This window comes from Magnolia sinica, chromosome 16, assembly GCF_029962835.1.
Source record: "Magnolia sinica isolate HGM2019 chromosome 16, MsV1, whole genome shotgun sequence".
NCBI classification, from domain to species: domain Eukaryota; kingdom Viridiplantae; phylum Streptophyta; class Magnoliopsida; order Magnoliales; family Magnoliaceae; genus Magnolia; species Magnolia sinica.
This window is the reverse complement of record NC_080588.1, coordinates 15,878,702-16,022,880: the sequence shown is the minus strand read 5'-3', so window position 1 is coordinate 16,022,880 and position 144,179 is coordinate 15,878,702.

The window sequence follows — 144,179 nt, the reverse complement described above, 5'->3', positions numbered from 1 at the left end:
GTTGCATCCAAGCTATCCAACCACTTTAAAAGCTCATTTTAAGGCTTGAGATAAAAAAAATGAGACAGATCCAGTTGTCAGGTGGACCACACTATAGAAAACAGTGGTGTGAATGCCTACCATTGAAATCCCCTTTGGGTTACAGAAGCTTTGGATCAATATGATATTTGTTTCTCCCTAGTTCCTTGTGACCATGGAAATAGTCTGGATGGAAATTAAATGTTGTGGTGGGCCCACTGGAATTTAAAAGTGGGAAATTAATATCACCACTGTTAGTTGTAGCATGGTTCAGATGATCTTTAGATATGATTCATTTTATTTATTTATTTATTTATTTATTTAATGCTCTATAATGATTTTTATTGATGGATGATTGGCACGGCCCATTCGATCGGCCAATTGATTCAGCCCATTCGACTAGGCCCATTCAACTTGGCCCATTCGACTTGGCCCAGTTGATTTAACCCATTGTCTCGGCCCATTTGATTAGGCCCGATGTGATATATGAGACCCGATGTTGAGGCCCACCTGGATATAAATGAGGCCCATGTGATTAGGCCCATCTCGATGTATATGTGGCCCGTTGTTGAGGCCCACCTTGACATATATAAGGCCCATTTGAGGAGGCTCATCTTGATGTAGTTATGGCCCATCCATTGAGGCCTACTTGATACGGCCCATTAGGTATATTTGATGTCATGGGTTGAGGCCCAATGGGATATACATGAGGTCCATTGTAATGTGTGATTCTACCATGGTAGATGTAATGATATTTATGGTGGGCTATGCATTGGGAGCAATGATGATTTGACGTCCACATTGTAGGATGATGTTGGTTAAGTGTCTACATTGTCACTCTCCCTAGGGCCCATTGTTAGGCCCATACTTGTAGTGTGTAAGCCGTCTAGGCCCATCTTTGTTGTGAACAAAGCCTATTACCACATAATATGTTTAGTATAGATCCATGATTCATGATCATACACATCACATGTATGCCTGATATGAGGAGTGACTGATCATAACATATGCCTTCGGGCAGATTGTTTATGGGCTCCCTGATAAGCGGAGTTGTCCTACATGAGCGCGCGATACGCACAGGATTGTTGCATGTCTAGTAGAGTGATTCATGCACTTGTATGTGTATGATTATGATTATTGCATGCCCTAATGACATCAGGGCCATAGCCTCTACAGACACATCATGGATGGCTGAATTGGATACCAGAAATACTGTTTTTAGCATCGGGACGCCATAGATGTCCCTGGGTGAAAATCCTTAAACCCGATGGTACTAGAGGATGACTCCAACGTCGACACTGAGTGGATATATGAGCGCACGAGGGCCGAATACCAGGAGGCCGTGTCTCCCACTGTGTCATGATCGGTTGGAAAGGGGTGTGGCCTTACTCGAGGGTAGGGGCATTAGTAGGCTGAGTTTAACCAGCTCGTGAATGGGTCCGCTATCGACGTATCAGATATGTATTGGCAGACTAATGGACAGGTGGATAGTGAGGTTTCTTACACTCACTTGGACTGTGCAGCTAGGAGAGAGGCAATGCCATTTGGAGTATACTAAACCCCAGTGATTATCCAGAATGAGAACTGTACTAATATTTGATGAGTTGTATGGATTTGGATGAGAATTGGTATGCTTGAGTTGCATCTCGCTTCGCATGACCATGTTATGGCCGATAGCATTCATATCTTGCACCGCATAGCCTTGGTACGGCTGCTTGCATTTATGTACTCATCAGCATGATTCCGCATTACTCTGACCTTGCATTCTGAGCACTCTCATATTACGTACACACTTCACCACCTTCTAAGCTTTCTATAAGCTTATGCACGATTGATGCGTGCAGGTGACACTAGGATGCAGCCATAGCCTTGTCGCAGTTAGAGTGTGCAGCTGAGCTTTTGGAGTTTCTGTTACTTTCATTATATTGTATTTTTCTTTCATACGCATTGTACTCTAAGTTTTTTGTCATAGTGGATTTTGTGATAGTGTTCTTGTGGTTATTGTTCATGGGTTATGCTTATGGTTATGCTTATATAGAATCAAAATCATATTTGAAACCCTCCTTGTAGAATCCCAGGATCGGAACTTGGTATATGGATGTCGAGAGCCGAGAATGGGGTATTATGGAGAATTTTGTAAGCCCAGTCTCCGAGTTTGGGGCATGACAAAACAAATTTCATAATGATCTAAAAATTCTATGACAACAAAAGGTTTTTAATGGCAGTCGCTCAATCCTCACTGTTCCCTTCCGTGTGGACCAACTGAGCTCATGTACGGCTGATTTTTAAGGAGGGCCATGTTAAAAAGGGCCCCATCAGATGCACGATGTTGATGTTCTCACACATCATGGTGGGGCCGATGGTTGGGACCCACGTCCCTGCCCTTTCACGTCATAGCGCAGCAGGACATATATATGTATATATATTGTTTCATCTATATATATATATATATATATATATATATATATATATATATATATATATATATATATATATATATGAAAATGATACTTAGGGCTTTTTTATTTTTATTTTTATCTTTGTTAGCTTGCTCGTACACCCATTGTCAGCTCACACTTCACTATTAGGCACCCCCACTAAGGATCGATAGGAACATCAGAGTGGGCCCTAATGGATTTTAACGGTAAAAATCACTGTTTCTATGCTATGGCCTGCCAGAAAATCGGATTAACTTTATTTTTTGGCTCAATGCCTAAAATAGCTGGGGAATGGGATGAACGACGTGGATTAGTTCCATGTATCAAGGTGGGGCTTGCATGAGCGGTCCACCCAATTTTTTTTTAAAAAAATCAAACTAATATTTTTGTTTCTGTTTTGACCGTTAGAACACCCCACTCTCCATGCACACTTCACTATGAAGCCATGTCCAGCGTCCCTAGACACTGGACGGTTTGCATATAACATATATCTGAGGTGGGCCCCACCTACATGCATGCTGTCTAGGTGGGCCACCAAATGGTTGGATGGTGTGGATAAGACATACATCAAGGTGAGGTCCATCCGGGTAGGCCACACAACCACATCATCACACAAAGAGAGAGAGAGAGAGAGAGAGAGAGAGAGAGAGTAAGATCGAGTGATGGAGGGACCCCGGCATTATGGGCCCTGCCTTCCATACATCACAACATACATCAGTGGGTCCCAATACATGTGGGCCCACCAAATCAAAAATCAATGGTGAAGATTCCTTCTCCATGAAAATGGAAGGTCTAGATGACCTCTTTCAAACTTAGAAAAGTAAACATCATGATGGGGTCCATGGAGAATGGCCCCATCATGGAATGATCATGTGAATCATGATGGGCCATCGACCACATCTAGGGTCCAAAGTGAGATCCATACCATCAATCGGTAGGCCCCACTTGGCCCATCATTAAAGCATGAAATCTAGACCTATAATACACTCACCGTTCGATCTTCTTGGTCCAATGGAACGCCGATCTCCTTGTGTCCCTCTTTGATGGAAGATGATAAGAAATGAAGGGCTAGGATGATGGATCTTGGGAGAGAAAGTGAGCCACACAACAACTCTCTTTTCTCTCTTTTAAAAGTGCTTGGACGTGCACTATTTTTATCTCCTTTGTTGCTTGGAAAATGTAAAGAGAAAGAGAGAGAGAGAGAGAGAGAGAGAGAGAGAGAGAGAGAGGGTGGTTGTAAGAGAGGTGATGGATGTGAGGTGATAGTTGTACTTGACATGTATGGGTGTGTAAGAGAGAGAGGGAGAGAGTTAACTTCAGGGTTGCTCTTTTACTTCACATGAGGTGATTGATTGATTAATTGATTGATTGGACATGTTGTAGAGATTCTCTTGGGATTGCAAACGTGCAGTGTTTCCCTCAAACTGAACACGGGCCCATGTCTCCTGGCCAGGGTATCAGATCGGTATGCAAGACGCGGCGTTGGAACCGCGATAACAGTGCAGTTGCGCAATGGTACAAGTCTCGGATTGAGCCGACTCAGATCTATGGGATATGACTTAGGGTCATGCGTAAATGTTGATTATAGGTCGCGGATTGTCGAAATTCGACGGGAAGGATAGCAGGAGTTGACAGAATAGTACGAACTAGGATACAGGCCTTACACCGGGGGTAATGTTACCGAGGTCTCACTGAAATTTGAAGGGTAGTTTACTCTTGTTTTGGGTGGGGGTCTACACGAACCAAGCTTTGGGTTCGTATTTTGGACCATTGAAGAACTTGCACGTATGCCTCGGCTTTTTAGGATCTTTAAACCCCTCAGATTGTTGCATATAAACTTCTTTATCACTATAGTCATTTAAGAATGAGTTCTTCATGCCCATCTATTATAGTATCCACTCCTAAGGTTTGGATTTTAGCTATAGAACTATAGTTTTATCTTAGTTTTTCATGGTTATAAGAAAAAAAATTAATCGCCAAATGCGCCTAATAATCATCGATTTTGCATGTTGCCTTTTGTGTTATTTTGCATATCATTTTCAACTAATAGCTTTCTTCATATATATATAAGCTTAATTAGGTCCTGCGTGTAATTCTTTTTCTATCACCCATCTCTGCCTTTATGCCCTGCTGCCATTGAGGATCAATCATTAACTGTTTCATTGAAGGTATTCAAGTTGTAGGAATCCATGACCTCCATCACTATGAATTACTAAAGTAAAACTGGTTTTCCATGTCTCACATTTGATGCACATTGTATTTTATAGTTGGTATTTGAGTGACAAGACTCTTTTCTAACATATTCTGTGTAAACACCCCACCCAAGTTAGAAACTTGATTATGTATAGATGATCATTAGGAACTAAACTAAACCCCACACCCTACTGAAAACCATAGCCATTTCCCAAACCTGATCCAAACTCTAGCCGAACTTGAGCCCTTCCATTATCCTAAACCCTAACTTAACTCAAGCCATCACCCAAGCCAAAGCATGCCCAAACCTTCACCCATAATCAATACATTTTTTGAGCCATTTTCAAGTCATAATCGAGCCAGTTTCAAGCCATTTTTTCACCAAATATCCAAAACAGGCTTTGGACCACTCTCAGGGCCCGAAAGAAGCCCACTAGCAGAACTTCGGAAGCAACCGTGCAAGGGCGGTAATCGGATTACCGCCGACGGTAATTTGATTACCACTCCACCTCGACCATTGTGCCCCGAAGACATAGTTGTTACTCCCTTAAAAGTCAACTCTGTTAGGACTTACTGGACCCCATAATTTCTGCTATTTACCAAATTATCAAGACCTTTAGCCTATAAAGAAGTGCCATGTGACATCTCTCTTCTCTTTACCAATTCAAAATTGCCACATCATCATTTACCCTTGATAAACTCTCAAATTACATAAAAGCCATCCTAATGGGCTATAAATAACCCTCTCCTCGCTTCATTTCAAAAAAAAAAAAAAAAACCAAGAGTGTGAGAGAGAAAGTGAGTGAGAGTGAGTGTGTGCTTGAGTTCTCAAGTTCTTATCTTTTTAGCCCCCCTCTATCCCCCTTCATCCATCTCTTAGTCTCCTAGACCTACTTAGGCTAATCATTCCTAACCATGATGTACTCAAACATCCAAGCCATTTCAAGTGCAAGCCAAAGATCATGCAATCATCATTGGCATTTATATTTTATCAATCACATCATTACTTCCCTTCTCAACCCCCCATGCTTCTCTAGGTTTCCATAAAATGTATTCTCTGTGACTTGCTAAAACTCTGGATCTTGTCACATTAGAAACTCATGGTAGTCTGGTCCTCTTACATGTCATTCTAGCATCATCATATCTCTTCTTAAATTTCATTTTTAGACATTCTTTGCAAGTATGCTCCGTGGCTTGCCAAAATTTTGGACTCTGGCACATCAGAAATCTAAGTTTGCCCAGTCTCATTTTAATGCTTTACATCCTATCATCTTATCCCCTAAGATCATCTTTCCACATGAAGTAGAGACTATACACTCGTACGGGTAGAGAGGGTGCCTAACATCTTTCCTCTATATAACTGAGGTCCCTTACTTAGAATCTTAGGTCACAGATCAGGAGTCAATTTAAAGCAAGAGAGTCTTTAGATTCTCTGGCTTTTACATATTCAGCAGGTTTTAACCGACTGCAGGATTTTGGGTTAATTGGCTAGTGGCGACTCCAAGTCTACTACATCATCAATCCAAATCAGTTCACACAGCCCCAAAATAAACATAAATTAACGTGGGTGCGATTTCCAGCATTCACAGAATGGTGACTCCACTGGGGATTTGCTAGTCGACATTAGCTGAGACCCAGCTCGAAAAAGTGTGGTAATCCAATCGTAGGAGATATTCTTTATACAAACATTTGCATTCATACTTTGCTTTTAAAAAAAGAAGAAGAAGATGAGGATAGATCTTTAGCTTACACCCATTTAAGGCTTCTGTTCACCCCATGCTTACCCGATCTAAAGTTGTCTTGGCAAACTAAAAAGAGAAAAAGAAACCATTACTCCTAAAAGGCACCCATCAGATCACCTGAGTTCATTGGCTAGTAATACAAAAACCACCGCATCCATGGCCGATGTGGCCCAAAATCTTAAGGCTTTCCAGGACCTTCTTGCCCAATGTATTCAAAGAGAGGTTGTTTAAACTATACAAGTGTCATCGCATAGTGCCCTAGTCATCTTAACTTTCCAACATCTTCCTAAAAATGGGAGTCATCTTTAAGGCCGGTTTTTCATAGCCAAGAATTCTTTCCATCAATCTCTCACTAATCAGAACTGCCACCAAAATCCACTGCCCACAACTAGCAATCTCAGCCAATTCCAATATCCTCTTCATAGTAGGAGATCTGGTCAATTCCAAGCGATAAAATCCCTCTCATCTGTTCCCTCCGAAATCAAAGAGCTCTAAGAGCAATTGCAAGAGATGCAGAGGAAGCTACAGAAAAAACAAGAGGTAAAACTCCCATCCACCAAATTCAGGGATTTTTGTCCCTTCCCTGATGCAAATGTACCTTAAGACTTTGAGGTACTAAAATTCAAAAGATATGATAGTACAGGGAGTCCTAAGGACCACTTAAAAGCATTCTATGGCGATCTTAATACTGTAGCAGGTAATGACGGAGCATTGATCCATTTGTTTCATAAATCCTTGAAAGGCGATGCATTAGATTGGTACACGTCATTAAAGTACCATCAAATTAAAACGTGGCAAAAACTTTCTCAAGCATTCATTGATCGTTTTTTGTACAATCTTAATGTAGCGCCTACAAGGGTGGATGTTGCTGCCTTGAGGCAGAGGAATGATGAGTCATTATCAACTTACGACGGACGGTAGCGGCCTATGGTCGCCAGAATGAAAACATCCATTGATGACGAGGAGCAAATCTCCATGATCGTCCACTCAGTAAACCCGAGTATCTCTGGATACCTTATCTCGTATCCATAAGCTAACTTTACCCAACTTATCCGCGTCGAGAAACAAGTCGAAGCCGGAATAAGGGCCGCAATGATCTCCCTTTGGTAGCCTTATCAGGCCTCCTTGATGTTGATGGTCAAATATTGCATATTAGATCCCAATTATTACCTGCTTTTACGAACATGATACTGTTTAATGCCATATTTTCATCATGTTGGAGCTGCAAGGTGAATTTAGGAGCCTGGATTGCAAAAGGGTACTAAAAGCATGGAATTAATGCTCCAAAGTCACCAAGGTAAGGGACAAACTCTAGGAGATTGAGATCGAGGAATTTACATGCCAGAGATTCGAGAAAATCAGGTCACTCAGTTAAACGGGCCTGAAAATCATCCAGAATGCAAGATCACAGGGTTCCCACTATCCGTTCGGTTCAAAACTTCATATATGGCCTGAGGACCATAAATTAACCGTACATGTAAATTTTAGCCATTGGATCCTTGTGAAAGTAGCTCAACGGATAGATCAGCCCCTAAAATCCTGATTTTAGGACCGCCTGGTATTTAGAAATGCTTCAATTTCGATCTCAACACCTTAAATTATGCAGAGAAACAAATGGATGGAGCGAATTTTGGATACACATCACAGTGGACCCCACATGTGCATCGTGCGTACACAGTGTGCACGTGCACCGGTCGTGCACCAAATCTCACAAAGTCGGTCAGCGCACGCTGACCAACTAAAAACCAACAAATTAAAAAAATGGAAAGCATCTTTACGCAGTCCGTCCCTTTTTCAATTGTGGGCCCCACCCATCTCACATATCTAAGATCTGGACCGTCCATTCACTCCCGGGGGGAAAGACCCTAGCCTATCTTTCCTTTTTAGCCCATATACGTGTATGCACATGGATCATCAAAAAATGTAGGATGAACGGTGACTTGAGTTAGTACAGTGGGTCATGCCATAACCTACTAAAACAACCTCTTCTAGACTGCTTTTTTGCTAGGAATCCAATAGATGGGGTGGATTCTTCCAAAAACTCCACTGCGGGGCCCATCAAGCATCTCAGCAAGAAAGTTTCTAAATCTGGCATCCGGACGCTTTCCATTCTTCACGGTCCTTGTGTGATCGTGGACATGGTCGGATTTGTGATCTGAACCATCCAAACTAACTCCAGGGGATGGTCGTCTGTCACCTAGGAGTTTGAATGGTTCAGATCTCCATTATAGTTAGGCAATCCACATCAAAGGTGGGTCAAACTCAAGTTCCTCTTACGTAAAAATTGAGCCGGCGTCCAGTTTTTGCTGCAGAACTGGAGTCGGTTCTCCACCGACTCTCTACGCACACCACTGACCTTGCTGCATATTTCTATAAGAAGAGAGAGACGTGGAAGGAGGCATGAAATTGAGGGACGTGAAGCATATGAGAGAGAAGAAAGATTAGAGTTTTCTTCTAGTTTTTTTTTTCTGTTTTAGTTTTTTTTTTTTTTCTTTTATGAATTGATTAATCATGCATGTGGTTAGCTAAGCCTCTTAGCTAGGGCTAAGAGGTGAAGCTTGTAGTGTGATGGGTTTGGTTTTATGTCTTTTATTCATGTTATGAACTAATTTTTTTGCTAGTTTGATTATGAGGAATGCTTTCAGTTTTTAATGGTTTGTTGTGATTGAAATTACAATGGTTCTGCAATAGCTTTGAGCATGTTCTTAACATTATAGGTTTTGTGAATCTGTGAACCCTGTTGTTCACCTCTCCTGGGCATGGTTGGATGACGAAACCCTTCCTAATGTTTATAAATTCCTTAGACTGGATGTGGATTGGTTAAAATTTTGTTGTTTTCTTTGTCTCATGGGCATGGTTTTGTGATGGAATTCATTCTAATTCTCATACCTCTCATCTCTTTGAAAACTAGATCAAAGGAAGTTCAGATTGTGCTTTAGTGATATATCTTCCAACTGGATCAAGATGGGACTCAAAGTCCAGTTGAGTTCATGAATCAAGCGTAGATCTCCCTGATCTTTACAAGTGGATCCTCAGCCCCCTAGTTTCCCACCTTTAATTGCATTAGTTTTACTCACTTTAATCACAATTATTTCCTCAATTATTCCAGATTTAGATTTCATCTTATCTTAGTTCGAGTTCGAGTTATTTTCAGAATATGTATAAGGTTCAGTCCCTATGGATTCAACCTCGGTCTTACCGAGTTTATTACTACATCACACCCTATACTCGGGGTGTGAACAAGTTTTTGGCGCTGTTGTCGGGGACTGACGGTTACGTTTTTCTAAAATTAACTAGTTTTAGAATTAGGTTAAGATTAAGATTCTCTAACTTTAGGATTAGGTTCTTATTTTTCTCATTTTTAGAAACTAACCTAACTTTCTTTTTTTGTAGGCTTCTGAGTTAGACTCTCTAAAGTGGTAACCTTTGTCTAAATTTTTTTACTTTTTCTATTTTTTAGTTTAAGGTTTTATTTGATTTTTAGAAACTTTCTAATTTAATGTTTTCTTTTGTTTTTAGAACTAATTTGCTTCCTATTTTTAGGTTTGTAGGAACTTTATAACTTTAGAAACTAATTTCTTTTGTTTCCTCTTACAGGATCCTAACATATGCACTTCAATTTGGTAACTTCTTTCTAACTTCTCCTCCTTTTACTTTCTATACTGCTGTAAGATTTTTTTCTTTTAGGAGTAGACTCAAAGTTAGGGTTTCACCATGGAAGAGTGGGTACGTCATTATGCTGAGATGGATAAGAGATATTGGGGAGGAACGTTTAATGATTCTTATGGAATTCGACCTATATCTCAAGATTTTTCTCAAACCATCATCGAGAACAAATTAGAATATTATACTCCACCGGTTAATAAGTCCTTATGTGACCATAATTATAGGAGTGAGGACTATTATCAACCATCATATGCTCCCACTTATGATCCGTATGACTATAACCAATGAAAACATCAAATTTGGGAAAATAAACCAACAACATGTCATAATGATTATTCTCTTGGATCCTCTACCTTTGAGATCTAACCAGAAATGATCCAAGAGGATTCATTTTTGTGTAACATGGTCTATCTTACGGAAATTAATAAATCGTTGGAAGCACTTAATTCGCGCCTTGATAAGGTAGAGGAGGCTCGTTCATCCCAGCCACAATTCATTCCAAAAATACAATGCAAAGAAAGTGATCCTAACTCGCTTTTGAAGAACTCTTGAATTACGAATGAGGAGTTGGAGTCCATTAATGAGCATATGATTCAATTTTCCAATAAGTCGATCTCGATGATGGTCCAAAGGAATGGTCAAGAGACGTGGGTATCTTTCAAATACAGTGATGATGACACACCTCCCTCACATGACACACAGGATTTCAATGATGAGGTAAAGGTTAGTTTATTTGAACCTCAACCCAATTCAGGAATGAAATGTGAGGAAAGCGATCCCATCCTAAGTATGCACTATTGCACGGAATTAGATGATGATACGTATTAGGATGACTATTATGAATGTGTAGCCCAAATTTTCCTAGAATTAATCTTAAGTTTGGTCTAAGTCAATGATCAAGACGTACACGAAGTGGTCGATCATAATGAGCCACTCCTCTAACCTGACATGTCTGATTTAAAAGTGGAGGATGAGCCCCTTGCAACTGACCCTTTTAACTCTTGTGAAACATGTTTAAACCACTCCTCTGAATTGAATGATGATGTGATTCGAGAGAAGGATTAGTTGCTCACTACACCTTTGAAATTTGAAACCACTCAGTTGAGGCCACCATCTGAACTGTACATGTTTGACAATTCAACATCTCGATTGAGTAGTTTCAATGAACAGAGTGTCGATGCTTCCCCTATTGATCTTTAATCTGTTTGTGCAAGATTGGAGCAAGAGAGCGTACCTCCATCCACTTTCAAGGACTGTGGATTCCTTGTGCAGATCATCACGAACTCCAATGTGGAAAATAAGTCATACTCAACTGAATTTCTCAACTCTTTGGATGATTGCTTGGCACACTTTACAGATTCAAACGATCCCATGTCAAAAGACAAAGTGGATGCCTCGCAAGACAATACCTCGAAGATGTCATGGACTGAGAGAACCCTCATTTTGAATCCCCTCCTTCCCCAGATCCCGACTGTTTACCATTAAGGAAGGAGGAGTTGAAAATTGAACTGAAGTCTGTAACTTCGGAATGTGTTGAGACTACATCACTTCTTGAAAAATTTTCTGCATTTTATCTACCTGTAGTCTCCGATTCACCATAGGGTACTAACTCTAAAACTTTTTCTGTCACGAGTGAATCATATATACTTTGGATACCTTAGGAAATTAAAAGCAAACCTTATGCTGAGGTCCATAAATTTCTTTGGAAATTCATGCTCCAGGGCATCCAAGCCTATTGCAAAAAGGACTTTTGGATGATCTTGTTGAGAAACTTACTGAGAAATTTATCAAGATACAGGCCGAAAGAGGAACCTTCCGGCATGACTGAGTATTTTTCCCCTGTTTTCATAGGACTAGGGTAGTCTGCTTATGTCGTTCTAGGTTAGATGGCTTTATGCCATTAGGTGAGTTTGCTTTCTACATTATTTTAGGATAGTTTGTCTTCTACATTATTTTAGGATAGTTTGTTTTCACTCTTATGCTGACTCACTTTCATGATGAGATCTTTGTGGAATGGACTCTTGAATCTATCGTCCAGGTACTATCTTTCCATCACTTCTCCTTTGCTTCGTTGTCCCATGTGTATTGCATACTCATATATTTTACATTGAGGACAATGTAGATTTTAGGTTAGGGGTGAGAGATTAGGTTACTTAATCAGTGTTGTTGTTGGTCTTGAGCAAAAATTGTTAAAAATTTTAATATTTTTTTTTTGGACTTTCTGGTGCATTCGAAGTGATTTTAAAGAATAGTTGTGATTTGAGAAGTAGGAGATACATAATGTTGGATTTATGACTCTTGGATTCAGTTATCTATTAGATTTCACATTTCAATTTGAATTGTTAATCCAGGATTCGAAGTTGTAAACATTGATTGAGTTATGATTTCACATGTCATATCCAGCTTACACATTAAGGTTTCAGTTCGATATTGAAGGGTTAACTTGGTAATCACTAAGCATGAAAGGAACCAGACCGAGAAATTTGTCTATCATACTTATAAAGAAGATATGAAAGGGTTGGGGGCATGGTCTTCACCATAGGTTTGCTCCCTATAGGTGAAGATTTGATTACCCAAGGTTGACATTCAGAAAGGGGTGGGTGATGGTCTTCACTATAAGCTTGCTCCTTATAGGTGAAGATTTGATTCCCCTCCTTAGCGTTACTTTTAATGAAAAAAAATTAAAAGCTGGAAGAATGAAAAGATGATTTGTGAGGCAAGTTTTGGTTTAGGTTTTGGTTATTATGAATTCTCTTGTTAGTTACCAATGATATCATGAAATTGACGATTGGATCTCTTGATGATGATAAGCCGAGATTACACCATACACCCATGGAACGTAATGTTTAGAATTTTTTCTAATTGATGGACTAATACTTTGAATTTGATTATGAAGTTTACCATTCGCTTAAGTCTAGGAGAAAGTAATGCCCAACATTCATGAATCTTAGAATTCTCGGATCTGGATTATTTTGCAAAATTCACTTGAGTTCATAGAAATTGTCTTGCAATTCTTAACTTATTTTTTGCATACTTTGCTAGGGACTAGCAAAATGTTAGTTGGGGCTTGTCTTGAGGCTCGAATATTGCATATTAGACCCTAATTATTACTTGCTTTTACGAACATGATATTGTTTAATGCCATATTTTAATCGTGTTTGTGCTGCAAGGTGAAATTAGGAGCTTGGATTGCAAAAGGGTACTAAAAGCATGGAATTAATGCTCTGAAGTCACCAAGGTAAGGGCCGGACTCCAGGATACCGAGATCGAGAAATTTATACACCAGATATTCGAGAAAATTTAGCCACTCACGTTAAACGGGCCCGAAAATCATCTAGAATGCAAGATCACAAGGTTCCCACCATTCGTTCGGTTCGAAACTTCATATATGGCCTGAGGACCATAAATTAACTGTACGCGTCAAATTTCAGCCATTGGATCCTTGTGAAAGTGGCCCAACGGATAGATCAGCCCCTAAAATCTTGATTTTGGGCCCTCCTGGTATTTAGAAATGCTTCAATTTCGGTCTCAACACCTTAAATTATACAGAGAAATGAATGGACGTAGCGAATTTTGGATACACATCACAGTGGACCCCACATGTGCATCATGCGTAACAGTGCGCAAGTACATTGGCAGTGCACCAAATCTCACAAAGTCAGTTAGCACACGCTGACTGACTAAAAACCAACAAATTTCAAAAAAAGACACTGTCCATCCCTTTTTCAACTGTGGGCCCCACCCATCTCACATATCTAAGATCTGGACTGTCCATTCACTCCATAGGGGGCAAGACACTCGCCTAGCTTTCCTTTCTAGCCCATACATGTGTACGCACGTGGATCATCAGAAAACGCAAGATGAACGATGACTTGAGTTGGTATAGTGGGCCACGCCATAACCTACCAAAACCACCTCTTCCCAACTTATTTTTCGCCAGGAATCCAATGGACGGGGTGGATTCTTCCAAAAACTCCACTGCAGGGCCCACCGAGCATCTCAGCATGAAAGTTTCTAAATCTGGCATCTGGACGTTGTCCGTTCTTCATGGTCCTTGTGTGATCGTGGACAAGGCCGAATTTGTGATCTGGACCATCCAAACTAACTCCAAGGGATGGCCATCTGTCACCTAGGAGTCTGAATGGTTTAGATCTCCAATATAGCTAGCCTATCCACACCAAACGCAGGTCAAACTCAAGTTCCTCTTGTGTAAAAATAGAGCCGGCGTCCGGTTTCTACTGCGGAACTAGAGTCGATTCTCCAACGACTCTCTACGCACACCGCTGACCTTGCTGCGTATTTCTATAATAAGTGAGAGATGTGGAGGGAGGCATGAAAATGGGGGATGTGAAGCACAGGAGAGAGAAGGGAGATTAGAGTTTTCTTCTAGTTTTTTTTTTGTTGTTGTAGTTTTTCTTTTCTTTTTTTTTTTTAAGAATTAATTAATCATGCATGTGGTTAGCTAAGCCTCTTAGCTAGGGCTAAGAGGTGAAGCTTGTAGTGTGATGGGTTTCGTTCTATGTCTTTGATTCGTGTTATGAACTGATTTTTTATTCTAGTTTGATTATGAGGAATGCTTTCAGTTTTTAATGGTTTGTTGTGATTGAAATTACAATGGATTTGTGATAGGTTTGAGCATGTTCTTAGCATTATAGGGTTTGTGAATCTGTGAACCCTATTGTTCACCATCGTCTCCTGGGCATGGTTGGATGACGAAACCCTTCCTAATGTTCATAAATTCCTTAGATTGGATGTGGATTGGTTAAAATTTTGTTGTTTGCTTTGTCTCATGGGCATGGTTTTGTGATGGAATCCATTCTAATTATCATACCTCTCATCTCTTTGAAAACTAGATCAAAGGAAGTTCAGATTGTGTTTTATTGATATATCTTCCAATTGGATCAAGATGGGACTCGAAGTCCAGTTGAGTTCATGAATCAAGCGTAGATCTCCCTGATCTTTACAAGTGGATCTTCAGCACCCTAGTTTCCCACCTTTAATTGCATTAGTTTTACTTACTTTAATTGCAATTATTTCCTCAATTATTCCAGATTTAGATTTCATCTTATCCTAGTTCTAGTTCGAGTTATTTTCAGAATATGTACAAGGTTCAGTCCCTGTTGATTCGACCTCAGTCTTACCAAGTTTATTACTACATCACACCCTATACTTGGGGTGTGAACACTTGATACAATGGATAATGGAAGGAAGACATGTAGACTATGAGAATGGTAACGGAAGTGTTCCTATCCTCCATCCAATGGAAGAAGATAATCTTGTCGCAACTACCCAAGGCGCACCATTCACCCCTCAACAGGGACAACAACAACAATTAAGATGTAATGCACAATACCCCAATCATAAATGGCAGATGTGGATGTCTTAGGAACCTAAACAATTTACACCGATAGTCCAAACTTATAGTGAGATACTAGCCACACTAGTCCAAAGGCAAATCCTTACCCCGCTACTGCCAAGGCCCCCACCAAACCCTTTGCTACCAAACTATAAGGGCCTGTTTGAACGGGCACTCTAGATGGGATTGGGTTGTATTAGGGTGGATTGCACGCCTTTCAATAAGGTGTCAGTGGATTACATGCAATCCCACTGGATTATTGTATCCAGCGTCCCAGCTATGGCCAGTTTGGATGGGCGGCCTGGATGGGATTGGGTTGAGTGAGGGCGTGTTTTGACAGGCGTGGGATTGGTTGCCGTCTAGGTGCTTCAACTACAGCAGTACGATGTCAGGTGCAAAGGACGGTTATAACTGTCTCCCGCCAATGGATCTGCTTGCACCAGGGAAACGGATTGGGTACTCCCCTTAATAGCAACCTTTGGTTGGTGGTCGCTGCTCCGTCGGACCCACTATGATGTACATGTCTCATCCATGTCATCCATCTAATTTAACATATCATTTTAAGATTGGAGAAAAAAAATATTCCTATATCCCAATGTTAAATGGACCATATTACAGGAAACAGTTTTGAATGAGCGTCGACTGTTAAAATACAATTTCAGGCCATAATAGTTTTGGGTCAAGCTCATTTTTATTTTTTCCATTCATCTGGGGTTGTATGCCCTAATCAACATATTGGACGTCAAATAAATAGTATAGTGGGCCTTACAAGGACTTTAATGATGCATGTCCAATCATTATTGTTTTCAGGTGTTATGGTCCACCTGAAATGTATATACCTCTAATTTTTGGGATCAAGCCATAAAATGATCGGTAAAAATGTACAAACGGAAAGGATGGAACACATACATCATGGTTTCCAAAGAGCACCGACCACCAGTATTGAAACTAGTGTTAAGGGGAGTAGCCAATCCATTCCCTAGTAGTGGAGTCCTGCCATCAACTCCATGGCGGGGGAGGCAGTGCTCTCTGCGTATTTACATGATGAAGATGTTTCATCTATGCCCTTCATCCCCTTTGACATGACATCTTACACCGTTGTCCCAAAAATGAGAGGGCTATATATCTCAGGTGAACCACAACACCTCAACATATAGCCACCTAGACTTTTATTTTACTAGTTACTAGAACATCAAATCCGTTCATACCTGCCATACAGGCCCAGATGGAGATATAAAACAGATATCAATATATATCAAACTGTAGAAGGACCACACTGGTGTTGTCGAAGGTCATAAAATTGTGTGGGGCCCACCAATGTATGTCTGATGAAATTGATAATATCTAGTGAATTCAATCAACATTACTATCAGCAGGGGACATGTCCACGTATCTGTATGGACCACATCATGTGGCGGTGGTGTGATAGAGATCCCAAAAAATATATGGCAGGCTAGAATAACGATGTATGAAAACATGAGAACCAACATTGTGTGGGAAAAAGAGAGAAAAAGTAACAAGTGACATAATTATAGTGACAGTCATCTGGATAGGGCTAGAATTTAAAAATCACAAGGAAGGCAAGAAAAAGAACTACGACGCCAACTAGAAGAGCACAAAATATCTCTCCATCTAATCGGGTTGATGGGGGAAGATCATTAGTCGACACAGCCTTAGAAACCATGGCCGTCGACGCCTGTGTAGTCGGCATCGTCTGTCGAATGGAGGAAGACAAAAAATGGCAGATGTCTAGCTCATCTAAAAATGCGGCAACTTGAACCGCCTGAGATGCCATGCAAGGTCTCGACGGTGCACATGCCTTGCTGAAGTGCTCGTCCCAGCATGCCATTGCCTCTTTCCAGTTCCTGAATGCACGGTGTCTCGCTCCACTAAACCCCTCCACCTCCACCCGAGCGTCATCCCAACATATGTATATGCCAGGTCTATGCCCCACCAAAATGACGTAATACTTATCCTTTCCCATCTGCAACGACATGGACGTAATTGGCACGAGATTCATGTGTTGGAATAGAAATTTCCAAACTAAGTGTACATGCAGTATTCTCCTATCGAATAGCATCGGAAAGTACAAAAGTAACTTACTAAGTGAAAACAAAAACCAGTCATATATACGTACCCTTCCAAGCAAGCGGTTGTATGGTCTTTGAGTGTCTTAAGAAAATAAACTAACCAATGGATGCATGTGAAACCATAAAAAACATGTTAATTACATAAAAGTTATGGCCATAACATATTTGTCATATTCGTATATACCACCATGTATCAGTCCTAAAAATTAAAGCAAGTTATGAAATCATCCAAGAAAATCCTGTAATTCAAAGTTATTATAGACTAACAACTAACAGCCAAAACAACAAACCCAGAAATTCAAATCCTCAGATGGATCTGACACCTCGATCACCAAAGTGGTCATGGAGTGTTTTTTTCAACCAGTCAATGCGACGCTCAAGTCGCAGACTCACAAAAAATGATGCCAGATCCTTGTCCTTACTCAAGAGCTGACCAACCTCAAAAAACTCTGAGTTGGTCAGGCCCTGGACCTCTTCTAGTACATCAAGTACTTTAGAAGTGCAATTCACTGACTTGCCGAGGCCAAATTTAAGCATTGAGTCGGCAACGGTCTGTAGAGAGGCCCCGAGTACTTCACAAGGACAAGGAGGGCGCGATCGTTTCCTCCTTGCACTCCCACTTTGAGTGGCATTGGAATTAGTTGTCTGAGTGGGAGTGTTAGGTGAGCCGTGTTGTCCAATCGAAGGACTATCTGGCGAAAATGGGATGGTCCCTGTGGAGTCTGTGATAAAATCATCTAACAGGTCAATTATATCGTCAAGGTCATCATCCAGCTCTCTCCATGCATCATTAAGTTCTTGTTAAAGATGAGATGATGATGCTGATGCAGTTATACTCCTACTGCCTTGGACAAAACGTCCTGATGCCTGGTCCAAACTGACAATAGTTGTAAGATCATCCATTCTCTCAATCCGTTTACCGCGGAGTTTCTCCACACGTGAGTGAGACTGCAACTGTACATTAATGAGTAGTAAGTCCAGTAAGAAGTATATACTGATGTGAATATTTCCACTTTATATTAAAAAAATTATACCTCAAGATATTCCTCCCATACTTCATCGGGAGCCGTCACCACCATCCGCTCATTGTCCCATCCGAACCTGCTCGCCACCAGCATATCCTTCACTGCAGTGTACTCCCTCTTGTAATACATTAGTCGGTTATTTGAGGACTACATTGGTATGCTTTGTAACGGTGTCGGCGACAATTTGGTATGCCTCACATTTGAAACCATTATCGCCCTTGCATCCCAATGCCACTTGTTCTAAAAATATGTCGATCATAACCTGATCCATATCGGGAGTCCATTTTATTTTCGAGGCTTGGGACGCAGGCTCGGCCAGGGATTTCACCGTCTTTGTGCATGGGGAAGATCGTGTGGGCACCACTGGTGTCTTGGCCGGTGAATGTGTTGGTGTCGATAGATCATTAGACATCCTGTCTGTCATACCACCTGAATATCAAGTACATATGATGATTTGCATAAAGTCAACCATAATCATAAGAATGTGATCCCTATTTTAAAAGATCGATTTTCAAAATCATCATCTGGTATCTCCATATGATGACTCTACCATCTCAGAGATTGGAAGATTGCAATTCTATTGATAGGTATGTAACATGATTTAGAAAGTAAATAACAGCAAGTCATGGAATTTGTAACAAATAACAATCAATTATCTAGTCCTACTATTTTGTTGCACATCTGCCCACAATCTAGTTGCTATAGCATCACACATGTGATTCCAATCATCCTTTTCACGCTGAGATACTCGCAGTAATCATTGTCGCTTGTTAAAACCTCGTGAGGCGTTGGATTACTCTCCCCATCAGCAACAGATACTCTAGCGTAGTCCATCTCTTCTTGAGATTCTGGTCTAGCATGTATGAAATTGTGTAAGACATAGCAGGCTAGCACAATTTAGATCTGTGTGTGGAATTCATACTGCATGGCGGTCTTCAGGATGGGGAATCTGCCTTTCATAACACCAAAACAACGCTCAATTGCATTGCTCAACTATGCGTGTTGATAGTTAAACAGCTCCTTCATGCTAGCAGGTGCTCTCTCGGTTAGATACTCCTGTAAGTGGTATTGAACACCCCGGTATGGAGCCATAAAATTGGGTGAATGTGTATATCCCGCATTGATAACGTAATATTTGCCTACACATTTGAATCAAAGTCCCATTGAGTGAACAATTACATAAGTCAATGTGATGAAATAGACTGGCAATCTCATAAAACATAACCAATACCATGTGGGACAAGCAAGGGATCATTTGATCGACTCAATGCGTTGTGTAAGACCCTCTCATCCGAACCCTCCTAACCGGCCAAAATGTATATGAAGTTCATATCAAATGAACACGCCGCCAGTACGTTTTAGGATAGGACCCCCTTCCGATTGCGGAAGCTCACGTGGTCACTGGTAGGCACATGACCAGGAATGTGTGTACCATCAATTGCCCCGATGCAATCTTATATACATTGGATAAAGTTGTGAATGAAGGGTAGTATAAAATATGTATATGAAAATGGTATGCCTCCATAATTAATACCTGAAAGTAAGCAGCCTAATTTGTGTTTGTCTGAATCTTATAGGGGGTCGCTGGTCCTACCTGTTTAACAAAAATTGGGTACAGAGATACAATTGCATCTAATACACTGTGAAAGTAGCGACTCACTGTTTCACCCGATCGAATGAATTTATTACCAATGACGTGATTCCAAACATTGTGCCCCAATGTGTGTAGGAACATAACTAACTGTTCTTTAAGACACACGCTGAGTATCATGCAGCATTGTCTTCTCACGTAGCTAGGTACATAGATCGAAGAACGTTTCTCTATTCATCGTAAGTTACGTGACACAATCCCGGTCACTAGCCATAATGATAGAGTTGATGAACCTGGCGCGCTCATCTTCTCCATGATGAGCCGGTTGTTTGAACATGTATTCATGAAAATATTCTCTGACAGCCGCCACATAAGCCATCATCGCCCAAGCAACTATGACACTATCTGTATCTTTTCCTGAATCTTCACTCTCCATCGCCAACTGTTAACTAACACTATCAGGTTCGTATTCTCAGATTGACAATAATGAACAGAATTTCTCCCATGAAATGGGGAATAATCCAACTCTACAAGCTTAGTAAAATATTGATAAAATTAATCTCTCAATCGATCCTTCATATTGACTCTGGTTATAAGTCAAGCAATCTTACATGGGAAGGAGTTAATGAACATCTGAAGTCCTTTCAGCTCCTCTTTGACAAGAGGTTGAATAATTTATATGGTGGGATAAGTTCACCTATGATTACATGTTAAGAAGTTCACAACCCAAGAAATTCTGAAGAGATTGATTCCAACTAAAAATCTAGACCAAACGCCTAGAATCTGGTTTGAGGGTTAAAATAAATAAGATTAAACGGCAGAATTTTGAAAATCAGCTTCACAAGAGGCAGAGAGTTAAATTAAAATGATATATGGGCTACTCAAAGTTATCTGAATATGTTGGTTATATGGGATGAAAATGAATTCAAGTGCAAGAATGTAACCTATCACAAGCTCGTCTCTTGATGGAATGAGATCAACTAGTTGTCCTGATAACTGAAAGCATATTTTTCCTGTAACTTATGAATCGAAAACATACAAATGCTGACATGCATATTCTACAATGATATGCACCATTAGACCAGGCATCACATATGTAAATGGAAGTATTCATCGCTAATCCTACATATGGAATCAAGTACATTTCACAGCCATCAAGGCGCCATTATGCAGAGAGTAAGGCAAATTTCAGTTTCCCTGTATGAACAGATGGGTAGAAACTTACCTCTTTAACGTCTCTATAATGAACAAGAACGGTGTGCTCAACACTGTTTCCTAAAAAATGGAACAACATGTAATGGCAATATTTCTTCAGTTAAAACAACACATGACCATAATAAGCAAATCCCATCATACACCATTGCATGTACAACAAAACAGTTGTTCGCATATAGGTGATTGGCTTTTCCCATATTAACGGAGTGTGTAATATTAACTAGCAGATAATTACGAATAAAGTAACAGATTTGTAAAACAGATAACAGTGAGATTAGAGAAACCATACCAGATAGACTTCATGTATCACAAAGTAGCCTACACTGTGAATAGATTTAGACAATGGAGCATGTTGCTTCATTCAGAGAATACAGATCCAAATGACTTAAAAACATGAAGGAGATCACAGAATAGCCGAATCAAACAGTCTTTAATGACATAGGATTATATGCAATGGATCCATATTCACAGTAGATGGGCACCCTGTCATGCCCCGAACTCGGAAACCGTGCTCACAAAATTTTCGATCACCGAATCCGACGCCGACAGCCTCCGTAGAACCCCATTCTCAGCTCCCGGCACCCATTTACCAGGTTCCGATCGTGGGATCCTACAAGAAGGATTTCTAATATCAATTTAATTCATAATGAGCATAACCATAAGCATAACCTACAAACAATAACCACAAGAACACCATTACAAAATCCACTATGATAAAAAACTTTTAAGTACAATGCGTCTGAAAGAAAATACAAGATGATGATGATAACAGAAACTCAAAAGCTCGACTGCACGCTCCAACTCTGATGAGGCTACGGCTGCGTCCTGCGTCACTTGTACGCATCAATCGTGCATAAGCTTATAGAAAGCTTAGAGGGTGGTGTAAGTGTGTGCGTAATATAAGTGTGCTCAGAATGCAAGGTCAAAGTAATGCGCAATCATGCTGATAAGTACATGAATGCAATCAACCGTACCAAGGCTATGTGATGCAAGATATGAATGCTATCGGCCATAACACGGCCATGCGAAGCGAGATGCAACTCAAGCATGCCAATCCTCATCATATATTGGTACAGTTCTCATCCTGGATAATCACCGAGGTTTAATACACTCCAAGTAGCACTGCTGCTCTCCTAACCACACAGTCCAAGTGAGCGTAAGAAACCTCACTATCCGCCTGACCAATAGTCTGCCAATACCTATCCGGCATGTCGATAGCGGACCCATTCACGAGATGGTCAAACTCAGCCTAGTATTGCCCCCTACCCTCGGGCGAGTAAGGCCACACCCCTTTCCAACCGACCACGACACAGTGGGAGACGCGGCCTCCTGGTATTCAACCCTCGTGCGCTTATATATCCACTCGGTCTCGACGTTGGAGTCATCCTCTTGTACCATTGGGTTTAGGGATTTTCACCCAGGGACATCTATGGTGCCCCGATGCTTAATAATAATATTTTAGGTATCCAATCCAGCCACCTACGATGTGTCTGTGGAGGCTATGACCCTGATGTCACTAGGGCATACAATAATTACAATCACACAAATGCAAGTGCATGAATCATACTATTAGATAAGCAACAATCCTGCGCGTACCGTGCGCTCATGTAGGGCAACTCCGCCTATTAGGGAGTCCATAAACAATCTACCCGAAGGCATGTGCAATGATCAGTCAATCCTCACATCAGGCATACATATGATGCGTATGATCATGAATCATGGATCTATACTAAGCATGTTATGTGGTGATGGGCTCTGTTCAAAACGAAGATGGGCCTAGACGGCCTACACACTGTAAGTATGGGCCTATTAATGGGCCCTAGGGAGAGTGACAATGCGGACATTTAACCAACATCATCCTTACAATGTGGGCCTCTAACCATCATTGTTCCCAAGGCACTACCTGTTATAAACATCATTATATACACCACAGAGGAATCACGCATTGCAATGGACCTAATTACACCCCATTGGGCCTTAAATACATCAATTGGGCCGTATCATATGGGCCTTATATTCATCAAGTGGGCCGTATCAATGGGCCGCACAATGGGCCTTATGTACATTGCAATGGGCCATAACCCGTGGGCCTTACATACATCATAATGGCCTCACCACATGGGTCTTATATATATATATATATATATATATATATTAAGGTGGGCCTCAACAAGGGCCACCAATACATCAAGATGGGCCTCAACAATGGGCCTTAAATTATCTCCAAAATGGTTGGACGGTTTGGATGAAACACACGCATCATGATGGATCCCATAGGAATGGAAAGGATGGTCGGCATAGATGAAGTACATACCTTATGGTGAGGCCCACACTAATGGAAAGTGTGGATTACAATACATGCCTTAGTGGGTCCCATGTGGGGCCCACCATAATGTTTATTTTCCATCCAGCCCATTGATAAGATCACTCAGACCTGGGGGCCCACGGTAATGTTTATATGACATCCAAACTGTTCATAAGGTCACTCAGACCTAGGGCCCACTGTACTGTTTATATGACATCGAAACTGTTCATAAGGTCACTCAGACCTAGGGCCCACTGTACTGTTTATATGACATCCAAACTGTTCATTAGGTCACGTGGACCAGGGGGCCCACAGTGATGTTTATTTTCCAGCCAACTTGTTGATAGGGTCACGTGGACCTGGGGTGGAACTGGGGCCCACCGTAATGTTCGTTTTCCATGGGGCTCACGGTGATGTTTACCTAACATCCAGTCCGTTGATGAGGTCACACGGACATGGATGAAGAGTAAAAACAAATATCACATCTGATCCAAAACTTTTGCAACCCAAAAGGGTTTCCAACAGCAGACATTCAATCCAACTTTGCCTGCGACGTGGGCCACCTGAGATCTAAATACGGCTGATTTTAGGGGTGGCCCATAGCTAGGAGGAGGCCCACCAAATGCAAGGTATTGATGGTCGACACACATCATGGTGGGGCCCACGGCTGGGACCATGGGTCCCTACCAGGTCATCCATCCTCCAGGCGCAGGCAGCGCCTGCTTGTGACGCTACTGTTGCATGTTTTTTTTAATTTTTTTTAAATTTTTCTACGGTTTTTAGTAGGTGGGGCTCGCGTCAGCAAGATCCACTCTAGCCATTGGTCCCTGTGGCTCGATACAAACCCATCGAGTCTAATATTGGATGGCTTTTGATGTACAGGAGCATTAGGGAGTGTATCAATGGTAGGAACACTGTTTCCTATACCATGGCCCGCCAGGAAACCAGATTAAGTTCATTTTTCGGCTTAACGCCTAAAATGATCTGAGGAAGAGGATGGACGGCTTGGATTAAGTACCTGCATCAAGGTGGGGCCTACATGTGCGGCCCACCTCAAAAGCAAATATTTTTTTTGTTAGTACACACCCACGTCAGTATACACATTCCATGTTAGCCACGCCCGTCCAGCGTCCTTGGACACTGGACAACATGGATAAACACATGCATTGTGGTGGGTCCCACATGGACGTGGCCCACCAACTATATATATGTATATTTATATATTAACATAATATAAATATAATATATTGTATATATATATATATATATATATATATATATATTGCAGGGACTTCCCACCGGATGGTGGATTTTGCCTAAAATGTGGTGGGCCGCACCATTGATGAATGGAGTGGATTTAACATGATTTGGTGGGGCCCACTTCATTCTAGGGAAAGGAAAGAGAGAGAGAGAGAGAGAGAGAGAGAGAGAGAGAGAGAGAGAGATACGGTGATAGAGAGGAGGACCCCGCCACTATGGGCCCTCCATTGATACATCACATACATCGAAATGGGTCTCACCAACAAGTAGAAACTCCAAGATCACCCACCTCTAGGCCTCCTCCTTACTCCCTTAGCCTTTTATGCTCATTGCCTTCACTTTTGATGGTGGTTGATAGGATTTTGATGGTGTGGATGAGAGATGAGAGGGTGGGCCACACTTGTGATTTGGGAGAGAGACGTGGGATGGTGCTTGGGAGAGATTTTTGAGAAATGAGAGAGAGAGAGAAGTGATGGGATGATAAGGATGGGTGATGTGGCGGTTGTAAGAAAAAGGTGATGGGAGGTATGGTTATGGTTGAAAATGGGGTAAAAGAGGGATGGTGAGGGGAAAGAGAGAGTTGATTTTGAAAAGGGAGGGATGGGGCTTGTACTTGAGATATGGTTGTACTTGACATTGATTGATTGATTGATTGATGGGACATGACGTAGAGATTCTCTTGAAATTCACAATGCGCGACGTTTCTTCGAAACAAACACTGGCCTACATCTCCTGGCCTAGGTATCGATTCGGTGCTCAAATCGCGGCGTTGGAACCGTGGCGACGGCACGGTCGCTAAGATATAGGTCTCGGGTTGAGGCGACTTCGGTATGCAGGTCTCGGCTTAGGATCGCGGGCAAATGTCGGATACGGGTCGAGGATTGTCGGAATTCGACTGTAAGGACCGCGGAAGCTAACAGAACGATACGGACTAGGACAGGAGCCTTATACACCCAATGTACACGTTGCTTACACCCACATTCTGTATGCAGAATTGAAGCAGTAAGAGAGTGTACTACATCAATTCCAGAAACAGGAAGTGGGACTTGGTCTATGTTGAGGAAATGACATGTGGCTATATCAAAATCAATCAAGGTAGGTGTGGATACAAGAAATCTCATTCTTTCATTCATTGGCAATGAAAGAAAACTAAACACATATCTGGCAATTTCAAATGTACAAGATTCATCCCATAGAATAATCACCTCAAATAAGTAAATCATACCACAAAATCCCATATTATTGGGTGCAAAATGTTCTGTTACAAAAGCGGAAACAGAAATGACGTATATTCTTGCAATTTTCAATAACGAGCAGAAGCAACCAAAATCTTGCCTGTGACTAACTACAAGTTATCTGTTCAATAAACATACATACCAACACCCAGAATTTTTCTGTAGTAGGTATTCTTGTTTGAGTTCCTTGCAATACAGAAAAAGTAAAAGATCTGCAATTTCCTGAAGGAATGTTTCCAATCAAAAGGTATATGTTCATCACTCACATAAATATTTACATACATATGGTAGTTGTAAATTTGTGGATCTTCTTGTTTGAGTTCCTGGCAATACAAAAACATTCTGAAAAAAACTACAATTCTCTTCACACATTCATACACACATACATATAAGAGTTATTCGTATGGGTGTTCTTCCTATATGGGTTCCTTGAAATACCCAAATAAATTAAAATTGAAACAATGCATATATACAGCAAATTCATCAGAGTATTAAAGCCAACCTATGTAAACACACATTAAAGAGAACACAAAGATACAAGAAATATCACAAAGAATTCATTGTGAGAAACAAAAGATTATAGAAACATCGTAGTAAAGAGGATTTGTAAGTCATATACATGGCTACTTATCTAGAGATGAACATTGCAAATAATTCATGTTGACAGTGAATGAAGAGTTGTCAAACCTAATGGCTATAAATTCAATAGTAGGGAGAGAAAGTTAGAAACCATAAGAGAAAATAAAATGGGAAACAAATCAGCCATCAAAATAGGACCCATGATTTTCGAAAATAGGAGTTGACATAACATGATTCTGATGCTAATTATATAGTGTACAATGAATGTGAGCCGGTAGTTAGTACCATTCATGAAAAACATGTTTAGGAAACCTTTCAACAGGACCACATCATCTGAGATATGCCATAATTGACCCTCCAAATTGAAAACAAGTGAACCACTCATATTTCTTCTATCTATTGCAAATAGTCCATATGTATCCACTTGATCAAACAATCGAAAGGACATTTCACCAAATATACAATTACTGCAACCCAACGAAACCCCAAATGTTACAGTTTGTTAGATCCAAGAACATTATCAAACCCAATATGTCTTTAATTTCCATAGTGTAGCATTTTGGTTTAGTCCATATTGAAAAACATTCACGAGAAACAATATAGCGGTCAAGAGTGGATACAGATTTGGCAAACACATCCATAAGATAACAGGATTCGGATGCAAATGGAAGACAAGGTGAACAGCCTATAGTCAAAAGAACACAACTAGATTAGCAATTCCATGGTAGCCATCCCCACTAGGGATCGATTCTATAGGCTAAGGTGTTGAAATGAGTAATCTCCACACAGCCTGCCGGTTGAGATATGGATCTGATTGTTCATGGCTACCTTCTTCGTATATACTATAATGTACACATCTCTACATTATGTGTCAATCTAAAAAAAAAAATGGAGTAATCAGCAGAATAGAGACTAAATGTTCATTTAAAGTTCCAAATAAATCATTATCACAAGAACAGTCAACCAATATCCACTTAAAGCAATCCAACAGTCCCAAAGAATGAGGACAATTCGAAGACGGTGCATAATTACGTGGACAAATATATAAAAAGATAAAAAATAAACACAAAACAAAAAACAAGAAGATAAAATTGTCAAACTGTCGTGTAGACATGTACGTTAAGCATGAGCAAGACATAACTGGAAGACAAGGTGAATAGTCTATAGTCAAAAGAACACAACAAGATTAACAAAAAATCATAACTATCATCTATACATTGATCAAACTATCATGCATACATGTATTTTATATTAAAAACAATTGATAACTGGAATCCAAGGAGAACAGTTTATTATCAGATGAATAGAGTCAAATTAAACAGCTTGCATCTATACATTGATAGAACTGTCATCTAAGCATGTACTAATAAACACAAAATTTCATAACTAGATTACAAGGCTTATAGTCTATTCCCAGATCAAGCCTTCGAAATCCATATGACTCATCTATACACTGATCAAACTGTCATACATGTACAATAGGAAAAAAGAACATGATTATTCATAACAGGATTATGAAGTCCAAGTGAATAATAAGGTAACAGCAAATCCAGATGAGATATAACAATAACAGACAAATCCAGAAAATTGATATACGAACAGAACAAACCATCTGAGATAAGCCTGGGAATTCCATGTGACATGTACCAGAAAACCATCTGGTATATATCAGGAAATTCAGTATTTACAAGAAGAACATACCATAGACTCAATCATAACAAGAGAAGGAAAAGATTAAAAGGAAATGAAAAAAATACTTAAAGACAACAATCACACCAACATAAGAACATTTAAAATATATTTTTCACGGCATAGAAGAATAGATTGAAAAATGGCTAAACAGACTAAGTATCGCATTTTGGAAGGAGTTAGCTATCCAGGTGAAAAATTCATAAATTGATTCCAAGGAGAACAAACTATTCCCAGATGACGGGAAAAATCCAAATCAGGAGCCTTGGCTAGCAAGGTCATAGTATAATGTATACATCTCAATTTTCTGTGAATTTCTAAGAGAACAGTCTATTATCAGCAAAACATAAAGTAAATGTCCATTTAAATTAAAGAAAACATCATTTTCTTCTCAAACAGTCTAAAAATTTCCACAATCCAAATAGAAACCAAATGAGGAGGGTTCACAGAATGTCACAATTGTAACATTGAAGGTGATCCAAGAAATTCCATAGATACTAATTTCCAGGCATTTGTTTGATGAAAGGAACAGAAAAAACTTCATAACTATCATATATTCATTTGTCAGCAATTCATATATACATGTACCTTATACATGAAAAATTCATCAGTAGAACATGATTATTGATAACAGGTTTATGATGTGCAAGTGTAAAATCCTGCAACACAGAGTTAAATTCATATATAACAAGAACAGAGAAAATCCAGCAATTGATATACCAACACAGCAAACCATCTGAGATAATCCTGGTAAATTCATGTGACATATACCAGAAAACCATCTAAGTTATCCCAGAAAACCATCTCATTATAAAAGCAGAAGATACCACACACATAATCCAAAAATCATAACAGGAAATGAAGAACAACAAAAGACAAAAATAACACCAAGCATAAGAGCCACTAAAATATATTTTTTTGAGCAGTGTGATTTAGATCGAAAAATGGCTAAGTAGACTAAGTTCCGCAAGTTGCAATGAGTTAGCCACCCATACGCAGGAAAAGGTGAGAATATTCAAGTAGAACTATAGGCTACAAGAAACACATGCGCAGATCTATAACTATGTGATATTAGAGTACTTAAAAAAATAAAACAAGGTCATTCAAATCTGATGACATGTTGGAAATACATTTGAGATATACCAACTTGTGTAAATTCCATCTGAGATATAGCAACAATAGAGAAACCCATCAATAGATATACGAACAACAGAAAGTCATCTGAGATATACAGAAAAACACATCTGAGATATATGGACATCCTGTCTTATCCATCTGAGCAAAACCGACATTAGAAAATGCAACAATATATATACCCATATGAGAAAAATCCATCTGAGATTAATTATTAAAACTCCATGTCACATATAGCCAACATGTATACCATGCATATGAAAGATACACAATGAAAATCCAGCATTAGATATACTAACAACATGAAATCCACCTCTGGGATATCTGAGAATCCATCGCAGAGATCTAAAATCATGTATAATCCCTCTCAGATATACCCAGAACAGAGACTCAAGCAATAGATATACCAACAACAGAAAATGTATCTGAGATAGACCTATGCAAAACTATTTGAGATACACCAACAACAATTAACCCATCTGAGATATACCAACAACAGAAAATCCAAAAAGAAGACTTGCTTAATCAGATGCATATAATGAAAGGCGACAACAATAGGAAGCGAAAGATCACGGTAGATGACGTATTCTCTGAAAATCTACCCCCGCATATTCCTTAATGCCTTTCAATACTGTCGTAAGACTCCATATCAGAGGGCCTGTCTCGCCTGTGATAAAGATTTATACATCACATGCATGCAAAACCACCTCATCCCTCTCAGTCGCAATACAAATCAGGGTAAGATCGAACATGCAATGAAAATCGGGGTATACTTATAGCATTTCGGCGAGGAAAAGGACCTACCTTCGCCCACGAAGACCATCAGTTCGTGATGGCAGCACCGACTCGACTGGTGACAGCCATCGTGACCTGAATCGGCTTCTTATACCCCATTTTCATGCCATCTGTAATCATCTCCCGCCACCATATCCTCCTGACCCTCTCGCCAAATCCCAGCACCTGAAACCGATCTGGATTTCAGCCGTATAATGGACATTGGGAAGGAGAAAGGCAGAGAGAAAAACCCCTTTCTAGCATCGAATCCCGCAGGATTGCACCATACGGGCGATAACCCCCTCAATCCAATGACGAAATCCCTCGCAATCTAGGGGATTTTCTCTCCCGGTGCGAATCCACCGCCCGTCCAAACAGATGGCTGCTCTGACGTTGTGGGATTCGAGTGCCCTATCCAACCTAATATGGGCTACTCCCACGCACGCTGCCCACCCAAACACGCCCTAATGAGAATGAGTACTGTGCATACCATCGATCAAGAGGCTACATAACCGACCATTGTTTTGCCTTGATGCATGCGGTCTAAGATCTAATTGACAACCAAACGATTGTGGTTACCTCTCCTGTTGTTGCCCCCACCAACTACATCCTTCAGAATTGCTTGCCACCACATCAAGTATGCCCTAGCTCATTAAGAACCCTACCAGCAATATCATTCAGGGAGAATCGCCTTACCATCCAGTCCAATGCATCCATTCAATCATTGTTAGCCCAACACCACTACTTTCGATTCTGCATGGGGCAGCCACTCCAATCTCTCTGCCCTTAAATATGCAAGGTGTATCTCTAGACAGTCCAATCTCCATACCCCCAAGTCTATAAGAACCACCCCCAATTAGTCCATCTCATACATCCTTTGTCTTGCAAGGGGCACCATTTGCCTATCAGACCCCTACTCAAACTTTCATCCTCCAAGGAAATACCTATTCCCTGATCAACATACCGCATGCCCTGACAAAATCATGGCCCAACTTCAATCATGTGGTAACTTTTCAAGAAGGACATTCCAATATTCAAAGTGATTTGCCTAGCTCTACTCAGTCTTCAATCTTTCAAGAAGAGGGTTTAGGATGGGTGGTTCCCACCTCTAGGAGAGAGGTCGAGGGAGAGATTGAAGTCGATATTTTGATTAGTCCCAAAACATCAACCATCACTTTTCAGGTCTTCGACATCACAGCTTCATTTCATCTCCTCCTTGATCGATCTCGGATCCACAAAGTCAAGGCTATCTCTTCGACTCTTCACCAAAAGGTCAAGTACATTTTCAGAGACAAGGGACTGACCATTCTAGATGATCCCGAACAAATTTTCCTAATAGAAGAAACCAACCATCAAGAGCTACATATCCCGCTTATGGACATACAATGCTCCAGCAGGGACATCCCATACCATAGTCTCAAGATTGAGATAGCGAATTACATTCCTCTTGCATGTCTCATTAGATCAAACTATGTCTTCTCTCCAGTCGAGTGCCAACATTTTTATTATCATCTCGAATATTAAAAGAATGCAGGCATGAGATGACTGGAATATCAACCTCTTATGGGTGAGATAGTAAAGCACAGATATATCGAAGGAGGTCAAAGTCAGCAAAAGGAGGATGATCTCTGCTTCCACACATCAATCAGATCCATCAAAGAAGAGATCATTTATCTGATTAGCAGGCAGGGATCCACCATGGAGGATCAAATGAGTGGAATGAGCCTAACTGAGTTGTTTAAAAATGATTCGGGTAATGGGAAAGAATTATCCCTGATTAACAGGACCATAATTCGAGTCCCACCCGAGCTGGAAGAATCCAAAGAGTCACAATGCATCGAGGATGAGCTGAGAAAAGTGACATCCAACACCAACTCAAAGCCCAATCCTGAATTCATCATGATGTTTGGATACAACGATGAAGGCTCACCTACCGATCCCTTTGGCCCTGCCTCCTGAGGGGAGGGAGTGTAGGGCAATAGTTGGTTCACGATCCCCAAGACAGCACAATAACAGCAAAAAATGCTTGGCTCCCTGAGTTGAATCAACCAATCCATGGTTCACATCACCGTCTTACTTAGGCCCCTTTATAAAAATAAAAAAAATCTAAAATTCAGAAGATTTTAAAAAAAAAACACTAGATATTTTCAAAATACCAAAAAAAGACAGATATTTTAAAATGCTAAAAAATCTAAATATTTCTAAAATGCCAAAAAAAATTCTGATACTTGTCAAAATCCCCAAAAAAAAAAAAAGAAGAAGAAGAAATTTTTCAAAACACAAAAACAATAGAAAATCTTTCAAAAATAGAAGTAATAATGTGTCATGTGTGTTCGTCAAAACACTTGAGCTTGAAGTTGACTCATATGATTTCGATCTGGAGTTAGACTTCAAACTCATGGGTTTGGACGAAGCCCAGGATGGGGAATATGATGATCTGACTCTTAAACTAGAGGATTCTCTTAGAAAGTATGAAACTAAGGCCAATGTCGTTATGGATAATTTCAAAATTGTGAACTTGGGATCTCTTGAGCTCCCTATAATAGTACGCATCAAGAAATCATCACCTCTTGAGTACAAGCAAAGGATGATAGAATTCTTAAGGCTAGGGCTATCCAACCTTGTGTTCTCCTATGAAGCCTTATCCAAATCTAATGAAGAGCTAGTCATACACCACCTTTAATGAAGCCTAAAGTCAAGCCCATCAAGCACTAGCTATTAAGATCATGTTTGAAGTCCATTGATGGAGTGGTACATAAATGAACATATGATGTCTAAGAAGAACTTGAGACTAGGCTATCACTGATGAACGATGGAGACAGACTATTGTAGCATATCAGGAAGTGCTTTAAGTATTCGAAGCTTGCATAACGGATCCATGTGCATACTTTGAGTCTTTATAACCTGGAAACACCCTAGGCCTTTTTCATTATGGGCTATGGACATCATTGAAAGAATGAACCCAAAGGCATCCAATGGTCATGAGTGCAATCTCGTGGCAGACAAAAGTGGGTGGCAACAACATCCTACATCATTGGTACGAATGAAATGAGAAGTCAAGGAAAGTGAGCAGTGGTAAGCTCAATACAATAACTGCATCTCGCAGACATAAAACACGTACACATGCTAAGCCACTCACAACTCTATCAAAAGAGGATCATTAAGACCAACGACAGGCAGGTCCAAAGATGAAGGTCAGCAACATGGATGTGTCATTCGGCTCACTAACATGAGGGGTGAATATCTTTCAAAGCCCATCAATGCCGACAACATGAAGATCTATCACAGGTAATCCTACCTGATTATGTCAACAACCATAATCATAAAGTTAAAATCAAACAACAAGAGGTTAGCATCCTGAGGTACATTATATCATCATTCCTTCCCTCCAATAAGTGTTCCAAAAAAAAAAGGTTCAAATTAAAGAAGAGAAAAAATAAAGAAATAAAAATGGATGAATAAAGCGTGTAATCCAAAAAGAAAAAGAAAAGAAAAAAAGAGTCAAACCCAATAAGTGAAAACACAAGTCACCAGACCATTTCCCCTCGGGATAGTTTACCTCAATGTCAGCAGCTTCACGATCGTGATTGAAGACAAAGTCAGGCAGCTTACCAATCGACCGACAATGAATGGAATCTAGCTTCCCGCCTCTGTTACTTGAAAAGAAAAATCAAAAGAAAAATAGCATGCCTAAGCGAAATGGGCGAGGTGAAGACCCGAAAGGGCGCCTCGAGTAAAAACAATAAGTATGTAGCGGACTTGGTGAAAACCTGAAAGGGCACCAAGGGTAAAAAGAGCACAACTATCAAGGGGTAAGCAAGATTGATGTAGTGAAAACCTGAAAGGGCGCCACATGTAAAAATGACGGGGAAGGTAGTCATGGTGAAAACCCGAAAGGGCGACGTGGGCAATAATGGCCAAAAAAAAAAAGTGCAGGTACAGATGAAGCCAAGGCAATGAGTAAAATGAAGAAGAGCAAGGAAAAGGTAAGTTCTGGATCATAATTCCGTTAGACTCTACCCAAAACTAAGGGGCATGATCTTAATACGCACTACTCTCAGGGAACTAGGATCCCTAGTAAACAACTCAGAATACTGGATTCAACGTGTGATGAGTTCAATGTTCCAATTCGACCATCTGGGCACAAGTTCAGACACAAGCATACAAAGACATATATGGCACAAAAAAATTCATTTCATTTTCATTTTTCATATATAATCTCATCCATTCGAAAAAAGATTACAAAAAAAAAAGTTTCCCCTTTTCCACCATTCATGTATAAAAGGCAAAGGTATGCATAGCTCTCTCTAAATTTTCCAAACATCTCTGGATCACTTCCTATGGGCAACTATCTTTCGATTATAATTACTCAATAGGTAAATATCTCTCCCGATAATCTAACTACTCAATTTCTCGGATGATTCTTTCATTTTGTATCGTATGTGCCAGAGTTCTTTTAAAATCATGAACCACAAAGCGAAAAAGGTTTAACCTTTCAAATGATATGATGGATTTGATCTTCAAGAAGGACAAGTGGGGGCACCATCCATCATAACCGTCCCGCCACCATCACCCCCGCCTATCATAGCCATCCCATCACCCGAACCTGTGCCATCCATCGTGGCCATCCCCTCGCCTCCAGAGAAATCCACACAAACCATCATAATGTAACACCCTGAAAATTGAGGGTTGAGCAGAAGCTCAGCTTCCGAGTTCCAACGCATCACTTATGTAACATAGGTAATGATGATTGAATGTTGTTCATATTAGTGCATTAAACATGAGTGAGATTATACCAAAACAGCATATCATACTCCAGAGACAGTTAACTTTCGCAAGCGGAAGACTGTGATAAATATATAAAATATATAAACTGTTGTATGTCTCCAGAGTGTGAACATGATTCCAGGTTAAATATATACATGTATACTCCAAAAATGAACAAAATGAAGATACATGAGTATTCTAAAGGTGTAAAATAACAAGTGTAATGACATCTAATCAGCATCCCTATAACCTCATCGATCAGAACATGGTCTACATAGACCCGCCTGATAGCTGCATATAGGAGAAACCCTCCTCATTATTATAAAAGTCTGGCTCCACTTCGCAAACAGTGCCATCATCTGAAACTAAAACAGGGTCTGGTTGGTGTTTAAAACACTGTCCCGTAATGTGGGAGTGAGTGATTAACTCGGTGGAATAATAAAGCAAAGGTTAACATGTTATCAATTCAGTCAACCAGTAATGATAACGCAATACAACAATCAGGTCCTAAGTACTCTTATTAATGCAAGAATGATATGAAATAATGATGCATGCCCTTACCTGCGCTCCCTCAGCGACTTCATCTCACGATCATGGCATGCAACCCTTCCTCAGTACTTGACTTGCTATGCCAAAGGCACACGTAATGCAGTGCATACACGTGATTAGCCAAGTTATTTATTCATACAGCAGGATTGGGAAGCTAAGGTACCTCCCTTATATCAATTCCTAAACAATGATCCATTCTAGGGTCGTCAGTCTTAGTAAATCTCATATAATGTTGCGGTTCTAGGTCACTACAAAGGGCTCATCACCTGATCAGTGTAGGCCTAATTTATACTCTAGTTGCTACGGAAAGGCTCGTCGCCTCAACACAGTCTCAGAGTATGCTCGAGGTCACTGCACCAATGCCCTACTAACTAGCAGTCTATTTTTGAAGGCTCGTCACCAACTCGACTGGGGACCACAGCCAGGCTGCGCTAGTATAGGCCGACAGCTCAAATACAATGTCTCATACCACCGTATTCGGCTTACGAGTTTGGGTTGCTCATTGGACACTACGGGGAGGCTCGTCACCCTAGCGTAGGCCGACATCTTGACCACGGTGTCCCCTACCACCATGCTTGGCTCATGAGCCTTAGCGAATAGAGGTACTAAAGTTAAATAGGTTTTCCATTAGTGAGTTTGGTACCTTAGATTCAAGCAGTAGCGTCCATACATGGTGAACATACATTGAGTCAATCGGGTTGCTTGACAAGCGCGACTGGTACGAGCATACGTTGAGCCAATCGACATAGAGAGTGTGAGCACTCCGCGTGGCCTAACCACTATCGACTAGCAGTGTACGACTCGGATTCATCGGGTGTGTCTATCGTGGCTAAGTAGTACGGCCACCTATCGTAAACCATTATCGATTACCTGGACTACATCGTAGCCCCAATCACATTTCATACAGTAGTATTCACAATGAGCCAAACAGCATGTTCAAATACAAATCTCATATGAGCACTTCAACAAACACACAGGGTACATGTTAGCATACATAGGCATTTCAACCATAAAGCACATAGTAGCGATGTAGGTTACATAAAGGAAACTATAGCCATAGTTAAGGGAATTGAGAATCCTATCTCAATACCCTCATTACATGCATTTAAACAAACATTTTCTCATTCAGGCATTTTATCAAACACTTAGCCTACACATATTACACACATGTAATAGACTAGTTACAACATACATCCTGACAAGCCCCTTTTACAAAAGAGTTGCCACATACACAACAAGCATATATCCGTAGCTAATAATCATGGCAAGTACAAATTCAAATTCCATATTCATTCAGACATATCAACAAACACGTAGAATACACTGTATTCAACATAGTTCATATATATGTGTAAAGTGCGAGAAACATCGTAACTAAGCATGTGACAGCATTCAAGTTAATCATAAATCATTAGCTAACATTGAAAGCCTTGAAAACCATAACCTAAACATTTATAGTCTGCACCTTTCACCGGTAGACTCGTAACGAACTCAGTTTAAACACTAGGTCTTTGTCTACGGCACAACGGTTGCCTAAAACAATGAAATGGGTTAGCTATTTTACCAATACCTCTATTTAAATCCCTAAATTGAGATTAGGGTTAGGATTTCTTACCCAAATCAGAATTGAAACAAGTTGTGTAGTGTAAGAGAGAGGTGTATCGGCGTGTGGTGTGGTGGGAGGATATCCCGTCAATGATCTCCAAGAACCCTTCTTCCTTCCTTCCTCTTTTCTCTCATTTTCTCTCTTAGGGTTTTGAGAAAATTCGTATATGAGAGAGGTGGGGTGAGGTAAGGGCCTTATATAGGCCCAGAATTGATGCAAATGGCCCCAGGGCCATGGTATACTTAGGTTATAGCCGAAAGTCAGTTGTTTCGGCTCAACGGGGCACATCTAGAGGCTCCTTTTCTGCGTGCGATCAGACTTAACCTCTCTAAAATTGGATCTAGGTCGAGTTAATTTTTTGGCCCGATTGGATTTGTGGATCAACCGTGGCAGACCCATTTCAGTTCAACGGTCACCGGTATTCGATCAGGGCCATAAGTGCACTGACATGTGTTAAAAAATTTTCTTGATCTGAGGGTGTAATTGGGTCAGATTCTAATGGTCAGAATCCTTAGATTTGTCCTGCAAGTGAATGACTCAATTCACTTAAGTTTCAGTTCATTTTCTAAAGATATTCCCGTTTCTCACACACTTCGCTCTAGGCTCAAGTTGTGAATTTTTGGTTACTATTAGGACTTGATTTCTGAGATGGTAGTCAAGTTCAATGAGGTAGTCATAACCGTTTAGTTTCACTTTCATCGGACTTTCGACGCGCGGTCCAGGTCCGATACGGAGTTTCAAAGTGCTCCCGAGAGCAACTGGGTTTAGAGATTGATCCTAGGTTTCTAAGCAATGTAGCATTAGTAGTTCTACTCATTTTGGGTCTTTTAGTTCATATTTAAAGTGGTTCAAGATAATTTTACTAAGTATTCAATTTAGTATTTAACTAAATTATGCCCTGATTACGACAGAATATGGTCCTAGGGCAATTCTACGCCCCTTTCTGGCACTTTTAATTAGTATATTATTTTAATTATTTATTTAGTAGTTTATTATCAAGCTTAGTTCATCTTTACCAAATTTTCTTAGATTTTATATTGTAGAAAAATTCTAAAAATTATAGAAGCAGCATCTGTCCAAACTAATGATTTTCAGACAGTTGTCACAATAACCTATATTTAACTATATTAAAATTTTTATTATATTTTTACTTATTTTTATATCAAACTAGACTTATTAAGCTTCAATCTGACTTTTGAATCACTTAAATCGGAGTTATAACGAGGGAGATATGACTTTTCGAAGTTGGATGAAAAAACTGCAGAAAACGGCAGGAAAGTCACGGCGATGCCATCGCCCCTCGCTGTCCTATCTGGTGGTGGTTTCGCCACCCGATATTTGAAATGGGTGTATCTTTCAAATTGCAATGAGTTACATGACATGAAATATATAATTTTTGGGTAAGAGAAGCTGCTCTATCCAAATAACCTATTTATTTTGCGAGATTCCATAAGGTTAATGGTCAAAAGCCTATTTTATTTATTTATTTACTATTTATAGTAAGTTTTAGTTTAAGTATTGTTCTTCCTCACCTAAACTTTAGGATTCATTTCTAAAATGAAAGTACTAGGAAAAATTTGAAGAATAAGGTGGTGAATGGTGAGATTTTGAAGGAAATGGGTAAAAAAGGGATTTTGGACTTTGAGATTTAGTTTTGAGAAGTTAATTATGTGTTAGGATTGACCTATTACCTAAGGGCGCCTAACTCCAAGTTGGCAAAAATCTGGAGTATTACACATAGCCACCTGGCCATCCCTTCACCCAAATCCACACCACCCATCATGGCCATCCCATCACCCAAATCCACACTACCCATCATGGCCATCGCATCACCCAAATCCATGCGTAGCTGGCCCACCATACAAATTCATGCCACCTATCATAGACATCCCTCCAACACCAAAATCAAACTACCCATCATCATCATCTCCATATCTATACCGCCCGATGACAAACCCATGCCGAAGCTCCCCAAGATCGGCCCTCCAAAATCCCAAAACTCACCACCCAATGGCCCACTGGGTATGGACTCATCCAAACCATCAATCATCCATTGCTCCCCAAAAATCCAAAAACCTAACATTTAGTGCCTTACTTGAGCTTTCTCCATCTTTGGCCATGGAAGAAATGAAAAGGAAGAAGACAAGAGAGAGAAAGGCATGAGGAAAGGAGGGAATATGGGAGAAAATGGATTTATGGAGAGGTCAGCACGCATGGACGATACAGGGAAGTGATTTCTGGTTTTGGGGAAGAAAACCCCAGCCGCTGGAACGAAAGCCAACTAGAGGTGGTAATTGGATTACCGCCCCATCTCGACAAATGTACCCCCTCTCTCTTCACATGAAAACACTGCTGAAAAGTCAACAGTCAATGAGATAACGTGGCAGGTGGTAATCCAATTACTGCTCCGGCACCGATCTGAGCCAAAATTCACCACAATCCTCCCTTGACCATCCTAAGTTGAAAAGAACTATTTGTATGAGAAGAAAAGTTCTGTTGAGTGACGTAATCATCATGAGCCCACCAAAGGCCCATTAGCAAAAACAAAGTAGAAACTAAACATAAGAGAAATACAAGCAAATTTCATGAAAAAGAGTCAGTACATAACATGTCACAAAAAGAAGAGACAGCAGAGTGCAAAACTACCCATAATCTGGTATGCACTCATCTAGATCCTTCTACTACTCTTGGACGTCTACTGAAAGAGGAATGAACAATAGGTAATTGAAAGAAAAAAGGAGATGAAAGGTGATATTTTTATGAGATGGGAAAAATCTTATGAGAAATTGGGAATCAACATGAGAGGAGAAAAAGGGAAAAGGACAAAAAGAGAGAAGGAAATGAGAGGAAATTCAAGAAACAAGAGAGAAAATTGAAGAAAAAGAAAAGAGAGAAATTCAAGGAAATAGAGAAAAATGATAAAAACATACTAATAAAAATCGATCTCAATCACAATCGTTGGATCATGAAATGATGGATTAGGACATCTTGGAAAGGCCAAAAAAACATATGCATCCCTAACAGAGCCAATCCCAATCGCAACTGATAGAATGTGAAATGACAAATTACATCCTTTTCAAAAATCACCAAAATATATTTTTCAATAAAATTGAGCTTTTGTACAGTTTCAATGAAAACTTGATCATTCGGAAGTCCCATGGAACCTCCAGTGAAGATAATGAAACTATCTGGATATATTTCAAAAAATCATTCCTAATAAAAAATGGCATTGATCATCTCCATTATCCCTAGAAGATAAGGACTAGACCTATTCGAATTTCCAAAAGAAATGAAGGCCAAAATAAAAACCAAACGACGACGCCCTCCTGCGAGGTCGTACAGATCTTTTAAAAAAGCCTCAGGAAAATTTTCAAAAATTACGATAAAATCTCCCACGAAGTGTATCTCCTCATACGGGATAGTTTTCAAAAAAAAATTTTCAAAAATAGCGCTCAATATCCAAGGCACTTGGAGGTCTTCTATACCTCTCACTGGCGTCTAGCACAAACAGCAAAATAAGATTCAACCACTTTTGTTTTTCCTAGGAGTTGTCAAATCCGTGTGCGATATAAGCACAGTTGGCCTGGATTTCAATGTTAGGACGGTCATGCAACGATGAAGTTTAATGCAAGTGATGATAAGCACGATCCAACTCTGATTAGAGTAACTGTTTCAAAAGAATGGGAAAGATCAATTGTAACTGATGTATTAAAATCAGAAGACTGCATGGAAAAAAGATCACCTATACATACCTAGTCTGGGAATGCTTGGAAAGTTTAATCAAGTCCAAGTCAGCGTATTGAGTTCCCTGTAAGGCCGCAGAAAACGCAGGGTAGATAACTACTTTGATGATCAAATGAAAAAAGTACTCCTAGAGTGATCACGTAGCAAAGGAACATCACAGATCCAGATAGTAGGGGGATCCTCGTAAGGCTATGAAGCACTAGACCCCTACTTTTCAGATTTACCCTCCGATGCTATTATCGATTCGATGCGAAAGGGTTGTGATTCGTAGCTCGTAATGTCGCAGAAGGCGCTGGGACAATCACAACATTTTCCTCAAACCCTCATTATATGTGCAAGTTATCTCTTTTCTAGACAGTGAGCTGATAATGATACTATGGCAGGTAATAAGTCCAGACCATAATCTTTTCTGACTAGAGGGGTGGGTGTCCATTTGTTCTGGGATTCGGTTGCATGCAACCTTTGTTAAAGAGAGGCATCTGTAGACACCTTACCCAGGCTAGAAACTTGATTCACCATGGATGATTCTTAGGAACTAAACCTAAACCCCACACCCTACTGAAAACCATAGCCATTTCCCAAACTTAATCCAAACCCTAGCCGAACCTGAGCCCTTTTATTACCCTAAACCCTAACTTAACTCGAGCCATCACCCAAGCCAAAGCATGCCTAAACCTTCACCCATAATTAATCCATTTTTCAAGTAATTTTCGAGTCATAATCGAGCCATTTTTTAGCCAAATATCCAAAACAGGCTCTGGGCCACTCTCAGGGCCTGAAAGAAGCCCATTAGCGGAACTTCGGATGCAATCATACAAGGGCGGTAATTCGATTACCGCTCCACCTCGATAGATGTGCCTTGAATATAGTTGTTGCTCACTTAAAAGTCAACTCTGTTAGGACCTATTTGACCCTGAAATTGCTATTATTTACCATATTATTAAGCCCTTTAACCTATAAAGAAGCGCCACGTGGCATCTCTCTTCTCTCTACCAATTCAAAATTGCCACATCATCATTTACCCTTGATAAACTCTCAAATTACATAAAAGCCATCCCAATGAGCTATAAAAACCCCCCTCCTCTCTTCATTTCAAAAAAAAAAGTGTGAGAGAGAAAGTGAGTGAGAGTGAGAGGGTTTGCTTGAGTTCTTAAGCTCCCATCTTTTTAGCCCCCATCTAGCCCCCTCCAATCATCTCTTAGCCTCCTAGACCTACTTAGGCCAATCATTTTCAACCATGGTGCATTTAAACATCCAAGCCATTTTAAGTACAAGCCAAAGATCATGCAATCATCATTAGAATTTATATTTTATCAATTGCATCATTACTTCCCTTCTCAACCCCCCCTGTTTCTCTAAGTTTCCATTGAATGTATGCTCTGTGACTTGCCAGAACTCTGGATCTTGTCATCTCAAAAACTCATGGTAGTCCGGTCCTCTTGCATGTCATTTTAGCATCATCATATATCTTTTTAAATTCCATTTTTAGACATTCACTGCACGTATGCTCCGTGGCTTGCCGAAATTTCAGACCCTGCCATATCAGAAATTCGAGTCTGCCTAGTCTCATTTTAATACTTTGCATCATATCATCTTATCCTCTAAGATCTTCTTACCATATGAAGTAGAGACTGTACACCCGTACGGGCAGAAAGGCTGCTTAATATCTTCCCTCTCTGTAACTGAGGTCCCTTACTTAGAATTTCAAGTTGCAGATTAGAAATCAATTTAAGGCAAGAGTCTTCGAATTCTTTTGCTTTTACATATTCTGCAGGTTTTAGCCGACTGTCGGATTTTAGGTTAATTGGCTAATGGCGACTCTAAGACTACTGCATCATCAATCCAAATCAATCCACGCAACCCCAAAACAAACATAAATTAGCATGGGCACCGATTTCTAGTATTTATACTCTGGTTCTTCAAAAAAGTACAATCATCAATCTCAGATGCCATAAATTAACAACTCCGTACAAGGAATTTTTAGAAGACAATTCTATCATAAGTGCAAATAATTGGCCAACTTTTCTTCCTTGAGATATTATCTTATTATTATTTATCAATAGAATTGCACATCCTCCATCGCCAAATATAATCTTATAGCCTTGATCTACAAGTTATCTTATGGACATGAAATTTTTCAATGGCTTTAGCATGTGTAAAAATCTAGAAATATGCTTTATATTTCCATTAAAATTTTGTAGGGTAATTACCTTTGCCTTCAACTTTAGGAGAAATCTTTCTTAGTCTTCATTATGGAAGAAATCTTTGTTAGTATTATGTGATTTAAGCATGCTTAATTTATAGACCACTCATCAACACCTAATTTTGAAGCTTGCATTGTAAGAAAAAAGCTTTTCAGTTCTTCTTTTCCCCATCTCTTTACTTATCTTCAACAATATATTTTTCTTCATCGAATCTATGTTGCTTTGTATAATGTCAGTATTTAATACAATTATAACACTTAAACTCGATTTTGGCCCGTACCTACTTGAGAGAATGTGGTTGTTAATAGGTGGCCAAGATTGTTGACGATTTTGTAATTGTTTGTTATTTTGGTGAAAGTTTTGAGAATTTCTTCTTGAGCCAAGACCTCTTATCCTTGTGAGGAGTTGACCAGGTGTTTGTGAAAGTAAAGCATCATTTATTTTCTCCACTTTTTAGAACCACCTTGGGCTTCCAATCTTTATCTTTCTAAAAAAAAACTTTTGTAGTAATATATGCGCCACCTCCTCCATAAGAACTTTTTTGTTAAATTAACACTTTCATAAAATTAAACTCATACATAAATTTTATAAGATAATAGTTACTCAAATGTCATTTTCCATTTTGATAGTAATTTCCTCCATTTAATCATAAAGACCCTTCACTTTTCAAGAAAACTTCATGGATTCGTTGGCTTGCTTAATCACCCTCAATTCCACTTCCAAAATTTCTTCTTAACTCCTCTTGATTTCTCGTACATGGCAACTAAGAAATCCTATATGCTTCTTTTGTCAAATTCAATTCATTAATATAGGAAAGTATATATGATCCAACGGTTCGGGATTAGTACCATTGACGATATACCAAAGGCTTTATCCAATCAAATAGCTTCATAGCCACTTTCCGATTTTCATAGTTCTTCATTGAAATAACACTTAATGTCCAAATGATCAAGCAAAAAAAGGAGATAAATGCTAGGATGTCGTGAATATATTTAGTGAGCAATCTTTAACTCAAGGTGTGGGCTTTCTCCCTAACACGGAGTGTGAGTTTTTCTTCTTTTTTTTCTCCATAACTCGGGGTGTTGACATGAAAAACAAAAACAACAACAACAACAAATAATAATAATAATAATAAAATAAATAAATAAATAAACGTCATCTTCGAGTTAGGACCGACTTCAAGTCAATAGATGAGAGGTCAAATTAACAAAATTAGAATGAGCCAAGCTAGGACTTGTCAAAAACATCATCGAAAATATTTTCCCCAATATCCAGAATCAACTCCTCCCAATGCCAAATAAGCCAAACAGAAGCAAGTCTCCAAGATTACATGGTTTTAACCAGTACTATTCTAGGACCATATTCCCTACTTAGAGAGAACATACCTAATTCTCCTGATTACAAAGCAATGCTCGAAAATATTACCTAAGGGATTGAAAGGTCATTTAAATACCTTTCTAGAGAACCTAATATCAGCTCAAATAGAGCTAAGATGAAGCCATATCTTCATCCTTGCAAGCGCGCGAAGTTGATGAAAGACTCAAGAAGCTTCACAGCTTATCATCACTATATATGGCCACTTTTGGTTTCCCATCTAGGCTTCAATATCCATCATTCTAATTTAGTATAATATCCCTTTCAATTATCTTTCTAATGGTCTTGAAATTAGACAAATCTAATCTATAAAGAAGGAGATGCGATGATTTTACGAAAGTCACATATTACTGACTACAAGCTAACATGGTATTTGGCTCTCCTGATATAGTGCGTGTGGTACATTTATCACATGCAATAGCATGGACCAATTACAAGCTGACACATGTCCTCATTTCCTGCCAACAATGCCAATAAATAGACCATCAGACCTTTCATTCTGAACTTTTGCTTAGAATTTTGTCTGAAGAGGTAAATAAGGCAATTTCAGTTTTGGCCCGCACACAGCGAAATTGCTCAGCGATGGAGCACCTAGCCCGGCACCTGCAGCACCTGTTGAGGACTGTACAAATCATTTCGCCAAGGAGCCATGTTGCGAATTTTCACAAGTTGAATAATCTCAAAAAATGGCTAAATCCTGAAAGACCTGCGCACAGGCTAGGATGGTCGGCGCAGGCCGATGCTGTGCCAACAGATGCACCGTGCTCACCTCACATGAACCATGCGCCCAGCCCAGCCTACCTGTGCACACACCCCATTTGTCCAGCCTACGCCATACACCCCGAAGCCTATGAACCCCAAACCTTCCGCCTTTCTGCCAATGCTTCACAAGGCCCGTGTGGGTTGCTTCACTAAGGGGACTTGGTTGTCTAAGTTTCCATTTTAGAAAACCACAAAATTGATTAATCCTAGTTCTACTTTATAGTTTATTTTTAGTATCATAGCATGTGTGTTTATGATCACAAAATATGATTATTGATTTGATTAAATAAAAATTAACAATGCATACATACATAATATAATCAAATTAGAATAACCACAAACAAATGATAGGATTGGCTGAGCCATGTTGAACCGATGATGCACATCATACTTTTTTCCCTCTTGGCTTTAAAGATGGATGGCTCTAATCAATGCTCGACTCATCTCACGCGTGGACGCCCTTGTTTACCTTCTTCCCAATTCTCTCTATATCAATTTATTAGTTAGAGATTGGTAGCCGACACGCTCTCTGAGTAGGGATCGAGAGAGCTAAAATTCCCCCTTATAAGCTTTGGTCCCCTTCCCATTAAAAATCCAAGACTTATTAAGATTTTCTTTCCTTGCATGTATGAATCTCTTCTTTTTTTAAAGCGTGAAATTTCATATTAAAAATAGATATTAATGACTGAGAGCCCAAGTTTTCTTAAACTCCAAGACATGCCACATGTTCATGTGTGCATGTGGTCCACTAATCATTTGGGCTTATTTTAACAAACTAAAAATCTTCACCATGCAAATGAGAGATTTGATCATACTAAACTAGTTCCTTTGTGTTTTATAGCTGATGCTTAGTTTGCAAGTTCCAAACATGCATAGCTGTAGACACCTAACTCATTAACCGAAACCATAATCCAAAAAACCTAAAAGCCAATCCCAAAATCCTAAAAGACTAAACATTAGGAAGCCATAGAACCTAAATCTCTACATCGTAAGAACCCTAGAGCCCATATTCTCCACAAACCCCGGAGCATGAAAACCTAAACCTGAGAACCGTAGAACCCAATACCCTATAACTGACTAAACAAACAGTACCTTAGAAGACATTAGCCCCTAAAACCCTAAGTCCATACTAGCCCCTAAAAACCCACCAAAAACTCTCCAACCTAATCCAAAATGATAAAGGGCCTCCTTGTGACCATTTGAATACCAAAGTGTTGGATATTTGGATTTTGGAAAACTACTTAAATATATAAAATTAAAATAAGAAAGTTAAAAAACTTATCAATTTGTAGAAGTCGAGGCATGACGTGAGACACTCAACTTGAAATCGAATTTGCTCCCCTTGGACAACATACCAAGTGTAACAGGTTTCCAGAGTAATTGACATCCAAGATACAACGACTATGACCCGGTCCCAGTGGTGCACTCACTGTACATGGGCTCGAACCATTTGTAGTCTTAGCTCGAACCAGAAATACTTAAATACAATTTTTGAAACAAAACCTGACTTTGTAATCCATTACAAAACTTAAAAGCAGGAGTTTATTTATAGACTTTGTGAATACACCCTTAACGGTGTAGAGACACCCTTTCAAAAAGGGTTGTGACTATTGGGTTTAAACCCAATTGGTATGACTCTTATGCTTAAAAAAGGCACAACTTTTCAAAATAAAATATAAAAGGATGCAATCTTTCAGACTTATATGAAAAATACACATCTGTAGGGCACGTGCTCACCTATGGCCACAGCCACGGCCCGTCCCAATGAAAAATTTTGAAAAACTAAATTATTTTAAAATAATTTAAAATACAACAATCCCCCACATGTTTCAAAATTTTATGACATCTTGAGTTAATATGAAAGAGTTGTGCAATGGTACCGGTGTCACCATATACTTGAACTGACATTAGATTAAACAAGACAGGTTTAAAGGAATCAGGTGACACCATAATCTTGAACCTGATTCCTTTTTATGTAAATCGCAAGTACATACCACTCACACAACTTTTCTACTACAAGTGATTCTGCGGTTAGTAATGCACTATTAATTACCTAGATTTCATGAGTGCTCTAGAAAATTTACCTAGATTCTCATAAGAAGCGGCTTCCACCTCTACACACATATAGGTAAATTCCATCAAATGTATGCAGTAATTAGGTACACCACCTAATATATAGTTATAGATTCATTAAGAATTCAAAAACTCATCCTTCTTCATTGCTGCTCGTACCGTACACCATAGAAGGGGCTCATTTATATTAGTGCAATCGTCTTCCTTCTGTCTTATTGTTTACCAATTGAATCTATCACGTAGGATTTCTACTTGTACAGGTTAGGTTGCCAATACTGGTAGCTCATATATTAGGTTCAATCTCATTCCTTTCGATGTATCATTGACTAATATTTTAGATTGTCATTTGGTCAAGGTTTTTATGACCCATAGGCCTTTTACCTCCACCCGTCATTGATCCATCAAGCTTTCGCTTATTATAGAAAATTAACCATTGTTACCTTCCATAGGAGTTAGGCTATGTCTTACTTTCAATGTGGTTAATCATCTTTTCGGACTAGATACAGATCATCACCTTGATCAGCTATTGCTTCACCAATTAACTATACAGAAATGAGCCTTTGGTTAGGCAGATTCCTCATTTTACTCCTTAGTCAAGTCTTCGGTAGTCAGTTGCAAACTCTTTGACTATTCATATCTCAAGCCAACGCATACTAAACTCTTTTCTAATTTCATAGAGTCAATAATTTTGACTATATCATACAATAAATATTGAGCATCACTTTTACTATGATAGTTGTCGTATCACCAGATCTAAATACAATCAACTTTTTTTGCCCTGAATGTACTCTTACCATTCAACCAACTACAAACTTATTGTATCTATAGCACAAAGAGGCTAACATATGACAAGTAAAATATAGTATAATATTTATGTAATCATATTGTAACATTATCATGTTATCACATGTTTCTTGACACATGAAAGATTAACTAGTTTATTAATTAATGATTATAATTCAATACAATCAATGGAATATGAAGAAAAACGTCTAAAATTCTAAATAATGAGGACCTCTTAATCCATGATCAAACATATTGACCGATGATTTATTCATTAAACATGGCCCCCCACAAGTACGAAAGTCTACTAATTATAAAAAGTAAAATATAAATAGCCTTACATCAAACTTGGCCTCCAATAATAATAAAGTTCAGCTTGAAAATTTCATTGATCGAATAATCATTTGTTGAATTTAGACCATTGACCATTTTCTTTTTGACCATTCATTTGATAGCTACCAATTTGATCATTAAAACATTCAATTAGGTTAATTCCAAACACCTTATCTCCAAGACCTACACGTCAACATATGTGCATATTGATCCGTTTCCTTAAACTTGGATCCCATGCGTTAAGTCGTTTATGTATCTGAGTGCATCCCCATAATTTTAGATTTAGTCTTGATAGATATATCTATGGTCAACTTGATAAACCTATTGACCAAGATTTAAGAAAAATCTTTCGAAGGAACTTTCATATGAATCGACTAGATGTAACACGTGTCCTAGGTTGGCACATGATCGGATGGAAATAATATTTTATTCACCTTTCTAAGCAGGTAATATTGTCTAGAAAGTATGGTAAACGATGCCAAAAGTGAATGTAACTTGTCTTATAAATTAGGCATGTGCACTCGTCTCCCAATCCACAATTTTATGTATAAGAACAATAATATGAACCGTTTATAGAAAAGTAGTGACAAGTGTGTCAAATAGTTAAGTGATATATGCCAATGGTCTGTCTGTTATTAGACCCAACATTCTATAATATCATTTTCTACATAATAAAATGTAAATTAGACTTATCATTAAACTAAGGCACATTCATTGCTAGTCTACTTGAGAAACTCAAGCCACCATTTGCTTCATGGTAAGTGAAAATTCAAAGAGATAATTAAGGATTCATATAATTTGAGTTATCAAGTACTTAATATTAAAAAAGTAACACACATACAAGATCTAGACCTTTCATCAAAAGGTGATATTATAAAAAATACATCAGCCCAATCATCCCACATGGGCCAATATATTATCTATATAGATCTGATCTAAGTACATAACCCCCACAATTTCAAAACTTTATAAATAGGATCTTTTCCATTTATGTACAATTTTTAAGTGTTTATGTATCAAGAGTCATACATTGTCTAATGTTTCATGTTATAATGAGATGAATATATTTTGTACATGTGATATATAAATACAAAAATCAAACATATCAATTATCAACCCACATAAAATAGATCAAAAGCCACAAGATACATGCAATGAAACAAAAGGAATAACATGCATTGTCTATAGATACATAATGATAAGTGGGCCCATGGTTTGATAGACTTAGCCATTGATCTAATTAAGTTCAATATAACATACTCATATATTCCTTAGTTGCACTCATTATCATGAAGGTCAGCCACATTCATGACTGGTCTACCTTATAACTTAATTTTTAGGTTATTATGAATACAAAAGACCCACTAATGAACTACTCATGCTATAAATATGTGTGAGTGATGTCTTAATGTGTAACCGTGCATTTTACTACATTTCTAAATATCAACATCAATATATTTATTCATTCTACGAACATCAATCGCACAAAAATCAACTCAATATGCACCTGATCAAAATGATATGTTATATTTTGCTCTACCACCAACATATAGAAGGACCCATCTTTTCACGATCCAGATCACACACTCTTGTGCCACCCATCATCAGTGGTGGTCAAATATCTTCCAAACTCTCTTATTTAAATTTCTTAGACATAAAGTGGATAGTAAACCATTCACTTGTAGTCCAAAGTCGGACATGTAAGACTGTCCAATGGGGGAATATTTTGGTGATACACTTTATACATAGTCTAGTACATTAGCTGAATAGTCTTGATCACCAAAATTGGGCTCAAATTAGATTATCGAAAGACATATAGCATATAGAATTATAGAGTGTATGTGTATAAATGACGGTGCTTTGCTAAAATAGTAAAAAGTTGCCTACAAGAGCAAACTCACAAGAGAATAAAATCATGAACAATTATGATAGATGATTATAACTGACATTTAAAAATAACCCACAACTATCTCTTATCTTTTTTGTGATTTATTTTTATTTTTATTTTTTAAAACAAAAACTCCACTGTGAATATCCAAAAAGCAACACATGTCCAACCCATAGAAATCAACAAAACTCTTTTATATAAGATCTCTATTTTTAAATAAAAAATTAAAATTAAAATTAAAATTGTTATAACTACCCCCCTTCTCCACCTTCTTCTAATTGCCAGCAATTAATGGTAACCGTTGCCAACACATAAATGATTTTATTTGCACCCAACATATCCTCTTCATCTTTCCATTGTCCTCTTTGCGCCACATCCACCATTATTATCAGAGATTGAAATGAGTTCATAGTTGGAGATGTAATGTATTGCCACAACCTGACTCGAACATTGGATCACACCATATATAGAACCTTTAGAGGATTACAAGATTGGCAAAAGACATTGTGGTCAAAATAATAGATAATTGCAAATGGGGCAATGAATTAAGAAGATCTTGTAAATCATATCCAACAACTTCTACACCAAAACATGATTATCCAGACCATTCATCTAACAATTCCCTCCATAAACAGGGCATATCAATATTTATAATATCGTGGATCACACACCATGCCCAAAAAGAGTTAAAACTACAGGCCGAAAAGAACTTTCAAATGCAATTTCACATGAAAGTTGTGTGTGCTGAGGATATTTGATCAGTTAGATTTTTTCTTTGTGCGTTGCACTTGATGAATCCTTCAAGATGAACAGTTTGGATCATCATGTGTGTTTGGCATAAGGAAGCAACGACTAGAGGGAGGATGACTAGCAAGGTTTATAACGTAAATAAACATGATATTCTTTACTTCTAGTTTGCACATGTATGATAGTGTTTGTGTGTACAATGCCATCATTGGTTCACATAGGTTACCACCATTTATGTTTTAAAGGTTCTCTGTAAAAGTGGCTCTCCTTTGTTTATGTATGCATGGTTGTTGAAAAAGTTCCCGATACTTGTGTCCCACCCTGATATCATAGTTTGAAATACATCCCAGATCAATCCTCATTATACACGGATGGTGAAGATTAGTGAATACCTACTTGGTGTGGCACCACATATGACTTGATCTTGCTGTGTGTGATAAACTGGCATTGTCAATGACATAAACATAAAAACAATCAATAGGCTATAGCACCAGTGCATAACTTTAAGCCTTTTAGATGATTTGCACAGGTGGCCCAGAGAATACGTACTACAAATACGTACAAGATCTAACCATTAGATGGTATATGAGGGTTCTAAATTATATGGTTATGGCTCACAAATCGAGTTGGTGTGGTTTCCTTTTAAGCTATTTTAACAAGATAATGCAACTATAATTCTTAAATAGTTTTCCAAACTAAAATTCAATTTCAAGATTGTTGGATATTTGGATTTTGGAAAGCTAGTTAAATATATAAAATTAAAATAAGAAAAATTAGAAAAGTTATCAATTTGTAAAAGTCGAGGTGTAACATGAATCACTCGGTTTGAAATCAAATTTGCTCCCCTTAGACAATGTCCCAAGTGCAACAAGTTTCCAGAGCAATCGACCTGCAGGATTTAACGACTATAACCCGGTCCCAGTGGTGCACTCATTGTACACGAGCTCAAACCATTTGTAGTCTTAACCCGAACCAGAAATACTTAAACACAATTTTTAAAACAAAACCTGACTTCGTGATCCATTACAAAACTTAAAAGCAGAAGTCTATTTATAGACTTTATGAATACACCCTTAAAGGTGTAGAAACACCCTTTCAAAAAGGGTTGTGACTATTGGGTTTAAACCCAATTGGTGCGATCCTTAAACTTAAAAAGATAATTTTTCAATATGAAAGGATGCAACCTTTCAGACTTGTGTGAAAAGACACATCCGTAGGGCACGTGTTCACCCATGGTCACGGCCACGGCCCGTCCCAATGGAAATTTTTGAAACACTAAATTATTTTAAAATAATTTAAAATACAATACAAAATAAGGCCAAACTGATCCATTTTTATCAATGAGAATTGGATTTTCACCGGTACATTTTTCAGTCAACAGCTAACATGAGGCACAAGCTTAGCACCCAACCAGTTACACATCAAAATTCAAGTCAACTAGGATGGCGAAAATCTAATTTCCACCGCCTCAGTTGACCCCTAACTGATACATCATCAGTGGGGGGAGAGACCTATCCAACCTTCCTATCCAAACTTAGCATCCCAACAATCTAATGCATCCAATATTAGCCTCCCAGCAATTGAACCTATTCAAACCCAATGTCACATTACCCCAATCACATTCAATGGTTTAAATTTTGGAATCAACGTACAGATGAATCACAAGACTCATTTAAATTTGGGAGTCTTTGATTCTCCAATCCATTACAAGCCTATACTATCTAGCCAAAACATATTCCCAGATCATCAGCTAGCAGTAACCCTAGGGCTATATCATATCCATTCTTGAGTTAATATCACCCAGTAGAAAATACAATGGCGTAAGGGAAAGCACACCACAAGCGTCACTAATAGCATAATCACATTCACATTCACATTCACATGACTAATGGATTTTATGGCCGTGCTTAAAAATCAGCTAAATCAACTGGTGAATCATACCTGTAATTTGCTATTTATCAATTACTTATTTTTTCTATGATGTGGTCCACTTAATGAGTATATTAGCGAGTATTTTTCTATAAAGTGATGCTCATGGTAGGCCAACCAATTGGACAGGTTGGATGCCATATAAGCTTAATAAGTTGAAATTTATCCACAGGTGGACTGTAATCAGTGATCCAGCTGGTTGGACTCGAGACCTTTTTCCTAGGAATTACCAAAAAAAAAAAAAAACAAAGCCCATGGAAATGCGGGCCACACCAAAAGGGAGTAGACTTTCACATCACATGTCCGGCCAAATATGGGGTGTAGATATCATTTCCCTTTCATGAATTTAAATTAGAAAAATAAAATAAGTAATGATGATCTAGGCCACCGGCCTCTATAGGATTGGAGAACCCATCAATCTCAACCGTTTGATGATCTGGACCAACTGCCTCTATAAGATTGGAGAACCCATCATTTTCAACCGTTTGATAGAACTTAAACAATTTTAAGGTCACTTTCAATGAAAAGCAATAGCGCTAGTTCAACCAAACACTACTACAATCTCGGCCCCAACAACTGTTAAGTACGAATAAAGATTGGTGGGGCCCACATATGACAAGTGTTCAATCAAGAGAAAGTTTTTAAAAAATTCGCGTTTGCAGCGCATTCAACGTTTAAATAAGAGAAATGATCCAGTGCTCTAGGAGCACCAAAGGTTATAGTGTTCTTAGGTAAATGGGAAGATTTGGACTGTTTATTTAATCGATCTGGACCATTCATTTCCTCTATCACCCCATGTGCTGGGCTATTACAAGCAAATCACACTGGTATTACCATCTAACCATCCAATCAGTGGTATATAAAATGGGCGGTCAAGATTATTTATATAAAACAGGTTAGATTAAAATTTTCAGTCATCTATTTATCGGGGCACATCATTGATTTCTTATGCTTCAAAAGGATATATTTTATAAGGCAGTCTTAACCATCCCATCAATAGCCTGGAAAATGGATAGCTACAGAAACAGGGACAATTTTAGGATTGATCTGATCATAAAATCCGTATAATGTTTTGTATGGTTTCCAATAAAATGCATGATAACCTAATGTGTGGTCCTGATTCTTTTTTCAGACCATCCAAATGTCGTGATGCAAGAAGGAGCACTATAACTTAACAAACCTCTGAGAGCACTGTATCATTTCCATTTATACTTGACGGAAGCTTTCATACACTGCTATGGTGTATTGGGTGATACGGGCGCGGCTTCGGTGGATCCTCGCATTCAGCGAGGTAAGTGGGATCCCTTATTGTGGGGCCAATCTTGATGTATTTTCCTCGTATCCACACCGTCCATGTATTTTTAAAACTCATTTTAGGTCATGATCATAAAACCGAGGCAGATCCAAATCTCAGATTGACCATAATACAGGAAACAATGGTAATCAACCGTTAAAAACTTTCCGTGGGCCACAAAAGTTTTGGATCAAGATGATATTTGTATAGTCTATTTATAGAGGTATTTTTTAACCCTATCAACAGGGATGGAAAATAAATATTCAGGTGCCCCCTTGAAGGTTTTAACGGTGGGGATTCAATCTCGACTGTTTCCTGTGGTATGGTCTACCTAAGATTTTGATCTACTTCATTTTTGGTATCATACTCTTAAATGATCTTTCAAAATAGATGGACGGTTTGGATGTAAGTCCCATATTTCAAAGTGGGCCCCACGGTTACGGATCAGAGGATCCACCCAAACCATGCAACGATACCGGAGATCTTTCCAACCGTATGCAGCTCACTTTTAATCCGTCGTCTTTTATGTGCATCCAAAACTTTTCTTTCCCAGACTATTACCCTGCTGTACGGATGCATTTTTCCCGGACTAAAATACCCATCTCCCTGCCACAATCTAGTGGTGGTGCCGCCACCCACTGCCGTGTCCGGCGGTGGTGCCACCATTTTCATGAGGTATATGTTATATCCAAACCGTCCATTTATTTGGCAATTTTCTTGTAAGGCTTGACCCAAGAAAACAAGACAAATCTAAAATCAAGTGGACCAGCAAAAAGCACTGGGGGATTGAACATCTTACCATTGAAACTCTTTTGGGATCCCAAAAGTTTTAGAACAATATGATATTTGATTTTCCTCTTCAACCAGGTCTTTTTGACCTTATGAATAGATTTAATGGACAATAAACGTTATTATGGGACCTACAAATGTTTTAACAGTGAAAATCACTATCGCCGCTGTTATTTCTGGTGTGCTCCATTTAAGCTTTGGATATGATTCATTATTTTGCTCATGCTTGAAAATGATCTCTACAAATGGATAAACGATGTGGATATCCTTTGAACCATTCTTACGATATAATAAATAAATCATTTTGGAATACATTTAACTTTGATATCCTTTGAACCATTCTTACAACTCAGAAATTGACCGAGAACTTCAAGAAATTGACCATTTTTAAGTTACAATCTAAAATTTAGATTGATTGCACATTCCTTGCCTCTGATTTGTGGACACTTGTTATCTGAAATAAGGCCATTGGATTTTTTCATTCTTAACCATCCAATAAATGTCCATCAATCTAATGGTTACATTAATATATGAGAGTAATATTCTGTTCCTCGTTCATCTAAGATGCTAACCATAATTTGGATGGTTTAGATTGGATTACACATATGCCACGAATGCAATTTCTAAGTAGAGATTTTTCTTACTGTAAGTAACAACTTAGTGAGTGAGGCTACGTGGGGCCCAGCTTGATGTATATATTATATATCAATGCCATGAAATTAATCGATAACTGAGTGAAATTGATCAAGAAGTTAGGGAAATTGACCGATAACTGAATGAAATTGATCGATAATTGAGTGAAATTGACCACGGACTAAGTGAAATTAACCACGAATTGAGTGATATTGACCGAGATGCTAGGAAAAGTGACCGATAACTAAGTGAAATTGATCGATAACTTAGTGAAATTGACCGCAAACTGAGTGAAATTGATTTGTGAACTGAGTGAAATTGACCGAGAAGTTAAGAACATTGACCGATAACTAAGTGAAATTGACTAAGGACTGACTGAAACTGATCACGAACTAAGTGAAATTGACCGAAAAGTTAGAAAAATTAACCAATAACTAAGTGAAAATGACTGCGAACTGAGTGAAATTGACCGAGAAGTTAAGAAAATTGATCAATAACTTAGTGAAATTGACTGAGAACTGACTGAAATTGAACGCGAACTAAGTGAAATTGACTACAAACTGAGTGAAATTGATTGAGAAGTTAGGAAAATTGACCAATAAATGAGTGAAATTGACTGCAGACTGAATGAAATTGCAAGGAGTTCATGAAGTTCAATATGGCCGACTTATAGGTGCATTTTAAGATTCCACGTTTATTAATGCATCCAGTTTGAGGGAATGAACGTAACCCTAAGCAAGATAGAAGATGGTAGATGTACAGTGATAGTATATGGAGATTCAATGGAGATTTTATAAAGAAAATGGGTGAAAAGAAGGGATATTTTCATATAGATGTGTCTTACATTTTTTTGGGTATAAGTGAGTGAAAGGAATACAAATCATAAACAAGGGGTATTTTCGTCCACGAATGGTGTATCCATACACCAGAGTATTAGTTTGGGAAAGTAAAGTTTGCGGCCTGTTTCAATCAGTTCTCAGTCAGTTTCCCGAGTTATATGTTGCATATTTTCTAGAGAACATCGTGAAGTTAATCAAGAACTTTATTAAATTGACCGAAAACTTCATGAATTTGACCGAGAACTAAGTGAAACTGAATAAAATTGATTGAGAACCTCGTTAAATTGACCGAGAACTAAGTGAAATGGATTGAGAACCGGTGAAATTAAACGAGAACTTAGTGAAGTTGACTAAGAACTTCATTAAATTGACCGAGGACATCGTGAAAATGACCGAGAACCTTCATGGAATTGAATGAGAACTTTATGAAATTGACCGAGAACTCTATAGAGTTGACTGAGAAATGAGTGAAATTGACCGCTAACTGAGTTAAATTGACTGATAACTGACTGAAATTGGCCGCGAACTAAGTGAAATTGATTGAGAAGTTAGTGAAATTAACCGATAACTGAGTGAAATTGACCACGAAGGGAGTGAAATTGGTCGCGAAGTGAGTGAAATTGTAACATGCCGAATTTTCACGGCCAGAGTTTATACTAATGCCTGAGAAAACCAAGTGTTAAGAATGTAAAACTTAGATGCTTTGAACATCACACCATATTTTTTTTATTTTAAATCGCATCCGGATACATTTATGAAGGTAATCATTCACGAGAATAAAATCAATTCTATTGATTATTTCATCAGAGTAAATAAATTCAATAAATAATTAAATGTCTTCTCAATGGAAGCTTATTACATTAATCGAGTCCGCAGCGGAAATATAAAACTAAATAAAACTCTATTTATATTCTTTCAGTATAGTCTTCTATAGGGAGATGATCCTCTAAATCTTTAATCTGTACATCACCTGTATCATCTGTATGGTTGGGAGAGGGTCAATGCCCTACTCATAGTGATGATTATCCTTTAAGATTAATAGTAATTTTAGAGATTCATAAAAGCAATGTAAAGGTTTTGATACGTCCCATACTCTACAACTACAAGAGGTATCAATGTGCATAAGCAATTTACATGAGATGCATGCCTAGCAAAGTATATGCAGTTTATCATACTTAGCGATCATCAAAATGTGGAATACGATTATAGTTACACTACATGAAAAATGGAAAAAAAGGACGGATTTAGAGACAGTTCTAGACCATTTTAAAAATTGCTTGGTTAAAGACGCTTTAGAGACGGCCGTAAACTATCTTTAAAATTTTAGACGGCCCCCGACCATCCTTAATATTGTCTTAAAAATTTCAATGTCCACAAATCATTTAAGACGGTCGTTGACCGTCTTATATGGGTCATCTGAGACGGTCATTGGTCATCCGCATTAGAGACGATCCTTAACCATCTTATATGCAGTCATCTGAGACGGTCATTGGCCGTCTCTATTAGAGATAGTCATAAGCCGTCTTTTACTTGTAATCTGAGACTGTCAAAGACCATCTCTATTAGAGACGGTCCTTAGCTGTCTTATAGCCCTGTCAAAGACCGTCTCTATTAGAGACTGTCCTAAGCCGTCGTATAGCCCTGTCAAAGACCATTTCTAATGCTGAGGTAAAAAATTAAGAAGCTTAAAAAAATTATTAATTTCGAAAAAAAAAATAGTTGAGAAGCTTAGAAAAATAATTAATATTGTTTAAGAAAATTTTAAATTTTGAAAAAAAACTGTAATTTTATAAAAATCTAGATTTTGAAAAAAAAATTAAGAACTTTGAATAATGTTGATAATTTTGAAAAAAACAATTCGATAAAAAAATGATATTTTGAAAAAGAAAATTTAAAAAATTAACAAAATTGTGAAAAAATTGACAAATTGTAAAACAATATATATTTTAAAAAAGAAAACTAAATTTTGTAAAAAAAATGTTAAATTTATTTATAATAAAAATGATATTTAGTTAAAAGAGTTAAAAAAATATACATTTTGAAAAAAAAATGTTAAATTTATTTGTGAAAAATAAAATTACTAAATTATTAGGCACATCCACTAATTGAACCTTTAATCGTTTTTGGACAATCTAATCAGTTCAAATTGAAGAGTAAATAGCTTTAGATGTTTAAATCAAATTTCACTGAAATTGTTGATCAATCTTGCATGCCCAATATCTTTCTCATATGTAGCCTGATTAAGGCGAGTAACTAGTTAAATTGAGAGTATTAATAGTAAAATAGAGTGAATGGACTAGACATGTAAAATGGGCCAAATATTCTGGTTAAAATTGTGACCCAACTTACTGACCTCTTGAGAACCTAAGAATTGATGTTAGTAAGTTTTGTGGGCCCCATCATGATGTGTGTCGAACATCAACACCGTGGATTTGATGTGTCCCGTTTAGGTTATGAGATATCTCAAAAATCATCGGTAAACGAAACTTAAGTGGGCCATACCATTTAAAACTATGTGAAGACATCCTAAAAAATATAAAAGCACTTGGTAGGGCCCACATGAGTTTGGATGCGGTTGAAACTTGGTCTGACCCCTCATCCAAGTGGGACACACATAATGAGTGGGTTGGATATGTGAATCACATTTAGGCAGGCCCAGTATATGATTATAAATGTTTAAGGAAACCTTTCTCCACTACATTTAAGTGAGTTACTCGTTACCTTTACCAGAGTAAACTCTATGGGGTTCACCGTTATTTATTTATTTTATCCACTGCATTCATCCATGTTAATAGATAATTTGAGGTCTAAAGAACAAAAAGGAAGCATATCCAAAGCTCAAGTGGACCACACCACAGGAAATAGTGTGATTGAACCTCTACCATTTAAAATTTCTTGGAGGCCATAGAAGTTTTGGATCAAGCCGATGTTTGTGTTTTCTATGCATTTATATATTTTTGATATTATGAACAACCTTTAACTGTTTTTGGACAATCTGATTAGTCCGAACATGAAGAGTAAATAACTTCAGATGTTTAAATCAAAATTCACTCAAATTGTTGATCAATCTTGTTTGCCTAATATCTTTCTCATATGTAATATGATCGAGGTGAGTAACTAGTCAAATTGAGGGTAATGATGAGTAAAATAGAGTGAATGGACAGTGTTAATATACATAAAATATATCAAGGTGGGCCTTACACGGTTAGAGTAACACCCATGAAGGAGTTACCTAAATAGTGAAATGGTACTATAAGAGGTCAACTCATGAGAACTTCCCATGAGGTTAATCTGTGCACCCCACCATGATGTGTGTAGAACATCAACACCATGCATTTGATGTGTCCCCTTTAAGTCCAAAAATCAGTTGTATACGAAACTCAGGTGGGCCATAGCATCTAAAACTATGCGAAGACATCCCTAAAACATATAAAAACATTTGGTGGGGCCCACATGAGTTTTGGATGTGTATGAAACTTGGGCTGACTCCTCATCCAAGTGAGACACACATAATGAATGGGCTGGATCTATGAACCACATCTAGGTGGGCCTAATAAATGATTATGAATGTTTTAATGGGAGGGTAATCCTCTCAACTATAGTATATGGTGTGGCCCACCCAAGTCAAGGATTGACTTTATTTTTAAGCTCGTGGCCCACCATGGAATGGTGCATCTGACTGACGGGGCAGATCCAAAGTTCAAGTGGACCCACCATAGGAAAGAGTGGGATAGTGACACCCACTATTGAAACCTTCTTAGGGCCCGCCGCAATGTTTATTTGAGATCCAACCTATTTATAAGTTAATACAGACATGGATGTGGTTGAAACTTTGTCTGACCCCTCATCCAAGTGGGACAGGGGATATGTGAATCACATTTAGGTAGGCCCAATATATGATTATGAATGTTTTAAGGAAACCCTTCTCTACTACATTTAGGTGAGTTACTCGTTACTCTTACCAGAGTAATTAAACTCTGTGGGGTCCACTGTTATTTATTTATTTTATCCACTCCATTCATCCATGTTAACAGATAATTTGAATGGACCAGAAATGTAAACTGGGTCAAATATTCTAGTCAAAATTGTGACCCAACTTATTGACACCCTAAGACTCTAGGAGTAAATGTTAGTAAGTTTTGTAGGGCTCATCATGATGTGTGTCGAACATCAACACCGTGCATTTGATAGAAGTTTTAGATCAAGCTGATGTACGTTTGTGTTTACCCTTCATTCATATCTTTTTGATGTTATGAACATGTTGGATGACAAACATTACTGTGGGCCTAAGGAAGGTATCAATGGTGGAAATCATTATTCCACAATGTTTTGTGTGGCATGGTCCACTTGAGTTTTGGATTTATCGAAAATTTGGGATCAACACTCACCGTTCATCCATTTTTTGAGATCATTTTATAGAATTATCTAAAAAATGAATCATATTCAAAGATTGAATGGACCACACCACAAATAAGGGGAACAGATTGGCAACTCCCCCTACACCATCCAATGGCTGGTGGTTGGTTCTATGTGGGCCCCACCATGATTTATGGCCCCACGACCATTTTTTTTTTGACTTTTGAACCAGTTGGATTTTAAATAAACATTTCGATGGGCCTTAGGATAGTTTCAATGGTGGGAATCACCCTCCCCTTATTTTCTATGGTGGGGTCCACTACAGATTTTTATCTGTCTCATTCTTTAGCTTGTGACTTAAAATGATATCTCAAAATAGAAGGACGGTGTGGATATAACAAATACATCATAAGTTTTTATATTTTTAATATATATATATGAAAAAGGTTCTGTACGTCCAGCTCATGGGAACTCCCCATGAGGTCGAGCTGTGTGGGCCCCACCATGACGTGTGTCGTAAATCAACACCGTGCATTTGATGGGTCCCCTTTAAATTATGGAATATGCTAAAAATCAGCCATATACAGAACTCTGGTGGGCCATACCATCTAAAATCATGTGAAGACATGCCTAAAACATATAAAAGCACTTGGTGGGGCCCCACCTCAAATTTGGATGCATCTGAAACTTGGTATGACCCCTCATCCAAGTGGCACACACATAATGGATGGGTTAGATTTGTAAACCACATTATGTGGGCCCAAAAAATAATTATGAATGTTTTAACGGAGAGTAACCCCTCTCAACTTTTGTGTTTGGTGGTCTATGGGCCCCACCATGATGTATGTGTTTCATCCATGCCGTCCATCTATTTTTATAGATCATTTTATGATATTACAAAAAAATAAACAATGAATTATATCCCAATCTTGAGTGGACCACATTACAGGAAAAAGTGTTGAATGAATGTCGACCATTAAAAACATTTTAAGAGCCATAAAAGTATTGGATCAAGTTGATCTTTATTTTTTCCCTTCATTTGGGCCTTTATGACCAAACCAACAGATTGGATGTCAGATAAATAGTACAGTGGGCCTTAGGAGGATTTAAATGATGGATATCCAATCACTATTGTTTTCCTATGGTGTGGTCCACTTAAGATTTATATCCCTCTTATTTTTAGGACGAAGGCCTAAAATGATCTTTAAAAATGGATGAATGGATTGGATGAAACACAAACATCATCGTGGGGCCCATAGACACCGAACACCAGCCACGGGGCTGGTTTCAGGGGGAGTAGCCAATCCGTCCACCCCAAAAGCTATCCCGCGCGCACCCACTACCCAAAAACCCTAAATCCCTCTCCTCCTCTCTCTCTCTCTATCTAATCCGCGTCCAGAGACGCCCTAATCCGCGGGCTCTCTCGTGGCCTCCTCTCTCTCTCGCACCCTCTCCTCTCTCTCTCTCTCTATCTCTCTCTGTCGCACCCTGTCCCTCCTCCCTCTCTCTGTCTCTCTTTCTCTCTCTTTCTCTATCCACCACTAATCTACTGTTGTCGAACGCCCTACCCACGCACGCACGCCCTCTCTCTCTCTCTCTCTCTGAAGCTCGGTTGAAGGCTAGCTCATTCATCACAGCACAGTATCTCTCTCTATCTCTTTGTCTCTCTCAATCTCTGTCAATCTCAATACCGATTTAGGGATTTGGGGATTTAACAATTTGTGGATTCCTGATTCGATGTGGACCCTCATTTAGGGATTTGGGGACTTAGCAATTTGTGGATTCCTGATTTGATGTGGACCCTCGTTTAGGGATTTGGGGATTTTAGGGCTTACAGATTTCAATGTGGATCCCGAACCGAGGATTGGTGAGTTTTTTTATTTGAAAAACTTCATCGATCTGTTATGGTAAGTAGGCTACTGAGGTTGAAGATCAGGCTTGAACAAGCATTGTAATCGTCCATAAAAATCCAAACACTGTTTGCTACGTCGATTGTCTTGAGGCTAACGTTCTTTTAGGAATGAAGAAGCACTTGTTGACATCCTTTGATCTCTGGCACTGTAGATCTCGTTGTTGTCTCTAGGATTATTTATTTCTTTTGATCTGTTTAATAATTGCTTAAGCTTAGTTATGTTGGTTAGCATGAGGAGGTGATTATAAATATTAACTATTGCTTAAGTTTATAATAGCATCATCACAAAGTTCAGCTTTATCTGCAATACAGAGTTCAGATAATTTTTTATCAGAGTTTCTTAATTGAAACTGTAAAGGATGCTTAATTTGTTATATTTTGCTACATCTTGAAATGTAATTATATCTAGCCCCTGCCCTTGCTGCTGGCTCCTTCACTAGGCTGATTTTGCTTCTCTTTTCATGTTTTTCTTGGGTTCGCATGAACCAACAAGGTGCAAAACAGAGGAAGTTCCTTGTTTGTCACAGACAGGAATTTTAGCCTCAGTATAAAATTGTGGTTGGAGTTGAAAGTCAGTCAGTTGCATAGTATTAAATAGTAGCGAATAAACAATATATTATGGTTCTTTCATTTTTTGCTGATTCTGATTTTTCTATAGCTAATAAATTAACCTGGGTTGTCATCTTACTCCCATATATTTGGCTTTTGGTAGATCTTGTGTTCTTCTTTTTCTCTATTAGTTACTTAGACCATCAAATGTTGATTTTCTTTCATTGTTTAGTTTTTGGTGTATGTGATTATCTGCATTACTGTAAGTTACTGTTCATTTTACCGTTCTTGGAACCCACACAAATGATCTTGGCTTGCTTAAGTTCGTCACAGAAAATTTGCCACCAATGCTTATTACTAAAACTTAAGTTACTGATGAGTACAATCCAATGATTGAATATCTTTGGTGGTGGAAACTCTTTAAGTACTTGAGACTGTGTTCCCTACTTCTCAGCTCCCTCTTGATCTAACATATATGGAAACATGGCCACTTTGATTGCAGTAATTTCAGCCTAAGAGGAGACATGCAGTTTCAGTTTCTTTTATGTTAGATTTTTTTTTAGTTTGTTTGTTTCATTCTTTCTCTTTTTCCCTTTTTGTTTGGACAATTGGGAACTGTTAGAGAAATTGGGCTTCCTCTTATATCTTCTTTTGTTATCCAATTTCATAAACACTTACATATAACATGTATTGATACTCTATGATCTTGGTAAAAGTTTAAAGTGCAAGGCAAACTCACTTGCTCGGCAGATGTTATATATAGGCTTTCTTGGTTTATAGGCAAGAATAATGTATTGATGTAGTGCTTTGTGGACTATTATGTTTTTTTAATTCTTGGAAGATAATTTCAACATGCAATACTATGTATACCTTTGTGGTGCCACTGAGGTTCATATATTGTGCAATAGTTGATTACAATTCATTAGATTTTCCTAGATTTGGGGGGTTCCCACACAGTGGTAGTTTGGTAATTTTGGAGTCCTTGGTTAGGGTTTGGGCTGAAAGTACGAGTGCTGGCGCCGACGCTTTCGGAGTCCGAACTCATTCTTTTAAAAAATAGAAAAATGGGAATATTAGTAAATATGTTCTCAAATCCCGAAACCTATAACTACAACCTAAACCTTAACCTAAACCTATAACTTATAACCTAAACCTATAACCTAAACTCAATTCCCTAAACTTTAACCTGCAACCTAACCTAAACCGATTCTCAAATCCTAAAACCTATAACCTAAACCTTAACCTAAACCTATAACTTATAACCTATAACTTGAACCTATAACTTAAACTCAATTCCCTAAACCTTAACCTATAACCTAACTTAAACCTATACTTATAACCTAAACCTATTCTCAAATCCCAAAACCTATGACTATAACCTAAACCTTAACCAAAAACCTATAACCTAACCTAAACCTAAACTTAAACCTAAACCTATAACTTAAACCTAAACCTATAACCTAAACCTATTCTTAAATCCCTAAACCTATAACCTAAACATAAACCTAAACCTAAACCTATAACGTATAACCTATAACCTAAGCCTATTCTCAAATCCCTAAACCTATAACCTAAACTTACACCTATAACCTATAACCTACACCTAATCCTAATCTCAACTCCCTAACCTAAACCTAATCCTAAACTTGAAAACCCAAACCTAAACCCGATCCCGATCCCGAACCCAATATCGATTTCCTAAAACTAAACCTTAACCTATTCTAAATTCACTAAACCTATAGCTTATAACCTAAACATAAACCTAAACCTAAACCTATAACCTTAACCTAAACCTAAACCTATGACCTAAAACCTTAACCTATAACCCATAACCTAAACTTATAACCTATAACCTAACCTTAACCTAAACCTAAAACCTAAACCTTAACCTATAACTTAAAACCTAAACCTAAACCTAAAACCTAAATTGTATTCTCAAATCCCTAAACCTAAACCTACACCTAATACTAATCTCAACTCCCTACCCTAAACCTAAACTTAAACTTGAAAACCCAAACCTAAACCCGATCCCGAACCCGAACCTGATTTCCTAAACCTAAACCTTAACCTAATCTCAATTCCCTAAACCTCTTATAACCTAAACCTAAACCTTAACCTAAACCTAAACCTATAACCTTAAACTAAACCAAAACTTATGACCTAAAACCTTAACCTAAACCAAAACCTATGACCTAAAACCTTAACCTATAACCTATAACCTAAACTTATAACCTATAATCTAACCTTAACCTAAACTTAAAACCTAAAACCTAAACCTTAACCTGTAACCTAAAACCTAAAACTAAACCTAAAACCTAAATGTATTCTCAAATCCCTAAACCTAAACCAACACCTAATCCTAATCTCAATTCCCTAACCTAAACCTAAACCTAAACTTGAAAACCCAAACCTAAACCCGATCCTAAACCCAAACCCAATTTTCTAAACCTTAACCTATTCTCAATTCCCTAAACCTATAGCTTATAACCTAAACCTAAACTTAAACCTTAACCTAAACCTAGAACCTATAACCTAAACCTAAACCTAAAACCTAAATGTATTCTCAAAACCCTAAATCTAAACCTACACCTAATCCTAATCTCAACTCCCTAACCTAAACCTAAACCTAAACCCGATCCCGTACCCCCTTGTTACAGTACGAGATGTAACAAGAATATGCATTGATTGTGTATTTGAATTTTTTTAAATGCACCAACCAGAAACGATTTGAGACGACGTTCAATGATACTTTGTTAAATATGAAATTTATGACCTTTAGTAACTTGGTTAATTAAAAAGAACTACGTAGTGGCTTGATCCCAATCTGACTTTTTGGGTACGTATGCAGTCGTTCGTAATGTACTAGAATATTGGTGCAACCACAAATCTTTTTTCTCCTTTGAATTGTAACAAACTGTATCGGTTGCATTTTTCTCTGTCATACAGGTTGTGGCTATCAAAGATATAATATCACCTCCTTATAAGGAAACATTTAATGATGTGTACAAGTAAATTCATTTTTTCTTATTCCTTATATTGTTTCTCAGTTATATTTGTGTTGGTTTCAGTGTACAGGTAGCAATAGAAAATGTTGGTCGATTGTGGCTTATAGACAAAGGGATGAGTAACCAATAATACGAATATGGGAGGCCTTTCCCAGGTATCCAGATGCTTTTAAATATAATTATGTTATTTTTAAATGTATTAGCTCGAAATTGATGGAGCAGACCTGGATGTGCGTCGGAGCTATCCGGATGTTGAGCGGGGGTCCCTGGAAGGTGGGAACCGCTGTTATGACCATGATGAAGCTGTCCATTTCCTATGGACAACATTGGAGTGGCCTAGCCATTTAGACAGGCCATGTTTATGTATTTACTCGAAATTGATGGAGCAGACCCGGATGTGCGTCGGAGCTATCCGAATGGTGAGCGGGGGTCCCTGAAAGATGGGAACCGCTGTTATGACCATGATGAAGCTGTCCATTTCCTATAAATAGCATTTGAAGGGCCTGGCCAATTGGAGAAGGCCGTGTTTATATCTGTATTTGCAGGGACCACACCCTTAACCTATAACCTAAACCTATTCTCAAATCCCAAAACCTAGAACAAAAACCTAAACATATAAACCTATAACCTAAACTCAATTCCCTAAACTTTAACCTACAACCTAACATAAACCTATACTTATAACCTAAACCTATTCTCAAACCCCAAAACCTATAACCTAAACCTATAACCTATAACCTATAACCTGAACATATAACCTAAACTCAATTCCCTAAACCTTAACCTATAACCTAACCTAAACCTATACTTATAACCTAAGCCTATTCTCAAATCCCAAAACCAATAACTATAACCTAAACCTTAACCAAAAACCTATAACCTAACCTAAACCTAAACCTATAACCTTAACCTAAACCTAAACCTAAACCTATAACCTTAACCTAAACCTAAACCTAAACCTATAACCTTAACTTTAACATATAACCTTAACCTAAACCTAAACATAAACCTATAACCTAAACCTATTCTCAAATCCCTAAACCTTTAACCTATAACCTATAACCTAAAACTAAACCTATAACTTAAACCCAAAACCTAAACCTAAACCTACACATATAACCTATAACCTAAACCTATAAGCTAAAACCCAAACGTAAACTCGATCTCAAACTCGAACCAAATTTCCTAAACCTAAACCTCAATGTATACTCAAATCCCTAAACCTAAACCTACACCTGATCCGAATCTCAACTCCCTAACCTAAACTTAAACCTAAACTTGAAAACTGTAAGTGCTATACTTTATATCCTTGTTTGTTGTCAAATTTGTGATGCCAAAATCACTGTTATGTTATATATAACCTGGGAGATTGTAAGTGCTATACTTTATATCCTGTTTGTTGTCAAATTTGTGATGCCAAAATCACTGTTATGTTATATATAACTGCTTAAGTGAAGCTCTCTCAAGGATCAACATACATGAACAAGCTAAGCTCACATCAAGCAAAGCTCTCAAGTACCAGACTCAAGATCTTGAATGACTCAGGATCTTGAATGAAAGAACTGATCACAAGACAAGACTCTTGAATGCAAGAACGGCTCACAAGACTCAAGCTGAAAAGAAAAAGAAAGTACAAGGCAAGACTCAAGCTGAACTCAAGACTCAAGTTGAAACTCAAGCCACTTTCATGATTGAGCTACTTCAAGGTTTAGTCTACATCAAGACTTCAAGGCTCATTCTTCATGGTCTCTTGTTTCAATGTCCATACTTCATGATTGAGGTTTGTTTGACCATAGGATGACCTTAGAAAGTAGGTCATTTCGGATACATAAGTCGAATGTTATTTTACATGTGATTGGTCTGTTCTTCGACCAGTCCTAGTCCTTCTTCGACTAGTCCTAGACTTGCTTCGACCAGTCTAAGAAAATCCTCGACCGATCGTAAGTTTGTTACAAATTCGGATAAAATCTGTTAGGCTTCGCCTAGTCAGGAGTCTGCTCGACCGATCGTAGGAACAATGTCAACTTCGACCAGTCGTAAAATCTACGACTCGAAGTCCAGCGAACCTTTGCAGGTCCTACGACCAGTAAATGGTGACCTAGGTGACCTACGACCAATCGTAGGAGGGCTACGACCATCGTAGAACGGTCGCGCTTATCCCGCCTAATCTTTCAAATATCTGTTATGGCTTCGACTAGTCGAAGAGCACTCTAGACCAGTCGAAGACCCGATCTTTTCACTTATAATTAGAGCACGAATCTCAGAAGAAATCATCGATTTAATTATAGTATTCAAGCCAATCTTCGTCGAACTTCTGAGAGATAATTTTTTGCTCCATTTAAGCTAAGTGTGCTTATTTAATATCTTCTTTCCTTAGCTTTATTTTAATTGATTTTGTTTCGGTTATCCAATCCGATTTGAAAAGAGGACTTGTTATTCCCTTTCTTTGGAATCAAAATCAATTAAGGCAAGCCCTATTTGGTTTCATTTAAAATCTATTAGAACTAGAACCCCTGTAATTGAGTCCTGGACCTTGAACTTGGACATTCAATCATTTACTTTGATTTGGTTCTACCGGGCTGCTACAAAGAAGATATTCAGGTATTTTACATATTGTAAATTCCTTTCTATTATTTTGGTTTCTTTCAAGATTTGTCAGAAAAATCTTGTTATATTGGTTATCTGAGGAAAGCCAGGAAAACTCAGAAGTGGGGGTTTTTTAATTGTGTAAGCCCACATACAAAGACACAATTGTAAGGGTTTTGGGTGAACCTGGGAAAACCTATCTTTAGTGAACGCTAATATCCCCTGTGTGAGGATATTAGGAGTGGAGTAGCTTTTTGTGTGGCTGTTGGATAACAGTTGGTGAACACACAGGCGAACCACTATAAATCCTTTGAGTTGTGGTTGATTGATTTATTCTTTTAATTGTTTTTATTCTTTTTGTGGGATGTATGTATGGTGGTGAATGTTGTAATTATTTCAAGCTTTGTGAGAATGTTGTAATAGCTTAGAATTTACTTTCTGCTATTCCTTTATAAGCTTGTTTTTCAATTTCATTTGAAAGTTGTTCCAGCAAGGTTGCCCTGCCATTTTTATGGTGTATGGCTGTCCCTAGAACAATACATCTTTAATTACAAGTTATTTCAATTCTGTTCATATTTGTTTTTGTATTCCTCTTCGATTTGAGACTTGATACAAAGACCTTTCTAGAAATAAGGTTGTCCTACCATAAACTCTGTTTTGGTGTAAGGTTGTCCTTAGAATAACGTTTGTATCAACCTCTCAAGATCTGAATTTTGAGGTTGTTTTTCTTTCCTGCATTATTATTTAATTTGGCTATCATTTTCTTTATTATTCCGCTGTTATAAGTTTTTATTTGGCATTGTCCTATTCACCACCCTTCTAGGACATATAGCTTGGCCTTTTCAAGTGGTATCAAAGCCTAATAGCTCCTTTTAATTATTGGATTTAATTACTGATCTAACTATTTAAGCTATTTAAGATGTCAAATTTTGATAGCCTTTCGGTCACTAGGCCTCCACCCTTTGATGGCTCCAACTATGCTTATTGGAAAGCCAGAATGAGGATCTTCCTCAAATCAATGGATGAAAATGTGTGGCAAGCCACAGTGACTGAATGGAATCCTCCTATCATGGAAGTTATTGGGGTTGATGGTTCAAAGTCTATGAAAACCACACCATATTACCAATGGACCACCCTTGAGAAAAGTGAGAGTAGTGCAAATGCTAAAGCACTAAATGCAATTACTTGCGCACTATCACCGGATGAGTTCAAAAGAATCATTTCTTGTACCGCAAAGCAAGCTTGGGATACATTAGAAATGACACACGAGGGTACTACAATTGTCAAAAATCTAAAGTCCAACTCCTCACAACCAGATTTGAAGAAATTCATATGGAGGAAAATGAGATGTTTATGGACTTTTACACTAGATTGAATGACATTGTAAACTCAATGTGGGGTCTTGGCGATAAAATCCCGGAAAGTAAAGTATGTGCAAAAATATTACGCTCACTTCCTGAACGGTTCAATTCTAAAGTAACCGCAATCCAAGAACTTCGTGATACGGATAATATGAGGGTTGAAGAACTAGTTGGTTCTCTACAAACCTACGAGTTAAACTTTAAAGCTCCTAAAGGTAAATCTATCGCTCTAAAATCTTCTAAATGTAGTTCAAAAGAAAATCTGATTCAGAAGATGATATGGCTCTTTTAGCTAAAAATTTTACAAAATTTTCAAAAGCAAGAAAAGAGTTGATTTTCAAAAATCAAATGACAAAAAGAAGTTTAGACCCAAATCTCGAAAATCTTTGAAAGATAGTCAATGTTACAATCTAGAATATGGGCACTTAGCAAATAGATGTCCTAAAAGGGACAAACCCAAGAAGAAGGGTATGTTGGCTACATGGGATGAATCATCGGATTCTGAAGGTTCTTCTGAAGATTCTGAAACTGAGTCGGGCAATGAGGTCAAAGCTCTTATGACTCTAGCCAAATTCACATTTTCGGATAATGACTCTACAAGTGAAGAAAATCTGAATAGTGAATGTGAAAATGAAGATGATCTTCAAGATGCTTACAATGCCCTATATAAGGAAAGTTGTAAAATTGTTATCAAACTTAAACTTCCAAAAGAAAAGTTTTCTAAACTCAAAAATTGTTTTGAATCACTTGTCTTAGAAAAATCACAAATTTCAGATAATTTTGAAAAATCAAAATACGATTTGGAATTTAAAAACTCTCAAATTGTTGATTTAAAATCTGAAATTGAGAAACTTAAAATAGAAGTTTACTCTCATATGAGTTTAAAGGACACATGGAAATATGCACAATGTGATCCAAAGAAAGAAAAATAGTAATCCGGATAAAGAAAAATTGGAGATCTAACCGGGTTGGGCTATGATAAAAATCAACCTCCTAAACAAAAGTATACTCCTCCTATGTTTGTTAAAGGAGAGTCCTCAAACTCAAAAGGGAAAAGTACTTATCAAGATTTTTCTAAAAATTCAAAAACTTTTCAAAAACCTAGAAACGGCCATGTCACTTTAATCCGAATCGAAATCCACTAGCTGAAAAGATAGTTGATTTACTCAAGGAGCTATTAAAATCTAACTCTATAGGTCATTCCTACAAGTATACACAAAAGAAGACCAACTATGTTCCTAAACCCAAAACAATTATGAAATGGGTTCCTAAAGTCACACTGCTTGGTTGCTCACACCGCTTTCAAAGCAACAAGTCATTCAAAGTGGTACCTAGACGGTGGATGCTCCAGGCATATGACAGGTGACAAAGCTTTATTCACCGATCTGAAAGATATGGCTGATGGTTCAGTCACATTTGGTGATGGAAGCAACTGCAAGATTTTAGGCCAAGGTACGGTTCAACTTTTTAATCTTCCGGTGTTTAAAAATGTTTTATATGTTGAAGGCCTAAAGCACAACTTGCTTAGTATATCACAAATATGTGATAATAACCATAATGTTCGGTTTTCTAATCAAAGTTGTGAGATATTAAATAATAAGGGTTCTGTAATATTAACCGGACGTAGAACGTCTGAAAATTGCTATATTATTAGTGAATCCAGCTCATCTAATCAAACATGTTACATGGTCCATACAGACGAGGCCGATTTATGGCACAAACGTCTTGGACATGTACATTATCGAAATTTATATCGATTGAGCAAACGAGAACTTGTAAGAGGTTTACCCAAACTTGAAATTAGATAAAATATGTGGTGAGTGCCGGATAGGCAAACAAACAAAGAACTCACACAAAAGGTGAATTCAAATACCACATCAAGACCACTCGAACTTCTCCACATGGATCCGATAGGACCTACCAGAACAGAAAGTCATGGTGGGAAAAAGTATATCCTAGTAATAGTTGATGACTTTACCAGATTCACTTGGGTAGTCTTCTTAAGGGATAAATCCGAAACCCTTGAAGAAGTAAGAAAAGTTCTCAAAAGGATTCAAACTGAAAAATCCTCTCAAATCAGTAAAATTCGTAGTGATCATGGATCTGAATTTGAGAATAGCAATTTTGAGAAGTTCTGGACCGACCAAGGAATATTACATGAATTCTCTGCTCCCAAAACTCCACAACAAAATGGAATTGTAGAAAGAAAGAATAGGGTGCTTGAAGAAATGGCTAATGTCATGTTGAATAGCATGAAGCTCTCTAAAAATCTTTGGGCTGAAGCATCAACACAGCTTGCTATATTATTAACCGAGTCTACACAAAAAAGATAATAATAAAACGGCTTACGAATTGTGGTTCAATAAAAAGCCTCTTGTTAAATACTTTCGAGTTTTTGGCAAGTGCTATATTTTACGTGATCGTGAAAATTTGGGAAAGTTCGATACAAAGAGTGATGAAGGTATTTTTCTAGGATACTCTTTAAACAGTCGAGCTTATAGAGTTCTGAACAAAAGGATCGGTGTGATTCAAGAATCCATTAATGTTGTCATTGATGATCATTTAAACACACCAACTTCTAATTCAGATAATGATGAAGTACTAATCATTGATAAACCCGATACTTCATCAAATCAAACTGATTCTGAGTTGAGGACTGATAAAGATCATCCAACCACACAAATTCTTGAAACCCTCTCACCGGTGTTCGCACTCGTAGACAACTTGAGGATATATGTAATTATGTATGTTTTACATCCCAAATTGAACCATCTAACGTAAAAGAAGCGCTTACTAATGAAGAACCGGATTGTTGCGATGCAAGATGAACTCAACCAATTCATAAGAAATGATGTTTGGTATCTCGTACCAAGACCTAAAGATAAACACATCATTGGAACAAAATGGATTTTCAAAAATAAGTCGACGAATGTGGAAATATAATTAGAAACAAGGCTAGACTAGTGGTACAAGGTTATACTCAAATTGAAGGGATTGATTTCGATGAAACCTTTGCACCAATAGCACGTCTTGAATCTATCGGACTATTTATATCCATTGCATGTTTTAAAAAGATAAAGATCTATCGATGGATGTGAAAAGTGCTTTTCTAAATGGCGATTTACATGAAGAAGTCTATGTTGAACAACCAATGGGATTTGAAGATTCCAAAAATACTGATCATGTATATCGGCTTAAAAGGCACTTTATGGATTAAAACAAGCACCTAGGGCATGGTATGAGAAACTAACAAATTTTCTTTTAAGTCATAATTTTCAAATGGGATCTGTTGATAAAACTCTGTTTGTTAAAAAACATAATGATCATATCTTAATGGTACAAATTTATGTTGATGATATCATTTATGGATCAACTTGTACTGACTACTACTGAGTTTGCAGATTTGATGAAATCACGGTTTGAAATGAGCATGGTTGGGGAATTGACTTATTTCCTTGGATTGCAAGTAAAGCAACAATCAAGGAATATTCATTTCTCAATCTAAGTATGCCTTGAATCTAATCAAGAGATTTGGATTTGAGAATGGCAAGAATTTCGATACTCCTATGAGTACTACCCTGAAACTATCAAAAGACTCTAATGGTAAAAATGTTGACTCAAAACTTTATCGAGTATGATTGGTAGTTTGTTATATCTAACTGCTAGTAGACCCGATATTTCTCTAAGTGTTGGTATTTGCGCAAGATATCAATCGATCCAAAAGAATCTCACTTGATTGCTTTGTCAAGCGAATTATTAGATATGTCGCAATATTGTAAATCTAGGTCTCTGGTATCCTCATGAAACCAATGTCCAATTAGTTGGGTACTGGATTGGTAATCTAGATGATAGAAAATCAACCGGTGGTGGTTGTTTTTTTATTGGAAATTGTCTAGTTTCCTGGTTTAGTAAGAAACAAAATTCTATATCACTTTCAATAGCTGAATATCGCAGCTGGTAATGCATGTACACACTTGTTTGGATGCAACGAATGCTAAGTGATTATGGAATTAAACAGATTCTATGTTATTACATTGTGATAATTCCAGTGCGATAAATATTTCAAAAAATCCTATTCAGCATTCTCGTACTAAGCACATTGACATTAGATTTCATTATATAAGGGAATTAGTAGAAGAAAAAGTTATATCTCTAGAATATATTCCTACTGAAGATCAACGTGCTGATATTTTCACAAAACCTCTTGATAAAAGCAGGTTCAAAAAGATGAAATTTGATCTTGGCATGTGCATTTTAAATTGATAATTTATGCCTTCTTGTATATTATTGTATATATTTGCTAGATTAAATTTCAATTTTTGTGTAAATTGCAAGATATTGAATTTTTTGGGGTTTGTACGACCAGTCGTGAGTATACACGACCAGTCGTACTACGACCGGTCGTAGATACCCACGACCAGTCGTGGAGCACGGATTTCACTTCATATTGGGGATTTTTCACTTTCTTCCTCATTTCTTCTTTCTTCTCCTTGGAGCCGAACTTCGACTCGTCGAACCCATCCTTCAAGTTCTTCAAGGTTAGTGTTCCAAATCCGTTTTTCTTGCATATTTGTGTCAAGATTACTTCCTTTTCTCTCTTGAAGCTTTCTATCTTGAAAATCATTGAGATTTGGGGTTGAGATTTTGAAAAATCTGTTTTGAGCAAACCCTCTTCTCAATTCTTTGCAACTTCTTTATTCCTTTAAATCCTTGTTGCAAATGGCTTCTAGAGGTAAGAAAACTACTTCACGTGGTCCTTCTTCTTCCTCCAGATCTACCCCTTTATCTAAACGTCATCTTCTTGTTCCCAATGATGATCCATCATTTGTTAGGGACATTAGATCTCGTAAGGTTATCGTTGAACATGCTGTTGATGTCAATCACATTGCTCCATTTGACATCCTTCCTATGCTTGAAGCTGTAGGTTGGACTAACTTATTGCATTGGGGTGGGCCTGCATACCGGTCCATTGCCCAATCCATGTTTTCATGTATTAGTGCATTTTCACAGGATAATTTAACTTTTCAAATTTCTACTAGAGAAGGGCCATTTGACGTTGATCGTCATTTAATTTCAGCCCTTATGGAAATTCCTGTGAATGATGAGGGTATTCCAATTCATAATTTAACTGATAAACCCTCAATGGCTGAAAAACGCATGCTCACTAGAGACTTGTGTAATATGGATGTTCAATGGACTCAAAAAGGGAATGCGCTCCCCGCAAGGTATTTGTTACCCAAATACAGAATTCTTCACAGAATCTTTGTGTCTAATTTATATCCTCGATCGGGTAATAAATCTGATTTAACTTCATTTATGGTTCGTGTTATCCATGCTATCTCAAATGGTACTCAGATTTGTTTGCCTTCCTTAATCTGTCATTTCATTCTTCAGTTTCGCCTCCATCCTGGTCATAGTGACATTCCATTTGCATACTTTATGACTGTATTGGCTACTCATATGTTAGTCGATATGCCTGTTGATGAAGCACCAATCCATCATCTGATCTTCAACATTATGAGCATTCTTCATTTGATGCACATCCGAGTGCATTAGAAGATAAAGTTGAGAATATTAATGTTAAGTTGGAGAACATGTCTATGTTGCTCATGATTTGCAATTCAAATACATGCGCAAATATCTCTCTAAGGCGCTTGAACAAAGGCATGCACCAACTTGATCCTTCTATTCCTCGCTCCATCTTCTAGTTCTAATTCGACTAGTTTATATGAGACTTTTGGTATGTAATAACTTTATTACTTTGCTCTTGTTTGATTGAGTTTGAGTTGGATTCTATGCTGGATGTTTGTTCTTAATGTAATATTTATGCTGGATATCTGTGATGCTATCTTGAGTATCTCTATGACTCTTTTGCTATACTCTATTTCCTCCTCATGTTTACTCTCATTCCTTTATTTAGTTCTCCTTTGTCATCTTGTGACAAAAAGGGGGAGAATGGTTTGTTAATGTGATTGTGAGAGGAGTAGCATTGGTTATGTTACTCATGGGGAGTGGGGTGTCAAGAAGAATATATGTTTGATCTTGTTGAATGTTGAAACTGTGAATGTTTAATGTTGCTTATTGATTTGCATGTATTAACCAGCTTGTTTTACTTTTGTTTGGTTATGTGTTTTGTCACTAATTTGACAAAGGGGAGATTGTAAGTGCTATACTTTATATCCTTGTTTGTTGTCAAATTTGTGATGCCAAAATCATTATGTTATATATAACCTGCTTAATTGTAGCCCTGTTTGTTGTCAAATTTGTGATGCCAAAATCAATGTTATAGCTTAAGTGAAGCTCTCTCAAGGATCAACATACATGAACAAGCTAAGCTCACATCAAGCAAAGCTCTCAAGTACAAGACTCAAGATCTTGAATGACTCAGGATCTTGAATGAAAGAACTGATCACAAGACAAGACTCTTGAATGCAAGAACCGCTCACAAGACTCAAGCTGAAAAGAAAAAGAAAGTACAAGGCAAGACTCAAGCTGAACTCAAGACTCAAGTTGAAACTCAAGCCACTTTCATGATTGAGCTACTTCAAGGTTTAGTCTACATCAAGACTTCAAGGCTCATTCTTCATGGTCTCTTGTTTCAATGTCCATACTTCATGATTGAGGTTTGTTTGACCATAGGATGACCTTAGAAAGTAGGTCATTTCGGATACATAAGTCGAATGTTATTTTACATGTGATTGGTCTGTTCTTCGACTAGTCCTTGGGTCTGCTTCGACTAGTCCTAGACTTGCTTCGACCCGTCTAAGACTCGATCACTCGTAAGTTTGTTACAAATTCCTGATAAAATCTGTTAGCCTTCGACTAGTCCGAATCTGCTCGACCGATCGTAGGAACAAGAGCCGCATCTTCGACCGGTAGAATCTACGACTCAAGTCCAACTCAGACCTACGACTCCGAAGGAAACCTACGACTCGTCGTTACTACCAGTCGTAGGAGGGCTACGACTCGACCACTGCGCTTATCCCGCCTAATCTTTCAAATATTCATGGCTTCGACTAGTCGAAGAGCACTCTAGACCAGAAGACCCGATCTTTTCACTTATAAATAGAGCACGAATCTCAAGAAATCATCGATTTAATTATAGTATTCAAGCCAATCTTCGTCGAACTTCGAGAGATAATTCGTGCTCCATCTAAGCTAAGTGTGCTTATTTAATATCTTCTTTCCTTAGCTTTATTTTAATTGATTTTGTTTCTTTTATTCCAATCCGATTTGAAAAGAGGAATTGTTATTCCCTTTCTTTGGAATCAAAATCAATTAAGGCAAGCCCTATTTGGTTTAATTTAAAATCTATTAGAACTAGAACCATTGTAATCGAGTCGGACATTGAACTTCGACATTCAATCATCTACTTTGATTTGGTTCTACCGGCCGCTACAACGAAGAAGATATTCGTATTTTACATATTGTAAATTCCTTTCTATTATTTTGGTTTCTTTCAAGATTTGCTTAAAAATCTTGTTATATTGGTTATCCGAGGAAAGCCAGAAAACTCGTAAGTGGGGTTTTTAATTGTGTAAGCCCACATACAAAGACACAATTGTAAGGGTTTTGGGTGAACTGGGAAAACCTATTCGTTAGTAAACGCTAATATCCCCTGTGTGAGGATATTAGGAGTGGAGTAGCTTTTTGTGTGGTTATTGGATAACAGTTGGTGCACACAGGCTAACCACTATAAATCCTTTGAGTTGTGGTTGATTGATTTATTCTTTTAATTGTTTTTATTCTTTTGTAGGATGTATGTATGGTGGTGAATGTTGTAATTATTTCAAGCTTTGTGAGAATGTTGTAATAGCTTAGAATTTACTTTCTGCTATTCCTTTATAAGCTTGTTTTTCAATTTCATTTGAAAGTTGTTCCAACAAGGTTGCCCTGCCATTTTTATGGTGTATGGCTGTCCCTAGAACCATACATCTTTAATTACAAGTTATTTCAATTCAATTCATATGTGTTTTTGTATTCCTCTTCGATTTGAGACTTGATACAAAGACCTTTCTAGAAATAAGGTTGTCCTACCATAAACTCGTTTTGGTGTAAGGTTGTCCTTAGAATAACGCTTGTATCAACCTCTCAAGATCTGAATTTTGAGGTTGTTTTTCTTTCCCGCATTATTATTTAATTTGGCTATCATTTTCTTTATTATTCCGCTGTTATAAGTTTTTATTTGGCATTGTCCTATTCAACTCCCTAACCTAAACTTAAACCTAAACTTGAAAACCCAAACCTAAACCCAAACCTAATTTCCTAAACCTAAACCGTAACCTAAACCTAAACCTAAAACTATAACCTATAAACTAAACCTAAACCTAAAATCTAATGTATTCTCAAATCCCTAAACCTAAACCTACACCTAATCCGAATCTCAACTCCCTAACCTAAACCTAAACCTAAACTTCAAAACCCAAACCTAAACCCGATCCCGAACCCGAACCCGATTTCCTAAACATAAACCTTAACCTATTCTCAATTCCCTAAACCTATAGCTTATAACCTAAACCTATAACCTATAACCTAAACCTAAACCTAAAACCTAATGTATTCTCAAATCCCTAAACCTAAACCTACACCTAATCCTAATCTCAACTCCCAAACCTAAACCTAAACCTAAACTTGAAAACCCAAACCTAAACCCGATTCTAAACCCGAACCCGATTTCCTAAACCTAAACTCAACCTATTCTCAATTCCCTAAACCTATAGCTTATAACCTAAACCGAAACCTAAACCTAAGCCTAAACCTAAACCTATAACCTATAACCTAAACCTAAACATATAACCTATAACCTTAACCTAAACCTAGACTTGTAACCTATAACCTAAACCTAAACCTAAAACCTAAATATATTATCAAATCCTTAAACCTAAACATGCACCTAATCCTAATCTCAACTCCCTAACCTAAACCTAAACTTAAACTTGAAAACTCAAACCTAAACCCGATCCCGAACCCGAACCTGATTTCCTAAACCTAAACCTTAACCAATTCTCAATTCCCTAAACCTATATCTTATAACCTAAACTTAAGCCTAAACCTAAACCTATACCTCTAACCTATAATCTAAACCTAAACCTAAAACCTAAATGTATTCTCAAATCCCTAAACCTAAACCTACACCAAATCCTAATCTCAACTCCCTAACCTAAACCTAAACCTAAACTTGAAAACCAAAACCTAAACCCGAACCCGAACCCGAACCTGATTTCCTAAACCTAAACCTTAACCTATTCTCATTTCCCTAAACCTATAGCTTATAACCTAAACCGAAACCTAAACCTAAGCCTAAACCTAAACCTATAACCTATAACCTAAACCTAAACATATAACCTATAACCTTAACCTAAACCTAGACTTGTAACCTATAACCTAAACCTAAACCTAAAACCTAAATGTATTATCAAATCCTTAAACCTAAACCTGCACCTAATCCTAATCTCAACTCCCTAACCTAAACCTAAACTTAAACTTGAAAACCCAAACCTAAACCCGATCCCGAACCCGAACCCGATTTCCTAAACCTAAACCTTAACCAATTCTCAATTCCCTAAACCTATATCTTATAACCTAAACTTAAGCCTAAACCTAAACCTATACCTCTAACCTATAATCTAAACCTAAACCTAAAACCTAAATGTATTCTCAAATCCCTAAACCTAAACCTACACCAAATCCTAATCTCAACTCCCTAACCTAAACCTAAACCTAAACTTGAAAACCAAAACCTAAACCCGAACCCGAACCCGAACCTGATTTCCTAAACCTAAACCTTAACCTATTCTCATTTCCCTAAACCTATAGCTTATAACCTAAACCGAAACCTAAACCTATACCTTAACCTAAACCTAAACGCAAACCTATAGCCTATAACATAAATCTAAACCTAAAACCTAAATGTAATCTCGAATCCCTAAACCTAAACCTACACCTAATCCTAATCTCAACTCCCTAACCTAAACCTAAACCTAAACTTGAAAACCCAAACCTAAACCCGATCCCGAACCCGAACCCGATTTCCTAAACCTAAACCTATACCTATTCTCAATTCCCTAAACCTATATCTTATAACCTAAACCTAAACCTTAACCTAAACCAAAACCTAAACCAATAACCTATAACCTAAACCTAAACCTAAAACCTAAATGTTTTCTCAAATCCTTAAACCTAAACCTACGCCTAATCCTAATCTCAACTCCCTAACCAAAACCTAAACTTAAACTTGAAAACCCAAACCTAAACCTGATCCCGAACCCGAACCCAATTTCCAAAACCTAAACCTTAATGTATTCTCAAATCCCTAAACCTAAACCTACACCTATTCTTAATCTCAACTCCCTAACCTAAACCTAAACTTAAGTTTGAAAACCCAAACCTAAACCCATTCCCAAACCCGAACCCGATTTCCTAAACCTAAACCTAAACCTAAACTTATTCTCAATTCCCTAAACCTATATCTTATAACCTAAAACCTAAGCCTAAACCTCAACCTTAACCCAAACCTAAACCTAAACCTGTAACCTATAACCTAAACCTAAACCTAAAACCTAAATGTATTCTTAAATACCTAAACCTAAACCTTCACCTAATCCTAATCTCAACTCCCTAACCTAAACCAAAACCTAAACCCGATCCCGAACCCGAACCCGATTTCCTAAACCTAAACCTTAACCTATTCTCAATTCCCTAAACATATAGCTTATAACCTAAACCGAAACCTAAACCTAAACCTTAACCTAAACCAATAGCCTAAAACCTATACCTAAACCTAAAACCTAAATGTATTATCAAATCCCTAAACCTAAACCGACCAAATCCCAATCTCAACTCCCTAACCTAAACCAAAACCTAAAGTTGAAAACCCAAACTTAAACCCGATCCTGAACCCGAACCCGATTTCCTAAACCTAAACCTTAACTGATTCTCAATTCCCTAAACCGATATCTTAAAACCTAAACCTAAGCCTAAACCTAAACCTAAACCTAAACCTAAGCCTAAACCTAAGCCTGTAACCTATAACCTAAACCTAAACCTAAACCTAAACCTAAAACCTAAATGTATTCTCAAATCCCTAAACCTAAACCTACACCTAATCCTACTCTCAACTCCCTAACCTAAACCTAAACCTAAACTTGAAAACCAAAACCTAAACCCGATCCCGAACCCGAACCCGATTTCCTAAACCTAAACCTTAACCTATTCTCAATTCCCTAAACCTGTAGCTTATAACCTAAACCTAAATCTACACCAAAACCTAAATCTAAACCTATAACATATAACCTTAACCTAAACCTAAAACCTAATGTATTCCCAAATCCCTAAACCTAAACCGACACCTAATCCTAATCTCAACTCCCTAACCTAAACCTAATCTTAAACACGAAAACCATAACCTAAACCCGATACCGAACCCGAACCCGATTTCCTAAACCTAAACCTTAACCTATTCTCAATTCCCTAAACCTATTGCTTACAACCTAAACCTATAACATATAACCTAAACTTAAACCCAAAAACCTAATGTATTCACAAATCCCTAAACCTAAACATACACATAATCCTAATCTCAACTCCCTAATGTAAACCTAAACCTAAACTTGAAAACCAAAACCTAAACCCGATCCCGAACCCGAACCCGATTTTTTAAACCTAAACCTTAACCTATTCTCAATTCCCTAAACCTATAGCTAATAACCTAAACCTAAACCTAAGCCTAAACTTAAATGTTAACCTAAACCTAAACCTAAACCTAAACCTGTAACCTGTAACCTATAACCTAAACCTAAACCTAAAACCTAAATGTATTCTCAAATCCCTAAACCTAAACCTACATCTAATCCTAATCTCAACTCCTTAACCTAAACCTAAACTTAAACTTGAAAAGTAAAACCTAAACCCGATCCTGAACCTGAACCCGATTTCCTAAACGTAAACCCTAACCTATTCTCAATTCCCTAAACCAATTGCTTATAACCTAAACCGAAACCTAAACTTATACCTTTACTTAAACCTAAACCTAAACCTATAACCTATAACCCAAACATAAACCTATAACCTAAATGAATTCTCAAATCTCTAAACTTAAACCTACACCTAATCCTAATTTCAACTCCCTAACCTAAACCTAAACCTAAACTTGAAAACTCAAACCAAAACCCGATCCCGAACCCAAACCCGATTTCCTAAACCTAAACCTTAATGTATTCTCAACTCCTAAAACTTAAACCTACACCTAATCCTAATCATAATTTCCTAACCTAAACCTAAACCCAAACTTGAAAACCCAAACCTAAACCCGATCCCGAACCCGAACTCGATTTCCTAAACCTAAACCTTAACCTATTCTCAATTCCCTAAACCTATTGCTTATAACCTAAACCGAAACCTAAAACTATACCTTAACCTAAACCTAAACCTAAACCTATAACCTATAACCTAAACCAAATCCTAAAACCTAAATGTATTCTGAAATCCCTAAACCTAAACCTACACCTAATCCTAATCTCAACTCCTTAACCTAAACTTAAAAACCTAAACTTAAACCTAAACCTTAACCTATTCTCAATTCCCTAAATCTATAACTTATAACCTAAACCTAAACCTAAACCTAAACCTATAACATATAACCTAAACCTAAACCTAAAACCTAATGTATTCTCAAATCCCTAAACCTAAACCTACACTTAATCCTAATCTCAACTCCCTAACCTAAACCCAAACCTAAACTTGAAAACCCAAACCTAAACCCGATCATGAACCCGAACCCGATTTCCTAAACCTAAACCTTAACCTATTCTCAATTCCCTAAAACTATTGCTTATAACCTAAACCGAAACCTAAACCTATACCTTAACCTAAACCTAAAACTATAACCTATAACCTAAATGTATTCTCAAATCCCTAAACCTAAACCTACACCTAATCCGAATCTCCACTCCCCAACCTAAACCTAAACCTAAACCTAAACTTGAAAACCAAAACCTAAACCTGACCCCGAACCTGAACCCGATTTTCTAAACCTAAACCTTAACCTATTCTCAATTCCCTAAACCTATAGCTTATAACCAAAACCTAAGCCTAAACCAAAACCTAAACCTAAACTCGTAACCTATAAGCTAAACCTAAACCTAAAACCTAAATGTATTCACAAATCCTTAAGCCTAAACCTACACTTAATCCTAATCTCAACTCCCAAACCTAAACCTAAACCTAAACTTGAAAACCCAAACCTAAACCCGAACCCAAACCCGAATCCGATTTCCCAAACCTAAACCTTAACCTATACTCAATTCCTTAAACCTATTGATTATAACCTAAACCGAAACCTAAACCTATACCTTAACCTAAACCTAAACCTATAACCTATAACCTAAACATTAACCTAAAACCTACATGTATTCTCAAATCCCTAAACCTAAACCTACACCTAATCCTAATCTCAACTCCCTAACCTAAAACTAAACCTAAACTTGAAAGCCAAAACCTAAACTCGATCCCAAACCCGAACCCGATTTCCTAAACCTAAACCTTAACCTAATCTCAATTCCCTAAACCTATAGCATATAACCTAAACCTAAACCTAAACATAAACCTTAACCTGCAACCTATAACTTAAACCTAAACCTGTAACCTATAACCTAAACCTAAACTTAAAACCTTAATGTATTCTCAAATCCTTAAACCTAAACCTACACCTAATCCTAATCTCAACTCCCTAACCTAAACCTAAACCTAAACTTGAAAACCAAAACCTTAACCCGATCCCAAATCCGAACCCGATTTCCTAAACCTAAACCTTAAACTATTCTCAATTTCCTAAACCTATTACTTATAACCTAAACCGAAACCTAAACCTATACCTTAATCAAAAGCTATAACCTATAACCTAAACATAAACCTAAAACCTAAATGTATTCTCAAATCCCTAAACCTAAACCTACACTTAATCCTAATCTCAACTCCCTAACCTAAACCCAAACCTAAACTTGAAAATCCAAATCTAAACCCGATCATGAACCCGAACCCGATTTCCTAAACCTAAACCTTAACCTATTCTCAATTCCCTAAACCTATTGCTTATAACCTAAACCGAAACCTAAATTTATACCTTAACCTAAACCTAAAACTATAACCTATAACCTAAATATATTCTCAAATCCCTAAATCTAAACCTACACCTAATCCTAATCTCAACTCCCCAACATAAACCTAAACCTAAACTTGAAAACCAAAACTTAAACCTGATCCCGAACCCGAACCCGATTTTCTAAACCTAAACCTTAACCTATTCTCAATTCCCTAAACGTATAGCTTATAACCTAAACCTAAGCCTAAACCTAAACCTAAACCTAAACCTGTAACCTATAAGCTAAACCTAAACCTAAAACCTAAATGTATTCACAAATCCTTAAGCCTAAACCTACACTTAATCCTAATCTCAACTCCCTAACCTAAACCTAAACCTAAACTTGAAAACCCAAACCTAAACCCGATTCCGAACCCGAATCCGATTTCCCAAACCTAAACCTTAACCTATACTCAATTCCTTAAACCTATTGCTTATAACCTAAACCGAAACCTAAACATATACCTTAACCTAAACCTAAACCTATAACCTATAACCTAAAACCTAAATGTATTCTCAAATCCCTAAACCTAAACCTACACCTAATCCTAATCTCAACTCCCTAACCTAAACCTAAACCTAAACTTGAAAGCCAAAACCTAAACTCGATCCCAAACCCGAACCCGATTTCCTAAACCTAAACCTTAACCTAATCTCAATTCCCTAAACCTATAGCATATAACCTAAACCTAAACCTAAACATAAACCTTAACTTGCAACCTATAACTTAAACCTAAACCTGTAACCTATAACCTAAACCTAAACCTAAAACCTTAATGTAATCTCAAATCCTTAAACCTAAACCTACACCTAATCCTAATCTCAACTCCCTAACCTAAACCTAAACCTAAACTTGAAAACCAAAACCTTAACCCCATCCCAAATCCGAACCCGATTTCCTAAACCTAAACCATAAACTATTCTCAACTTCCTAAACCTATTGCTTATAACCTAAACCGAAACCTAAACCTATACCATAACCAAAAGCTATAACCTATAACCTAAACATAAACCTAAAACCTAAATGTATTCTCAAATCCCTAAACCTAAACCTACACTTAATCCTAATCTCAACTCCCTAACCTAAACCCAAACCTAAACTTGAAAACCCAAACCTAAACCCGATTATGAACCCGAACCCGATTTCCTAAACCTAAACCTTAACCTATTCTCAATTCCCTAAACCTATTGCTTATAAACCTATACCTTAACCTAAACCTAAAACTATAACCTATAACATAAATGTATTCTCAAATCCCTAAACCTAAACCTACACCTAATCCTAATCTCAACTCCCCAACCTAAACCTAAACCTAAACTTGAAAACCAAAACCTAAACCTGATCCCGAACCCGATTTTCTAAACCTAAACCTTAACCTATTCTCAATTCCCTAAACGTATAGCTTATAACCCAAACCTAAGCCTAAACCTAAACCTAAACCTAAACCTGTAACCTATAAGCTAAACCTAAACCTAAAACCTAAATGTATTCACAAATCCTTAAGCCTAAACCTACACTTAATCCTAATCTCAACTCCCAAACCTAAACCTAAACCTAAACTTGAAAACCCAAACCTAAACCCGAATCCGATTTCCCAAACCTAAACCTTAACCTATTCTCAATTCCTTAAACCTATTGCTTATAACCTAAACCGAAACCTAAACCTATACCTTAACCTAAACCTAAACCTATAACCTATAACCTAAACATAAACCTAAAACCTAAATGTATTCTCAAATCCCTAAACCTAAACCTACACCTAATCCTAATCTCAACTCCCTAACCTAAACCTAAACCTAAACTTGAAAGCCAAAACCTAAACTCGATCCCAAACCCGAACCCGATTTCCTAAACCTAAACCTTAACCTAATCTCAATTCCCTAAACCTATAGCATATAACTTAAACCTAAACCTAAACATAAACCTTAACCTGCAACCTATAACTTAAACCTAAACCTGTAACCTATAACCTAAACCTAAACCTAAAACCTTAATGTATTCTCAAATCCTTAAACCTAAACCTACACCTAATCCTAATCTCAACTCCCTAACCTAAACCTAAACCTAAACTTGAAAACCAAAACCTTAACTCGATCCCAAATCCGAACCCGATTTCCTAAACCTAAACCTTAAACTATTCTCAATTTCCTAAACCTATTGCTTATAACCTAAACCGAAACCTAAACCTATACCTTAACCAAAACCTATAACCTATAACCTAAACATAAACCTAAAACCTAAATGTATTCTCAAATCCCTAAACCTAAACCTACTCCTAATCCTAATCTCAACTCCCTAACCTAACCCTAAACCTAATCTTGAAAATTCAAACCTAAACCCGATCCCAAACCCGAACCCGATTTCCTAAACCTAAACCTTAATGTATTCTCAACTCCCTAAACCTAAACCTACACCTAATCCTAATCTCAACTCCCTAACCTAAACCTAAACCTAAACTTGAGAACCTAAACCTAGACCCGATCCTGAACCCCAACCCGATTGCCTAAACCTAAACCTTAACCTATTCTTAATCCCCTAAACCTATAGCTTATAACCTAAACCTATACCTAAACCTATACCTTAACCTAAACCTAAACCTAAACCAATAACTTATAACCTAAACCTAGACCTAAAACCTAAATGTATTCTCAAATCCCTAAACCTAAACCTACACCTAATCCTAATCTCAACTCCCTAACTTAAACCTAAACTTGAAAACTCAAACTTAAACCCGATCTCGAACCCGTATCCGATTTCCTAAACCTAAACCTTAAACTATTCTCAATTCCTTAATCCTATAGCTTATAACCTAAACCTAAACTTGAACTTATATAACATATAACCTAATCCTAAACCTAAAACCTAATGTATTCTCAAATCCCTAAACCTACACTTGCACCTAATCCTAATCTCAACTCTCTAACCTAAGCCTAAACCTAAACTTGAAAACCCAAACCTAATCCCATCCCGAACCCAAACCCGATTTCCTAAACCTAAACCTTAACCTATTCTCAATTCCTTAAACCTATAGCTTATAACCTAAACCTAAACCTTAACCTAAACCAATAACCTATAACCTAAACCTAAACCTAAAACCTAAATGTATTCTCGAATCCCTAAACCTAAACCTACACCTAATCCTAATCTCAACTCCCTAACATAAACCTATACCTAAACTTGAAAACCCAAACTTAAACCCGATCCCGAACCCGAACCCGATTTCCTAAACCTAAACATTAACCTATTCTCAATTCCCTAAACCTATAGCTTATAACCTAAACCTAAACCTTAACCTAAACCTAAACCTATAGCCTATAACCTAAACCTAAACCTAAAACCTAAATGTATTCTCAAATCCCTAAAACCATCGCCTACTTAATTGGGAATTACTGGATTAAGCATGCACTTATTGACTTAGGAGCAAGCATAAATCTGATCACATACCCGGTCTACGAACAACTAGGTCTAAGAGAATTAAAACTCACCCGGACCACATTACAACTGGCCGATCGCTCAGTTCGTATGCCAAGAGGGATAATTGAGGATGTATGTTGGTCCAGGATGACAAATTCTACTATCCAGTAGATTTTATTACCCTGGATACTAAACCCATCGTGGATATGAGCACTCAAATTCCTACCATCCTTGGTCGCCTATTCCTTGCTACATCAAATGCAAACATCAATTGTAGGAATGGAGTCATGAATTTATTTTTTAGGAATATAACATTGGAGCTCAATATCTTTTTAAATATGAGCAAACAGGCAAAGGATGATGATAATGCCCATGATGTTAATTTGATTGATTCTTTCGTGGAAGATAGAACTCCGATGACCTTATCCTCTGACCCTTTAAAGATGTGCCTGGCCTACTCCTATGATTTAGATGATGATATGATTAGGGAAATGGGTGTCATGTTTGATACTGTGTTGGTACTTGCAATTAGCAGGTGAAGGCCATAATTTGAAGAATTACCCCAAACGGATATAGTGCTTCTACCGTCTAACCTCAAGGCACCGAAGCTTAACCTAAAAATTTTATCTTATAATTTGAAATATGTCTATTTAGGTCAAGATGAGACATACCCAGGGTTGATTTCTTCCCACCTTAAGCAAGAATATGAGAGTATACTTAATTTTACTCTCATTGAGCACAAAGGAACCCTTGAATGGTCGATTGCGGACCTCAAGAGAATTGACCATTTTGATTTGTACTCACCGCATTTATCTAGAGGATAATGTGAACACCCTCTGACAACCACAACGTAAATTAAATCCAAACATGAAGGAAGTGGTTAAGGCCAAGGTCCTTAAGTGATTGGATGTAGTATCATATACCTTATATCCGATAGCTAATGGGTGAGTTCAACTTAGGTGGTGCCTAAGAAGTCCGAAATCACCATTATATCCAATGCCAACAATGAACTCGTGCCAACTAGAGTTACTACTGGTTGGAGAATGTGCATTGACTATAGGAAATTGAATACCGTCACAAGGAAGGACCACTTTCCTTTGCCCTTTAGTGATCAAATCTTGGAAAGGCTAGTTGGTCATTATTATTATTATTTCCTTAACAGATATTCGGGCTACAACTAGATAGAGATAGCCCCTGAAGATCAGGAAAAGACCATATTCACATGTCCCTTTGGCACATTTTTTTACCGAAGGATGCCATTTGGACTGTGTAATGCCCCCTCCACTTTTTAGCGATGCGTGATGAGTATTTTTTCTGATATGGTGAAGTAATATTTAAAAGTCTTCATGGATGAACTCTCTGTCTTTGGTTCGTCCTTCAGCGATTGTTTAGAGAATCTTAAATGTGTGTTGAAGCGATGTGAGGAAAAGAATTTGGTACTAAATTGGGAGAAGTGTTATTTCATGGTTCGTAAGAGGATTGTCTTTAGACATATCATCTCGTCCAAAGGAATTGAGGTACATAAGGCTAAGATTCTTCTCTCTAACTTACCTTTACCTAAAAACATACGAGACGTGCGATCCTTTTTATGACACGCTGGATTTTGCAGGAGATTCATAAAGGACTTTAATCACCTCTCTTGTCCTTTATACAATCTACTTCAAAAGGATGTACCATACGAGTGGACTGAGCAATCCTAGGAAGCTTTTTCTAAGCTCAAGGGCATGTTAACCACTGTTGTCACGCCCCAAAATTGAAAATCAGGTAAATCAAAATTTCTGATCGCCGATTCCAGTGTCGACAGCCTCCATAGTACTCCATTCTCGACTCTTAGCGTGCATACGCCAGATTCCGATCCTGGGATCCTACAAGGAGGATTTTTTAACGTACATTTATCTCGTAAGAAGCATAACCATAAGTTTACTTAATTTACAAAGGCAAAATCATCATCACATATTCACTAATATAAACATTTGAATACAGTGCTGAAAGGAAAATACATATATCGAAATCAAAGATCCAAAAGACCGCTGCACGCTCCAAGCTCAACATTGCTGCAACCTAACATCACCTGCACGCATCTATCGTGCATAAGCTTATAGAAAGCTCAGAGGGTGGTGTAAGTGTGTGCACAAGGTAAGTGCCAAGTATTCAATACAATGTTATAATCATACAATATTGAAAATACTGGCAAGATCATGAATCATACGATATAAGAGTAAGCAGAAATACTGACAAGTCCATGAGTCATACAATATCAGAGTACGCAATACAGATCAACTATGCAAATGAGGAGTCATAAAGAGCCAAATATCAGATGCCGAGGATTCAATGCAATATACAATTCCTGATGAGTTCATGAATATCGTCAGCCGCATTTATGCCATGCAGAAACATAGTAACCCAAAATGTCATACGCTGCGGATGTAATACAATATGTGGTGCGAATGGAATGACCATACTGGAGTGTGAAGTCAAGATGATAGTACGTAGTATCGCAGGCTATGAGGTCCATCACAAAGGACTTCTATCCAAACTAGTCCCATTCTTAATTTGGATAGTCAGACTCAATGTGGTAAACTCCTTATCTCAAGTTAGTCACGTGCCCCAGCTGAAATTCTAGCCATTGTAAAGGTACACGTAATAAATAGTTGCGACCACCAGCCCGAGTGGATAGTGAATGAATGAATGAATGAGTATGCAACTCCTACTCAATAAGTCCTCATATCAGTACCATATATCTCTGGGATCATCACCTGGGTCTAATACACTTTAAACTAGATTACCGCCCCATCGCACACAACTAGGTGAGTGGAAGAGACCTTACTATTCGCCTGGCCAGTAGTCAGCCAATACCTACCCGGTACGTCGATAACAGACCCATTTATGAGCTGGTCAAACTCAACCTAGTTTTACCCACTACGAATCGAGCGGATAAGGCCACACCCCCTCAACAAACCATAACACAGTGGGAGACACGGCCTACTATCTAGACATTGGGCCGTCTCCTGGCCACGGAGGTTTATGGACTTTCACCCACGGACATCCAAAGTGCCTAGATGCTCGAACCAAATATTTTCGGTATCCCATATAGCCATCCACGACATGCCAGTGGAGGCTACAACCCTGATCTCACTAGGGCGTACAGTAATTACAACACACAATGTAAGATGCATGAGTCATATAATCCAGTCATGCATCAATCCTACGCATACCGTGCGCTCATGTGAGACCATCTCCGCCTATCAGGGATTTGCATAACAACCTACCCAATGAGATATGCAATGGTCAACCTCATCTCATAATAAACATATAGATGATGCATATGGGCATTTACATGATGCTATGCTACCACATACTCATAATCGGTATCAACAATTGGCACTGATAATCAGCCTATACAATCGGCCTGATAATTTGCCTCGATAATCAGTCTTGGTAATTGGAATCGGCCTCGACAATTGGAATCAGCCTTGACAATCGGAATCGGCCTCAGCCTCGACAATCGAAATTGGCCTCGATAATCAACTTATCAAAGGGCCTAAGGGAAAGTCATAATGAAGACATTTAACCATCATCGCCCATCACTATGGACATTTAACCAACATTGCTCCTAAGGAGTGGTCCACATAAAGCCAAATATATAGTGGGCCCATGGCCTCATATAAGGGTCTAATATTCAATCATAATGGGTAACATATAATCGCAATGGGCCACATACAATCACAATGGACCACATAAAGTTTCAATGGGCCACCTACAATCACAATGGGCCACATACAATCATAATGGGCCACATATAATCTCAATGGGCAACGTACAATCATAATGGGCCACATACAATTTCTATGACCACATACAAGTCTCAATGGGCCACCTATGATCACAATGGGCCACGACATATGGGCCAGAAGTACATCTCATTGGGCCTTACCAAATGGGCTGGAAATACATCACAAAGGGCCTTATCACATTGGCCATAAATACACAACAGGTGGGCCTTGCACATGGGCTTAATACACATCACTATAGGCCGCTCACACGGCCCTAATATACATCACTATGGGCCGCATCACATGGCCTAACACACACCACTTTGGGCCGCTCACGTGGGCTTAACATACACTACTTTGGGCTGCTCACATGGGCCTAACACTCATCACTATGGGCCACATCACATGGGCCTAACACACACCAATGTGGGTTGCTCACATGGGCCTAACATACCCCACTATGGGCCACATCATGTGGGCTTAACACACATCACTGTGGGCCACATCACATGGGCCTGACACACCCCACTATGGGCCACATCACGTGAGCCTAACACACATCACTATGGGCCGCTCACATGGGCCTAACACATCACTATGGGTCACATCACATGGGCCTAGCACACACCACTATGGACCGCTCACATGGGCCTAACACACCCCACTATGGGCCACATCACGTGGGCCTTACACACACCACTATGGGCCGCTCACATGGGCCTAACACTCATCACATGGGCCTTAAATACAAGGCAGGTGGGCCCTATCACATGGGTCTCAAATACAAGGCAAGTGAGCCCTATCACATGGGCCTCAAGTGGGCTTGGACCACACATAAAAAAATCATTTCAATAGTTGTAAGTGTAACATGTGTATCACTATACACTATCATTCCATGGGGCACATGGCCCACTAATGATGATCAACACTGTCCAAACATTGTCCGAGTAAATCAGCACCATCTAAACATTGTCTATGTAAATCAGCACCATCCAACCATTGGACATCCAAACATTGTCCAGCACCGTCCAGTACAATCTGGACGGTGTGGATGAAATAAATACATCAGGGTGAGTCCTACCCACTGACAAGGAAAAACGGATGGACGTGTGCATATACAACATGTCATGAAAGTGGGCCCTGCCCGTCAAGAACATAGATGGACGGCGTGGCTAACAGATACATCATGGTGTGGCTCACATAGCACCGTCCACTAGGTCCATCACCGTCCAGATGGTTTGGACGGTGTGGATGAAACAAATACATCATGGTTTGGCCCACAAAACTTGCTAACGTTCTGCGGAGCTAAGTAACTCGGCGAGGCACCAACCAACCTACTTCCCAGGTGGGTCCACACATGTGGGACCCACTAGCTTGGATGGACGACGTTGATATAAACACATACATCATGTTAGGTAGGCCCCACCGTTTGGACGGTCTGGATGAAACACTTTCATCTAGGTGGGGTCCAACGTGGGGCCACCATAACATAATATTAAATTATTATTATATAATATTATAATATGTATTTATATATATTATTTTATTTTTAAAAAAGAGGGCTCCAGTCTAGCGTCCAGCATCTAAGCTTGTACGGACAGCCTGGATGCATGACACATGCATCATGTGTGGGTCCAACGTGGGGCCCCCTACATATAATATAATATAATATAATATATTATTACTATTATTATTTAAAAGAGGGTAGCGTCCAGGTGGGTTCCACCAATAATGGACGACCCAGATGAAACAATACATTATGGTGGTGTCCACCATCCAAATCATTAGACGGTGAGATAAGACACAAATATCACAGTGGGTCACACCGTCCCACACAGTGGATGGTGTGGATTAAACCCATACATCACATGGTAGGCCCCACACATGGTAGTCACACGTGTGGATGGATGGATACAGCACATAGCTCGTGCAAGAACCCATAGAGCTTACTGCGTCAAAGCAGCAACTGTAGCTGCTAACCGCTGGTAGCTGGCCCACCAGAAATTGGATCTGCTCATTCTTGGATGGTGTGGATCACTACACGTGCTAAACAGGTGGGTCCCTACATGATGGACGGCATAGAGAAAACACTTGCATCACGGTGTAATCCCACCGTCCAGCAATCTGGGCGGTGGATTTAAAACACATAATCATGGTGTCATAGCACCATCCAATGTCTGGACGGTGCAGACACAATACAAACAAGGTGGGGTTCGCACGTCACACCTGATGGACTGCTGGAATACAAAACTACATCAGGGATGGGGTCCACATATGTGGCCCACCAGATATTTAAATCTGCTCCATTTGTTTTGTTATATAATTTTTTATATTGAAATGGTCCACCGTCTAGACCCATGTCTGGACGGACGGTGTGGATATAAGACATGCATCATGATGGGGAGATGGATTGTGGGATATAATACATACCGCATGATGGGGCCCACCTCACTTGATGACGTCAATACAACAGCTATATAGCTATTGTAGGTACACTAGCCAATTCAATCCCACATTGAGTGCGCCTCACCGTCCAACTGGACGGTGTAATAAAACCCATAAATCATGGTGGTCCTCATGCAGGATGACATGCAAACACCATGCATTAGGGTGGGATCCATGGTAGCGTGGCCCACCAGCTTTAGATCAAACCGATATTTGTGTTTTTCCTTCATCAGATCTGTCCCAAAAATGGGCAGCAACAAGGTGGGCCTCAAGATCATGGTGAGGACAATACATCAAGGTGGACCATGCAATCAAGGAAAAAGAGAGAGAGAGAGAGAGAGAGAGAGAGAGAGAGAGAAGGGAAGGGACCTCGCCACTATGGGCCCTCCCTATACAATGCATACATCAAGATGGATCCCACTACATGTGGGCCCTCAAATCATCAAAGATCGAGATGATGAACACTCACCTTTGATCTCCTCTTCCTTCTTCCACCAATACATGCTAGAGCTCCAAAGGAACAATTTCAACAGTTGAGATGGACTTAGGATGGTGGGATTGGGTGGTAGGAAGGTGGGCCACATTAGCTCTCTCCCATAGAGCTTGGACGTGGGTTGCTTGGTAGAATGAGAGAGAGAGAGAGAGAGATGGGTGATAGGTGATGGGTGTACTTGACATGTAAGAGAGAGAGTTGACTTTGGGGGAGGGTGGTTGTACTTGGGGATGGGTGTTGTACTTTGACTAGTGATGTGATTGATTTGACATATTTCTCTTAGGTTTTGCAACGCACTGTGTTTTTCTTAAACTGCACGCGGGCCCACATCTCCTGACCTGGGTATCGCCTCGGAGCACGAGACGCGGCGTCAGAACAGCGACAACAACGTGGTCGCAAGGGTACAAGTCTCGAGTCGAGTCAACTCTAAAATATGAGATATGACTCAAGATCGCAAGCAAACGCCAGTTCTAGATCGCGGGTCACCGAAATTTGACCAGGAGGACCGTAAAAGCCTACAAAACGGTACAGGTTAGGATACGGGTCTTACAACTATACCTATCATGCAGCCACTCGACTAGAGCATTCTTTTGAAATTATATGTTATGCATTCGATTATATTCTTGGGGCAGTATTAGGCCAGAGAAAAGAGAAGATACTCTATGTTATACACTACGCAAGTAGAACTCTAAATCATGCCCAAGTGAAGTACTCAACTACAGAGAAGAAACTCTTAGTTGTAGTATTTGCTTTGGACAAATTTAGGTTTTACTTGATCGGATCCAAGATCATCTACATAGATCATGCAACGCTCAAGTATCTTCTTTCTAAGAATAATGCTAAGCCCCGCTTGATAAAATGGATCCTCCTACTCTATGAATTTGATTTGAAAATAAAAAATAAGAAAGGAGTAGAGAACAGTGGTTGGCCATCTTTCCCACCTTGAACTCTTTGATTCCCTTGAGATGACGAATATAAATGATATGTTCCCTGATAAACAACTATTTAAAGTCTCACATTCACCTTGGTTTGTGGATATTTCTAATTATCTTGCCAAAGGTTTCACGCCGACACATTGGACTGCAGAAGATAAGAAGAAATTTTTCGCCAAGGTATGCAAATTCTTATGGGATGATCCGTATTTGTTTAAAAATTACCCAAACCAAATCTTAAGGAGAAGTGTGTCAGACAATGAACACCAAAGTGTCATCAACTCCTATCATTCTCAGGCCTGTGGTGGTCACTTTTCTGTTAAAAAGACCATGGCCAAAATTCTATAGTGCAGCTTTTACTGGCCTATTATGTTCAAAGACACTCATGAGTTTTTCAAAGCTTGTGAGCATTGTCAGAAATTGGTAGCATTGTCCCATCGAAATATGATGCCTTTGAACCCCATTCTGATCATTAAAGCATTTGATTACTGAGGCATCAATTCAATGGGACCATTCCCTCAATCTTTTGAAAATTTATATATTTGGCTAACGGTAGACAATGTCACTAAATGAGTCGAAGCGATATCGTGTCAGAACAATGATCATCAAACGGTCATTAAGTTTTTAAAAGAGAGCATCCTTTCTCGTTTCAAAACGCCTCAAGCCATCATTAGTGATAGAGGTTTACATTTCTGTAATAGGCCATTTACGAACTTAATGAAGAAATATGGCATCTCCCACAAAGTGAGTACTCCATGCCACCTACAAAAAGTGGGCAAGCCAAAATTTCCAATAGGAAAATTAAACATATTTTAGAAAAAAATGGTTAACCCTGACTGTAAGGACTGGTCAATCCAATTGATCGATGTTTTATGGGCTTACCGTACTACATTTAAGACCCTTATTGGAATGTCTCCATTTAGACTTGTCATGGGAAGGGTTGTTACTTGCCTGTGGAGTTGGAACATAGGGCCTACTGGGCGATTAAAAATCTGAACTTCAATTTGGACAACTATGGCTCACTGCATAAACTTCAGTTGAATGAACTAAAAGAAATCCGGAATGATGCATATGAGAACTCGAGAATTTACAAGGACAAGATGAAGGTGTTTCATGACCAATACATTCTTGGGAAATTATTCACACCAGGTCAAAAAGTTCTTTTATATAATTCTCGATTACACCTTTTTCCAGGTAAACTCCGATATCGTTGGACGGGCCCTTTCACTATTACTAATGTTTATCCTCATAGGGTTGTCGAGATTCGGAATCCAAACAATGACAATAAATTCAAAGTAAATGGACATCATTTAACGCCATTTGTTGAAAATTTTGATTCAGAGGATATGTCAATACCCTGATTGACCCTGTTTACTAAGATTGACCTACTAGTCTGACAAAGGTATAGATAGATTTATTTGCTTTCATATGATTTAAGATTATGATAGTTTACTTTCCTTTATTTAGGATAGTTTACTTTCCACTATTTAGGATAGTTTGCTTTCTGTTGGTTTAATTCTTGTGCTAACCCATCTTCACACTGAGACTCTCGAAAAGCCTCAAAATTCCTTCTTCAGATATAACCTTTCCATCACTTCCCTTCTCTTTTCATTGCCTCTTTTGCGTTACATACTTATTTCTTTTACATTGAGGATAATGTAGATTTTTCAGTTGGGGATGGGGGATTAGGTGAACTAATATGTGTTTTCTCAATTTTGAGCAAAATTTTTGAAAATTTTCAAAGTTTCAAGTTGGAATCTGTTTGGGAAGCGATGAACTGTGTACTTAAGAATGCATTGGGTATGAAAAAAAATAGAGATTGAATTTTGGATTGTTGGAGTTTGATCAACTAAGTAATCTATCACCTAAGTTCTTACGCTCAATTAATTAAGAGATAGTTTGACTATCATGTTAATCTAACTCGCAAGATACATTCAATTTGTCTTTTGTAAGACATGCTAGAAGTTCTAATTATTAGTATGTGAATCATTGATAGATGGTGAGAATCGAGTCTGGAGAATTTTATCCACCTTTAAAGAAGAAAAGAACCAGTTTAAAAAAAAAAAAGGAGATCGACAAAGAGGTCATGAAAAAGAATAAAAAGAATGAAAAATATGGAAAAGAATGAATAAAAAATTAACCATTGATATAAAAACAAAGACTGAAAAGAGAAAGAAAAGGGGATAAGTTCAGAATCCGTATTTGAGTTTCAAACTGATCTTGAAGTGATGAGTATAACTAAGATGATGAACTCATAGTATTCATATAGGAAGTAAGTTGATTTTCACTAAGCACATTGAAAAACTTGATATCTGAATTATGCTTAATTTAATGAATAAAGAATTTACTTGATTGGTTACTTATGTGGTTCGGCTCTAAGTTTTCATAACCCTACTTTCGTATCTTAATTCTACCCATTCATACTTGAGTGTACAAAATATTATTTTCCTAGAGAGGTTTTGAACGTTAAGCATTGAGCTTTATTTCACGTATACTTTGCTCGAGACTAGCAAAATGCTGGTTGGGGATTGTGTTGAGGGTCAAATATTATAAATTATCCCCCATTTATATCTTGGTTTTATAAACATGATAATGCATAATGTTCTATTTTACTCATGTTTTTGTTATAAGGTGAATTTAAGAGCTTGGATTAAAAAGGGTGTTAAAAGTATGGATTTGATGCTCAAGAATCACCAAGGGAATGGATAGATTTTAAGAAACCAAGATTGAAAAATTCACATGCCAAAGATCTAAGAAAACCAAGTGAGGAATGAAAAGGATCAAAGATTTGAAGTGAAGAAAAAGAATCCTACAATCGTCCTGGAAAAGCATATTCTGAAACTCTGAGTCATTCTATGAAATTGCGCAGAGTAAAGTCTATTTTGGAAAAATGTATAAATTAAAGTTTATTTTAGCAAACTGTGTAAATTTGAGGCAGTTTCTAAAGTTTTCCAACTAAGTGCGAAAGTTGGAGTTTCATAACTATAAATAAGATTCCTTAGGATGCTTTTAGGCATCTTCTAGGGTTTAAGGAGTTGAGCAAAAGGGTGGAGAAGCCATCGTCAAGAGTTTTTCTTCTTCTTCCTTAGTTGTTTTCATGTTTTTTTAAGAGACTTTGGTCCAATCATATCTATGGTTGGGTAAACCTCTTAGCTAGGGCTAAAAGGTGAAGCTTGTAGTGTAATGAGATGTTTTTATTGCTTTGATTTATGTTTATGTTGAACTTACTTTGATTCTAGTTTAATATTTAAGGAATACTTGCAGTTTTTAATAATTTATTGTGACTTAAATTATGGTAGATCTGCAATAGCTTTGAGTATCTTGTTTTCTTGTTTTGAGATTATGAGATTGGTAAATCCTGTTATTTGTCATCGTCTCATGGGCATAGTTTGGTGATGGAATCCCTGCCAATTAACATAATTCTCTTCTTTTGAGAATTAGGTCAAAGGAAGTTAAGATTTGATCTTAATTGCTATATCTTTCAATTGGATAGGATAAGACTCTAATTCCAATTGTGTTACTTGAATCAAGTAAGGAATCACCCTACTTGTTACAAGTGAATCCTTAGAAACCCTAGTTCCCACCTTTGAATTCTTAAGTTTCTAATTACACACTTCACAATTACTCCCTTTAATTTCAGATTTAGATCCATATCTTTATCTAGTTCTACTTCTAGTTGCTTTTAGAATATACACGAGATTAGTTCTTGTGGATTTGACCTTGGTTTCACTGAGATTATTTCTACATCACGACCCTACACTTAGGATTATGAACAGGCGGAACTTGCAATCCTGAGTATATAACGTTGAAAGTTCATCATGCCTTCTTTCTATGAATTCAATGTATTTGTCAATAGCCTAATCAATAAAATGTAATGATTAAGCTCAAAACTAATACAAAAGCTAAATACACATAAATATATGTATGTGAATTACTTACCTCGCTATCAACCCATGCATCTATCACTCATATGGATTTGAACCAAATACATGTCATTGTCTCTTTCAGTGCGAGTTTCCTCTCTTTGATATGCTTTTCCTTCTGACTCAACTCTTCCCTATCTTTCTCCAACAATTCCCTCTCCTTCTTCAACTCTTCCCTAACCTCCCTCAACTCTTCTGCCAAATCATATCCCTCTCTCTCTCATTCTCCCTCTTCCTCTTCCTCTCCTTCACCACCCTGTTCGTCATCATTTTCTTCCATATCTTCATCCTTACCTTTAATTCCCACGTTATAGGTAAATTTCAACATATTTGCAGCCTGTTTCACTTAGTTCTCAGTCAATTTCCCGAGTTATATATTGCATATTTGCCCGAGAACGTCATGAAATTGACTGCAAACATCATGAAATTGACCAAGGAATAAGTGAAATTGACCAATAACTGCTTGAAATTAATATCTTGAACTGAGTGAAATTGAGCCCGAACTGAGTGAAATTGATCGAGAAGTTACTGAAATTGACTGATAACTGAGCGAAATTAACCACGAATTTAGTGAAATTGACCGATAACGAAGTGAATTTGATCGCGAACTGAGTGAAATTGACTACGAACTAAGTTAAATTGACCATGAACATCATGAAATTCACCAAGGAATAAGTGAAATTGACCGATAACTGCTTGAAATTGACATCTTGAACTGAGTGAAATTGACCACGAACTGAGTGAAATTGATCGAGAAATTACTGAAATTGACTGATAACTGAGCGAAATTAACCGCGAACTTAGTGAAATTGACCAATAACAGAGTGAAATGACCATGAATTGAGTGAAATTGACCAATAATTGAGTGAAATTGACCAAGAACTCGCTTAAGTTAGTGAAATTGACTGATAATTGAGTGAAATTGACCAATAACTAACTAAAATTGACCGCGAACTGAGTGAAATTGACCAATAAGTGAGTGAAATTAACTAAGAACTCGTTTAACTAGTTATTGGTCAAGTTTCGCAAGTTCTCGGTCAACACAAGTCAATTTCAAGCAGTTATCGGTCAATTTGACTCAATTCTCAATCAATTTCACACAGTTCTCTATCAAGATGTCAATTTCAAGTAGTTATCGGTCAATTTCACTTAGTCCTCAGTCAATTTCAGAATGTTCACGGTCAATTTAACTCAGTTCACAATCAATTTAACTCAGTTTGTGGTCAATTTCAGTTAGTCCTCAGCCTATTTCACTCGGTCTTCATTTAATTTCACTTCAGTCTTCGTTCCTTGATGATGATGATGATGATAATAATAATAATAATAATAATAATAATAATAATAATAATAAACCTCAATGTGGACCTAGTGAAGGAAACAACTTTCAACAATGGTAAATTTTTTGAGTTATATGTTACATATTCTTTTAGGTGGGCCATTTTAGCATTGAATTTGCCTCATTTTTCGGCTCATGCCATAAGATGTTCAAATAAAATAGCTGGACTGTGGACGGTGAGGATATATCATGTATAATACCGTGGGGTCCGTATAATGAAGTAAAAACTTTGAAATATACTTGTAATTCATAGCTTCTTTTATGCTAATCGGGAGTCTAAATATGCAATATTTACGACTCAACAGAGGCACCATTTTCGTCCTATCTTAAGTTGGGAAAACTTAAAAATGAAGTATGTGGCAAGTGTATTCTTGACCAAAAGAAGAAATAGAAAGAAATTAGAAGATTTAAAGAAATTGGCTTTTCATGGTAGAGTAGTCACGTACCAAGATGAGAAAAGAAAATAAAAATTTAGTGTTAGGGTGGCCAATCACAAAGAGAAGAGAAAAAAAAATCAGAAAATGAGGTTTTTGCTGCTAGGGATTTGTCATGTGAAGGAGACAGAAGGTTTCAGAAATTGTATTTCTGTTGCAGGGGCATTTTCATCCAGCAAAAATGCATCTGTATAGTAGGGTAATAGTTTGGGAAAGTAAAGTTTTTGTAACGCCCCGAATTTCGAGGGTCGAGCAAAGCTCTACTCTTGAGATTCAGAATATCAGTTATACAATTCAGATTTCTTCCATGTTAATGAGTTAAGCATATGTAGGATTATACTAAACAACACATCATACTCTGGATTTAATTAAGTTAAGCAAATGCTGAAGTCTAAACATGTTTGTATAAGTATACAGATGTTTCATAAGGTTTCTTCCAGAGTATGAGTACGTAACCAGGTTCAATATATACGTATATCGTTTCAAAATAAACAAAATGTAGAAATATAAATGTGTCCAACTAAGCTCAGATATCCTAGTGATCCCTGCGTAATGGTGCGTAGCCTAAATCGGTCTGCCAGAGAGTTGGAAGTAGGAGAACTCCTCCTCATCCAATAAGTCCTGCTCCAAAGCATAGATGTCATCTATAACTGCATCTACATCAGAGTCTGGTTGGTGTTTTAAAACACCGTCCTAGAGTGGGATTGAGTGATCAACTCAGTGGTTCTATAAGGAAAAAATTACATATGTTATCAAGTCAATCAAAGTAGTAATGATAAAGCAATCATAACAATCATTTCCTTTTAATGTAGGAATGGGGTGCGAGTAATGATGCATGCCCTCACGTCAAAGCTCCTTCACACATGACTTCGACAACATATTTCGCATATGACAACACTTCCTCAAAACAGTGCAACTCCAACACCTTTTTGGCATATCCTAATTAATGCAGTGCGATGTATGGTCATGTTAGCCAAGTAATTAATTAAGCTCATTCATACAGTAAGTTTGGGAAGCTAGGGTACCTCCCTTTATATCATTAACCCAAATTGAACACTCGGCATCGGACAACCATAGTGTTCCTACTCCTGTGTTCTGAATCCATCTAGGTTCGTTACTCCTAGTTAAACACATACGATAGGCAAGTTGAAAGTTCGTCACTCCTACTCAAACACATACGATAGGCAAGTTACGAGAAGTTGTACTCGCGGTCACTATGGGGAGGCTCGTCACCCCAGCGTAGATCGACAGCACGAACACGATGTCCCATACCACCATGCCCGACTCACGAGTCTTAGTTGTTCATTGGTCACTGTGGGGAGGCTCGTCACCCCAGCATAGGCTGATAGCTCGGATACGGTGTCCCATACCACCATGCCTGACTCATGAGTCTTAATGGATCGTGGTACCATGGTTAAAGCAGATCTTTACATTGGTGAGGGGTACCTTAGATTCAAGCAGTCGCGTCCATACATGGTAAACACACAATAGGTCAATCAGTTTATTAGGCAAGCTCGATTGGTATGGGCGCACGTTGACTTAATTGACATGGAGCGTGTAAGCACCCCTCGTGGCCTAGCCACTGTCGATAATCGTCGTGCAACTCGGATTCATTGAGTTTACCCAAGGTGACAAGACTAATTCGGCCACCCGAACAAAGACTTTTACTGATTGCCTGGGCTACGTTTGTAGCCCCAATCCTATCCAAATGCTGCTACAACCACGTGTAATATCCATCCCAGCATTCAACAAAACAATTCAAGTGGTTTATCATTTGGGTATTTCATCAAACACATAGACCATGTCAAATATAACTTACATTTTATCAATTGATTTCAAAGAGGAAAACATACATATGCATAAGACAACAAGGAATCCTATCTTAATACTTATAGTAAATACAAATCATCAACAATTTTCTCATTTAAACAATTTATCAAACACATAGGCTATGTTAGTTACAATATATGTTTTATCAATTATTCATAGAAATCTATATGCATATGATGATGATGAATCCTAGATTAGGAATCATAGTAAGCACTAATCATTCTCTATTTCCCATTTAGACATTTCAACAAACACATAGGCTATATCATTTACTTATCGCAATTCATAGGCATATCACATACAGAAATCAACGTATTTAATACAATACGGCAGCAATCAAGACAGACATAAATCATTAGTTGTCATGAAAGTATTGATAAACCGCAACCTAAGAATTTATAGTCTGCACCTTTCGTTAGAATGCTCGACTCGAACTTGGTCCAAACTCTACGTTTTCAAAAATGGAACGTCGGGCACCTAAATGATGAAATTGGTTAGCTAGGTTGACGAACAACTATCCTAGAGCTTTACATCGATATTAGGGTTAGTATTTTTTACCCGAAATTGTAGCCGAAAGAGGTTCGGTAGCGCAATGGGGCGGTGATCTAGGCGTGTGGGTGTGTGGGAGAAGATTTCCCACAGTTGAAGCAATCTCCTACACTTCCACTTCTCTATTTTCTCTTCTTTCTCTCTCTCTCTCTATCTAGGGTTTAAAATTCCTATTTGTGAGAGAGGGGGTGTGTGGGAAGCTATTTGTGGCCCCATATATGATGTAAATGGCCTCAAGGCCACCTTATACATTGTTTATACCTTGTGGGCGGCTGTTTCTGACGAATGGGGTTTATAGGGAGGCCTACGACTCATCTATGTCATAGGGTATGCTCCCTGACAATGGATCCATATCAAGACATGATTTCGGTGCGATCAGATAAGCCGATCAATTGTGGAGAGACTGTCTCAGATTAATGGTCGTATATGCTCAATCGGGGCCATTGTTATACGGATATGTGCAGGGAAATTTTCTTTCCCCATGGGTGAAGTTTGGTCACAAACTAACAGTCTGAAATCCTCAACTTTGCGTGAGAGCGAACGGCCCAATTCACTTAAGTTCCAGTTCATTTTCTAAGGATATTCGCGTTTCTCACGCACTTCACTCATGGTTCAAGTTGGGCATTTCTGGACACTATCTAGGCTTGATTCCCGCAATGGTTGTCAAGCCCAGCAGGACGGACATAATCCTATAATTTCACGGTCATTGGACCCTCGACGTGCGGTCTAGGTCCGTTACCTAGTTTCAACGTATTCCCGAAAGTGACAGGTCCTTGGAATTTCTCGCAGGTCTTTAGGTGACATTGAGTCAGTGGTACTCATGGTTTTAGGCCTTCCCATTTGTGAAAATGGTGGCCTAAGCTTAATCCACTGATTATTTAGTACTTAACTAAATCCCTTCTAAATTATTCAATAGGATGCGGTCCTTGGGTTATTCTGCCTGAGGTTGTACTCGGGTCTTTGCACGGATTTTTTTGAGATGTTACAATCCACCCCCTTAAAGAAAAATTCCGTCCCTGAAATTAGTACCTTTTCGTACTCCTCGAGGATTTGTGGCTAATTCTTCCGGACCTTAGCTTCCATTTCCCAAGTAGCCTCCTCCTCGGTGAGGTGTGTCCATAACACTTTCACGAGTGGGATGACCTTGTTGCGCAACACTTGTTCATTCCTATCTAGAACACCCGTGAATTGTAATATATAGGTAGCGTCTTCCCCTAACTGCACTTGCTCCCACTTGATAACATGGGTAGGGTCAGGAACATATTTCTTTAGCATTGATACATGGAATACGTTGTGTACGCCTGTGAGTGGTGTGAGTAAGGTGAGATGTTATGCCACCACATCCACTCAGTCTAAAATATGAAATGGCCCAATGAACCTTAGCGTGAGTTTCTCTTTCCTACCAAAACGAAGTATTCCTTTCATTGGAAAAACTTTAAGGAATACATGATCCCCAACTTCAAATTCCATATACCTGCGTCTCGTATTTGCATAGCTCTTTTGCCTACTCTGGGCTGTAAGGAGTTGACGCCTAATAATATTGATCTTTTCGGATGTCGCCTGAACCAGATCTGGGCCAACCAAGCTCTTCTCGCCAACTTCTGCCCAACAATGCGAAGCCCGACATGGGCGTCCATACAAGGCTTCGTAAGGAATCATGCCAATGCTTACTTGGAAACTGTTGTTATAAACAAATTCGGCATAAGGAAGACAGTCATCCCAGCTATCCTTGAAGTCAAGTACACATGCTCGCAACATGTCCTCGAGTATCTGATTTATCCGCTCCGTCTGCCCATCAGTCTGTGGGTAGAACGCGGTACTAAACTTCAACTTCACCCCCATCACCTCATGTATTCGAGTCCAGAACATATACGTGAATCATGTGTCTCGGTCCGACACAATCTCTAGAGGAACCCCATGTAGTCATACTCTCTCCTTAATGTATAGCTTTGCCAAGTCATCTGTCGAATTAGAAACTCTGATCGAAAGGAAATGGGCCGACTTTGTCAACCGGTCCACAATCACCCAAAATGGAGTCATGCCCCTTTCTCGTTTTTGGTAACCCGGAAATGAAATCCATAAATATGAAATCTCACTTCCACTCGGCTATGGGCATAGGCTGAAGTAAATCAGGGGGTCGGCGGTGCTCGACCTTGACTTGCTGGCACGTGAGGCATCGAGATACAAAATCTGCTATTTGAGCCTTCATATTGTCCCACTAGTACGAACGCTTCACGTCCCGATACATTTTCGTACTACTCGGATGCATTTCTAACTTTGAATTGTAAGCGGCCTCTAGAACTTCTCTCCTCAAGTCATGAAGGTTCGAGACGCATAGGCGGCCATGATACGGCAAACTTCCATCTAAGCCAATCCTCCATTTTGATTCTTCACTGTCGCTTACACGCTCTCTCATCTTTAACAATAGCTCATCTTCTCTCTGAGCCACAATGATGCGGTCATTAATAAGTGGTTACACATGGAAGTGTGCGACTCTCTCGAATGGCTCCTCCATTGTCAGCCTCTGTTCGAAATCTCGCACGAACTCCACCATATTCCACTCTCCCACTATCAGTGGGGCTGCAAATTCTACAGTTTTCTTGCGGCTCAACGCATCGGCCATAAGGTTGGCCTTGCCAGGATGGTAGGAGACTTCAAACTTGAAGTCTTTCAAAGTCTCCATCCAACGTCGTTGTCTCATATTCAGGTCCCTCTGTGTAAAGATGTACTTAAAGCTCTAATGGCCACAAAAGAGCTCGAACTCCTCTCCGTAGAGGTAATGTCTCCAAAGCTTTAATGCGAAAATGACTGCCGCCAACTCCAAATCATGAGTGAGATAATTTTCTTCGTGTTTCCTAACTATCGAGAGGCATAGGCGATCACTCTATCCTTTTGCATAAGCACACAACCCAAACCGACGTGAGAGGCGTGGTGTAAATAGTATATCTTATCCCTTGTTCTGGCAACACTAATACGGGTGCAGACGTCAGCTTGTCCTTTAATTCTTGAAGGTTGCCTCTGTTTTCTCATTCCAAGAAAATTTATGATCTTTTCGAGTAAGTTGAGATAATGGCCGGGCTATCTTGGAGAAATCTTTAATGAATCGATGATAATACCCGGTAAGTTCGAGGAAACTCCTCACTTCTGTAACTGAGCCAGGTTGTTTCCAGTCTTGTACCACGGGTTGTTCCCAGCATTACAAGTAATTAAAATTTAACTGTCCAAACTATGGGTCCCACTATAGATATACATAACCCAAAATTGACATTTATTTGATTGTTTGAATATTGGAGCTGTAGATATTTATTGCACGGTTGAGATGAAAAATATCGAACTGTCCTGTTTCAGCAAACAAGTGTCCACGAAAACAGAGGCTAGGATTGTTCAACTAATCTGATTTTGGGATTGTTGCTAAGTTACAGTGTTTTGTATGATTTAACGGTTTAGTTTGAGTTGATGTTTTCCACATTAACAATTGTTGACTGCCTGTGTATCAAGCAGCATACGCTACCACAGTATCATCTCCCCTTCAGTAATACAAGAATCATTGCGTTAAAAAATAAATAGAAGAGAGGACAAAAATCATTTGAGTTTATTATTATTTTTAAGTAAATTTTTATGGAGGAACACTGTAACTAGGTTATAGTCCTACTAGTTGCGTTGAGATACTTTCATAGTCCAATCCATTGATATAGACTGTCCATTAGCTCCACCACAAATTTCGTGGGCTATCATGAAAAAGTCACACTAATCTAACAAATACTAAACATTTGATTAATGGCCCTGAATATGGACGGCCAAGATCATTTACATAAAATAGGTCTAAGCAAGAATATGATTCATCTATTTTTTTATGGACTATCATCGATTTCGTATGATTCTAAACAACCGCCTATGTTAAGTAATCATAACCATCCCATCCATCGGTTGGGAAAAGGACGCCTATAGAAAACTCTTAGGTTCAATGAATTCTTTTATGTTCTCTACTTCCTTGAGATATCTTGCTCTGTATTTCTTGCTCTTTCATTTTCTCCTACTCTATCTCACTTTCCTTAAATCTTCTCAGCCTCACATTTTTTTCCGTCCTCGTTTGGTAACGAGGTCCTTAAATAAGTGTTGGCAACCGCAATCTACCGCCAACCGCTGCAATTCATTGAATAGAATTATGGGCGCCCATCATTTAAATTATATAATATAATATTATATTTTTATATATATTGTACGGTATTATATATATATATATATATATATATGGGAAAAGGTACTATGCGGTCGACCTCACGATTAGCTCCCATGAGGTCGAGTTGTGTGGGCCCCACCATGATGCGTGTTGACCATCAACACCGTGCATTTGATGGGTACCCTCTAAATTATAAGATATCCCAAAAATCAGCTGTATACGGAACTCAGGTGGGCCATACCATCTAAAATCATGTAAAGCACCATTAAAACATATAAAAGCATGTGGTGGGGCCCCCCTGAGTTTTGAATTCTGTTAAAACTTGGTCAGAACCCTCATGCAAGTGGGACACACATAATGGATGGGCTGGATTTGCAAACCACATCTCTGTGGGCCCAAAAAACTGATTATGAATGTTTTAATGGTGCACGGCCCCTCCCCACTTCTATATATATATATGGAACATAATGATTAGTTTTTGTTTTTTCTATAAATTGTTTAAATGCTTGTATCTTTTTCATTGTCCATCCATTTCCAGTAATCTTAATCTCGTTAGAAAGATAATTAGATAAGCTTCTTAACAAAAATAGAATCACTTCGATCGGACCCTGTTTGACCTGTCGAAAGTACAACCATTCAGTATATGAAATTAGTTATTTGCAATTTGATCGATTGTATATTTTTTATAATCTTAAACTCATTGGAAATGTTAGCTAATAAGCTTTTCAACAGAAATAAGATCACTTTAATCGGATCCCTTTTGATTAGTCTATAGTGTGGCCAGAGTTTTAATGACTTTAGCCGCTCAGCAATGCGTAGTTTTGATAAACGAGTCGGATCATCCTCATCATAATCCAGATTGGAGGAAACTTAAGTTCGTTAAGAAGATCATTTAACTACATTTCTAATGAACCATAAATAATCTTGATCGGTCAAAATTTGCTATCAATAATACCATGACCACTTTATTTACAACCGTACTTTCTTCAATCTTGAGGATATAACATCTCACACCTCAACATAACATTATTCGAGAAGACTAAATAGTATAGAAAGCAATCCTTGGATACAAAGAGTTCATTTTATCCTTTTTCGCACATCAGTTACCACGTATAGAAAGTTTCTAAAGTTCTGGAGTTCGGATTCATGACCATAGCTAAATCATTACTAAATTTTGCGCTAGTCGATTGGGTCCATTGGTTGTCTTCAGAACATACCAAGTATGCTCTAAGTTCGACCCGCATAGATTTTCAATGATTTTTAAGTTAGTAGGAGATAATTTATTGAAGTCAAGCTGAAGCTTAAAGAGTTATTTGTTCTCATTTTAGGTAAAGGTGTCTACAGTCATGAATTTACAAATAGGAATAAACCAACTACGTAGATTCAGCATATATACCTTGCTCCGATGATGATTGGATCTTCTTGATTTCGAGTCGAAGGTTGTCCATTGTGACCCACACTTAATGAGTGTCGTATTTTAAATTATTTTAAAATAATTTAATGTTTCAAAAATTCCCATTGGGACGGGCCGTGGTCGTGGCCATAAGTGAGCATGTGCCCTACGGATGGGCCTTTTCTCATAAGTCTGAAAGGTTGCATTCTTTTATATTTTGTTTTGAAAAGTTGTCTTTTTAAGTCTAAGGGTCGCACTAATTGGATTTAAACTCAATAGTCACAACCCTTTTTGAAAGGGTGTCTCGACATCCTTAAGGGTGTCTTCATAAAGTCTATAAATATACTTATGTTTTTAAGTTTTGTAATGGATTACAAAGTCAAGTTTTGTTTTAAAAAATTGTGTTCTAAGTATTTCTGGTTCTGATTAAGACTACAAATGGTTCGAGCGCATGTACAGGGAGTGCACCACTGGGACCGGGTTAGAGCTGTTATGTCCTGAAGGTCGATTGCTCTAAAAACCTATTACACTTGGAACATTGTCCAGGGGAATAATTTTTTATATTTGAAATAATTTTCTAAAATTCAAATATCCAACAATGAGTACTCTGGATGACGTGCATGTTTGCCACCTTCCTACCCGCGGATCACCTCTTCGACATCAAACTTTGAAAAGCTGGCCACGATGCAGAAAAGTGCAACAAATATTGAAGAGGTGAATTGCGGCAAAAATAAGAAAACATCGCTCACTTACTAGAGATCTGAGCCGTATACATGTGGGTCTCTGTTAGATCACGATCTGTAGTAAAAAAGATAGGCCGGTCCACTCATTAGATGGGCCACAGGAATCGTGCCACACATGACAACATGGCCTGCTTACGAGAGATCTGAGTCGTTTACCATGTGGATCTGTCTGATCATGCTCGTTCCAAGAAAGAAGAGGAAAAAAAGGCCGGTCTACTCATTAGATGGGCCACCCTGATACATTGATCGTGGGCTATTTTTTAACCGCTCATTTTCCAAATAAGTGTGGTCCATTAATCTGATTAATGGCTTGGCCTTATTTAAAGGAAAGGAATTTTCGCCGTCAGCCCATCTAATTTTTAGACCTCGTATCCAACAAATGTGTCACCCTGACCTTTTCAATCTCTCTTCCCACCAATGCTGACGAAAAGAGACGTGTTTGCAACGTACCATGATCTCCCGCCTATAGCGACTATTTATAATGTGGCCCACTGTATTGTGGTTGTCACATCCATCCGTCCATCCAATGAGATGCCCCTTATTTTCAGGGGTATCCTAACACTTAGATCCAAAGGTACGTTGGGTTCACTAGCATTTTGAAAGCTTTCATGGTGTATAATATCGGTCATAGCTAGTTAGACATGATGGACGGACTGAATTTCACATCCACAATGCGTTGGGCCCACAGATCGAATGCTATGATCAGACATGGATTGCATCCTTACCGTCCGGGCAGGATCTGTGGGGCCACCGTAACGTAAGTGTTTTATCCACCATGTTCATCATTTTTCTCTTTTAAGGTATGTGCCTAAAATATGAGACAGGTACATGGACCACAAGGTGGGGATTGAACTTCCACCATTAAAAACTCCTTGGGAGGTGGAGATGTTTCGGATTAAGTTGATATTTGTGTTTTCACTTCATCCACATCTACATTACCTTATGAATAGGTTGTATGGTATAAAAAACATCACGGTGGCACTTAGAAAGGTTTTAAGGGTGCATGTCATTATCACTACAGCTTCCTTTGGTGTAGTCCATTGGAGTTATGGGCCTATTTCATTTTTAAGATCATACCTTAAAATGGTCTGAAAAAAGCGATGAACACCACGGATAAAACAATTACATCATCGTGGGCCCCACAAAGCCCTGCCCGGACTGCTATAACCCCATGTTTTATATCATTTGTCGGTGAGGGGATTAGGTAATAACATTGCAGTGGGTGTTTTCCCTGATGTATATGTTGTATATCTACGCGGTTCATCCGTTATGCCAGATTATTTTAACAAATGATCCGAGCTGGTGGACCAAACCACTGGAAGCAGTGGCAGTTGACCATTAAAAACTTCCCGGGGCGACAAAAGTTTTGGATACGCTGATATTTGTGTTTTCCATTCATCCGAGGTATTTAGGACCTCATCAACGGGTTTGATGGAACATAAACATTATGGTGGGCCCTAGGAAGTTTCTTTTATGGTGGCCGTTCAATCACCACTATTTACTTTGGTGTGGTCCATCCAAGATGTGAATATGCTTAATGTTTGGTCTCACACTCCAGTTGGAAAAACAGATGGACGGTGTATACCCGACGCGGATTTCCAGCCAAATGCTTTTGCAGGAAGTTCCAGCACTGGTAAGCTAGGTGGGGCCACCGTGATGTTTGTGAGAAATCCACACTCTCCATCCGTTTTTCCAGTTCATTTTAGAATATGATACCAAAAATTAGATGGATCCAAAACTCAAGAATGTCATACCAGAGGTAAAAGCCGGGAAAGAGTTTTCTACTGTTGAAACCTTCTTAGTATCTATATCTTGATGTTTATGTGCCATCCAAACCGTTTATAAGGTCATTCGCAGGGGATTAAGTGAAAACACTATGAACTTAGCCTGATTTTAAACTTCATCAACTGTTTCAAACGTGATCACTGAATCCCCACCTTTTCCTCTCGTGCGGCCCACTTAAGTTTTGGATCCACCTTATTTTTGATCGTATGTATCAAAATGAGATTTTAAAACGGGTGGAAGGCGTGGATTTCTCACAAACATAATGGTGTGACCCATCCAGCATCCCTGCGCACTGCAAAGGCTATCCGAGAATCCGTCTTTACCTAATCCGCTCGCATTGTTTTGTAGAATTGTAGGTGATACCTGGACGCGGATTTTCTCGAACAGAAAGTTCTTTCGCCGCTGGTATGGTAGGTGGGGCCTGTAGTTATGTTTGTGAGAAATCCGTATGTCCATCCGCTTTTCGAGCTCATTTCAGGACATTCAATGAAAAATGAGGGGATCCGAATTTAAGTGTGCCACGAGAGAGGGAAAGTTGGGAAAAGAAATTTCTACAGTTGAAACCTTCATGGGGTCGACATTGATGTTTTTATGCCATCCAAACCGTTTATAAGGTCATTCCCACTGGGATGAAGTGAAATCCTGATACAAAAATTTCGTGGCCATACAAATCTTTATACGGTGGTCATTGAATTCCCACTGTTTCCTCTCGTGTGGCCCACTTGAGCATTGTATCTGCCTAGTTTTCAGCGGCATGTTCTTAAATTTTCTTTTAAAAACGGATGGACGGGATGGATTTCTCACAAACATCATGGTGAGCCCACCCAGCATCCGAGCGTTGGAACTTCATGCGAAAGGTTTTGGTACGAAATCGGCGTACGTGATAATTCAGCCTGCCACGTGCACCACGCATCTTGCGGTTCCCTTTAGTTTAATTGAATTTAAAATTACAAAGCATTTAAAGAAGAGAAATGCTGCAACTATAATTTATAGTGCTCCTAGTTGTATCGGTTTACTTGGACAGTCCAATCGATCAATCTGATCCGTCCGTTAATTCCAAAACGCCTTTCAGGCAGCACCAAGAAAAAATCGCATGGATTGGTTAGGCTTTATTTTCTATAGCCATCCTTTCTCCTAACAATGGATGGGACGGTTATGATTTCTTAATAATAAAAAATTTAAAAAAATGAATCTTTAGAATCAAAAGCAATCCATGATGATCCCTGATAGACAAATGGATCAAATTATATTAATCGGACCTATTTTCTATACACGGTATTCTCGAGATAAACAGGACTATGTGGAATTCATTGATGGAATATTCCCGAAATAAACATGGTACAGATTCAGCTTCTCGTCCTTCATCTTTCAGTCACCGTTTGTTTGATTAATGATGAACTAAGAGTTATCGAAGACCCTTAGCTTTTTCGCTCCAAAAATGACTACTTCTTTTAAGCCTGTTTTACATGCCTCGTATTCGGCTACATTGTTCGTGCGCCCGAAGTCTTGCCTTCTTGACATAAGGATGGAGATGTTGTCTAGAAAGTAGAGGATTGCCCATATTCCGCTCCCTTTGGCATTAGTTGCACTGTTGAAGTATAAGGTCAATTCATCTGCCTCCAGTCCTTCTTCTCTTTCGAGGAATAAGATGCTCTCATCCTAGAAGAAGGTCTTCAATGGCTGGTAGTTAGGCAGAGAGTATGCTGCGAGATGGTCGGTCAACGTTTTCTCATTAATTACTTTCTAAGTGACATGGGTGATGTCAAACTTGGAAAGAAACAATTGTCATTTTGCAATTCTTCTAGTTAAAGAGAGTTTCTCGAACAGGTACTTCAATGGATCCATTCGTGCGAGCAGGAGGATTAGATAAGTGATCATTTATTAGCATACGCATTGGGTGGCCTATACAAGGGTGAGTAATATCTTTTTGATCAGCTAGCAATGGGACTCGTAATTAGTGAATTGATAGTTGAGATAGTAGATCACTCAATCCGTTTTTCTTGTATCGTCATGTTGGCCAAGGACGCACCTAATGTCATCTGTGGCTATTGATATATAGAGTATCAGGGACCGTCCGGGAACCAATAGGACTAGCACTGGCAGGTTTAGCTGATACTTCTTGTTTCTATCAAAGCCTTCTTAACATTCCTTATTCCATTCATTTGGCGTGTTCTTGTAGAACAGCTTGAATATGCATATGGGCATAAGCTAGGAAATGAAGTGACTAATATATTAGACTTTGTCCAAGAAACCCCAAATTTATTTCTTGTTTTTTGGAGGTGACATCTCAATAATTGCTTTTGCCTATAATTCGTCGACTCCGATGTCATTCTCGCTGACAATGAAACCAAGCAACTTGCCCCTAGTTGCCCTGAAGACATACTTTTATAGATTAAGGTGGAGCTTGAACTTTTTCAATTGGTCGAAGAGTTTTTCAAGGTCCTTGAATTACCCCTCGATGCTTTGGGACTTGACAATCATATCATCCATATAAATTTTCTACTCCTTGTTCATCATGTCATGGAATAGTGCCATCATGGCTTACTAATATATTGCTCTGGCGTTTTTCAACACAAATGGCATGACTTGGTAGGAAAAGGTGTCAATGAAATAAAAGATTTTCAGTCTTCTGCGACCATTTTGATTTGTTTGTATCTAGAGAAATTGTTCATGAAAGAGAAGATAGTGTATCATATCGTGTTGTTAACTAGGGTTTGATGTGGAGCAGTGAGAAGTCGTCCTTCGGACTGGCTTTATTGAGGTTGCAGAAGTCTATGCACATCCGAATCTTGTCATCTTTCTTGGGAACAAGAATGATGTTGGCAAGACATTTCGGATAGTTGGATACTATCAGGAAACATGCGTTGTATTGTTTGATTGCTTCTTATCGTATTTTCATGATCCATTCTAGTTGCATAATCCTCAACTTCTGTTTGACTGGCTTGATTTCAGGCTTCGTGGGTAGACAGTGTACCACCAAATCTTTATCGAGTCCAGGCATATTTTCGTAAGAGAAGGTAAATTTTGATAATTGTGGGTTTAAAAACTTGATCATCCTCTTCCTGTCGCTTAGAGACATATTTTCCAATGCGTACTTCCCGAGGATTCTCGGGGGTTCCAAGATTGACCACCTCAAAATCGTCAGGTGCAATGTTGACTTTGAACCAAACGATCCTCAAGTTCGAGAGTTGGGTCATCATTTTTCTCATCCTTGACCTCTTCAAAACCCATGAGTTTGAAGTCTAATTCTATGTCAAAGTCATAAATGTCGACTTTGGCTTCATGCAGCTCTTCAGATGAGTCTGACACTTTATTGCATATGGTTTTTAAAATTTTTTCTGATTTTTAGGTATTTCAATTTTTTTATGTTTTTGGTTTTTGTAGGTTTTCTTTTATTTTTGGGTTTTGTGAATTTTCTATTATTTTCTTATTTTAAGGATTTTATACTGTTGTTTTTGTTTTGACAATTTCTATTACTTTTTAGTTTTGAGGGTTTTCTATTGTTTTTTTTTTTTTTTTTTGTTTTTGAGGGTTTTTTAGTTTTTTTTTTTTTTAATTTATGGAACGTCGAGCAAGCTGGTGTTTTGAACTAGTGTCTATCCCAGTCTTTCCTGGGGTGTGAATGTCTATTTAAAGGGACATTTTTTTTTTAAGACTAGCACTCTAAGAAGATTGAGCAAGCGATTCAAATGTCATAGGGGCGGTGAAGCAGTTAGAGCCATGTGCTCCTTCCCCTCGAGAGATAGGGTTTTGGGATACAGTGGGTTGATTTTCTCTATTGTGCCTAATCATTATGATGTGGTGGGGGCTAGGTTTTGACTTGGTGTTAGATTCATCAAACCTTTTTTCATTTCATATGTCATGGAGCTCTTCAAGTTGTTCGGCTCCAGTGGAACCACCGTCGTGGTAAAATCAAGAGGGGGTGGCTCTTGCCCCTTGCCCAGATGTTGCTTAGGCAATTCAGTGAGACTGAGACTATTGTCGTGATCTGGTGGGTTAGAATCTGGATCTTGATTTGGATGGATGACTCTGATGCTAACGAATTAGATTGGTGTGAAAGGGGAGGGATGGTTTATCTTTTGGCCCTTCCGCCTCTTCTTGGGATTCGTCTCCTCTAGTTCCTCTTATGAAGGAGACTCATATCCTAGTCCTACCTTTCATACACTTTCTTGAACCTCAATTACCTTGGTAGTATCTTGGTATTCAAGGCATTAGTTCAAGATTTGGTGCTCGATTGGAGTGGAAATATAGTTTAGTTTTAAAGGACATACTTCTGGAATGTGATATACTTCTTCGATCTAGAAGATATAATATGGGTTGTGTTTATCTGGTTGCCATGGGTCAATGACTGGGATGTTAGGCTCCCCTAAAAGATTTCTTTCAGTGGGAAAAAATGGTTCCGGATCTGTTAGAATGCAGTGCACCTTCTTCCTAAGGATGTACTTAACTCTTTGGTGGAGAGTTGAAGGTATGACTCCAACTTCATGAAGCCAAGGCCATCCGAGGAGAAGATTGAGTGATGAAGGGATGTCCAAAACCTGAAAAGAGATTATGGATGTATCTGGGCCAATTTTGTAGTTCAAGATCAACCTCTTCTTGTACCTGTCTTCGGGAATTATTGAATGCTTTCATATTCATATTGCTTGGCCTAAATATAAATGACTTTAGTCCCAAATATAAGGCAGTCCAAAGTGGGCAAGTATATGACTCGTTTCCCAAAAACCCAGTATTAACCCATGGAGAACCAAATTCCATACATTTTTTTTTAAAAATTTTTTAATCTTTAAGAGTTAGCAGTTTAGCGTAGAATAGACAAGTCAACATATAGGAAATTTGCAATTTCATTTAGAATATATAAGAAGCTGCCCATAATGACTTATACAAACCAATGTTTTGATATTAACAATACAAGATTTACAAAATTCTATACATGAGAAATATTAAAATACATTTAAACATAAGCCGCAAAGTCGTGTAGCTTCTCTTGGCAGGTACAACCATGCATCCTTGACAGTTACACTCGGCTCCTCATCAGTCTAAACACACTTATCATGTAAGCCACCTGTGCTACCTATACGGTTATATATTTGATGGATAAGTAGCTAACTCAGTGTGAATTTTTCTTAAGATTACACACTACCGCCTCAACTAAGTATAGTTAAAAACAACAAGGCATTCAAAACAATACATGATGCAGTCTTTTTAAATGTATGGATGCGTGAATGCACATCGACTTGGGGATGCTCATCCAGTCAGACTTGGGCTCGTCACCCATGTAATCATCGACCTGGGAATGCTTATGAAGTTGGACTTAGGCTCGTCACCCATGCATAAGAGTACTGGTCACCAGCGTAGCATATCTCGTACAACATGGTGTAAAGTCATCAAAATAAGCCGATAGTCGATGGTCTGGGAGCTAGCGAAACGATACCCCACTAAGCCTAAGGGCACGTGCTACAACATTCAAAATTAGCCACCCATCATCGCCAATATGCTATGAATGCATGATTAGTCAAACCATTATTATTCCAATTACAACCAACCAATTTAAGTAACTTAATGGTCACTACAGGGGGCTCGTCACCCATCGCATGCTGACAGCTCAGACATAGTGTCCCATGACCACCATTCTCGACCCATGAGGTTCTTCCACATTAGGATGTTTAACAGAATCAATCGATTGGTGGTCAATCAACTTTAATACAGAGAAAAATACCATCGCATGGTTGTATGGGAATGAACCATCGAAGCCGCAAGGGCAAATACCAAATCTTGGGACAAATTAAGTCGGTGCGGTAAAAAGGGCGTAAGTAGGGCAATGTTAAATCAGGGCGGTAAAGAGTTCACCCCAAGGCCACGTAGGTGAAAACATCCCATGAATGGTAAATCTACATCAATAACCAACCACCAAAGCAACCACCAAGTCGATGATCTATTTTACACCATCAGTCTCATTACACCCTAAGTGTGGGCTTACATACACAAGTGGAATTTTTCCATAGTAGGTGTAGTGAAATAAGTTCCAAGCGACTTACAACGATTCGTGTGATGGCATACAATTATAGCATTACGTACATATGTTAAGCATTTGATTTATAATAATCATAATTGGTCATGTGTTGAGGGTTAAATATTGCATATTAGACCCCACTTATTACCCGATTTTACGAACATGATAATGTTTAACATCCCATTTTGATCATGTTTGTGTTGCAAGATGAATTTAAGAGCTTGGATTGAAAAAAGTGCTAAAGACATATATTTGATGCTCAAGAATCACCAAGGAAAGGGACAGATCTTAGAAGACCAAGATCGAAGAATTCATATGCTAAAGATCCAAGAAAATCAAGTAAGTGAAGACGAAAGAGGCCTGAAAATCGTCCTGAATGCAAGATCACAGGGTTCTCACCATCCGTTTGGTTCGAAACTTTATATTTAGCCTGAAGACCCTAAATTAATCATACACGTTAAAATTCAGCTATTGGATCTCTGTGTAAGAGGCCGAACGAATAGATCAACCACCAAATCACTGATTTGGGGGTATACCTGATATCTGGATATGCTTCAATTTTGGTCTCAACCCCTCAAATTAGACGAAGAAACAAATGAGCGATGTAGATTTCTCGCAGGCATCACAAGTGGACCCCACTTACAGTGCACACGCACCAGCAATTAGGCACCCACTGTGCACGGAATCCATGAGACCGGTCAGCATGAAGAATTCAAAAAATTCACTCCCGCTGAGAAATCGAGAACAGGGAGCTGCGGACCAATTCTTGTGGGCCACCATTTGGATTCATCAACCCGATCCGGACCGTCCAGTAGACGCCAACGGTCTGACTGATCCAGACCTAGAAGAGGGAATCTGAAGAGAACGGTAAGATCAGTTTTCAACCGTTCAAACGTAATATGGATGGCACCGAAAAGAACTCTGTGGGCCGCATCAACAGACAGCCAAAACCGTCCATCTCCGACTGGTTTTTCGAGGTGAATCCAATAGACGGACTAGATTTCCCCACAAGCACTGATCAGGGGCCCACCAATCATCACAGCGCAATAAGTGTTACGCAGGCTCTGTTTTGCGCACGATTTACGTAGCAAATGCACGATATATGATCCAGGTGGGCCACCATCATAGTGGATTGGAGTAATCCAAAACATCTATCGGATCTAGCACCCAATCCCGACCAAGAATACGTGGACCAACCATGGCCATGCATGCACTCGTCACAAAATTGCGAGCGCCAAACTGTTTGTTGGAGAATATCGTCCAAGAAAACGGGCCACCCCAAGATACAGCCTCTCAACCTGCCGGCCATCCTGGTCGTCAGAACCTCCATGGAGGGAACTGATCCCCTCCACGTCATCTAGCTAAGGAAAAACTGGGCCACACCGCACCTTTCGTAACGCACGCAGGAAGCTGTGTTGGAAAAGCCCGTCTGCGTAACAGGAGATGCGCAAGAAGGGTCTGGAGTACACCTTGCCTATAAAAGGCAGTTAAAAAGGGGACAGATAAATAGACAGGGAAGGACATGAGCAAAGGCAGGAAGATCGAGAACGTGGAGCAGCTGGCTTTAAGGAGTTTTCTTTTCTTTCTTTTCTTCTTAATTGGTTATGGTTTTTCTTTTTAAGAGATTTTAGCTTAATCACGTTTGTGATTGGCTAAACCTCTTAGCTAGGGATAAGAGGTGAAGCTTGTAGCATGATGGGGTGTTGTGTTATGGCTTTGATCTATGTTACGTTGAACTATCTTTGATTTTGGTTTAATTATAGGAAATATTCATAGTTTTTAATGGTTTATTGTGACTTAATTTACAATGGATCTACGATAGTTTTGAATATGTTATTTTCATTATTATGATTGTGAAGCTAAGAAGCTCTGTTGTTCACCATCGTCTCATGGACATGGTTGGATGATGGAATCCTTCCTAACGTTCATAACTTTTTCAGATTGATTGTGGATTAGTTAAATTCTGTTGTTTGTTTTGTTTCATGGGCATGATTTTGTAATGGAATCAATTCTAATTCGTATACCTCTCATCTCTTGAAAATTGGATCAAAGGAAGTTTAGATTTGGTTTTTAATGATATATCTTCCAATTGGATGAAGATGGGACTTTAAATCCAGTTGTGTTCGTGAATCAAGCATAGATCTCCCTGATCTCTACAAGTGGATCATTGGAATCCCTAGTTTCCTACTTTTGAATTTTACAAGTTTTAGTTTAATATTTCACCATTACTCTCTTAATTTTCCTGGTTTAGATTACATCTTCTTCTAGTTTTAGTTCTAATTTCTTTTAGATACGTACAAGGTTCAATCCATGTGGATTTAACCTCAGTCTTACCGAGATTATTACTACATCGCAACCCTATAATTGGGATGGTGAACAAGTTTTTAGCGCCGTTGCCGAGGATTGACGGTAACGTTTTTCTAAGATTAACTAGTTTTAGAATTAGGTTAAGATTAGGGTTTTTCTAGTTTTTAATTCTAGGTTTATGTTTTTTTTTGTTTTTTTTTTTTTTTTTTTTTTTATATATATAGAAACTAATCTAACTTTCCTGTTTTATAGGACCCTGATATAGGCTTTCTAAATTGGTAATCTCTTTCTAATTTTTCTATTTTTCTATTTTTAGGATTAGGGTTTTATTTTCTATTTTTAGAAACTTTTTATTTTTAGGATCTCTTTTATTTTTTAAAAACTAACTTACTTTCTAATTTAGGTTTAGAACTTTCCTAATTTGTTTTTATAAACTTTCTACTTTCCTTTTTTAGAAATTTTTCCTTTTTAGAAACTAGTTTTCTTTCCATTTTTTAGGAACTTTCTAATTTTAGACTTTCTATTTTTAGAAACTGACTTATTTTGTTTTGTTTTGTAAGATCTTAATTTAGGAACTTCTGATTTGGTAACCTCTTTCCAACTCTTCTTTCTTTTTATTTCTAGATTTCCATTTCTTTTCTTCTTTAGGTCTAGGTTAGATTTGGTATTGAGGGCTACGAGTGTTTCATGCCCAAGTGGTGACAACACTCGACGTCTCTTGACTGAAGGGGGATTGGTTGAGGGGTTAACTATCCATCACAGGACTAGACACCACTCGAGATCTCCAGAGTTAATTGAGTTTATGGCAGCAAATCAACTGGCCAATCAACCAAAATGACTACCTCAACCAAGGGTTGGGGAAGTCCAGGATGAGAATGAGGTACATCAAATACCCCCGCCTCATACTTTACGAGATTATTTACAACTGACGGGGGTGAGCACGCTCTCATGCATGATTTTTTCAGATAATATGGGACACATGGATATCAAGCCAGGGGTGATCCAACTCTTTCATAAATTTCATGGGTTTGAGTCAGAAAATACATACTCACACCTGAAACAGTTTGATGAGATCATAGACACTTTATACTTTCCTAATGTGTCTGATGACAGGTCAGGCGGAAACTCTTTCCCATTTCTTTGAAAGAGAAAGCTAAGACGTGGTTGCATTCACTACGTCCTAGATCTATTGGCACATGGAATGACATGATAAGAGAGTTCATAAAGAAATTTTTTTCATATTATAAAATGAGTACCCTTAGAAAGTCAATCATGAACTTCGCCTAAAAGGAGAATGAAACATTCTTCCAATGTTGGGAGCAATTCAAGGATCTTGTCAGTTCATGCCCACAACACAGTTTTGAAACGTGGCGAAATTACACACTTTTTCTATGATGGTCTGACATCTTCTATGCAACAATTGGTCGAGACAATGTGCAATGAGGAATTTATGAATAAAAATGTCGATGATGCGTGGGACTACTTGGATAGACTTGCTAAAAACGTACAATCATGGGACAAATCCAAAATCAAGCACCATGTCTAGGCCAACTCAATCTAAGGAGAGGGGTGGAATGTATCTCCTGAAAGAGGACGATGATATCAATTCTAAAGTGACTAATCTCATAAGGAAATTCGAGACCATGGAATTAAAAAAGGATAAGGTTAATGAAACTGTTTGCGGTATTTGTGATTGCAACATTCACACATCTGAAAATTGTCCAACAATACCTGCCTTTCGAGTGGTGCTGAATGAGCAATGTAATGCCATAAGCAATTACCAAAGACCTTTCAGTGGGCCCACTTCTAATACATACAATGCTGTTAGAGAAATCATCCAAACTTCAATTAGAGGAATGGACAAACTGCTACCCCTCAAGGTTTCTTCAATCAAAATTCAAATCAAGGGAAACTTCAAGAAGAACCTATTCAAAATTCCACACAAGAGATTACTTAAGCAATACGAGAACTTACAAAATTTATGCAAAATATAGATTCATGTATGATGGTTATAGAAAAGGGGATGCTTCCTGCTCAACCTCTCCCTAATCCTAAACCGCAATATGAGATAAGTGATCCAAGCTCTTCAAATCAGATGGAGCAAGCTAAATCTATCACTACTCTTAGGAGTGGGTGTCACGCCCCAAACCCAAAAATCGGATTCACAGGAATCCCGATTGCCGAATCGGGTGCTGACAGCCTCCGTAGTACCCCATTCTCGGCTCCCAGCGCTTATATGCCAGGTTCCGATCCTGGGATCCTATAAGGAGGATTTTTTTAACGTACATGTATCTCGTAAGGAGCATAACCATAAGTTTACCCAAATCACAAAAGCAACAGCATCATCACATATCCACCAATATAATCATTTGAATACAATGCTGAAGGGGAAATACATATATCAAAAATCAAAGCTCCAGAAGTCAGCTACATGCTCCAAGCTCAATGTCGCTGCTGCAACCTAACATTACCTGCATGCATCTATTGTGCATAAGCTTATAGAAAGCTTAGAGGGTGGTGTAAGTGTGTGCACAAGGTAACTGCCAAGTATTCAATACAATGCCATAATCATACACCATCGAAAATATTTGTAAAATCATGAATCATACGATATCAGAGTAAGCGGAAATATTGACAAGTCCATGAGTTAATCAATATTAGAATACGCAATACAGATTAGCTATACAAATGAGGAGTCATAAAGAGTCAAATATCAGATACCGAGGATGTAATGCAATATACAATTCCTGATGAGTTCACATGTCGGTTGTATCTAGACCATATAAATGTAGAAACACAGTAACCCAAAATGCCATATGCCGAAGATGTAATGCAATATGTAGTGTGAATGGAATGACCATGCTAGAGTGTAAAGTCGGGATGATAGTACGTAGTATCGTAGGCTATGAGGTCCATCACAAGGGACTTCTATCGAAACTAGCCTCATACCTAAATTTAGATAGTCAGACTCAATATGGTAAACTCCTAATCTCAGGTTAGTTATGCGCCCCAATAGAAATCCTGGCCATTGCGAAGGCACACGTAACAAATAGTTGTGCACCACCAGCCTGAGTAGATTCTGAATGAATGAATGAATGAATGAATATACAACTCCTGCCCAATAAGTCCACATATCAGTATTATTCATCTCTAGGATCATCACCAAGGTCTAATACACTCTAAATTGGCAACCGCCCCCGCAGGCCACATAGCCCAACGAGTGGAAAAGACCTCACTACTTGGCTGCTAGAAGTATCCCAATGCCTACCCGGCTTGTTGATAGCGGACCCATTTAGGAGCTGGCCAGACTCAGCCAAGCAATGCCTACTCCCTCAGGTAGGTATGGACACACCCCCTCCCAACTGACCACGACACAGTGGGAGAGTGACCTCCTGGTATTCGGCACTCGGGCGCTCATGTATCTACTCGGTCTCGACATTGGGGCGTCCTTTAGTACCAAGAGGGTTTAGGAATTTTCATCTAAGGCTATTTATGGCAGCCCGATGCTATAATAGATTTCTGGTGTCCCATCTGGCCATCTATGATATGCTTGTGGAGGCTACAACCTTGATGTTGCTAGGGCGTATAGTAATCACAACACAATGCAAGATGCATGAGTCATACAATCTAGTCATGCATCAATCCTGTGCATGTCATGCGCTCATGTGAGATAACCTTCGCCTATCAGGGAGTCTCATATCATCCCTCCTGATGACATATGCAATGGTCATTCACATCTCTTAACAAACATGCAAATGATGCGTATGGGCATGTATCATGATGTTATGGTGCCACATACTCATAATCGGTATCAATAATCAGTCTCGACAATGTGGACATTTAACCAACATTGCCCCCAAGGAATAAACCACCTACAGCCAAACATATAATGGGCCCACAGCCTCACACAAGGGCCTAATATACAACACAATGGGCCTTACTCAAGGGCCACATATACACAACAGGTTGGCCCTACTCATGTGCCTCAAATACATGACATGTGGACCCTGCACTTGGGTCTCGAATGCATCAAATGGGCCATGCATCATGGGCTTAATACATATCACAATGGGCCTTGTCCGTAGGCCACGAATACATCACAATGGGCCTTGCCCATGGGCCATGAATACATCATAATGGGCCTTGCCCATGGGCCTCAAATGCATCACGATGGGCCTCATCACATAGACCTCCTATTCATCACATTAGGCCTTAAACACGGGCTGCATATACATCACACAGGCCGAATACACATCACAATGGGCCTCAACTACAGGTTGCATATACATCATATAGGTCTCGACAATCGGCCTTGGCAATCAAAATCGGCCTTGACAATCAAATCGGCCTTAACAATCGAAATCGACACTCGGAATTGGTCTCAATACTCGGCTTCAACAATCGGAATCAGCCTCGCTACTCAACCTCGACAATTGGAATCGGCATATACAATCAGCATCGATAAATCGAAATTAGCCTCGAAACGTGACCTCGACAGTTGAAATCAGCCTATATAATCGGCCTCAACAATTGGAATCGGCATATACAATCAGCCTCGACAAATCAGAATTGGACTCGATACGCGGCCTCCACAATCGAAATCGGCCTCGACAATCGGAATCGGCCTATACAATCAGCCTCGACAATCGGAATCGGCCTCAATACTTGGCCCCAACAATCGGAATCGGCTTATACAATCGGCCTTAACAAATTGGAATCGGCCTCGATGTAAGGCGGGATTTATGGATGGATAGCCGATGATGGACCAAGCAATGTCAATAGGGCCCAATCGTTTGGGGTAACTCATTAGAAAATGACGAGAATCAAGCCTAAGGGAAGGTCATAATGTGGACATTTAACCAACATTGCTCCCAAGGAGTGGCCTACATAGGGCCAAATATATAGTGGGATGACACATTACATCGGTCCGCACATCCATCGCATTGGGCCTTACCAAATGGGTCAGAAATACATTACAATGGGCCACAACCCATGGGTTTTAAATACACAATGGGCGAGCCCTACACATGGGCTTAATACACATCATGATGGGCTGTAGCACATGGGCCTCGAATACAAATCAATGGGCCATGCCAAAAAGGGCCATAAATCCATAACAAATGGGCCCTACACATGGGCCTAATATACATAATAGGTAGGCCCTGTACATGGGCCTCATCACATCAAGTTGGGCTGCATCAATGGGCCACACCAATGGGTCTCTTAACATCAAGTGGGCCGCATCGATGGGCTACACCAACGGGCCTCATATATAATAAATGGGCCTCGAATATACATTACAAATGGGCCTTAAATACACATCACAACGGGCCCCAACATATGGGCCGAGTATACATCATATTGGGCCTCAAACATGGGCCTCATACACATCTAGTGGGCTACATCAATGAGCCGCACTAATGGGCCTCATATACAACGTGTCGGGCCTCATGGACGGGCCATAAATACATCAGGGTGGGCCTCATGGATGGCCACAAATACATGGGCTATAAGAACATCATATTGGGCCTCAACATAGGCCACAAACACATAACAGGTAGGCCCTGCATATGGTCCTTCAAATACACCACATGGGCCATATAAACATCAAGTGGGCCGCATAACATGGATGTACAACACATACATCAAGGTGGACCCCACCATAACGTTCATTTTCCATCCAATCTATTCACAAGGTCACAAAGGGCTGGATAAGTAGGAAAACAAATTCCATATAGGTCCCAAAATTTTCATGACCCTAAGAGGGGTTTCAATGGTAGACATTCAATCTCTAATATTTGCTGCAGTGTGGTCCACCTGATGGATCTACCTCATTACCCAAGCCTTAGATCGAGCTCACTAAGTGAATGGACGGTTTAGATATGACCCAAACCTCATGGTGGGGTCCACACATGTGGCCCACCAAAAAAGACGGATGACTTAGGTCAGTGATCTTGCTGACGTCTTCCACAGCAGCTGTATAGCTGGTGTGTTCGTACACTAGCCAATCCTCTAGTAGGTGGGTCCCACGTGGGGCCCACCATAACGTTTATCTTCCATCCCATCCGCTGATAGGGTCACAGCGACCTAAATAAAGAGTAAAAACACATTTCATATTTATCCAAAACTTTTGGGACCCAAAAAGGATTCCAATGGTAGGTGTTTAATCCCTGTTGTTTGGTGGTGTGGACCACCTAAGTGCCGTGAATGGTTAATTTTTGGGAACGCCCCATATCTAGGTGGGGCCCATTAAATGTACGGTGGAGATGTTTGACATCCATCATGGTGGGGCCTAAGGCTGGGACCCCTGTAACAGCATCTATGTCATTCTTATTATATATATATATATATATATATATATATATATATATATATATATATATATATATATATATATATATATATTATATATATATATATATTTTTTCTATGGTATTTTATAGGTGGGGCCCACATTAGGAAAATATATTTTGTCGGCTTAATTCTCTAGCTCATGAAGGGTCTAATGAGCCCAATATCCAATATTTTCCGATGCACAGAAACATCACTGCGGGCCCTAGCAGTTTGTCACTATTAAAATATCATTTTTTAATGGTGTGGCCTACCAGAGATTTGGATTAGTTTCATTTTTCGGCTGAACGCCTAAAATGATCTAGGAAATAGAGTAGACGGTGTGGATTAAATATATGCATCATGGGTAAGGAAGATTGTGGGTCCCACACGCCTCCCTACAAAGAGTGTTGGGACGCTGCTTGCTGCAGCGTTGTCTAAAGCTGGCAGCAGCGTCCGCTACACACACCACTACACTCACGCTGTAGTGGGATTTCACCACCCATGTGGGCCCACTTGATGGAGCATGGATGGCTCATAGGATGGGTGAAATACACACCACAAGGTGGGCCATCATTCAAGGAAAAAGAGAGGGAGAGATATCGGTGAAAAGGGAAGGGACCCCGCCACTATGGGCCCTCCCTAAACAATGCATACATCAAGATGGGTTCCACCATAAGTGGGCCTTTAAATCACCAAAATAAAAATATAAAATCACCCACTTAAGGATCTTCTCTTCTTCTTCCGCCTATAGCCTCTAGAGCTCTAATGGAACATGATTCAACAGTCGAGATCGGTTTTGAAGGGTGGGCCACACCTAGCTCTCTCATGTGGCATTGGACGTGGGTTTTTTTTTTTTATGGCAAGCTTTTTTTTTCAAAAAGAACTTCATTCATATATGAGACATGTACATTTGGGCCCCCCCAAAATTAAAGGGCCTATCGTGGAGAGAGGAAAAAAACTGCACAAAACCATTCACCCCATTCTAATCGAACCCAACCCCACCCTGTCCAGAAAAATGAAACCTTTAACCTGATGAGGAAGATCAGCCCTTGTGCTCTACTATGTAGCTGTGGACGTGGGTTGCTTGGGATGAAAAATGAGAGAGAGATGGGAGAGAGAGGTATAAGAGAGAGAGAGAGAGAGATGGGTGAGTGATGGGTGGGATGGGTAAGTGATGTAAGGGGGTACTTTGTTTTAAGAGAAGTTGACTTTTGGGGAGGGTGGTTGTACTTGGGGATGGGTGTGAGTGATGGGAGTGGTGTGTACTTGATTGGTGTGACTGATGTGATGTGTCGTAGAGATTCCCTCGATATTTACAACGTGTGGTGTTTTCCTCAAACTGAACGCAGGCCCACATCTCCTGGCCCAGGTATCACCTCAGCATGCGAGACACGGTGTTGGAACCACAATGACTGCATGGTCGCAAGGGTACAAGTCTTGGGTCGAGCCGACTCTAGAATACAGGACACGACTCAGTATCATGTACAAACACCGATAACAGATCGCGGGTCACCGGAATTCGACCGGGAGGATCACGGAGGCATACGAAATGGTATGAGCTATAATACGGGTCTCATAGTGGAAAGACCATTGACAAAACTATTCTGGTTAGGGCTAAAAAGCCTAAGGAACCGAAAAAGGACAAAGACGATGGATTTAGCCATGCTTCACGAGAATTAAAACCGAAACCTCAAAGGAAGCTGGTTGCTCCATTTCTCCTATGGTTGGTTGCACCAAAATCTCTTTCTAACTCTCAGGACTTTCTAGAGGTGTTGAAACAAGTGAAGGTCAATATTCATCTACTTGATGCCAAATTCTTAAAAGAATTGTGTATGACCAAAAGATGACAAAATATTCAAAAGAAAATCTTCTTGACTGAGAAAGTGAGTGTCATCCTAAAGCAAGATATACCACAGAAATTCAAAGATCCTGGTAGCCTAACCATACCTTGTGTAATCGGGAACTATCGAATTGAGCATGCACTTCTTGACTTAGGAGCAAGCGTAATCTAATTCCCTACTCGTTGTACAAACAACTAGGTTTGGGTGAATTAAAACCCACCCTAACCACACTACAACTTACTGATCGCTTTGTTCATGTACCGAGAGGGATAATTGAGGATGTGTTGGTCCAGGTTAACAGATTCTATTACCCCGTAGATTTTATCATCCTGGATACTGAACCCATCAGTAACATGAGCACTCAGATTCCTGTCATTATTGGTCGCCCATTCCTTGCCACTTCAAATGCAATCATCAATTGTAGGAATGGTGTCATAAGCATGTCTTTTAGGAATATGACATTGGAGTTAAACACCTTTTTCAACACAGGCAGACAGTCAGAGGATGATGATAATTTCCACAACATCAACATGATCGACTCTTTCGTGGAAGATAGAACGTCTCTGACCTTATCCTCTAACTCTCTAGAGACGTGCCTAGCCCACTCTCATGATTTTGATGATGACGTAATTAGGGAGACGTGTGTCATACTTGATGTTGTACCAGTACTTGAAGTTAACCGGTGAAGGCCACAATTTAAAGAGTTGCCTCAAACTGATGAAGTGCCTCTACCGTCTAATCTCAAGCCACTGAAGCTTGACCTAAAACCTTTGCCTTCTAATTTGAAATATGTTTATTTAGGTTAAGATGAGACATACCTAATGGTGATTTCTTCCCACTTTGAGCAAGAACAGAAGAGTATGCTCATATCTACTCTCTTGGATGGATGATTGCAGACCTTAAGGGAATTGACCCTTTAATTTGTACTCACCACATTTATCTTGAGGATATTGTGAATGAAAGTGCCTTGGTTTGTCAATTAGCGTGAGTGTTGAGTCAACAAGACAAAGGAGCCCCATAAGAAGATTGTTCAAGCAACTGCCTCAACAGGATGTGTGCCCGAACTTGCCAAAGGTAAACCTTAGCCTGACATCCCATGTCCCAAAACATTAGGTACATAAAACCCTTAAAATTGCATAGAACATCTTAAGGTTTTTGGTAAGAAAATTGTTTCACAAAATCAGGAAAATCTTTAAGTTTTCTACCTTTGTTAATTTATCGATACATAGCTCGATGAAATCGAACCCTGTTATGGATGTCCTCAAAGCTCACTTAATATTATCGAATTGAGGACTTCATATGTCCAGCAACCACAAAGAATTCTTGACTGAATTATCGATGAATCGATGTACTGTTCGATGTCATCGAATTTTGAATTCGAGTCCATCAAGTCAACTCAATAAAATCGAGATCTGGTCTGTTGTGTCCAAAATACTACTAAGGCAAATCATGTGATTCTCAATATATCGAAGGGATCCTCAATATCTTCAAAATTCAAATCTCAATGATATCGGATTGGGACACGTATCTATCTAGCAAGTTTTCAAGTTAAATCCTTCTTGGATCGAGGATCGCTCGATAAAATCGATATTCAAATACCAATCATATCGAGACGTGGTCGATGTCATTGAAATATGACATAAATTGTTCAGCGAGCTGATAGAAAAATTCTTTGAAATTATTGATGAATCGACACTGTCATCGATATCCTCGATATTCAAATTCTGATGATATCGAGTGATGCTCGATCATATCTTACCTGATAAGTTTCAAAGGCAAGCACTCTCACATTTTCAAATGTCAAGGAATTGAACCTTGTGTCGATGGAATCGGAGTTCGAAATTCGAAGACATCGAAGCATGTTCGATCTCCTCGACTAGTTGGCAAAAAGTTTCAAAAGCATTTGACAGTTGAGTTCGTACCATCGAGCAGACAGTCCATGCTATCGAGAGTATACACTCGATGATATCGAACTCTGTCAAAAATATGATCATTTTATATCCGTTGGAACCTTTTGCCTATTTAATGAGAGCTCACCCTTGGTTGTTTGTAGAGAAAACAGAGAGTGCTTTTGAGTGTTTAACCCCATATCATATACCCTAAGCCTTTTCTCTCATGGGAGTTCATCCTCCAATCCACCCTCATCATTGACATTTAATAGAGCAGATTGGGGAATGAACTTCCGCATTCAAGGATCCTCCAGCTACCATTTTAATGGCAAATCATTAAGTTGGGATGCCTTGAATGCATGGATGATCAGAATCGCTCTGTCTCCTTTATAGGAAAACATTTAATATAGTAGGATTCCATCATAACCTTGACCCAACCCATCACCTTACATTGGTAAATCATCTGTTATGGATCAAGGGAGCTGAAGATTCTTCGACGTCAAAGGAGGAAATCTCCATCAATGTGCTTAAATGGGGCCCATTTATTTATCTGTAAGTCATTAGAGTCCAAAGGACCCTTGTGATCATTCCTTCTGTAGGATTGGGTCTAAGGTGTTTCTCACCCCTTTCAAGTCCTCATAGGAGGCATTCAACGGGAGTGTACGTGGTGGGTGCTTTGTGTTGACCCTTGCTCTGTGGAGAGCATAAACTGTTAGGTCCTTGTGTAGGTCCTTAACCTGTGTGGTCTAAAACCCAGGTGTTGTGCGTTGACCCTTACTCATGGGAGTGAAGTTCCTTGTATGGATCCTTGGCCTGTGTGGCCTAAAACTCGGGTGTTGTGTATTGACTCTTGCTCCTGTATGGGGCATAAACTTGTGTCGTATAGACACATTAGATTCAGCCTAGAGTAGGTTGTACTGGTTTGAGGTGAACTTGATTTGAAACCTCCTATTTGAGGTGAACATGATGTGAACCTCCATTAGTGAGATCCAGTACACTCAAGGGTTAAGTGCGTCCACCGGAAGTAGAGTAGACAAGTAGTCAAACCACTATAAAAATAACTATGTTTGAGATTGTTATTTTCTTCTATTGCTTGTGTGATTTCCTTAAATGGTTTCATATTTGACTATCTGAGATCACACCTCACACACAGTCACATCCATTATAAACTATGATTTGCATCTTATTTATCTTTCGAATAGTTTTATGACTGGATCCTCTATTTGGCTTGGAAGAAATTAGAGTTACTTTGAAGAAATCCTGATACATGCATATTTTCTCAGGATAAGATTGATAGGATTTTAAATTACCATAAAATACTAAAAAGTCCTATTCACCCCCCTCTAGGACATATTGGCATATTCTCACTTCAACTAAAGCGGTCATTACTGCAATTTCAATTAGTATCAGAGCAGGTCTCTCTTAAGGGCTTCATCGCCTAGAGAGTGATCTTGACTAAAGTTGGTAATATGGCTAAAGGAGAGGTCTCATTGGTAACTAGATCTCCAGTATTTGATGGATCAAATTATGAATGCTGAAAGGCTAGAATGCACTACTTTTTGAGATCTTTGGATCATGATGTTTGAGATATTATGGAAAGAAGATATGTACCACCAACTAATCAAATCATACTTGAAAATAGCACAACTATCACTAAAACAAAATTCAAAGAAATATGGATAGCATTCGATAAAGAAAAACAAACCTCTGAAGCTAAAGCAATGAATGCTATTTACTATACTGTGTCCCAAGAAGTCTTCAATCAAATCAGTATGTGTTGAAAAGCCAAAGAAGCATGGGACTTGTTGGAAACAACCCATGAGGGAACAAACACAGTGAAAAGATCCAAACTACAACTCCTAACATCATAGTTTGAAAGTCTCAGAATGGAAGAGGATTAGATCTTCATGGAGTTTTTCACAAAACTGAACATCATTTGTAACTCCATGGGTGGATTAGGTGAAAAAGTTCTGGTCTCAAAAATCAGTAAAAAAATACTAAGATCATAATTGGAACAGTTTAATTCAAAAGTCACAACTATTGAAGAATGTAGAAACATGGATGAAATGAAAATCAGAATACAGTGACTCAGAGAGTGATGGAGACCAAAAATCCCTAAAAATTCTCATGATCTCTGCAGCCTCCATCATTCCCATAAAAATTGAGAGAATCCAAGAACCTCAAGCCATTGAATCATTTCCTTATAATAATGAGGAAATGGAGAAAGAAGAAGAAGAAAAGGATAAATTGCAGGATGCCTATAATCAACTCTATATCCATAGCATCAATATCCTTAAAAACTTGGTATAAATGAAAATAAGAATAAATTGCTACAAAAAGATCTAGATAAAACTTTGGAAATCAATACACACCTAATTAATGATCTACAACAATACCACTCTAAAAATGATAAGTTGGAAAGGATCAATTGGTCTCTAAAATCTGAATCATCAAAGCTTACTAAACAGATTGATCTATTGGAAGAAGAAAGTGAGCATTTAAAGAATGAAAATCACACACTTAGGTTTGATGCCGAACAATCCAGGAAGTCAGTTGAACTAAGTTACAAATTCTCCCAGAGTAGTGAAAAATTAGAAAAAATCTTAGGGATGGGAAGACCTAGAAAAGACAAGAGTGGTTTAGGAAATGACAAGTTCAAAACAAAATATGAAAATACAGCACCAATGTTTGAAAAATCAACTACATTAGGAAGTAAAACAAAGACAACTCCTGTCTGTCATTCATGTGGAGATTCTGGCCATTATAAATTTGAATGCATATTTCCAAGGAGGACTCAACTCAATTTTGGTCAAAATCATACTGGTAAATACAGACCAACCAGAAAAATAATACAAAATGTCAGGAGTTCACCTAGGAATATGGGTAGAGGTAATACGCATTCATCAACACCAAGAATGAACGAATTATTGAATCAGGTGGCTGGATTGAATCAGAGAATTGATGAATTTGTAAAACAAGGAAACATGATTTAGTTACCCAACTTGATCAATGGAACACAGACTGCCAAAGTCAGAAATCCTGCCACAAAATGGGTAGTGAAAGAAAAGAAGGATTACCTTGTGACTCACTCAAATCATGTAACAGGCAATGATGCTAAGTGGTACCTGGATAGCGGATGCTCAAGACATGTCACAGGTGATAAATCCCTTCTCTCAAACTATTCATATCTTCTAAGCATTTCTCAAATATGTGACAATGAGCATGCAGTTAGATTCAAAAAGCAGGAATGCGAGATCCTATACCTATCAAGTAAACCAGTGATGAAGGGTTGTCGCACAAATAACAACTGTTATGTCATTAAAGGCAAAGGAAGGGTTGATCCATATGCTTAGAAACATTTGAGCATGGAAAAACATGTCCAGGTCATGCATCTAGATCTGGATAGTTGTTGAAAAGATGCAATTTTGATGAACTTTTACGATATATTTGAGGTCCCTCACCTCAATCTTTTTGTATATAAACATCTTGATGTTTATAATTTTAGATTGTATAATGTTTGTACAAATTTTGATGGGTATATTGTTCAATATGAAGATATCCTAAGTTATACATACATTGAAGATTGTCAAAATGCTGAAAAATGAAAGATATACATCTTCGATATGTTTGTCGATGAATCGTATGGATTCTCGATTAAATCAAACTAGAATCGATATCATCGACGCTCATTTGGAATTAGAAGAGTCACATGGTTAAGAATGTTATCGAGGACATCTTCGATAAGATCGAATGGGTTATATCGATATCATCAAAACCATGTTTGATGATATCGATGTTTATCGCCCGATAAACGGCGGACGAGCGGGAAAAAATTTCATTTCACTTTTAAAAGTCGTTTTCTCTCCTCTGCTTGTCTCTCTCAGCCGTTCTACATGAAGCTTCGCCTGTGAGTCCCACAAAATCATCCAAATTCAGTAATACCTCTTCTATTTCCTCTTATCCTCAAGATTACATCTTGTGCTTTTTGGGTATTTATAGATTTTCGAGAGAAGTTCTGTCTGTAAAACCCTAAATTCATCAAATCTCTCTAAGTGAGTACCGGTCAATGGGAAAGGACAAGGGCAAAACGTCTGGTCCCGGAGAATCTTTGAGATCCTCCAGGTAAAAGGTCCTTTCTTCGAAGGAAAGGGCGAGGGAACCTGAACATGGGACCCCTACACGCCAGCAAACAAGACAGACATCACGTGGCGGATCCTAACTTGACGCACCGGCCCCTCCTCCTACTAGGGTAAATCCGGCTCTAGCCAAATACACTGGAAGAAAGCTGGTTCATGAAAGGAAAATAGACAGGGAGTGCCTAAAACCATACAATCTGGAACCACTATTAGCAACAATTGACTGGCTACCTCTCCTCGACTTTGGCGGGCCGTATCACTATGAAAGAACCTATAACTTTTTTGCTTCCAGTCGCTCTCCAGTGGTTGAACCTCCATCTATCCTTGTTTCTGTTGGGGGTAACGATGTAGAAATTACCCCTGAATTCGTTGCAAACATTCTTGGCCTCACTCTGTCTTCCTTCGGTCTCCCTGACATGGACCTTGAAAATATTGACACTCGATCTATGATCACGAGATTTCTTTGTCATGGTCGTGATATTCCTTGGCACTAAGGCAATGCATTAAAGGAAAAATTCATGGAACCGAGGTATCATATTCTGCATGACATCTTTGCCTCAAACGTATATCCTCAGAGTACCAATCGCTCAAACCTTATAGGATTCATGGTCATGGTAGTATATTTTGTAGCAACTGGGATCAAGATCTTCCTTCCCACTCTAATTGTTCACCAATTAGTGTATGGAATTCACACTTCTTGGGATGTTCATTTGCCCTATCCTTGGATTATTCACATGCTGTGTAATACAATCGGTCTTCCGGTAACAAATGAACAGGAACTTCCTCTTCAACACTTCAATAAGAACAACATTAGAAAGATGGATTTGAAGTTCCATTGATTTCTCGAAGACCAAGCCGAGGAAGGGATTCATGAAGAAGGTGAACTTGGTGAAGGGGCTGCATAAGCCGAAGGCGCCGGTATGGCCAAGGGTGACCCACTCGCATCGCAACAAGCTTTGTCTTCATCCGACCCCATGCACGCAAAAAGATTCAAGCTACATCAAGATCGTATTGGAACAACATTGCGAGAAGTCACTCAACTGAAGGAGACAATGAATGTAAGGTTCAATGTCCTGGAACGTCTGGTGACCAGGGTGCAGCAGTCGGTATAGCAACTGGTGGATCTGATCACTTGCCGACGTGATGATACAACACCATCTTCCTCTGCCCCACCACCATAGTATAGACAATCTATGTGCCGTCACATACTCCCTATTCTCATCTCAACGTATGGGCCTGGGTATCTTTTTGAATGCCCTACGATCTCATGAGTGTATGTGATGGATTACTAACTTGCAAAGTTTGACAAGTTTTCTTTTTTTTGGATATTTATATGCCCATGGATGGGCTAGATACTTGGGTTTGTTCTTGGTTGCCCATGGATGTGCTAGATGTTTTTTGTTTTTTGGTTTGGGATGGATGTTACGCTATGTTGAGGCACAAAAAATATTCATTATATGGCCATTGCATTGGTCAAAGAAATCCATGGTGCGAATCCTTTTTAGGGTAGGTCACTCCTTATTTTGGTAAAAATCGGTATCCGGGGGTATTTTGGTAAAAATCAGTATCCGGGGTATTTTGGTAAAAATCAAATCCGGGGGTATTTTAGTAAAAATTAGTGAGTTGGGGTATTTTGGTAAAAAAAGAATGGATGGGTATTGCCTTGTATGGAGGAAGAAGTGGTTGTACCCCACCATTTAAGGGAGAGCTTGGTGGACACCGTTGTTTAAGAGATGAAGTTCGACATTATGTGAAGGGACAAGTCGTGGTGATCACCACTATGTAAGGGAGGGATGCTTATAAATACCCCTCCCCATGCCTCATTTGAGGGGTTGGTGGTTGTTGGTTAGATGACATGAAGGAAGGAAGACAAGAAGAGAGGAAGACAAGAAGGAAGACAAGAGAGAGAGAGAGAGAGAGAGAGGAAAGAGGGGTTGCAAGAACCCGCGCAACTGAAATGGGTTGCGCGAATCTGCACAACTGATATAGGAGGGAATGTTATGCCCCAAACCTAGAAATTGGATTCACAGGAATCCCGATCGCCGAACCCGATGCCGATAGCCTCCGTAGTACCCCATTCTAGGCCATCGGCATACATACGCCAGGTTCCAATCCTGGGATCCTACAAGGAGGATTTTCCAACATACATTTGTCTCATAAGTAGCATAACCACATGTATACCCAAATCATAAAGGCAATATCATCATCACATATCCACTAATATAATCATTTGACTACAATACTGAAAGGAAAATACATCAATCGAAAATCATGCTCCAGAAGATCGCTGCACGCTCCAAGCTCAACACTGCTGCAACCTAACATCACCTGCACGCATCTATCATGCATAAGCTTATAGAAAGCTTAGAGGGTGGTGTAAGTGTGTGCATAAGGTAAGTGTCAAGTATTTAATACAATGTCATCATCATACAATACCGAAAATACTGGTAATCCATAAATTGTACAATATCAGAATAAGCAGAAATACTGACAAGATCATGAATTATCAGGGTAAACAGAAATACTGACAAGATCATAAATCATACGATAATAAAGTAAGTAGAAATACGGATAATTCCATGAGTCAATCAATATTAGAATACACAATATAGAACAACTATGCAAATGAGGAGTCATAAAGAGCCAGATATCAGGATGCGATGCAATATGCAATTCCTGATGAATCCACAAATAGCATCAGTCGTATCTAGACCATATAATGCAGAAATACAGTAACCCAAAAATGTCATATGTCACAGATGTAATGTAATATGCGGTGCGAATGGAATGACCATGCTGGAGTGTGAAGTCGGGATGATAGTACGTAGTATCGTAGGCTATGGGGTCCATCACAAAGGAGTCCTATCTAAACTAGTCCCATACCTAAAATTGGATAGTCAAACTCAACGTGGTAAACTCCTGATCTCAGGTTAGTCGTGTGCCCAACCGAAATCTTGGCCATGCGAAGGTACACGTAACAAATAGTTGTGCACTACTAGCTCGAGTGAATAGTGTATGAATGATTGAATGAGTATGCAACTCCTGCTCAATAAGTCCACATATCAGTACGGTTCATCTCTGGGATCATCACCGGGGTTTAGTACACTCCAAATGGCACTGCCGCTCTCCTAGCCGCACAGTCCAAGTGAGCATAAGAAACATCAGTATCCGTCTGGCCAATAGTCTGCCAATACCTATCTGGCATGTTGATAGCGGAACCATTCACGAGCTGGTTAAACTCAGCCTAGCAATGCCCCCTATATTCAGGCAGATAAGGCCACACCCCCTCCCAACCGACCACGACACAGTGGGAGAAGCAACCTCCTGGTATTCGGCACTCGGGCGCTCATATATCCACTCGGTCTCGACGTTGGGGCGTCCTTTGGTACCAAGAGGGTTAAGGATTTTCACCCAGGGCCATCTATGGTAGCCCGATGCTAGAATAAATTTTCGGTGTCCCATCTGGCCATCCACAATATGCCTGTGGAGGCTACGGCCCTGATGTCGCTAGGGTGTACAATAATCATAATGTAAGGTGCATGAGTCATACATCAATCCTCCACATACCGTGCACTCATGCGAGATAACCTCTGCCTATTAGGGAGTCTCATAACAACATGCTCAATGACATATGCAATGATCAACCACATCTCATAAAAAAATATGCAGATGATGCATGTAAGCATGTATCATGATGCTATACTGTCACGTACTCATAATCGGTATCAATAACCGGCATCGACAATCGACCTCGACAATGTGGACATTTAACCAACATCACCCCTAAGGAATGGCTCACATAGATCCTAATATATAGTGGACCCATGACCTCACACAATGGCCAAATGTACAACACTATGGGCCTCACTCAAGAACTTAATACACATCACGATGGACCTTTCACATGGGCCTAATATACATTACAATGGGCTCCATAGCCTAGCCCTTAAATGCACCAAAATGGGCCTCATACAATTATAATGGGCCGCGTCACATGGGTCTAATACGCATCACATGGGCCTATATACATCGGATGAGCCACGTCCCATTGGCCCCGAATACATCACAATGGGCCACAACCCATGGGTCCCAAGTACATCACAATGGGCCTCTCACACGGGTCCATTATGCATCACATCAGGATGGGCCTCAATGGATGGCCATAGATATGTCACATTGGGCCTCATATACATCAAGTGGGTCACATCACATGGGTTACATATACATCACAATGGGCCTTTAACACGGGCCACATATACATCACAATGGGCCTCTAACACGGGCCTAATATACATTGCAAAGGGCTCCATAGCCTTATATACATTACATTAGGCCTCGACAATCTGACTCAGCTAAGATACTTGGCCTTGACAATCAGAATCGGCAAATCGTCATGTCAATCGGCCACGACAATTGAGATCGATCGATAATCAAAATCGATAAATTGGTCACATCAATCAGAGTCGGTAATCGGTCATAACAATCAGAATCGATCGATAATCAGAATTGGCAAATTGGTCACGTCAATCAGAATTGGCAATCGGCCACGACAATCGAGATCGATTGATAATTAAAATCGACAAATCGGTCACATCAATCAGAGTCGGCAATCTGTCACGACAATCGAAATCGATCGATAATCAAAATTAGCAAATCGGTCATGTCAATTGGAATCGATTGATAATCAGAATCGGTAAATCGGTCATGTCAATCGGAATCGGCCTTGACAAATCAGAATCGGCCTTGATACTCGACCTCGACTATCAGAATTGGCCGAATAAGGCCTAAGGAAAGGTCACAATGTGGACATTCAACCACCATTACTCATCAATATGGACATTTGACCGACATCGCTACTGAAGGAGTGGTCCACATAGAGCCATATGTATAGTGGGCCCATGGCCCTACACAAGGGCCTAACATACATCGCTATGGGCCTCACTTATCAGCTACATATGCATCACATTGGGCCACGCCCATGGGCCTCGAATACATCATAATGGGCCTCACCCATGAGCCTTGAATACATAACATCGGGCCTTACCATCTGGGCCGGAAATACATCACAATGGGCCATAACCCATGGCCTTAATGCACAATGGGTGGGCCCTACACCTGGGTCTAATATACATCACAGATGGGCCCTGCACATGGGCCTCATATATATACCAAGGTAGGCATCATAAGGCAGATCATGATTGGGCAAAAATAGATAGATAGTGGGTCCAACACATGCATCATGGTGGGCTTGCCTAAGGTGGCCCATGATTGGGGCACATAAGTAGGGTGAGCCTCTCAAGATAATGGGACCCATGACCCTAATAAAATGAATGAACTTGTGGGTATAATACACACATTATGGTGGGGCCACTAGGAGATAAAAATCAAGTCAATTCGTGGCTTGTGTGGGCCACACCACACACATCAGTTGAGGGGTACATTCATAATCATTCGTTGGGCCCACCAATCTGTAGTTCACAATTCCAACCCATTCATAAGTTAACGTATTGATAGATGAAGTGATAACAAATATCAACTTACTAGAAATTACTATGGCCCTTAAAAGTTTTGAACGGTGGATGTCACTATCTTCACTACTTTCAATTTGGGGGGGGGGGGGGGGTGTCCACTTGAACCATGGATTTGACTCATTCTTTAGCTCCTGCCACAAAATGAGCTTTCAAATTGGTTGGACAGTTTGGATGCAACACATGCAGCGAGGGTGAAACAAGTGGGGCCCACATAGCTTACTGACGTCACATACACCAGCTATATAGCTGGTGTGCGGCACGCCAGCCATTCCGCTTCATAAGGTGGGTCCATACGTGTGGCCCACCATAACATTTATTTTCCATCCAACGTGTTGGTAAGGTCATATAGACCTGGCCCACTGTAATGTTTACTTTCCACCCCAACCTGTTGGTACGGTCACATAGACCTGGGGCCCACCACAATGTTTATTTGCAATCTAACCCGTTAACAAGGTTACACTGATCTGATGAAAAGGAAAAAAAAATTCATGTTGGCCTAAAATTTCTGGACCACAAAAAGGGTCACAATGGTGGACGTTTAATCAACACTGTTTCCTTGATGTGGGCCACCAGATAAATGGCTGGATGGCGTAGATAGGACACGTACATCATGGTGGGTCCCACCATCCAAACAGTGGATGGTGCAAACGTAACACATACACCACGGTGGGCGCTGCCTCTAGTGCACGCTGCTACTTGCGTCAGCAGCATCTACTTACTTATATTATATGTATATATATTGAAATCATTGTATTTTTGTGGTTTTTCACAGATGGGGCCTGCGTCAGTGGAATCCAACCTATCCATTGGTTTTAGTAGCTCAATATAGACCCATCAAGCCCAATATTCAACGTATTTCAATGCATAAAAACATCAGAGTGGGTTCCAACGGTCGAGAACACTGTTTGCTATGCTATGGCCCACCAGAAACGAGGATCAGCTTCATTTTTCGACTCAACGCCTAAAATGATCTGACGAACGGAATGGACGGCTTGGATTAACAACATGCATCAAGGTGGGGCCTGTATAAGTGGCTCACCCGAAACCAAGCTAAAGTTATATATATATATAAAAATCTTTTGGTTGCTGCCAGTACACCCGCTATCTGTTCACACTTCCGTGAAGACGTCCAGGACGCTGGACGGACTGTCTACCTTTGTCAATCAAGGTGGGTCCCACATGGGCATGGCGCACTTGATTGATATGATATTTGTGCCTTCCCATTGCCATAGGGTAGGGCCCACATAGCTTGGATGGCTGTGGGGTCCATTTAATGGACGGTTTGGGACATCACATACACTCATTAGGTGGGCCACATAATCACATCTTCACACACAAAACAAATGAAAAAGAGAGGGGGAGAGAGAGAGACACACGTGTGATGGAGGGACCCCGACATTATGGGCCCTCCCTTGCATGATTTAAAACATACATCAAATGGGTCCCATTTCATATGGGCCCACCGATCAAAATCAACGGTGGAGATCCTTTCTCCACTGAAATGGAGGGTCTAGATGACCCTATCCATGTAAGGAAAATAAACATCATGATGGGGTCCATGGAGAATTGCCCCATCATGGAATGATCATGAGGATCAAGGTGGGCCATTGGCCACATCTTAGGGTCCAAAGTGAGATCCACACCATTGATTGGTAGGTCTCACTTGGCCCATCATAAAAATATGAAAACTAGCCTATAGAAGCACCGACCTTTGATCTTTTAGACTTTTTCTTCTATCAATGCATGCTAGAGATCAAATGGATGGACTTCAATGGTTGAGATCAACTTAGGATGGTGAAGATGGGAGATAGGAAGGTGGACCACAAAAGCTCTATCCATGGAGCTTGCTTGGACGTTGGAGCCTCATGAGGTTTGCTCAGAAATGGGAGAGAGAGAGAAGTGGTGAGGTAGAGTGATGGGATGAGATGGTATGGTTTTTGTTGACTTGAGGTAACAAATGAATGAGATGAGTATGGGTTATGTAAGAAAGAGTTGACTTGGGGAATGGGAGAGGGATGGACTTGGTAAGGTTATGTACTTGAAATTTATTGAAGGATTGATGTAACCTATCGTAGAGATTCTCTCAGAATCTGCAACACGTGGTGTTTCATTGGAAAAATACACGGGCCCACATCTCCTGGCCCGGGTATTAGATCGATTCGTGAGTCACAGCATTGGAACCACGGCGATGGCACAATCGCTAGGGTACAAGTTTCGAGTCGAGCCAACTCTGGAATATGGGATATGACTCAGAGTCACGCGTAACTATTGATAAAAGATCGCGGGTCACCGAAATTCGATTAAGGGGACCACGGAAGCTTACAAAATGGTACGGGCTAGGATACGGGTCTTATAGGGAAGATACATGTGCCACTTCTCTCTCTGCTTGTCCTGAAGGCAGGCTTTTCTTGATCGGATAGAAGACTCTTTGCGCAAATAGTTATGAAGAAATCCCTTGCGCAGTGTCGCGTAACTGCTTTTGTAAAGAAAGCCATTGCGCAGGGTCGCACAATCACTCCTGCAAAAAGCTCCCTATGCCACATCTTAAGGAAACATGTCTAGAAGGTTGGCTTCCAACGCCACTTTGCATGGAAACATTGTCCTTTGCGCCATCTCTTGCACACAACCGTGTTTACAGATATTGCACAAACATGTTTGCAAATATTGCATAACCATGTTTGCAAATATTACACAACCATGTTTGCAGAAATTGCATAATCATTGATGCAAAGGAAACCTCATGCGCCATTTCTCGTGGGACTTTGTCCTGAAGACAACCTCATGCGCCATCCCTCATGGGAACATGTCTTGAAGGTTGTCTCTATGCCACATTTCAAGGAAGTACGCTCCACATTTCAAGGGTCTCACGCTCCACATTTCAAGGAAATGTGGGGTACCAAAGAGAGTTCCAGAAAAGAGAAGAATCTTTCTGTGCGACTAGAAGAATGAACCAAATGATGATCAGAATTGATCTTAACGGTCAGATCAAGGAAGAATAAACTGAATGATGATCAAAATTGATCTCAACGGTCAAATCAAGGAAAAATGAACCAAATGATGATCAGAATTGATCTCAACGGCCAGATCATGGAAGAATGAACTAAATGATGATCGGAATTGATCTCAACAGTCAGATCAAGGAAGAATGAATGGGAAGATGATCAGAATTGATCTTAACAGTTAGATCAAGGGTTTCAAGCCTGTACAACCCATCTCCCTTAGAGATGTGATAAAAAAGCATCGAAATGCTCCCGAAATTGCCATCAAATTGTTTTCTCTTTTATTCATTTCTTTGATTGATTGTACTCTCTTTTTAGAATCAAGGGAATCCAAGGATGTAAATGAACTCAGAATAAATGTGATCATTATTCTCTTATTCTTTCTTTGTTATCATTGAATGAATCCCCTAAATCAAATGCATTTGTTTTCTTGTCGAAACAAAATGGTGACTCTACTAAGGAATTATTATTCGATGGTAACTTAGAAAATATTCAGAGAACATTTATCACTTTTTGGCGTCTGTATAGACACCAAAATGGTGACTCTCAGTGTAAACATCCTCCCCTTCATCTCTGAGATAGAATGTTTTATCACTTAGATGATAATTGCGATTTTATATTTTGTCTCCAGGTAAGTAGAAAGCGTCAAAGAAAGCAAAGTCTGTTGTGATCAAGAATAGTAAATTTTGTGTAATGGATGGAATAATCTCTATTTCACCAATAGCTCAAGAAGATGAGGGAGGATGGAGGATAGTAACATCCAAAAGTCAGAAAGTTCGATCTACTCCCGCAAGAAGCATTATCTCGCCAAGTACCGGGTCGATTGTGCGAAGTGTTGTAAGACACAGTCCTGCTTCAGTCATACAATCATCTCATTCAAGAAAAACAGAAAGGCCCATCACTCCAAAAGGTCTTCTGATACCATTAACTATAACTGTAAAGACATCTTCCACATAATCCTTACGAGTTCAGAAAAATAAAGGGAAGGCGACCGTGACCAACAAATGTTTGCTCACAGCACCTCCTGCAAAAGATTTCAAGCAAACTCATGCATTAAGAATGCCACAATTTGAGTCAGGTAGTGCTTTAAAGTGACAATACGCTGGTTTCAAATCAAATAATAGTTCATCTTCTTTAACAGCATTAGCAGCGCGGCGCTCACTTCCTCCTTTGATATTAAAACAATCGAAGTATAAAGAAACAAAAAGCTCATCGACAGATATTAATCAGCTTGATTAGTTTCCACAAGATGAGCATGTGGCTAAAGAAGTCCCTAATATTCCGACAGTGATTACCATGAACAACATTGAACCACAAGTAGAAAGGTCACAACCGCAAGCGGTTAGATTTCAAGAGTTGATGCCTAATATTA